Below are 132552 nucleotides of genomic sequence, written 5' to 3'. Positions count from 1 at the left end.
GATTAAAACTCTCTTTACAACTCAATATCAATCAAAAGGAATCTTCTATCAATTTTGCCATTTTAAATAGGTAATTTTATCTTTTTAAATTATATTCCTACTTGGACTCTTGACTAGACTAGGGCTTTATCACAACTCACAAAATAATAATCCAAATAGAAAAATAAAGATAGATCCATGATGCTTGGATTGAGGGGAATCCAACTAGACCCCTGTTGAGCCCTAAAATGGCCTGAGAAAATGACCAAAACACCCCTGGCCTATTCAGCCAGCTTTAAAGTGGGCCTCTTGTGTCTGGTTCTTGGGGTCCAATTACTTTGGGGGGGGGGGGGGTGGTTTCCAACCCTGGTAACATCAGCCAGTGTTCATACCTCACATGGGATTTTCATAGTAGTCTAGGTAAGGCATTGGTGGTGCGCAGGCATGGGATTTTTTCATCCCCTCGGATGCCATAATTGCCTAGATGCCTTGACAACTATTGGTATTTTAGTGTAGCAATGGTTGAAGTGCAGAAGGCACTCATGCAGCTTCTATACATGAAATTCATGCTAAGGACTGTTGTGCTTTCTTTCTAATTAATTGATTTATCCTTTATATTACTAATTTCGGTGCAACATTGTGTAGCTTTCTTCCATATTTAATGAGGATCTCACCTTGTAAACTCTTTTGGGTTCCTATAACCATATAAAATGATTTGATTTGCTGATTCAGATTAATACTGAAATGGGATTCTTTTCTTTGTAGAAAGCCTAGGTTGGGTTTATATATAATGAGATTTTTCCTATTTATTTTTGTGACTTGAAAGTTAAGAGTGTATTTAGGAACCTCATGCTTTCCCATGGCTTGAGTAGGAGATAATCTTATGTTTTAGCTAATTAATTAAGTGTTAGCTGAGTTCTGGTTCAGTAAGTTTCATTTTTTAACTAGTTATGCTGTTAGCTGAGTTCTAGCTTAGTAAGTTTCCTTTTTTGATTGTGAATTGTTAGACTGAGTCGATGCTAACAAATTTAGCTCTTCTTAGTATGCAATTTTTCTCTTAAGAAGACTGATGTAACAAACTTTCTGGATATCATACACTCATACTTTAATTCTAAGATATAATGTCAGGTGATATAATCAATAAACAGGACATTGTTTGGTGTTTTTCTTCATTGTTGTTTTCTGCGTGGAACAAAAATGTTTTCAAAAGATCTGATATCTTCTCTATTTTTCACGTTTACTTCTCCATTCCACAGATCGTGTTGCTGCTTCGGCTTGTTCCCATACTTCCATTTAACATGTTGAACTATCTCTTGTCTGTTACCCCTGTTGGCATAGGAGAGTACATGTTAGCCTCCTGGTTGGGAATGATGGTATTCTCTTGCACTTTGAAGTATTTTCTATCCTGATGTGTATCTGTAACTGGCGTGATTAAATTTTCTAATTTCTCATGTTCAATTTTCAGTTTTAATCTGTTCTTTGTTTATTTTGGCTTAGTTTTTTTTTCCAGCTAATTCGCAGGAGGAAATTGATTGATGACTTTTACTAGTTGTGATTTGTTGTTTTCTCTCTCTCTCTGTAAAATATATAAGAGGGCTGTTAAGAGGACTGAAAAACCAATAGAGAAAAGGGAGAAAAGAAAATGAAATATTGGCCATCACACACATAATGAAATATTAGCCATCCCATACATCAAAACTGTCTATTTAAAGGGTTAAAAGAACACTTCTTTAGTCAATACAAATATCAACACTCTCAGCACTCAGTAGTTTCTTTACAATCAGAAGCCTGGGTTGCAAATCTCTAGATCCCCCCCTCCCTTCTCCCTCACACCCTTCACTAAACTCCCCTCCCCGAACACCATCCCCCCGCCCCACCACCAAAAAGGAAAAGAGAAAGAATCTGCATGCTATTTCTACATGGATATTGTTTAATTTAATATCCTCTTGAGTCTTGAGCCACATGCTCCATACAAGTTGCAGGAAAGCAAACTCATAATTTTCTGCTTTAGTTACTGCTCTGAAATTCTTTTGCCCTGCAAAACCTTATACAACCCTTTCAATTCTTTTGCACTAAAGAAATTTCTTAAGATAACAGACAGGGTCAGAGGTGTGGAACTTATATCAGATTTAGTATGAAATCAGGAGAGGCAGTCCAGATTAAAAATATCTGTTTTTCAGGATGGGCTACTTACTTTAAATCCATTATATGAGGGTAGGAGATAAATTCGTTTTATTGCTCTAGTCCCAAAGATTGAAAAAGCATCAAAAGTTTAAAGCAACTTCTTGCTTGGAACTTCAGATACTGTATAATTGAAGCTAGGAGTTCGTAGCATTTGATCCTGGTCGGGCACCAAATTGGCCAATTTCCCTTTGAGATCAACTTACCGTTGATAGATATGGATTTTGGGCCCTTGTTGACTGAGTTTATGTGGTGTTGGGCCTACTCTATGGGCTAATAAATTCAGTGTTTAGGACAAGTACGATAATAAATTTATATTTTAGTTTGATTGGTCTGATTATGTAAGTTCTGCCTAACTTAAGTTATACGGTTAGAGTAGTCTTTTTCTTCATGTTTTATTTCAATTTTAAGAGTAAAGTCAGTGTAGATTATGTAATGAGGGACGTAATAAAAGAGTAGAAAGAAGCATAAAGAGGATAGGGGAAAGAAGGAGAAATCTGAGAAGAATTAGACTTGAAATGGGAGGAGGACAACACTCATAAGATGAAGAGAAGAGGAGAGAGGGACACCTACCCCAGGGGTGGGGGGGCTGCAAATGCCCCATGCTAAACCTTCAAGTCATATATCTTTTTCTCCAAAGTCTCCTAAGGGGGGGGGGGGGGGGGGGGGGAATAGAGATGGTAGAAGGATAAAGAAGAAAGTGGAGAAAGGGAACTCTCAGATAAATCGGTCTTGAAGACAGGGAAGAAGTAGAAGAACACTCATAAGAAGAAGAGAAGAGGATACAGAGAAAGGGGCTGCAAACCTACATTGCTAAAGCTTCAATTCATCTTATTTATATCCCATTAGTCTCTATTTTATTGCAATGCAAAGGGCTAAAGCTTTACAATAAATAGAAACTAATATCCTACTAACTAGTGATAATAGAATCTCATGGAAATAGAAATTATTTAAAATTAGAAACTACTGGGCTTTATATTTCAGCCACATTCATAAATAAGTAAAATAGAAGCTAAACTAATGTCTTAAATCTCCCAAGGGAAAAAATCTTCATGTAATCTCGTGGGCCCCACAAAATTCTCTATGGATATTCCCAAATGACAAATAATCCAAGTCTGTAACACTATTTACGTGAACAGTGTTTTGGCATCTTTTTGGCCTTCTAAAAGACCATCTCAACTGAAAAGGGGGGGGGGTTGAGCTGGCCTGGTCCATGATTGGTTCACTTAGTCCTCGTTCAGTGCTGTTGTCCTACATCAATATGTCAGCTCTAATAGGGATAGTGTAATTAACTAAATAAATCTGGTAAGGGGTCCTTTTAGGTTAATAAAGAGTCTTATTTGAGTTCAAGTTAGTGTCTACGTTTGGTACAACTAGGAAAGTCAGCACGAAGGCTATAAATAGAAGGCCTATGCATGTAATAAGACTCAAAATTCAGAACATAATTGATAAAGAGAGTGTTACAAGGTGATAGTAGAGCTTCTCATTAGTGGTAAAGGACCTCTATGTAATAGGGTTTATTTGAAGGATTCTCGTCGGCAAATGCTTGTAATAGTTGTCAAGGCGTGGCAAGGCAATAGAAGGCAACAAAAACCAAGGTGACAGTGCAACACCAAGCAAGGCGACAAGGCAACACTAGGTCGCCTTGACCCAATAAAGGGCTAAGACTCCTAGAAATCTAGGCGCCTTGGCAACAGGCTTGCATCTTACCTTGACTACGCCATCATCATCTCAGCCATTACTAGACTTGAGTTACAGATACGTAACAAGCTGCACTTTATTTTATTCCCTTTCCACTTTTAATTTTCTGTTTTGAAAACCCTACCCCATTCAACCACTTATTCTTTTTATTTTTCTTCTTCATCATAAACTCTGTAATCCATGTCTCTTAATCCGTCTATCAGAATTCTACGCTATTGCAGATTTCTTATGCCTTTACCTTCGTTGTCATTCAATCCCAATTGCAGCCCTAGTCACCCTTCCAAATAAGTATAACTAAAAATAAAAAAACATACAAGTAAAAACTTACGAGGACTCATAGTTGTACGATGTTTGATAGCCATGCTTGTGGAGAAAGGACCTCTAACTTGCTTGGTGCAATACCTTATCTTGTAGATATAAATCAAGCACTGGTCTTCCAATAACTTCATTGAAAGAAGTTTGCAGAGAACTAATCAACTCACAATCATCTACAACATTTAAATTGTAGAACTTCCCAGGATTCAAAAATAAGGCTGCACCATATAGAGGTCTCTCCATCTAACACTCCCATTGCACTCCCATCGCTTATCAATTATTTGTATGACTTTCTTCCAAAGTTTTTTTTTGCCTCCAAAATTGTCCTTTATTCTTCTCGTAGCCTCTTGCATGGCTACAAACACTTCAGGCAATGCGGGTCTTTCATCAGCATCTACAATCCTCAATACAATCACGAGAGGTTGTGATTCTCTAACGCAATCCTCCACACCATGCCAAAATGCTGTAGAAAATGATGTTTCAGCTACTCTCTTCCTTGCTTCTGTCTTGGACAAATTGGATTTTGTCCACTCTTCAAAAATGAATAAGTGCCTTAGTTCATCTATGTTTCAATAAGCCTTGCAGTGTTAAGAATGAAGTGGCAAATCTAGTAACGGCAGTCCTCCCAAGATCCCTGACATTTGTCTTCTGTCTTAAGGCCTCCAACAATCTTGTATGCCTATAAATGAAAGTGGTTATTCTCTTCCCTAGAATTATCACCTTCTTATATTGTTTCAAATTCCCAATGTCCTCTAGCATCAAATCAAAAGAGTGGGCTGCACAGGGAGTCCAATATAATGTGGTCCTTTTCTCCCTTACTAATGCCCTTGTTGCTTTGTAATTTGAGGCATTATCATTTACCACTTGAACTACATGTTTTTCCCCAATTACCACAGAACCAAGGAAGAATTTTCCTTCTGGACAATTGACAAGAAAATTGATGAGGTGCCTACCCTTTTTGTCAATCCACCCCATTAGACTTGAGTGTGCATCCATACATTTTCCAACACCTTTCATAACTTTTCCTTATCTCCATCATTCTTTCTTTTGCATTCTTCAACAAAGGCACCTTGACTTCTCAGCTTCAAGTGAGAGAAGTAGAAGTATAATGACCAAAATTTCAGTACCACTATACTTCTAGTCTATATGGGGAAGAGTGTGATCCCGAGCAGTAGTGAGAGAAGATTTTAGCCTTGAAGAACTTTTTGGGTATGGAATTTGAGATCAAGGACTTGGGGAATTTTAGATACTTCTTAGGTCTGGAATTTGGATATTCAACCAGTGGTGTTTCCCTCTCTCAAAGGAAGTATACTCTGGTCCTACTAGAAGAAACTGGAATGTTAGGGAGTAAGCGAATAATGACTCTTATTGAGCCCTACCTACACTTAAGGGCAAAAGAAGTAGAGCCATTTGACAAGACCAACTATCAAAAGTTGGTGGGAAAAAATATCTATCTGTCTCAAACTAGATGATATATCACATTTGTAGTTAGTCTTGTTGGCCAATATATGCATGATCCCTACTCCTCACACTTGGATGTAGTATACCAGATTTTAAGGTACATGAAGGCTACTCCAGTGAAAGGAATTCTACTTTCAGCTCATGGACACATAAAAGTTGAGACATACACTGATGCAAATTGGGCTGGGTGTCTTGATGATAGGAGGTCTACCTTTGGTTACTATATGTATGTAGGAGGCAACTTGGTGGCTTTAAAGGGCAAAAAGCAGACAGTGGTTGCATGTCCTAGGTAGAAGCTGAAGTTAGGGCAATTGCTCAAGGTATTTGTGAGGTGTTGTTGCTAAAGGGGCTACTTCAAGAGCTTGGATCAGATTTAGAGACACCTTTACAGCTGTACTTAAATAACAAATCAACAATCAACATAGGTTGCAATCCGTACAACATGATAGGACCAAGCATGTGGAGATTGCAGACACTTTATCAAAGAAAAGATGAAGGCTGGACTGATTCGTAATACTTTCTTTACCTCTGACAATCAACGGGCTAATGTCTTACGAAGAGCTTGAGTACCAAGGCATTCAGTAATATCATTGGCAAGTTGGGTATGATAAATATCTATACACCAACTTGAGGGGGAGTGTTGTAAGGGAATAACAATTGTATTAATTATTTTATTAAGGGTAGAATTGTCATGTTAGGATTTTTTATTATTCTCTTTGTAGTATTCCCACATTGGGAAGATATGTTCTATTTTTCGCTAGTTACTAGTATAAATAAAGAGCTTGCTGGGCTCTCTGACACAAGTCTGGATTTTCTCAAATCTTATAATAGAGACACGAGTAGGGATTGCTTCCAAGTACCAAGTTCAAATCATGGAGAGCAACTACGGAATAAAAAGGCTTTAAACAAAGTTGAATGAAGACGGAATATCTAGTGTGTAACTTTGGTTGTGATCGGACAGACGGTGAGGAGTTGAAACTTGATGATGAGTGAATTCCACAAAGTGACTATTCTAGCCACCATGCATCAATTATAAATAAAGATGGTGATATAAAGTATTATGTTTCCTAAAAAAACTAAAATAGGTTGGATGAAGTGTAAAGGTGCATCTAAGGTCATGCGTGATTAATGTATTCCTTTAAAGCTCAAAGGAAAATTCTATTGGAGTGTTGGACAGCCAAATATGATGTGTGGTGAGTGTTAGGCTTCTAAGAAGCATTATATAGATAAACTCAATGTAACAAAAGTGAGGATACTAAGATGGGTGAGTGGCAAAACTAAGAAGGATAAGATGAGAAATGATCATATTAGAGCTAGTGTGGGAGTAACTTTGATAAATGATAAGCTATAAGAAAGTCAATTGACATGGCATGACCATGTTCAAAAAAGAGGCCTTTAAATTTAGAAGAGATTTAATCCATATAGAAGGAAGTAGAAGTGCTAGTGATAGGCCTAAAATAACTTTAAGAGGAGTGGTGACAAAAGATATGCATAGCTTGGGCCTTGTATCTAGTATGGCCTCAAGTTGACCTGATTAGAGGACAAGGATCCATGTAATTGACCCCATTTAGTTGGGATATGGCTTCTTCTTGTTGTTCTTTGTGTAAAAAAGAAGGATATATTAAGTTCGATGGAGACCTCCTCTCTTTTAGATTTCGGTAGGAAGCCTTGCTTACTCTCCTAGGATATTCCATTCGGTGCCGTTATTTGTATTCTCATCTATCAAGAATTCTCCATGGAAAGCAATTGTTTATTAAAAATTTAAAATCATGGCCTGATAGAGTGGAAGGGTTTTCTAATGTTGATTGGGCTAGATCTCTGGTGGACATAAGGTGCCTTTTGGGTACTGTATCCTACAAGAGCAAAAAGCAAAGTGTTGTTGCTTGTTCCAGTGTTGAATCATAATATAGAGCAACGACACATGTATTTTGTTAGATGATGTCATTGCAAGAGCTTCCTTTCGAGTTAGGCTTCAAGGATCCAGGTCCTATACAACTTTGGTGTGATAATCAGGCTGCAACTCATATTGCTTCTAATCCTAAGTTTCATGAGAAAACTAAGCATATTAGGATAGATTGTCACTTTGTCAGATAGTAGATATAGAGTGGTTTGGTCGCTCCTAGTCTGTGTCAAAACTGGAGAACAACTTGCTGATGTTTTCAGCGTCTTTGGAAAACAGGAGAAATAGACAATATCTGTAACAAGCTATGCATACTCCATTTATATGCTCTAACTTGAGGGAGGAATGTTATTGAGACCCAAAGAGGATCTTAGAATTAGTTCTAATCCCAAAATTCCTCTTAGTGGGCTCTTTAGGTCTTTTTCTTATTTTATGTTTTCCTATATATTTGTAGCTACTGGTTCATTTTATAATTTGAAAAATTGCTACGGCTGCATTCTCTTCCTCTCTTGTTCCCTTCTCCATTACTTGATTTACTAGGATGAAAGGGTACTCACACATGGCTGGATAATTGGCTTCCTAAAGCTGTTCTTTTTAAAATGTATGGGAACATAATCGGGCTAGTGCAGGGTCTTAGCCCACGGGGATGGTGGACAATTTCTCATCGATGGAAGCAGGAGAAACTGTGCATGGCAATCAGAAAACCTAATGGCAGTTTGGAAATACCAACCATGAATGACAAGGCATACTAAGATAGAAATGGTAGTTTGGAATGGGACTTCCATAGGGGTGTTTATCTTCAGATTAGCTCGGGATGTTAGTGGTCACAAAACGCGGGAAGTAGATTCGTAGAATTTGGTCTGGTTTGCTGATAACATCGCTAGACACTCATTTATAGCATGGAGATGTCATGATGCCTTGCCAACTAGAGATAGTTTGATTAAAAGTAATATCTCATTGCAAGCACATTGTTGCTTTCGTTGGGTAGGGTTTGAAAACAAAGACTGACTTTTCTGTTGGTTTAATTTTAGTTCCTGGGTGTGGAGTTGTTTATCCAGAACCTTAACAAATGAAAGGAGTGCAATACAAGGATGAATGAAGCTGCTATATGGGTGACGCATCATTTTGAGGCAACAGAGAGATTGTTAAGAGTAAAATGTGTTGCAATGTGCATTACTAGTGAAAAGGCTGCCCAAATTGTCTTGTTGCAACAATTTTTTTAATTTTTTAATTTTTAATTTTTGTAATGTAGGCTAGTTAAAAGTTGTAAAATTGTTTAATTTGTGAAGATTTAAGGTAGAGCAGAGACACTCATGAGATACCATATCCTTGGGTGTCTGTAATGAATCATGGTACTATAGTATTGTAAATGTTAAGATGATGTACACATTGATAGATAACATCATAACATGAGATATATCTATTTCCTAACCTGGCTTTTGATTCTTCATTGTTTCGTTCTCTGAGGGACATACCATATACTTGCAATCGTATGTCTTGACTTCTTAACTAGTAGGTGATTGGGAGTTCAACCAGTAGCTAATTATAACTCAGGCATTTACACCAATTCATCTAAAGTCTCTAGGAAATCATTGTCATAGCCATTGCAAAAACCAAAGCTGATGAGACTCCTCCATTTTATTTCCATCCTATTACCCAAAAAAAAAAAAGGTGGAAATTTGTTGCTTCTCCATGTCTAAAGGTGGAAATTTGTTGTTTTATGGATTTGGGTCTCAAGGAAGCAAAGGATTTGGTTGAGAAGACACCAGCAGTGTTCAAAACAGGCGTGTCAAAGGAGGAAGGGGAGCAGATTATTGAGAAGATGAAGGTTCTTGGGGCTAAAGTAGTCATGGAGTGACTCAGGTTAATCATCCCTCGTTTTTTGATTGTTCTTCCCAATTTAAAGTTTGTTTGAAACAAAAACTAACACTGAGAGTTGCGAATTTTACACACTGGTTCTTTTGGATGGGATTAACTTTAATGTAATTGATGTTGATGAAAATAATATATTCAAGCTTAATTTCATATGTTTTGCAACTACTGGTTCCAGTGATGAGCTTGCTTCTGGTTCCTACTGTTATTTATTTGTTCGCCTGGAGAGATTTGTTATCTGATATAAGAATGCAACTAATCTTTCTATTTTGTCCTCTGATTTAAGATATCACAAATTTTGATAAGGTTTGGTTATCATGTCTAAATTGGGGGTTTTATTACTAGCTTAATCTTACACTTCCTTAGGTTATGCTAAAATGTTTGGGCAAAAAAAAAAAAAAAAAAAAGGTTATGCTAAAATGTAACTGATGTCTTATTTTTGTTGTGGTCTGCATCTGGGTATATGATGGTCGCCACTCACTATTTACCATGATAATTTCTAGACCTGTTTAATCTCATAAAGGTGATTTTTTTAATGGATCATTTTTTAGTCTAGATTTGTTATTGGTGGGAAGTGTTTTGGCACTATTATTTGGGATTTATTTGACTTCCTGAAAAAGATCTAGAATGAAATGGTCTTTCCTGGGTTCTTGCTGACCTTGATCCAAGGGTTGTATCATATGAACCTTATCTTCAGTAGGCAGGTTGTTAGGGGAGGACAGTGGATTTAATGCTTCTTTAAGAATGGGCATCCCCCTCCCAAAGTTAAAAAAGAGATGAAGAGATGGGATAGTTGTTGATGGGGTTGCCTTGTTATTGTTGGTCTTACATCTTGATTAAATTATAGGGTATGAACTGCCCACTTCTTTTGCTTATTTGGGTTGATTGATTTTGATGACTTTCTTTTTAGCTTCAAGCTAGATATATGCTTTTATATCTGGGTTCTAAAGGTGGCTTTACTCTTCTCTCCCTTAACCTTCCTTCAATTTGTGTTTGTTCTTGTCTCACAAATACTTAACTCTTTTTTTTTTATAGTAGGAAACTTCTTGCTGTTTATCCAGGATCAGGTAATAGAGAAAGGAAGTTATACCAAATAACAACTAAACCCTTATGGTTAGATCTGAAATCCCTTTAGAGTTACTACTGGTAAATAAACTACTATAAGAAGCCCTTGATGGCTGGAAATAATGGGTTAAGCCTAAGTACCATGTTGATGTAAAATTCATGTGCGACTCAATTGCTGTGACAACAAATGCATGATTGAAAAAGAAAACAATTGGTCTGCTAGAGGAAGTAGAGGATGGGTTAGTTCTGAATATGTTTTTGTAACTTCTATTTCATGTAGGATACTTCAAAACTGTACTTGTGAAGTTCAGATTTCAGTGAAAATTGAATAGAAGACAGTAGAGGGTGTGGAGGTTAGGACAGTATCTTTTCTGGACAGGTGAAGCAGGTTAAGGGGTTAAAAAAGAGAACCGAAAATTCAGTGTGTATATAAGCAATCAGCCGGAGATTTGGCTTCTACAGTTTCCATCAATTGGCTGAAATTGGTTAAAGTTTGAAGGACTGAGGAGCTAAAGGTTTGAGGGATTCTGTTGGTGGAGGCCTCTGAAAATTTATTGAGATTTGGCTTCTACAGTTTCCATCAATTGGCTGAAATTGGTTAAAGTTTGAAGGACCGAGGAGCTAAAGGTTCGAGGGATTCTGTTGGTGGAGGCCCCTGAAAATTTATTCTTTGTATTTGGATGTTGTAAGGCTCAGGCAGGTGAAATGAACCTTGCATAGATGCCATGCAGTTAGTGTCCTTACTTCACTCAAGTATCAGGCCCTGCAATTCAGTAAAGGAAAATCTTTCTCATGTCTCTTTCAACTTGATTCAAGCGAGTACCAGTTTGTCTAAGGGGTTGTTTTTTGTTGTTTCTTTGATTTTCCCTGCTGACCCCCTTCCTAATAGAGTGCAGTCTTATTGATTGAGCCCTATTAAAGAAGATAACATACTAAAATACTTCGTGTATGGATTTATTGTTGTAGGTTTCTAAACTGAAATAAATGTGCTTGTCTTCATTGTCCTCGTCTAAGACAAAGCTCTGTCGCTTAGGGTATATCTGGTCAGCAAGAATAGACAGGAAGACAAACTTTATGTCTTGAAAAAGAGGAGAGAGAAAGCCAAACTTGCTGGTGTCATGATAACTTTTGTTTTATTATGTTTTTTCTGTCTTTTTTGCCCATTTTTCACTTTCCTGACAACCAAACATATGGTCATACACTGGTGGCTGTTAGTTTTCTTTTGGAGTTCTGACTGGTACTTTCTTCTGGAGTACTCTATTTTCAACTTTGTCTTGTGCATGTTAGCCACATATTCATGCTCAGAAAGCATGTTGTTTTTAGCCTTAAGATTTAATAAGGCATTTTCTAGATCCATATTCATCTTGAGTTTTTGAGATTATGTTTTTGCTGTCTAGTTGATTAATTATATTTTCATTCCTGTACTACTATATTGACTTGTGCAATTCATGAATGTCATGGCCACTATGAAGGTATATTTGATTTTATATGTTTCATTTTTCTCATGACTGCAAAATCAAGATTTTATTTCTGATCACCTGTACCAGATCGACATTTTAGCAATAAGGTTGACGTCAGGATGTGCAAACCCTTTGGAAATTAGCAAGGTAATGAAAACTCAGGTCTGATTCTTGACGCTAGAGTATGTAGACCCTTGGACACTCCTCAAGTTAATAAAACTCAGGTCTCATACTTGACCATAGGAAATAGACACGACCAACACTGATGATGCAGAGACAAGGGTACACTACCAGTAGAAGGAGCCACAATTTGGACCAGGTTCTACATGGGTTTTGTTGTATTTTTATGTTTTGGGTCATGTGTGAACCAATGAAGTGCTTGGTTCAGATGGTTTTAGTCTATGTTATGGTCAATTTATGTGGACCAAGTTAATATTTGTGCTTCCTATTTCATTTTAGGTGGACTATAGTTGTAGCTTGAGGTCAAGGTATTGAAAAAGCCTCTCAGAATTTGTTGAGGTGAGACTAAGTTGGAAAAATGCCCTTTTCAACTCTGCTTGGGTGGAACCATGTGGAAGCCTTCGGCACTTGGTTCGACCTTTTTAGTTTTGATTTTGTAAGTAGTAGTCATCAGTAATTAGGTCACATCAGTTCAGAAACTGATTGTGCTTTGTGAACCAAGCAAGGACCAAATTCTTAAGTTACAAAATGTTTCCTTGCCATTCTCTCGAATATTAGAACAACCAGGAGGGCAAGCAGCCCATGGTTTCAGTTCTCAATGCTGTCCAGCTTGCATGCTTCTGATGAAGTTATTCTCTTGGTGTTTGATGCATGGAGGAAGTAGCTGGTGCATGATCTGGCTGCCACCTTGCAGCGGGACATCCAGGATGTCTCCGTTAAGCTGTTCTTCATCCCTTACTAGTGATCTAGCTACAAAAGAATCTTCTTCATCAACCAAAATACCTTTGCTGCTGCTCTGGTTTATGGCTATGTTGTGTTACTTGTTAATTCAATCACCCCCTTCTTCCCAATCTAGCCATCAACTTCCTTTAATCTTTTAAGCATATGTTTGACTAAGGCACCCACTTGATCCCACTTTCACCCATTCTATCCAGCTGATTATCTGCTACAAGAAATCTCCCTAAAAGCCTTTAGGAACCCTGGTTTCTGCCCACTTTTGAGATTAGCAGAGGGTAAATCTGCTGTAGACCTGATACCTGTCCACTTTTTTGAAATTGGCGGAAGGTAAATCTGCTGCGCCCTTGATATTATTTAATGCCTGGATCTTTTTACTATCTCATTCTTGTCCCTCACCTAACGCAAATTTAATCCCAATCCACCAGTCCTACAAAACCAAAACCAGCCTAAAGCCTGTTGACCAGTGCCATTCGTTGGTTCCAGAAGCTGTTTTGGGACTGAGTGAACCTTCAATGTTGTCTGACATCATCTGGATTATTGCAGGACTGAGAAACTAGGGTTCTAACCAAAATTCAATGTTAAGTAAAAAGTAATTGGATAGGCCCATTATTCCAATTAATGGAGGTCTATTAGTGTGGAACAATTCGTTAAAATATCAGCCCAAGTTGATGGCTTGATGCTGAGATGTCACTGCTAAAAATAGAAACTGAATTTCAACTAGCTTCTATAGGGATAATGAACTCATTCGTTGGTGTTAAAACAAACACCATGAAATAGTGAATTAAAATAGAAACAAAACGAAGACATGCAAAGATTTAACGTGGTTCACACACCAATGCGGTGCTACGTCCACGGGTGAAGAGGAAGAGTTTTTCACCATGTAGAAGAACAAAAGGAGATCTCACAGCCTATTGCCAAGAACGGCGGTACAATAACTCTCACCCAAAGCCCCAACAGAAAATCCCAAATCTCTTAATAATGTGATAGACGAACATAAAATACATATACATATAGACTCCAATTGGGTAAATAAGTCGACCCAAGCCCTCTGCTTCGGCGACAGATCTCCAAAAACAAATCATTCGGGTTGCCCACCAAAATATGTTGGTGTGGGTCCATCTTCAAAATTGGGTACAAGAATTTGGGTCATAACGTAACAAATCTCTATCTTGACCTGAATTTTCCCACTAAACTGAATAATCTTCATCATCTTTAGCAGCCCCTTCATGGGCTAAGGTCTAATGCAACCAACTCTAATCAAGTGCAAGCAATGCTTGAACTCAGCAGTATATAAAGACTTTGTCGACATATCAGCTGGATTGTCTTCAAAACCAATCTTCAACACTTGCATATTGCCTTCAATACTACATCTTTGACATATTGATACCAAACATCAGTGTTCTTCGTCCTCTCATGATACATTTGATCTTTAGTTAAGTGATGAATAGTACTCTGACTATTACAATGGACCATAGTCACCTCCTGAACCGTGTTGAGCTCTCCAGTCAAGCCTCTAAGCCAAATAGCTTTTTTAATTGCTTTAGTCATTGCCATATACTCTGCTTTTGTGGTAGATAATGCAACTGTAGCTTGTAAAGTAGCTTTCCAACTGATTGCACAACCTTCCAAGGTAAACACATATCCTGTGAATGACTTTCTTTTGTCAAGATCACCTGCATAGTTTGAATCAACATAACCTGTTAATCTGTCACCATTCCTCCCAAATTCCAAACACACACTAAAGGTCCCTTTTAGGTACCTAAGTATCCATTTCATTGCTTCCCAATGAGTTTTACGCAGACATAATAACCTACTTACCATACTAATTGCCTGTGAAATGTCAGGTCAAATACACACCATAGCATACATGATGGAACCGATTGCACTAGAGTATGGAACATGTGATATGTAATTCACCTCTTCATCTGTGTAAGTGATAGGACAGCTGAAAATCTAAAGTGAGATGCAATTAGAGTGCTAACAGGTTTTGATCTTTCATGCCAAAGTGCTCCAATACCTCCTCAATGTAATTTTGTTGATATAGCCAGAGCTTTCGTGCCTTCCTATCCCTTTTGATTACCCTGCCAAGAATTTTTTTGCTGCCCCCAAGTCTTTCATCTTAAATTTAGTGCTTAACTGTTGTTTCAACTTGATGTTCTCATCCATATCTCTAACAACAATCAACATTATCATTAACATATAATTCAAATATATGAGTGAACCATCAAAAAACTTTTTTAAAGTATACACAACAATCATTCTTGCACCTATTGTATCTTAAAGTAGCCATAATAGAATCAAACTTTTTATACCACTGTTCGGGAGACTGCTTTAAACCCTATAGAGACTTTTTCAACAAGTAAACTTGGTCCTCCTTCTACAACAAAACCCTCAGGCTAATGCATATAAGTCTTTTCTTCTAGTTCACCATGCAAGAATGTATTTTTCACATAAATGTGCTCTTAACTTCAAATTTGCATTGCAACTAAAGCAAGTAAAACACGAATGGAACTATGCTTAACAACAGGTGAAAATACCTCATTAAAATTCAACCCCTTGTATTTGATTGTAGCCTTTTTGTAACTAACCGTGCATTGCATCTAGCATCTCCATCATCTGTGGTGGATCTTTCTTTTGGTAAACCCCTTTGCAACTAACAATTTTCTTCCCTCTAGGTGGTTTAACAAGCTCTTATGTTTGATTTTGGTGAAGAGACTCAATCTCCTCATTCATGGACGACAACCACTTCAAATATTAGTCGAAGAATTAGCTTCTGAATATGTTGTAGGTTCACTGTTTTCAATTGTATCTGCAATGGACAACGCATAAGCAACAATTTCAGCATGCCCATATTTTTGTAGTGACCTAATGTTCCTCCTTGGCCTATTTCTGGCAATGTTGTGCTCCTTCTAGATTCTCTGGAGCACCTTCTTCTTCAGTAACAATGGGCGGCTGAACTAAAGTTGATTGTGCTTTGGTGGAAGGCTTCTAGAAGTTCTAGAAGATCGTGTGTGAGGCAGTAACACAGCCTTGGATCGACCCAAACCCAACTAGGTACCTAGAACAAGATGAACTGGGTCCAGCTTGTGTCATGGTTCTAGGTTTTTAGGAAATATATTTTTTGGGCGAAAGTTGTCTTTGTTTATTCTATGTTGTTAATTTTAGAAGTTAGATTCATAGGATATTTAGTTTCTAGTTATTCTATAAGTTTCGTTGTTTGAGTTAGGGTTCTAGTTAAATAGTGTTAGTTTAGGAGTCTTTTTTTCCTCTGATGAGAAGAAAAATTCATTGAAAAAGAAAGTTATCAGTGTACATAGTTCTGTGTTATAGTTGATCTCCAAGGCTAACAGGTTTAGTAGGTAATCTAACAAGTTGGGCTGTGTGCAAAAGGTTACTAGTTCCCTATCCACCGTACAGTGAGATGATATTTGAGATTGAGAGCAACAGAGGTACTAGATATAAGGGTCAGATCCTTGTAGGTTTCATTGTACTTATCCCAAAGTGGGAAACTAGTCACAACAAAGTGAACAGTAAAGTCCAAAACTTCAGCATTTTGGAGACCCTGGGAGAGTGCTACAATCAAAACTCCCAAAGAGCTGCTTATAGCCTCATGGCATCCTTTTCGAATTGAAATACAAGAGCCTTCATGTAGAATGCAGAACATCTATCTACTAGCATTCTTTCTTGTGAGACATGCAATTACTAGCATAATATCAGGATGAGAGTCTCAAACCAGGGGTGATGGGTTTTGAATCCCACCCAGATGTTCAACATCATTCATATACTGATGATTATTACGGGAAAAAGACACATCAAGCTGTGCAGTCCAAAAGTAAATAGCTTGGATTAGCCGAGTAGGATTCAAGTATGCATTGAAAAGCTGGTCTAGTTACGAGTATTCCATATCAAATAACAAGTCACGTAACCACACTGAACGCCCATGGGAGGGTAGGGACATCCCTGCATGAGCAAAGCAAATTTGAGGACACAAGTCAATCAACGTGTTAATGTGAAGGATGCCATTCTCAATCCCAAAGGACCTGCAATCCATAAATGGTTAACCCAGCCACACCTGAAAAAAGATGAGCGGTAGTTTCTTTGATGTAACCAGGGAGGACCCTGCCCTGCCCTATTTCCTCTGGCTCGACAGGAAGGCCAAAATAGAAAGGGGCAATGTGGTCATGTTACCACCCCCTTTAGAGACCTATTGGTTTCTATTAGATGCCACATAATTATATGATCCCATTTCTACTTCTGTTTTTGTATTCGAGTCAATCTATGATTTGTTACAAAAGGAGTCATAGTCCCATTAGGGGAGAGGTCTAATTGGAATCCAATCGTAAATTGGTTTTCTTCTGAAGTTAGGAGTCTCTCAATTCTGCAGTTTTTATTTAATTAGGAGTTCCTTAAAATGGAATTCCTTACTTGATTTGTTAAGAGTCATGGGTCAAGTAGGAGTCCTTGTTTGAGTTACTCTCTAAGTTGAGTCCTCGTAGGAAACCCTTCATGTAAAGGCTATAAATATAGCCTCCCAATTGTAAGCAAAACAGCTGATGATTATTGAATGATGATTTGATTGAAAGAATTAGTTAGAGTCGTGGGTTCCCACGAAGGGAAGCCACAGCTGCTGGAGTTTATTAATTTTCTGCAATTGTCAAGCTTTCTCCCTCTCTCTCACTTGTGGCAGCATGGGAACCCTAGTTTGCTGAAATTTCCCAAAGTCTTAACCCTAGGTCTCCTTAAGACCTTATTCGAACCCTACTTCTTTCAGGAACCTAATTCCCCTTCCCCTTCCCTTCCTTCGATCTCCCATCTCAACCCTTCCCTCCTTCCTAAAACCTAGAAGAATCTAATTTCATCTTCTTCATGCAAACCTTAGAAACCCTAAGCTATGTTCATTCATATCTCTCAAACTACTCAAGCAAATTCTAATTCCTTTTAGATCATTCACCTACACCCCTCCTAAGCCTTCAATCGTATCCAACCCTAGTCACCCTTTAGAAACTTGAAAATTTGGAAAACCCTAGTTTATCAGACCTTAGAAATCCTGAATTTGAATCTGACTTTTAGAAAACAGAATTCAAATTTGAATTCTTGAAACCCTAACCCTGAGTACCCTAACCTTACTGGCCGAACCCTGTCCTCGTTCCCCCAATTGTATAACACCTCTGGACCCTAGAAACCCTAAAAAACATAAACCCTAGCCCTTCCCTAGACGTAGACTAGCACAATTACTGCAGCGAAGGTTGGGGCTGCCCTAGATAAGAAAAAGGAAAAAAAAAAAAAAAGAGAAGAAAAAAACTGGGGAGCCAAGAGAGAGAAAACGGTCCCTAAGTTGATTAAACTTGCTCTGATGCCATGTTAGAAAACAAGCATTAAATAATCAAAACAGCCACTGAACTTGAACAAAGAAAAGAGAGAAGAAGAAGAAGAGAAGAGAGATGAAGAACTAGTAGAAGAGGCTCGTGATTCTTGCTTAAGAGTCTAGAATCACAGAGCCCTTTTATTTATAGCTTCTAATGAATCTAATACAACTTGAGAGACAAGTAATTGTCCTCTAGAAAAAGGGAACAAAAAATTACAACTTTAGTAACTTCCTAGCTCCTAAAATAGAAAATTTTGAAAATAGAAACTATGCTTTCTAAAAACTCCCAAAACTTATGTAGCAAGACTCCAACATTAGAAATAGAAAGTAGAGTAGCATCACTAGCATAAACTGTTCACGTGAACAGTAACACAAATTTTACTGTTCACGTGAATAGTGTCGTGAACAGTAAATAGCCCAAGTGTATATACTTCAACAAAAATGATTTATGAATCCAACCTCCAGCCTTACTAACCCTAAATGGTGAACATATACAATATTACTATCTGAATCTACAAAAGAACAGCATCCTTGCAAATAGATTTTCTAACGGTTTAAGAATCGATATAATCCCTCAAAATCTGAATTCACAATCATTAGACAGAAAAGCATCAAAATAGTTTGCAATACATATTCTAAGGTGTTTTCACTTATCAAACTATTTCCAGAATGCAACTTAATAAATTCAGCTCAAGTTACTTCTCTTGATCCATGCTTCAACACAAATTTCTAATTTCTTTTAACTGCAACAATGTATTCAATTAGTTTGGTCACTAACAAGTTGCAGCTGGAGTTTGCATACCTTATATGTGAGAAATTTCAGCTTCACCATTAAGTTTGCATCTTCATCAGCCAAACCATCTGTTCCTGATGTTGTTGTGCTGGGGCTACCATTAACATTCACTGGTACACTCCTGCCTTTGGAAATTTCGGCTGCTTTCTACTTGTTTGCTTTGAATAAGTTAACGTCAACAAAAAATCCTGGGAGGAACAAAACATCAGCAATAGGCTCCTAATAAACTGGTATTCGGGTGGCAATTAATTAAGATAATTTTCAATACAAACTTAATCTTAGGAAACATCCTGCTACAAGAAGCAACTTTTCACATGATGCAGTTCAGAAGGAAGAGGAGGCCAGTAAAAATCCAAGCCATTGGACTGGACCAAGTATGGCTCGATATCTTTAATCTCAAGTGCCCCAAACAATATCCGATACTGATACTTCAACCTTGAATATAAATAAATTTATACTTGCCAGTCCCATAAATGAACAGCAGTACACACACTGTCAACTTAATGAATTTACTTGGGCACCATTCTTTCCATGTAAAAGTCTTGTAAAAGAAAATCCTCAGGTGCAATTGGTGCAGAAAACTGGAACTTACATGATACTTTTATTGTAAGTGGCATTTACCTAGAACCAAACAAAACCTTATATGGATTTCTTTTTGCATAATTCAAATTGAGGGAGTAATCATGCACTGCTTAGAGCTTCCTGAAATAATGGAGCATCATAGTGTAATCATGTGTCATGCTAGAGCTTCTGAAAAAATTGGAGCTTAATCAATTAGGCAGTTCTCCAAAGTATCTAATTTTTTCTTTTTTTGGTACAACCCAAATTAGTTACTAGATTTTTATGCCCTTCCGATAATCTGGAATCTGCCAAGTACTAAAGTTACAAGAGTTCCATGGAATTAAAATTCACAAGAAGAGAAGTCATACAAGCTGTTTATATGGAGTGTAGTATTACCTCTATACAATGACCACAACCCAGGCTTGTGCCTAAAACAATCAATTTTTTAAATATTTAGTAAGATCAATGGAACTGAGAACAAAGATCACAACAGGAAATGGAACTCAGAATATAGTTAGCACAATCTGGATGAAGTCAGACCTCATTTCTTTCTGATATCGTCGAAAACCAGAATCACTGTGTACATGAATAATCATCTTATAATGCAGGTTATCACTTGACAAGGAATCTAACTTGTGGAAATTATAATAACACTTGAAAGCAGCTGGAAAACGCTTTTCTCTCATTAAACAAATCATCTCCTACATAAATGGGGGGGGGGGGGGGGGGAATTTTTGTTATTGAGTAAACAAAGAGGTTAAAACTGATTTAAGTCCATTTGTAATCTATTTAAAAAGATCTTATTTTGGCCTTTTCCCTTACCTGCAATTTGGTGGTAGAGAAATCTGCAGGATGAGCTTGTAAGAATTTTGAAAGAACCGATCGATCAGCATTTCTTGAATGAGCATCAAGATCTCCATTTCCAAACCAATCACAGAAGTCGGGGCAAAAAGAAGGTCCAACACTTTGAAGGAGTGCTTTTATTTGCTATAGAAGGGAAGAGGGAAAAGAAAAAGAAATTTATTAATATCATCACCATAAACATTAATAGAGAGAGCAAGTTTATACTTCAAAACTGAAATGAATAGCAGAATTGTTTTACTCAGCTAACCTGCTTCTCATTTGACCTATTGGCTGCACATATTTCACGAAGACTTGGCCCAAAATCAAGTCCAACTGTTGCTCAAGAAAATGTCATGTAAACTAGTAAGATGCAGAAGACAAATCCCAAATCAAAATAACATAACTAGCTGAAGTCATTGGGCTTACACATATACGGCAGGAAAAAGGCACAAACTCAATGAGAATATGGAGAAAAAAATAGAGCATATTGTTACCATGAAAATTCTAAAGAATAAAGGAAAAGAAAACATGGAGAAGAGGAAGTCGATAACTCAGCTCAACTAAGCATAGTTGTCAAAGCGTCCGCCTAGGCAGCTGCCTAAGCGGCAAAGCGGTTTTTCAACCGCTTAATTGATGCCCAACTTACAAAGGAACTCCAAGGCCCAAAGTGACATAGAACATAGTTTTTGCTCCGGGGGTGCTACACCCACACCCCAGCCTGGGCAGCCTCCTTGGACCCCCACCCGCTCACCGGGGAGCGGGACCCCCATGCCCGTCAGCAACAGAATGTGAAGCATGAGCCATACTGAACATCAAGAATCAATGAATCAGTAAATGCCTAGGCAGATGTTTTGACAACCATGGTTTGATGAGACAGACTTATGTTTATGTTCTTTTTCTGAATAAGTTTTCATAATTGTGATTCTTGAATGCTAGTTTTTTTGGATGAATGTGACTATTCAACATTTTTTAAGCTTATTATAGAAAGTAGTTGTATTAAAAAGTAGTTGATTGAAATTTTTTTACCCAACCGCTTTGATCGCCTTTTTGCCACCTAGGCACCGCTTTATTGCATAGTTGCCTAGGCGGAGCCCCAATCGCTTTGATCACCTTACCGCCTTGACAACCATGCAACTAAGCCCCTTCCTAGAAAAATGGGATCAGCTAGATAGATTATGCACTATTACTCAATTGTATTTAAGAAGCAAAGAAGATAAACAGAACCACACTTAGCTCTAAACAAGTGTTGGAAGAGTTAGCAGCTAGGAAGCCAGAATTGGCGGAATATTTTAGGAAGATCAGCTACACATCTTGATACTGTACATATGTATTTTGGTTGTGCACAACAGCTTACTTGTTAGTTTCAATGCAATCTAATTTTCTCCTGGATTTAAATAAAGATTCCTAATCCAAGTACCAACAAAGCTACTTCCTGTTTGAACTTGTTACAACATAACTCAGAAATGTACAAAAACAAATAGATCTTTAACTTTCACTTCACCACTACTACTACTACTTCCTGCAGACCTTAAACAATTTGAGGCATGCTGACTTAGGTATTACATTAACCTTTAGAGAATGCGATCCAGTAGTGTTGTTAGAAATGCCACATTAGTACTTCTTTGGTACTAATTGTGATTTGCGAACACACAGGCCCCAGTAGAGCCACATTGATCCACTTTTCAACTTTGAGGCAAATATACATTAAACAAATACATCTTTCAATTTCACTTGATTGAATATATATTTTGCTCTCAATAACAACGACAACAAGAAGAAGCCATCTCCCAACTAGACAAGGACAGCTACATGGATACTTGCCTTCCAATCAGCTCTATTTGAGGCCATACTAGATAGTAGATACAAGGCCTAATCCATGCATATCCTTTCTCACCACTTCCCCTAGGGTTGTTTTGAGTCTACACCTCACTCTTTAGTTCATTCAATTTGAATTAAATCACTTCTCCCTACAAGGGTTTTTAAAGGGCTTCAATGAATGTGGTTGTATACTTGTATCACCTCTAACGAATTTCTTATAAATTATCATAAATTGAAGTTACCCCTCATGACTTGGTCTAATATGATCATTGCTTACTTTATTCTCCATAGTTTTTCCACTCATCCATCTTAGCATCCTCTTTTCTATTACATTGAGTTTATCTACATTATGCTTCTTAAGTGCCAACACTTGGCACCATATGTCATAGCAGGCTGTATGAAGGTCCTATAGCATTTCCTTCTAAGCTTTAAAGCAACACTTCGATCACAAAAGATCACGAACACACTTCTCCTCTTCATCCACCCTATTTTAATTCTTTAGGAAACATTATCCCTACATCACCTTTTCTATTTATGATTGAGCCAAGGTATCTAAAATAATCAATTTGTGGAATCTCCTTCTCATCAAGGATCACCAACTCATTATCTGTCCAATCACAACCAAAGTTATATATTGAATACTCCATGTTCATCCTACTTGGTATAAAAGCTTTTGGTTCTAAAGTTGCTCTCCATGGCTCTAACTTGGTATTAATCTCTACTTGTGTCTCATCAACCAAAACAATATCATTAGTTACAAGCTTACGCCAAGGAAATAATACGAGCTTGAAGTTGATCCTTGGTGTAACCCAATTGTAATTGGGAATCATCACCTTAACCCCCAAACCGTTCTTACACTTGTCACTGAACTATCATATATATCCTTAACTATTCCAAATTTCCACATATTTACTTGAAACATTTATTTTCTCTAGTATTTGCTAGATTAACTCTCTAAGGACTCTATCATAGGCTTTTCCTATGTCAATAAAGACCATATGAAGATCTTCCTACCCACTCTATACCTTAGTAAGTTTCCTAATGAAGGAAATAGCTTCCATCACAGATCTTCCTGGCATAAAACTAATAGGCTCTCCATGACCGTAATAGTTGTTACCTGTCTCAAATAGTTTTCAATAACTCTTTCCCATATTTCATAGCATCACTCATCAGCTTTATGCCTTTATAATTATCATCACTTTGAATATCCCCTTTATTTTTGCAATTTGGGACCACAATGCTCCTCCTCCATTCATTTGGTATTTTACTTGGGCTCAATATTTTATTAAACAACTTGGTCAAGCCAGCCAACAAACCCTAAATTCTTCCATACTTCTATTAGGATTACATTTGGATCACGAACCTTGGTTATTTTCATCCTCCATAGAGCTTCTTTTACTTTGAACATCATAATTCTCCATAGATATGTTCAGAAATTGGTGCCATGATGGATACCATATCTTCCGAGACATGGATACCTAAAAAATGTTCATTTAGCAGGCTAGGAAATAAACTTCCTGTCCTTCCTTAATGACCCCATCACATAAAAATACCTTATCATCTTCGATTTTATACTCTAATAACCCACTGAACTAGTCTATTTTATTAGCATATAATGGAAGAGAAACGAATTATGTTCTGTTAGCAACTGTTCTACCATGTTAGCATTCACTTCTAGCCCTATTTCAATTCATATCACCTCCTAAATTGCATTCTATACCCATTGGTAGGGTCTCATCCTACACTAAACAATTTATGATTATCCTATTAATCAAAACTATCCCAATCCTTGGATTAAATATGATTTTGTCAGACTTTAATTTCTATAATAACTCGTCCAGAAGATAGAAATAAAATATCTGATATGAAAAGGTATTTAGGTGCACCAATATGCACCAGTACGTTTAGCTGCCACGTATCCAGAAGAGAACCATTGAACTTTGCATCTTCCTACTACTTCCATAAACAATCTTAAGTAACTAAAGGCATCTCATTGAAGTGGTTCAATGTGTATTGGCTATGCCTTAGGTCCTCAATCTTAGTCAGTTACCCTCAGTTACCTTCTATCACCTCTTCGATTCCCCTCTCCCTGAATAACAATCTCAAGCAATAGCAAGACCATACAGCAAAAATATATGGCATTCACTCATCTGGAAACAACACAGTTTAGTAGTAATATGCTAGCATTTCATTCAGTTCAGTAATAGGAGATTCAATACAGCATAAGATTACATGCCCTTCAAAATCAAATGCAGAAACTACAGAGAAACTCTCAAAAACACACCCAACAGTACACCACTCTCCATCTGCAAGACCTTATTGCCCCAACACTTACATAAAACCCTCCACTCTTTCTTCTTCTTCTCTATAGAATGGTGTGTTAATGAATTCTACTACTCCCCCACTCACTGCCTAACAATTATCCCCCAACGTTCTCTACCTATGTCAAGGCTACACTCAAATATACATGTACGGATCATCTTCTGCCACCTGTGCTTTTGTTCCTGTGTCTCCCCGTACACTTGCATGTATACACCCAAGAAACTGAGGGGCTATCAACACTTCCCTCCTTCAGTTTCACATTGTCCTCAAGGTGAAATTATAAGAACTGATTGAGCATGTCATCATAATCCTCCCAAGTGATTTCACAAATTGGCAGGCTCCTTCCACTTGACCAACTCCTCCAAGACTCCTTGCAGTGAGCTAGCAGCTCCTCCAGAACAAGCTGCAACTCCCAGTCCTCGGCTAAACAAGAAGGAAGCATTGGCGGAAACAGGTTCAGGCCGATCACCTTCAACTGAGAGACATGAAAAACTAGGTGCACCTTTGAGTCAACTGGTAAAAGGAGCTGGTAAGCGACTGATCCCACTTGCACAATGATTGGGTAAGGGCCATAGAACCGGTGGCTTAGTTTCTCCTTTTGAGTCAGCTAGTAAAAGAAGCCGGTAAATGACTGGTCCCACTTGCTCAATGATTGGGTAAGGGCCATAGAACGGTGGCCGAGTTTCTTCCTAGGTCGCCTCGCAGGCTGCCTGTGGCAATAAGGTTTAAAAAAAGACCTCTCCTACTGGGTAGCTGCTTTCTTGTTGGAGTTGATTGGTGGTGGCTCTCATCCAGTCTTCAGCAATGCAGATATTATATTTGAGTTCATCCAACGCTCTATCGTGTTCTCATAGGAAGACATCAACCTCATCTACTTTGGAATGACCACTCTCCCACCTTAGCAAAATCAGCGGTTCTTGCATATATATCACCTGAAATGGAGTCATCTTGGTGATAGAATGATAAGTTGTGTTGTCCCAATACTCGGCCCAAGCAAGCCATTTGATCCAGTCCCTTGGCTGTCATGGACAATAACACCCTAAATAAATTTTCGATCTCCAATTCACCACCTCTGTTTGTCCTTCGGTTTGTGGGTGATGGGTGCTGCTGAACTTCTAAGTGAGTGCCTGCCGGCTTAAATAGTTCCATCCAAAATTTTCTGATGAAGACCCAGTCTGTATTGAAGACGATGGACCTAGGGAAACCATGTACACAAATGATCTCCTCACCAAATACCATGGCTACATCTTTGGCTGAATAGGGATGCACAAAAGCGATGAAATGCCCAGTTTGAAGAGTCGATCAAGCACCACCAACAGTGTTCCCACCTCTAATCCTTGGTAGATTCCCAACTAAGTCCATACTAAAGTCCTCCCATATCCACTCCTGACCAGGGAATCGTTGGAAAAGTCCAGCCAATGGACTGATTTTTGCTTCAGTGGCAAGGGTTACAGCTGGCCACTAACTCCTGAACAGCAGCCTTCATTCCCACCCAATACACCACTCCGAAGTGAAGTTTGCAAGTGCAAAGAGACCCAGAATGTCCTCCAAAAGAGGTTGGATGAAACTCGGATAGTAGCTTGGGAATTAAAGGAGATCCTTCCGGTATTACTAATATATTTTTATTTAAAAAATAAAAAAATAAAAGAAGAGACAAGAAAAAGGTGCCATTGCAAAGCTGTTAGTCCATAAACTCCTGAGAGCCATGTAATAGGGCCTGAATCACCATCTTACACCTGTCTGATGTCTGCACTTTCTCATCCAACGTCTCACTACCCTGCAATATTGTTCCCAGAAGGAAAAGAGCTGCACCTCACTGTCCAGCTGTCTCAAGAGAGCATCCACTGCTTCATTCTCACTGCCTGACCAGTAAAAGATCTCAAAATTTGTACCCCAATAGTTTTGTGAGTTTTGTGATCCACTTCTGTGTGTCTTCAGCCACAACTTGCTGACCCAGCAAATACTTTTAAGACTTCTTTTGTCCATTCGAATTCTGAACTGGTATCCAATCAAATAGTATTCCCATTTTTGGATGGCTAAGACTATTGCCACTAGATGCTTCTCATACATCAACTTCGATTGGTCACCCATGGACAAGAACATAAGAGTTGGCTCCAATAAGCAATGGGAAGCCCTTGTTGCATAAGAAGTAAGAACAGCCCCAAGTCCGAAACCCGAGGCATCCGTTTCAACAGCAAACTCCTTCAAGAAATCCAACATGGGCAACACAGGCACAGTGTTTATGGACATTTTCAGGCTTCAAAGGCTTGAGTGGCAGCTGCATCCCAATGGAACACATCGTTCTTCAATAGATTTGTAAGCAGTGCTGCCACTTTCCCATAATCCTTAACAAACCTCTTGCAATACCCTATCTGCCCCCCAGAAAACCCCTGAAGCTCTAACTTCTATGGACGAGGCCACTCAACCATGCACTTGATTTTCTGGGAGTCCGCATCCAGTCCAGTATCTGAGATAATATGCCCCAAATACTCCAATTTAGTCACCCAAACAGACATTTTTTCTGGTTCACAACTAGGCTGTGTTAAGCCAAAAGGATAAATGTCGTTTGCAAATAACCTAGATGTTCTTCCATGGACCTGCTGTACACCAAAATATTGTCAAAAAAACCAACAGAAACTGCCTCAAATGGTCATAAAGTACCTCGTTCATGAGAGCTTAGGAAGTAGTCAGTGCATTCAAGAGTCTGAATAGTATCACCACATTTCACCAGCAACTCATAATAGTCATTATCACTTTATGAGTACAAAAAAATGTCTTCTCCATATCCTCCTGTCAAATCTGTTGACAACCAGACTTCAAGTTCAGCTTGCTGAACACCGTGGCACATCCCAATTCGTCCAACAACTCATCTAAGCGCGGGTATAGGTTACTTGTTGAGTCTTACTAGTATGTTGTGTGCTGGATAGTCAACACAGCATCACAACGCACCATCCTTCCAAACCAGCAGCACTGCACTAAGTATGGACTCACACTAGGCCGTGAAAGTCCTACCACAAGTCTGAAGTCTCTCAACCTCATTCTACTGAGAATGGGGATGGCAATAAGGCCTTGTGCATGTTTGTCAAAGCGTCCGCCTAGGCGCGCTTAGGCAGCAGCCTTGGCTCCTAGGCCGATTTTTGGGTCAAGGCGACCTGGTGTAGCCTTGTTGCCTTTCGTTGCCCTTTATTGCCTAGCCTCACCTTGTCGCCTTGACAACCATGGCCTTACGTTTGGTGAGTTGCTGCCTCCCACCTGAGTGGTTGTGAGTGGTAAACCCATTGGATCCACCAACAAACTCTCAAACTCAGACAACAACCCCTTCACCCTCTCATCTTTTGTGCACTCTACTCCCATCAGGGGGGTGTTCATCTCTTTTAGCCAGTACCCCTCACCTGCCATCTAGACTGTCTTCCACACATCCTTCAGGGTTGTTTCAAGCTGGAGTAAGGCCGGATCTTGAATCTCACTGATCTCCCACCCCATTCAACCCCCCAAAATGGGTTCCACGTTGCTGAGGTTGAACGGAAGGAGATCCTACACGAATAGGTCCCCATTGATCAGAATAGGGACATTGCAGCAAACCCCTTGTCCTCATACACTTTTGCCATCACCCAATGTTACAAGAAGTCTCTTCCCTTTCACAGTCCGCCCTAAGGGTTCCACCAAGCTTTGTGAGACGGTGTGTCGCTCAACAGCCGACCAAGATCACAATAGGGGTTCCACTAATCTGACCTCAAAACTTCAATGTGTGTGGAGAGTCAAAAAAAGAAAGAACCACGAGAGTTCTGTTTCAACCGACCCTTCATCTGGCACAACCATCCCTACAAGCTCAGTTTCCCTCATTTCCACGGGCATCTCGTCTTTGTGCAGCAGTAAAACCCTTAATTGTTTGAACGGGCATTGATGGCACTGATTATTAAGGAATATCACATCTGAAGCAAAGGCCTTTACCATCTTAGCCCTGATCTCTCCCATGTCAACCATTTGGAGTGCTGCTGTTAGCAGTGGAGGTTGTTAATGTGCGTTAGGTCAATAGGGAAGACGATGAACTGCATGTAGGTTTCAATTCAGGTTAGTTTCGTCGACTCAGCAGGGTTTATTCTAGTCCCATTCAGGCAATGCGTTGCTGGCTGGGCTCCAGCCCACTAGGTGACGGCATTCATGTTAACGACCCACTGGGCCATGACTTGGGTATCAGACTGGGCTGAAACACTGGGCTTTTGTGGGTTTCGCAGTTGCGGGGCACAAGTCATTGAGCCAAGTCCATAATTTGGGTCAGGGTGCCCGATTCGAAAACCCGTAACTCCACCCACACTTTTTTAACTAAACCTGACATAAAAGCCCTCTTAGACCGCATTTCATCCCTTACATTGACAACAGCTGCTAGGGCATCAAAGCTTGACCTACACTCTGCAACTGAGTCTCCTTGATGAAGGCCAATCAGCAACTCCAGCGGCAATTTCATCTGTGCCTGACGTTCCTAATGGCAGTCTCAAGTTCATCCCCTCTGCTTTCCATCTTGCTTCTGACCATTCCCTGGGATTAGATGCGCTCATGTACCAATTTGTTAAGACCCAAGTTTAACTTTTATCAACTATTATATTCCCCACTCCCTGAATAACATTCTCAGGCAATAACAAGACCATACAGCACAAACATATACCATTCATTCATTGGAAACAACACAGTTCAGCAGTAATATGCAACTATTTCATTCAGTTCAGTAACAGGAGATCCAATACAGCACAAGACTACGCTTTCTTCAAAATCAAATGCAACGACTACAGAGAAACTCACAAAACACACACGAGAGTACACTAATCTCCTTCTGCAAGACCTTCTTGCCCCCAAAACTTACACAAAACCCTCTACTCTATCTTCTTGCTGTCTATAAAACAGTGTCTCCAATGAATTTTACTCACTCCCCCACTTATTGCCTTACATCTGCCCCAACATTCTCTGCCTAAAGTCAGGACTCCCCCATATATATGTGTGCTTGTCACCCTTGTCATCTTCTGGCAACTGTCCTCCTCCTCTGTTAGTTAGGATGCTCATGTGCTTTTGATCCTGTGTGTCTCCCCCTACACTTGTGTGTATACACCTGTGACACTAGAAGCCCATCATGGTCTAAGGATGCTTTAAAACATATCATCTATGAATGTTTACACTTATAAGATGCATCCTTAACTGAGCTCCAGCTAGTACCTTAAAAAGGATACTCCATATCCAGCTTGGCGACAATTCATTGGAAACTTACTAACCTCATATGTGTGCCCCCAAGGTCAACCCTGGAAGATGACATTGTTACTTCATAAAGACCAGAAACTTATCTCTTGAGAACTCCTCAAGCACTTATCAGTTCTTCAATCTTCAAAAGATTCATGTATGTCCAGACTCAGGTCAACATCTCAAATCCATCACAAACTAAGCTATACTTATTCAAGGAATGCATCAAATGAAAATGGATGCTGAAACAAATTGCAGCATCATATACCAGGCATAGGGAAGTTAAGTGAATAAATCTAGGACATGTAAGCAGAGGGATTCAAAATATATAGACAGAAGAGCAACACACATCACTGCAAAGACAGATAAAAATTAAAACAAAAGATGAAGTGCATTAAAAAAATAATGTAAGCAAGGACTCAGATCACTCTAAATCAAGGATAAATAGTATACCTCCATCTAATGTTGCAGGAGGGAAGTCTGCCAAAGTTTTCTTCATATGTTTCAAGCTGTCAGGACTAACTATGCGAGCCACAAGGCCCTCCAAGATTTCACCTTGCATCTTTATGTGGTCTTTCGATCCTGGAGATTGATAGAAAACAAACAGATACTTGGTAAAATGGTCAACTAGCAAGTGAACCCACTTTAACCTCAATAAATTTTTTTTTTTTTTTGGGGGGGGGGGGGGGGGGGGGGGGGGAGAGAACACAGCATAGAATAAATTTAAGAAGGCAAAATGTCTATATAGGTTCAGAACAACATGGTCGTCGTAAACAAGGGCAGATGGAAGCCCCCCTGAACTGGCTGCCAGACTTGAAACCCATTTCCTCACATGCTGGAAGCTCATGCTTTTGCCATAGCAACAGGTGTCGACTCAGAAGCATTGCAAAAAACAAGTTACAATTGACGCTTTTTGGTAAATTGGCAGTAATTCTTTTAATAAAAGACTCTCACTCATAAAGGGGAAAAACTTCAATTACCTTTTAGTCTACGGCGAAGTTCATAGAATTTATAATGTATACGGTAAATATTTATAACAGCAATACAGCACCACCAAAAACTAAGAAGTACTGAGTAATACTATCTGACCCAGTTAAGGAGAAGCGCTAAGGACCTTTTTTATATTCAAATCTCCTTTTTTTTCTCATCTAAAGTTCACTGAAATGGAAAATGTATCCAACTGAATAAACTGAATCAGCATATGCCAATCTAGGAGAAGCGCTAAGGACCTTTTTTATATTCAAATCTCCTTTTTTTTCTCAACTAAAGTTCACTGAAATGGAAAATGTATCCAACTGAATAAACTGAATCAGCATATGCCAATCTACTTTCCTTAAAAGTTCTTGCTTGCTTTAATAACCCAACCTGGTACAGAGACATCAGCAACTTCATCAAGAGTCTTACATACAGATTTTGCAGTTCCTTCTTCACATAATGCATCAAAGGCTGCAAAGAAGGAAGTCACAGATTTCCTACAGCAATAAAGAAAACAATCAGTAGCCATAAATTCTACCCTGACATGAAAACATTTACTGTCTTTCCGATCCATCCAAAACAGGAAAACAATTTAACAGCATAAAATTGAAGAACAATTTAATCAGAATGGCTTAATTCTTCTAGCTGGAAACACAAACAATTACTAGGAACTAACAAAGAAAAAAAAAGACATTCAATAAGTACAACTATGGATTGACACCAACAGATAAAATACAAAATTAAGCATAAGATCTTGTCGCAGGAGTTCTAATTAGAATAGGAGTCTCCTTCCCTTATGTTTTAAGGGCTTTTAAGTTATTTCTTATCTCTTTTTTTTAGTCTGTTTTGCATTCCTATCCCTCTCTAAGTTGGTTCTAGTCTACCATATATAAATCTGTAAATACCCTATAAGGGTGAAGGAGTAACATCAACTTTGGGAAGCAATTTATTCTTACTTTGCTAAACGGCATCAGAGCTAAAAGCATTCCATTCATTCGTTGACAATTCTTGAAATAACCCTTGCAGGTGATCACTTCGTCATCTCTATCATGGTGGGAGATCTCGCGAGATCTCGGCGAGATCTCGCGAGATATCTCGGTTTTTTCATAAACCGAGACGAGATCAAGGGCGAGATCTGCGAGATGGGATATCTCGCTCGAGATCTCGCCATATCTCGCCATATCTCGCTATATCTCGCCATATCTCGCCATATCTCGCCCCAAATCTCGCCATATCTCGCTGGAACTCTCATTTTTTACCAAATTTTTTGTAGATTTCAGCCAAAGTTTCACTTGCAACTACTCTTAGCACATCTACAACATCAAAGAAAGCTCAATCATCCTCTACTTGTCTTATGAACTTATGCGTTAATGACTTATATAAAACTTCTAACGGTTGTGTACTTTTATCATTCTATTCTCGATAGTTAAGATTGTAATACTCATATGAATGTTATCTTGATGACATTGAAGTTATTTGATGTATTTGATACACATGATTTTCATTTATATGCCTTAAGGTTTTATATTACATGTTATATAACCTTGCATTCTCTAATTCTATAGCATTAATGGTTTTATATTATATGCTATATAACATTGCATTCTCTAATCATAGAGCATTTCGGTTTCACAATATGGGTAGACTTAGAAATCATACTTAGGGCTGTTTTCTCACAAATCCAAGGCCACTAGTGTGTTCAAAAGGCATCAAATAGGCTAAATACCAAGTTTTAGCCTAACTGGGACCCTAAAACCCACCGAGATGGGCTACCGAGTTGACGCCCAAAAAATGGCATATCTCGACCGAGATCTCGCCGAGATGGTCGAGATCTCGGTTTTTCATGGTAGCGAGATCTCGCTCGAGAGCGAGATCTCCCACCATGATCTCTATCTCTAGTGGGAGCACAACAATTGCCTGTACAGCAACCATGTTTTAATCAGTTGATTCCTTCACATTCCAGCAAAGATCAACAGAAGAGATTTTTTTTTCTCTCTTCAGCAGTTGCTGTGCCTCTGCTTATCATAACAGAAGTTTTCCCGATTTCTGCCTGAAGCATAATAGGAATTAGTTTCTGCGGGCGTCTTGTCATCTTTAACCACTGCTGAGGGTCGTGTTTTATCTGGTTCGATGTGTGCTGTGCATTCAGATCCAAAAATCATTAACCAGCAGAGAAATTTATCAGTTGTTGGAACTCTCTTGTTGACAGAAAACATTAGAGATGGAGATAAGTTCATGCTGGTTGTTAGAACTCTTTCTCCGAAGGAAGCTTGTTGGCAAGTAGGGTTACCTGACGGTGACTTGATCTGACATTGCCTAGCTTGTCAGTGTTGTGGGTCAACTTTTGTCCGTTCCTCAGACATCTCCCTGAGACGCTATTATAAGAACTTGGAGGTACCCTAAGAAAGCTTATGCATACCCCAAGAGGGGTTGAAGGCTTTTCAAATCAAGACCTGGATGAATCATCGGTTGATAGAAGGTCAACCAAAGGTTATAGCACTTTGGTTGGTGGAAATCTTTTGCTTTGGAGAAGTAAGAAGTAGACTATGGTTGCCCGATCAAGTGTAGACACATAGTATTGAGGTACAGCATACATCGCTTCTAAGTTAGTGTGGACACACAGTTACTTAAAGAACTTGGTTTATTTATGATTTTATGGTGTGATAATCAAGCAGTTTTCACATAGCTTCAACCCCTGAATTTCATGAGCATACAAAACATGCTGAAATTGATTGTCACTTTGCTTGTCAGAAAGCGCACCAAGGATTGATTCCCCCTAGTCAAGTTCGTACAGAAGAAAAATTAGCAGATCTGTTTACCAAACCTTTGGGGACTAAATGAGTTGACTATATTCGTAATAAGCTAGGTATGATTTAACATATATGATCCAGCTTGAAGAGAGTGGGGTGCTATAGAAGTGCAAGCGCTAATTCGCAAGAGTGATTTCGTTCCGTTTTCACTACTCAACTTCTATTAATATAAGAATTGGTCTGAGGCCTCCTTAGGTATTTCTTGTTCTCCAATCTTTGTCCTTATCTGGTTTTCTACTTCTATTTACAGAACCCATCAAACCTCGAAAGGACAAAAGGGAAGAGGGAGTGGAAATCAGGAAAAAAAGAAGAGAAGAACAAGAAGCAGAGAATCAGGAAAAGCGAGAGAGAGAGAGAGAGAGAGAGAGAGAGAGAGAGAGAGGGAGGGACGGATCCACATCCACTCCCATCACCTTCTCCTTGTGCAAAGAGCATTCCAAATCCACCAAAAATTCACTGCTGCCATTGGATTCCAAGTTGCTTGAGACAAGCATTGTTTCCTTTCCTCAGTTTCCCATTTAAGTCTGACTCTTATTTATTTTCCTCTTCTAACTTTTTCCAGGATTTTCCCTCCTTTTTCCTTTATCTCCTTTTATCCCGTTTTCCACTATTCCATGTATACCCCAGCACATTCATTGCCTTTTTTCTTCAGTGTTGCTTCTTTGTTTTAAATCTCAAGTTACACTACATAGAGACTGATATAGACAATTTATTCTGTTTGATCACTGAGGGGAATTATAAAATGCAAGGCGAATTTTCTAACTTGACAACAGGGTTTCAGGAGCTTGCTGATAGTAACAACAATTATTATGATACAATGTCATGCATGTGACAAACCTCAAAAAATGAATCCAATGTGGAAAAAATTGAGCCATGAAACCAATGATTAAATTGATAAGTATGGTTCGATTCAAGGTGAAATTGAAGAATTGTTTGACGATCCAATTTCAATTACGAAACCTCATGAGAAAATTACCATTAAAAAGACATTATTTGATAACAACCATCATACAATTGACCTTGAGACACGTTGGATCATCACCCCCATCAAACCCACTATTTGTGGATGTCGATCACACGGTGCCAATTCTCTCATTTTACAGATCTCATGGGCAACTTTTTCTTAACACCTGCAGAGTTAATGCAGGATCCATAGACTGGTTTAGTCGGGTTCCAGTCCAACCCCAAAAAGAGCCTGTCCAATGGGATTTGATCACACAAGAGTTGGACTTAATTAAATAAATTAGTTGAGTTCTAATATTTAATCTTTTTTTTTATTATTTTTTTAAAGTTTTCCCACATAGATATGAGTTCGAGTTGGAGTCTTTATATTGATAGAATTTTTAACTGGAGTTGCTCTTCTTCCTTTTCTTTTTTTTTTTTTTTTTGAATGAACAAATAAATTCATTAAACAAATGAGAGAACAAGGAGGGGAAATAACACAAAGCTGAACCAAAGCAAAGAAACCCGGCCACATAACCTTACCACAAAGCAAGAAGCACAACACTAGACCAATAAGGACCAAAAAACCCTGGCCAGTAGGCCAAGCTAGACCAAAGCAATTTCCTGTTAAATGAAAGGGGGCCTTCTTTGCAGCAATGCAGAGGCCATCACAGTAGGTACCATCGAAGCTACAGAATGCAATAGAACTGATAGCATCCAACATTGCCTGAAAGTTGCAGCAACAGCTGGAAAGACCATGGGAGCCAACGGCAGGGCGATAGAAACCAACCATACCAACGGGGATAGCAGGGGAGAAAGAGACGACAAAGAAGAAATTGGGAAAGAGGAGGAAGAAGGAAGAGAAAGAGAGCGAGAAAGAAGGTGAGGGGAAGAGGAGAGGAAGACTCGCTAGGCAGTCCAACGAACCTACAAACTGAGGAAACCATTACTCCCACGAGAGGAAGATAAGCAGACCACCAGCAATGGAGAGAGAAGATGAAAAGAGGGAGAGGTGGAACCCCCTGCACTTGACATTGGAAGTTTCACCCGTCAACTCGAACAAGAAGAAGATCGGATCTGGAAAGTTGTTCTTTGTGGGGCGTAAAGTTGACTTCTTAGTTTAATAAGATACCTATATTAGTGGGATTTTCTTCTTCTAAATATCATGTATTAGGATAAATTTCAGATTGGAAAACTATGAATATGTCTGTGAGAGCCTTGCGGCTGGTTTTTTAGTGTGAGCATCTCTTCCTCTTCTAATATGATTTCTAACTTCCTCCTCTTCCCATTCTTCTAATTTCCCCTCAGTGAAAGCCCACCATAGCAGAGACCATTTTCAGGCCTGCATTACTATTATAACTTAATCCCTCACAAATTTCAAAAATTATATAAGCCAACATCTAGCAGCATTAGAAGCTTCCTTTTTGTTTTTCCTGTTCACAAGTCTTCAAACACAAACAAGATATGTATTCGCTTACTCTGAGTGATGGAACTATTTGAATTGGGATTCTGACTTCATCACTTCAGAATCAGACCTGAATATGATAGTCCAGTTCTTTCTCGTCCATTATCTCTACACAAGCTAAACTGTTAAAAATGTCCCCTCTTTTAGGTTCATATCTAGATTGGAAAGACAAGCTACTTAAAATATCCAATCAAGTAGGATTGTGGAGCTTTTCTAACCTAAGGACTTCACCAGAAAACCCAAAAATTCTGGAGAGGTAGAGAATGATAATGCTTGAATATGTGGTAGTAAATTCTGCTAATGTTTCTTCTCTTCTTATATAGTTGGCATTCTATTCCCTACCTCATCGCCCAAGCCAATCTTCATCCAGTTTTACAATCTACCACACGAAATGATAAACAAAAACTAACAACTTGCGTCTTGAGATAAGATCATAACAATTATAGAATTATGTACTACAGAAGTACAAGAACATATACACAGCAGCATGGGTATTACTGAAAAAACAAAACATCTAAGAAATCAACACAATCAAAGAACCAAGACAACTATCCATTATATTTGGTAGCCATTATCTAGGGGAAGACTGACTCAAAATATAAATTCTCACCTTGTTAAGAACAACCAAACATGATTGGTTGGCAAGCGCCATTTCCTACAGAAAGCAATTATATCAGGAGTAGAGTAGAACTTGGGCTTTCCATTGCCCAATTCTGTGACTGCAGTTACCACAACTGCAACCAAACAAGAAAACAAGATATTATTAACTGTAACAGTAAGAAAAATCTTATAAAATACAGGATTTAGATCTCTCAGAAAGGCCAAAACCATAAAAAAGGGCATCAACAAAATGAAGGATAGTAATTTATCTAAGAAAGGTTGAAAATCTCTAATAAGCTGTACTAAGAAAGGTGACAACTGACTTTTTCCCCTTCTCCCCCACCAATGAATCATCATCCAATCATCTCACAAACATTTCAATCAAATGATGACCCATACCCAAAATTCTCCTTTAGGCACACACCAAAGGCAGCTACCATTCAAGCTTAAGTCCCTTATCTGAGCCACTCCCATTAAGTAATCTTGGCACTGTGACCAAAACTGACTTTCTAAACATATTCAAATATAACCAATTCATATAGAACAGAATGGCTGTGTATCATAAGCACATGTGGGAATGGGCAACTAAAGTAAGTATTAACCATTGAATTCACCGAAACCCCACCCGTTCATCAATATATATAATTTCAGGCAGCATTATGTAGAACTTCTAAGTTTCGTGCTTCCAATTTGCAAACAATATTTCTTTCTTAAGAAATTTTATTTAAAGGTATTAAAGGGCAAGCAGTTACCCTCCTGGTGATTGGCCATCAAAGAACGACCTTTAGAGTCTACTATTTCCGATAACAGTAAATGATATCAATCACATCCAAATGTACCCATACAAACCGACCCCATAGTCAGCCCCACAAGGTTGTGAGATGCGACTTGTCAGGGAAGCAGCCTGGTCTAATGATGTGGTGACTGATAAGTTTTTTTTGGTTCGATAGAGTATCTCATGAGGCAGCTCAAGCATGACAAAGAGATGGGACCATAGCAGAAATAAAATTAAAATAAATTTTATTCGCTAACTGTGGGTTCTTTGGGGCAAGAACAAAGTCACTGTAACATAAACTGTCTAAAGGGGTTCCCCAGGGCCTAGGGTAATTTCCCAAACCCTATGGCCCTATTTTGATCCAGGGGTATTTTGGTCATTTTCCAATTTTCATGGTGTCCTAGGTCAGGGTCTCATCAAGTTCAGTTAGTTGTCTCATTGAGTCTAGATGATTGTTAGGACCCTAGATCTATTTTTAATTTCCTCTTTGGATCATTATTTTGTATTCTATTGAAGAGTCTTTGTCTAGCTGAGATTCCTAGGTTATGTTGGAATCCCCAAGTTTCAGTCTACTTTTTAGTTTTTATTAGGACTCTATATCTACTCTTAGAATCCAAATTGGATCTCTCTAGAGTAAGTCGTGATAGAGTCCTTGTTTATGTGAGAACTGGTAAAGTCATAATAAGAATTAGAGAGTTAGTTTAGAGCATAGTTATTGTCACGGCAATGAGGCAATGTGAGGCGGTTTAGGCTAGTTGAGGCGATGAGTCAACGAGCACCCTCCGAAGCGCTTTTGAGGCGGTCAAGGCGTTTTGAGGCATTTTAAGTGAAATTTTGGTTGTGATTGTAAATGAACATGTATTATGGAAAAGAAAAAGATCATATTCTAGTAATCCTATATGGCATATATTGATGCATTCATCTATCTAGATGATAATACAGCTTGTATTATTATTTTTTTCTTTTTTTGGTTGCAAATGAAGCTTCAATTCTGAAAAAGACAAAACAGTAATGAAGAAAATTGGTTTCCAGCAAACAAGGTCCTAGGTAGAGATCATTAGGCTTCAACATGCTATTTTTTAAATTGGAATAGCTTACTAATTATGGATCATTAGATTCTAATTGCCAATTGATTCTCTGCCTTCAATTTGGCATCATTGATTTGGTTTTTAAAAAATAAAAAAGAAATAAAAAAGAAAAAAAATTCAAAAAGGCGATTGCCTTGGGGACTAAGGCTTCCGAGGCAACCGCCCTATGACCTAACAATTAGGCGACGGCCGCCAAGGGCGCCCCGACGCCTATGCGACGCCTTAACAACTATGGTTTGGAGTCAATTAGGTTTCTTGGTTTGAGTCTTTGGTTTCTTTTTGAGGTTATAAATAAAGCCTGCATTCTCTTAAACACAAGTTAAATTGATTAAATAAAATTGAGATTGAGAGTTTGGAGGAAGAGAAGTCATGGGTTTCCTTTGGGATTCTGGGAAAGCCTGCGGCAGCTGTAGAATGATCAACTACACCCATCGTCTTCAAGGTCCATTAAATTCCAGCAGTGATCAGCAGCCTTCTTCTACTCCCAAGTAAGTACAGCCCCCTCCCCCTTCTTCCCTAGCCCACATAACCTCCCCCACCCCCTCTATTTCCTGCGGCAGAACCATACCCCCTCCCAGATCCCTTAATCCCCTCACCCCTTCCTTTTCCCTTAAGGAATGCCTTCCCCAAAGTCCTACCTCCTTGCCCTGAATCCTACCAAGAACCTCACTGATAGCACTGTAAATATTCGTTCATTGTAACAGAACCAGTAAAAACAGCAACCAGATATTCTATATTCATTCAATGACACTGGTAAACTTCATCAAAGACAAGATTTAGGTATCTGTAGTTGAATGAGATTGATGTTTGGATTCAATTACATCAGCTCCCTTTGGCTTATTCTGCCCAGGGAAACATCTTCCTGATACTCAAGAAACTAGGGGAACCGCTAAAGGGTATGTTCATTGACGGGCTTCAATTTGGTCGGCCAATCAAGTATTACCGATGCCGAGTTCAAATCAACACTGTTCAACCCTTGAAAAGCAGGATTCTAGTGAATATTGCTGGCAGTCGATTGGAGGTCTTAGTGAAATACGAAAGGATTCCACTCTTTTGCTATATGTGTGGTATTTTAGGACATGATGAATCACGCTGCACAACCTTGTATGATCAGAGAGCCTCGAAAGGGTACGATTGGGAAACAGAGGAGTCAATGTTGCTTTGGAAATTTTCGGCTGATATTCGAGGTATGGCTCCAAACGGCAGATTGATTGAGAAGGCTGAAAAATTCTACTATCAAGACAATCATACAGAATCACAACCTACTCCGTCGAGCAAACTCACCGGGGATGGGGCGGATGCAATCGCAAATACAATCCATCAAGAGGGTATGCCTGCTCTTATAGTCGTTCCATTGGAAGGTCCACTGCGATGCTTACGCCAAAGCCTGTGTACCGAGGGTGAAGGATCCACTTCCAGAGCACAAGGATCGTCCACCTTACACCCTGAAATGCGTGATGCCACTCTCTCCGGTCAGATAAGTAACCTTCCTCCACACCTTCCTAATTCCTCTTCTCACCATCCCGACAGAGCTCAACCAGCAACCCAACCCCCTGACTTAACTCAGGCTCTAATAATCCAGGTTCATCCTCTCCTGTACCAAATTTTGGAGAGCCCACCACCAATTTGGCTGATTCCTCCAGTCTCACTATTCTCGGACAGCCACTACCTACGGGGGTATTTTCAGCTCCCTCTGGTAGCGAAGAGCCTCTCTTCCCACCTGAGCACCACGGTGTTCCAACCCTATCCAATTCCGACTTCTATGACTCCTCCACAGTTATATCTCCTCTAACCCCACCCAACACCAAATTACAGAGCCTCACCCACTCCGCACCTAATTCACTTACAGTCTTTACACCCGACGAACCCCTATCTCAATGTTTTCAACCCACTCTGGTCCCCTCTAGCCCTCAGTTGGATAAATTCCCCTCTTCCCACCAATACCAAACCTCTATTTACCCCTACAGACTGAAACCCCTCACTTCCCCTCACAACCTGAGAATAGGGGCCTGGATTCAACAACACCTAGAGTGCATTACAGTAACCCAGATGACGACAGGGTGCTAATCAGTGACCCACAAGCCCTTGCTATTACTAAAGAGCCTCCACAAACCAAATCCAAGACAGTGTAGAGCTTGAAGGCTAAAGTAAAGGCAAAGAAATTAAAAAGTGTGGAAAAATTGAGAAGCAATATGGTGCATGCTGGAGAGCATTTTTTATCCATTACCCCCGTGGAAGATGCAAGATGTCATCTCCACGGGAGACAATGAAGATATTGTCCTGAAACTGTAGAGGCATCGGGGGACCTCTCACACTCGCACTCTTGTTAATCTCTCGAGGAAGAATGGGGCAAACATAATTTTTCTTATGGAAACCAAAGCCAGAAGGGGGAAACTGGAACAACTTCAACAAAACTAAAGATGGATGGTATGATGACAGTGGATCCTGATGGATTGGGTGGGGGTTTATGTTTGTTATGGAAACAGGATATTGAGGTCGATATCCAATGTAGCTCTCAGAACTTCATAGATACTTTCATCCAACCAAAAAGCTCATAAGGTTTTTATTTCACAGGGGTGTATGTCTGCCCGGTGAAAGCTGAGAGGAAGGATTTATGGGATAAAATCAGTAGGTTTGGAGAAATCCGAGATCAAAGATGGCTTATGGCAGGAGACTTTAATTCATTCCTACGATGGCAGGAAAAATCTGGTGGATGATGGATCTAGTAAAGGATGTGCCGATATCTCACACTTTCGCAATATGGTGGATCAGTGTGAGCTTATGGATGTTCAGTCACTAGGTCCATCCTATACTTGGAGTAATAAGCGAAAAGGGAGGGCAGGAATACGCATCAGATTGGATAGAGCATTGGCTAATATAGCTTGGAGAAGCGCCTTCCCGGAAGCACTTGTTTTCACTAAGGCTGCCATTGGATCTGACCACAACCCCATACTGATTAACACTGATGGGAAACCACAAGGGGGACCAAGACCATTCAGATTTCAAGCAATGTGGTTGAGGCATGCAGAGTTATAATGACAAAATTGATATTTGAAAAAGAAATATCCATTCCCAAATACCAACCACCCAGATCAGCTTCTTGTTTTATTCTTGGGTTGTTCTAACCTGCCAGCCTCTCAGGAATGTATCTGAGCGCAGCCCAAGCATGAACGCTTCCACCTGAGTAGCCCATAACCCAGAACTTGCCAGTGACACCAGTGGCATCCGCAATGTATGACATATCCATGGCTGATGAGTTAAGATTCCTGATAGGGTGAGGATCACTCTCCCCAAAACCAGGAAGATCATATGTTACCAAGCGAACACCAAACTCCTCCAGCAGTGATGCTTTAACTCCAGGTATCCCTTTTTAAGAATAAAACACACATTCACAATTTAACAGAAGCTCACAAGGGACAACCATTGAACCATTGTGTACCAAATTCACTCAACTATGATGAGCTAGTTGATTTACCTGCCAGCCGGGATGAAAGAAAGGAATGCGGAGCAATCAAGGAGAACCTAGCTTGGTCAGCTAGAACACCTTGCTCTTGATATGCAGTATGTCTTCCATCAGGAAGTTGTATATAACTAGCACTAGGAGGATGAAAGAGCACTTCCTTTATCTTTGGCACAGAACTGTCCTGTGCAGTATTTGCATTCAATGTTGCAGATTGGCTTTACATTAGGTAAGCATAAGAGTAAGGAAATGTAAGCAATTGTGTAAAAAGGTAACCAAGTTCTACACCAGGAAATGCTTGCATTTTCAGGTTCGGTAACAATAAAAAGAAGAAGAAAAAAATCATAATCCAAACTAGAGATGGTTACAGAGCAAAATGTTGTTTGAAGTGCAGACAAATGCTAGAGAAGGTTCGTAAAGATGACAAATAAGGTACCAAAAAGAGAGATACCATGCCTGCAGGCTTGAGAAAAGGAAATTAATAAGGGCAGTCAACTGTAGGTACTTAACATTGAAGAGCAAAAAGCTAGCAAAACATCACCACTGAAAGTAGAATTATGTTTGTCTAATATGAGTTTGCTCTATCTTTAAACATAGCCATAATACAAAATTTTGCACTGGGAACCCAAGCACAAGGATGTAGCCATGTAGGTACAAGCTGAATAAGTATTCCTCTTCTTTCTTTTCTTTTCTTTTTTTTTTTTTTTTTTTTGTGGAGGGGGGGGGTAAAGATGAACATTCCCTCTTCATATTGTCTCAAAGGTAGAACTACCATTCCTAAATATTTTATCTGAATCCTATTGTAACTTGTCTATATGGCCTTCCTCACACCCTCTGTAAACAGGATAAGTTTCTCGTCTTCTCTTTCTTTTTTCTTTTTATTATATTTTGAACAATCCTAAGCAAAACTTATTAATCAGATGGAAATGCACGAGGACACAAGAATGTCAAAACTTATAAGAAAGGGCGGAGGGGTCCATACTCAGCCCACAAGGCTCCTACATATGGCAGGGACTGGAGTGGGTGAAATGTACACATCCAGACATCCTTAAACAACTATGTAAGTCTGGGTCCTTTAATATCTTATGAAAACTAGAGTCATCTTACATCCTTCATTGTCCATTCAAGCTTTCCATTGATTTTCCTGTCTCCATTAACAAGCTTAGGGCAAGGGCTTTACAGAGAAGCTCTAAACATATCTGCTAATAGAAAATTGTATACATGAAACAAGCTAAGTTCCATATGGCCTCTGAAAACCTGCAGCTTTGCTAAATAAGGCTATAACTCAAACTATGATGGTGGAGTTAATTTAGTAACTATATCCAAGTTTGCATGGGGACACAAGCTAATGCTAATCTTTCAGCACATACACATATCCACTGCACTTAGTCTTTATGCTTCTATGTTGCTAGCACTGATCATGTAAAGAGTCTTTTGGTTCACCACAAAAATGGAGTTACCTGTCACAGTCAGCTCATCATTAGCAGTGTAGTATATCTAACGGTCCCCAGGGCATACATCTTTATGGACGCCGACTAGGACCTGCACACGTAATGTATCAGGAATTCTGGATTCCTTACCTGAGGAGGAATAAGTTTGGTTTTCTAATTATCAGGGCAAGCACATAAAAAGAAACTAAATCACCGGGAATCAGGTATGCAAATTAAGTATCATAGCACATTCTTTGACGAGGGAGGTTCGACAAACCAACTGAAGACATTCAAGGTGGTAACAGTCTTAAATCTGATTTACCCATCTATCTACTGTCTAGTGGCAAACAAAAACATGAAGGGGTTGGCAGACACTCCTTCCCCCCCCCCAAATCCCGGGGCTTCCCTCTTAGAGAATAAAAAGAGGGAAAAGAATCATTTGTTAGTTTTCTAACTTTTTTGCCTGATAACACTGGGAAGATAACCCCAGAAGCAGTTTTACCTACTCAAATCATTTGAGACAAATTTATAAAGGAGGAAAGCATCTGCCTAAAATACTCCAAAGAGTAGAAAGAAGGAGAAATCTGAGAAGAATTAGACTTGAAATGGGAGGAGGACAACACTCATAAGATGAAGAGAAGAGGAGAGAGGGACACCTACCCTGGGGGGGCTGCAAATGCCCCATGCTAAACCTTCAAGTCATATATCTTTTTCTCCAAAGTCTCTTAAGGGGGGGAAAATAGAGATGGTAGAAGGATAAAGAAGAAAGTAGAGAAAGGGAAATCTCAGATAAATCGGTCTTGAAGACAGGGAAGAAGGAGAAGAACACTCATAAGAAGAAGAGAAGAGGATACAGAGAAAGGGGCTGCAAACCTACATTGCTAAAGCTTCAATTCATCTTATTTATATCCCATTAGTCTCTATTTTATTGCAATGCAAAGGGCTAAAGCTTTACAATAAATAGAAACTAATATCCTACTAACTAGTGATAATAGAATCTCATGGAAATAGAAATTATTTAAAATTAGAAACTACTGGGCTTTATATTTCAGCCACATGCATAAATAAGTAAAATAGAAATTAAACTAATGTCTTAAATCTCCCAAGGGAAAAAATCTTCATGTAATCTCGTGGGCCCCACAAAATCCTCTATGGATATTCCCAAATGACAAATAATCCAAGTCTGTAACACTATTCACGTGAACAGTGTTTTGGCATCTTTTTGGCCTTCTAAAAGACCATCTGAACTGAAAAGGGGGGGGGTTGAGCTGGCCTGGTCCATGATTGGTTCACTTAGTCCTCGTTTTGTGCTGTTGTCCTGCATCAATATGTCAGCTCTAATAGGGATAGTGTAATTAACTAAATAAATCTGGTAAGGGGTCCTTTTAGGTTAGTGATAAAGAGTCTTATTTGAGTTCAAGTTAGTGTCTACGTTTGGTACAACTAGGAAAGTCAGCACGAAGGCTATAAATAGAAGGCCTATGCATGTAATAAGACTCAAAATTCAGAACATAATTGATAAAGAGAGTGTTACAAGGTGATAGTAGAGCTTCTCATTAGTGGTAAAGGACCTCTATGTAATAGGGTTTATTTGAAGGATTCTCGTCAGCAAATGCTTGTAATAGTTGTCAAGGCGTGGCAAGGCAATAGACGGCAAAAAAAACCAAGGTGACAGTGCAACACCAAGCAAGGCAACACTAGGTCGCCTTGACCCACTAAAGGGCTAAGACTCCTAGAAATCTAGGCGCCTTGGCAACAGGCTTGCATCCTACCTTGACTACGCCATCATCATCTCAGCCATTACTAGACTTGAATTACACGTACGTAACAAGCTGCACTTTATTTTATTCCCTTTCCACTTTTAATTTTCTGTTTTGAAAACCCTACCCCATTCAACCACTTATTCTTTTTATTTTCTTCTTCATCATAAACTCTGTAATCCATGTCTCTTAATCCGTCTATCAGAATTCTACACTATTGCAGATTTCTTATGCCTTTACCTTCGTTGTCATTCAATCCCAATTGCAGCCCTAGTCACCCTTCCAAATAAGTATAACTAAAAATAAAAAAACATACAAGTAAAAACTTACGAGGACTCATAGTTGTACGATGTTTGATAGCCATGCTTGTGGAGAAAGGACCTCTAACTTGCTTGTACTCACTTGCTTGGTGCAATACCTTATCTTGTAGATATAAATCAAGCACTGGTCTTCCAATAACTTCATTGAAAGAAGTTTGCAGAGAACTAATCAACTCACAATCATCTACAACATTTAAATTGTAGAACTTCCTAGGATTCAAAAATAAGGCTGCACCATATAGAGGTCTCTCCATCTAACACTCCCATTGCACTCCCATCGCTTATCAATTATTTGTATGACTTTCTTCCAGAGTTTTTCTTTGCCTCCAAAATTGTCCTTTATTCTTCTCGTAGCCTCTTGCATGGCTACAAACACTTCAGGCAATGCGGGTCTTTCATCAACATCTACAATCCTCAATACAATCATAAGAGGTTGTGATGCTCTAATGCAATCCTCCACACCATGCCAAAATGCTGTAGAAAATGATGTTTTAGCTACTCTCTTCCTTGCTTCTGTCTTGGACAAATTGGATTCTGTCCACTCCTCAAAAATGAATAAGTGCCTTACTTCATCTATGTTTCAATAAGCCTTGCAGTGTTAAGAATGAAGTGGCAAATCTAATCACGGCAGTCCTCCCAAGATCCCTGACATTTGTCTTCTGTCTTAAGGCCACCAGCAATCTTGTATGCCTATAAATGAAAGTGGTTATTCTCTTCCCTAGAATTATCACCTTCATATATTGTTTCAAATTCTCAATGTCCTCTAGCATCAAATCAAGAGAGTGGGCTGCACAGGGAGTCCAATATAATGTGGTCCTTTTCTCCCTTAATAATGCCCTTGTTGCTTTGTAATTTGAGGCATTATCATTTACCACTTGAACTACATGCTTTTCCCCAATTACCACAGAACCAAGGAAGAATGTTCCTTCTGGACAATTGACAAGAAAATTGATGAGGTGCCTGCCCTTTTTGTCAATCCACCCCATCAGACATGAGTGTGCATCCATACATTTTCCAATACCTTTCATAACTTTTCCTTATCTCCATCATTCTTTCTTTTGCATTCTTCAATAAAGGCACCTTGACTTCTCAGCTTCAAGTGAGAGAAGTAGTGAGAGAAGTAGAAGTATAATAACCAAAATTTCAGTACCACTATACTTCTAGCCTATATGGGGGAGAGTGTGATCCCGAGCAGTAGTGAGAGAAGATTTCAGCCTTGAAGAACTTTTTTGGGTATGGAATTTGATATCAAGGACTTGGGGAATTTTAGATACTTCTTACATCTGGAATTTGGATATTCAACCAGTGGTGTTATCCTCTCTCAAAGGAAGTATACTTTGGTACTTCTGCTACCAATTTTTCTTATGTAGGTAAAACAGCTCTTCTCACTTCTACATCCACCCCTTGGATCATTTGTTCAATGGCTTCTTCTCACATTACTTGTAAGTCGTCTTAGCTCTTTCTCTAAATCTATGGAACTTTCACACCTATTTTGGGCTATGGAAGTGTTTCTTCTACAACTTCTCTTACTCTGTCCTTTGTTCTTCATATTGATAATTTTCCCTGATATTTATTATTTGTTATCAAGCTAACTAAAACATTGAATTGCTCCGTAACCTTTACTCCTAATTCTTGTGTTTTCTAGGACCTTCACACGAGGAAGACGATTGGTGGAGGGTACGAAAGGAACAGACTCCACTATCTAGACAATGGTGCCCTTACAACGGCTCTCTTAGATGATGGTGTAGATGGCTTTCAGTGGCGTTGTCGTTTAGGCCGCCTTTCCTTAGCTAGATATAAAGATTTTGTTTCCTTCTTTAAAGTCAATGGCTAGGTTAAATTGTGAAGCGTGTGAGTTGGGGAAGCACCATCATGTCACCTATCCTCAACGCTCAGCTCTTCGTAGTGAGTCTTTATTGTCTCTTGTTCATTCTGATATTTTAGGTCATTGTAGAGTTAGTAATAGGCATGCGTTACGGTATTTTGTTACTTTTGTTGATGATTTTTTCACGTCTTACATGGTTGTATCTTCTGAAAGATTGAACAAAGTTCCTGCCTATATTTAAAAAATTTATTAAAGAAGTAACATCTCAATTTTCTCTTCCTATTCAATTTTAGATCAGATAATGCTTTAGAATATGTACAAACTAGTATCTCCATTTGTGTGACACCCTCAGAATGATGCATTAAAACAGTTGTTCATTCAGTCCCCAACAGAATGGAGTGGTTAAACACAAGAATCGCCACCTCTTGGAGGTTACATGTGCTCTTTTAATTCAGATGAATGTCCTTAAGAATTACTGGCGTAATATGATTTTATCTGTTGATCATTTGATTAACCGAATGTTATGATCCAATACATCAGAAACAGTTTGTCACTACGGATGCTACATTTTTTGAGGATACCCCATATTATACTAATCCACCTTTGCTTGATGAAAACCATGTTGTGAATGATGCTCCTCCCATTCCCTCTTTAGTTCCTTCAAACTACAGTGTCCCTCTATAGGTTTGTCAACGAAAACGTAAGTTGGGGGAGCATATTGTGAATCATACAAACCATTCTATTGATACTAGCAACTCTCCTTTAGATGAGGTCAAAGCTAGTCCTACAGAAGTTCCCTCTTCATCGTCTCCTCCGGCTAGTGGAGATCCTACTTCTACTTTAGATGACTTACCTATTAACTTGAGAAAAGATACTCGTACTTGCACTTTATATTCTCACATTGTTTATCATGTTTCTAATTATGTATCTATTTTTCATCTACCTCCCAAATTTTGTTGTCTTGCTCTTTCTATGTCCGACATTCATATCCCTACCCATCATAATGAGATTCTTAAAAGCCCTGGCTGGAAAGCTGTCATGGATGTGGAAATGGATGCTTTAAAATCTCGTCATACATGGTATTTGGTAGACTTGCCTCCTAGAAAAGATGTGGTCCGTTGTCAATGGGTGTATACTATTAAGTATCATTCTGATGGTGTAGTTGAACAACTCAAGGCTCGCTTGGTAACTAAGGGCTGAACACAAATGAATGAATTATTTTGAGACTCTTTCCTATGGCTAGACTTAATTCTGTCCATGTGTTGATTTCTTTAGCTGTTAGTTATGATTAGCCGCTCTTTCAACTTGACATTAAAAATGCCTTATTGTATGGTGACCTCAATGAAGAGCTGTATATGGAACAACCTCCATGGTATGTTACTCAGGGGAAGGGTAATACTCATGTTTGTAGGTTGCATAAGGCTATCTATGGACTTAAGCAATCCCCACAGGCTTGGTTTGAGAAACTTAGTAAAACTGTGGAATCTTTTGGATTTACCCAGTGGTATTCTGATCACTTTATTTTTGTTAGACGAACGAGTGGTGGTGTTACTATTATGGCTGTCTATGTTGACATTATTCTTCAGGCAGTGATACTGGGGTTATCAGCAAATACAACTAAGGCATTCTTACAGAAAACTTTCCAAACCAAAGACTTGGGTGATCTATAGTATCTCTTGGGAATTGAGGTACTTTGGAGTAAACAAGAAGTTAGTTTGTCACAAAGAAAATTTGTGTTGGATCTTTTGGAAGAAACTGATATGCTTGCCTCTAAACTTGTTGATATTCTTATGGATCATTAGTTAAAGTTGGGAGTGAATGATGTAAATGATGTCCATCGTTATAGTAGTCTTATTGGGAAACTGATTTATCTCACCACCACCCGTCCAAATATTTCCCATTTAGTTAGTGTGTTGAGTCAGTTAATGCAATGCCCTAAAAGGCCCATTGGGATAGAGATATGAGACTGCTTCGATATCTCGAGAGTGCACCCGGTAAGGGGCTGGTCTATTGACCAAACAAGAGTATGGATCTGGTTTCTCTGATGTAGATTAGGCAGGGTCTACATCTGATCATCAATCTACTACGAGTTATTGTACCTTTTTTGGTGGAAATCTTGTAACTTGGAGGAGTAAGAAACAATCTATTGTTGCCCATTCTAGTGCTGAGGCAAAATATAGAGCCATGGCCCACACAGCTACCGAGTTGATGAGGCTTCATTCTTTATTGGAGGAAGTGGGAATCCCAGTTTCCAACCCTATGAAAATGTTTGGTAATAATCAGGCTGCTACTTACATTGACAATAATCCCGATTTTCATGAGAGAACAAAGCATATAGAGGTTGATTGTCACTTTGTTTGTGATGCAATCAATAAGAAAATCATAGAAACCCCCTTTGTAAGTTATGTTGATCAACTAGTGGATTTGTTCACTAAAGCTTTATTTAAGCCAATTTTTCATTCTATCTATTACAAGTTGGGCTAGCCTAAGGGGGGAGTGTTGAGAATACGCATGGTCCAAGGCCACTGCCTTGGTGCGCATGCCTTGGACAGTCTTTCTTGGTGCTCAAATTGTCTACTTTCCTTTTTCAGACAAGGTTCCTTGGTCATGAAGAGTAAGACAGTGTTGAAGTTTCTATTTTCATTTCCTTCCTTTTCTAGAACTTCCTATTTTTCAGTACCTTCTATTTTCTGTTTTTGTGAGACATACTATTAGTTTCCCTTTATGGAGGGCAAGTCACTTGCTTCACAAGTTGTAATTCAGCCTAGCAGCATTATAAATAAAGAGGGCTGCAATTCATGGTTTCCTAGTTGTTGAGTTGCAGATCATGGTTTCCTAGTTGGGGGGGCAATGGTTGAGTAAAAGTTTTTGTTCAAGTTCAGCTTCTTCTTCTTCATTCCAGCAGTCTACAAGCATTCAAGAAGCAGCCATCAATCATTCACAGCAGCCCTGGTAAGTACCCAACAAATCCCCTACCCTTCCCCTGCATCCTAGGCTATCGCACCCCCCCCGTCCTTTTCCCATACTGCCCAACCCCTAGAAACTACCCCCACCCCCATTGCACCCTCTCCGTCCCCCTTCCCCTTCTAGCAAAGCCCCCAACCCTCCCCTTGCATCTGTAGGTCCCCCCCCCCCCATACCTTTCTTTTTTTCCTCCCCTGTGATAGCAGCAAACCCCATTGCCCGCTGCCAATCCCACTTCCCCAGCCCCTTTAGCTTTCTTTTTCCTTCTCTTAGGATCATACCTACCCCTTGCCACCAGTCCTACTGTTGGTTACCTAATTAAACCCTATTTCCCTAAAGTCTGAAACTTCCTGTACTTCATCTTTTTCAACAAAACATTCTGCAATTCTTCTTTTACTTCTGAAAACTAAGCCCCCACCCAACTAAATCCCTCTCCTACACCTTGAAACCTTGGGAAGAGATTTGAAATTACGCAGCAGAAGCAGCAGCCCATCCTCCCACCTAGCCGAAACCCTAAAACCTTATTTTCAGTCCTCTTTTTATTAAAACTCAGGTCTGGAACTCATAATATATTAAAGTTCAGATCTGAGTTCACATTACACCAGGGTTTTAGCATGACAAAATAACCTATAAACCATAGGATAACCATTCTCTTTTGCTGGAAATTACTAGGAAGCTGATAAGCCCCTGATATCAAGAGTCTATATTCGACAAGGAAAGCACTCCCAAGGAAACGATTGACAGTTTGAAGAGTGAAGAGAGTCCTGTCGTTTTCAGCAGAGTCCTAGTGCATTCAGGCGACTGGCAAATTTGAAGCATGAAGAGTCCTTCTGCGTTAAGGTTATTAGAATTAGATTTAGAGAGTCAAGAGTCATAATACATCTAGGTTAGAGTTACATTACAGTTAGGTTTCTTTTGAAGAGTCCTACTCGAAGTAGGCTGATTTTGTTAATTAATTCGATAGGAATGTAATTGCTATAAATAGGGGGGAGGATGAGTAGAAAGGATATAGAGAGAAGTTTATGTGAGAGCCATTGCTCTTGGGTAGCCGTAGGAATCACCTACTGCTGGTAGATTATATTGTTTCTTATTCAACTTTTATTCAAAGTCTCGTTTTTCTTCTTGAGTTATTCCACCTTGTTAAGTAACCTCATTCAGGTACCTAACAAATTGGTATCAGAGCCATCGATTCTAGGGGAATGGTCAAGAGTCGAATGGAGCAGAGGGTAGAGGAATTGGAAAGTATCGTGAAAGAGATTCAAGGTCAAGTGGGACTCCTAGCACAAAACATAGAGAAAGGAGAAAAGGCCAATGACGAGTTTAGAGATGAATTAAGGTTCATGTTATCGCAAGGAAAATCAGCCTACTTCGAGTAGGACTCTTCAAAAGAAACCTAACTGTAATGTAACTCTAACCTAGATGTATTATGACTCTTGACTCTCTAAATCTAATTCTAATAACCTTAACGCAGAAGGACTCTTCATGCTTCAAATTTGCCAGTCGCCTGAATGCACTAGGACTCTGCTAAAAACGACAGGACTCTCTTCACTCTTCAAACTGTCAATCGTTTCCTTGGGAGTGCTTTCCTTGTCGAATATAGACTCTTGATATCAGGGGCTTATCAATACTCCCCTCCAAAAGTTTCACCTTGTCCTCAAGAGGGGGGATCGATTCACCACACACACTGAAACTAACGGGACAAATAAATGGCTATGAAGTCATCATTCTGATCGATTGTGGAGCAACGCACAATTTCGTCGCTCAAGAGTTGGTGGAGCCGTTGGGATTGGAAATCCAGAAAACAAAATTTCAGGTTGCTTTGGGCGATGGGACGATTAGCAAAGGTACGGGGATTTGTCGACAGATTCCGATTCAGCTAGGCGGCGAGGTCTTTGTGCAAAATTTTTACCCTTTCAATTTGGGTAGCATTGATATAATCTTGGGCGTAGAATGGCTGCAGACACTAGGGGAAGTACGCAGTAATTGGCGCTTGAGAACCATGAGCTTTGAGAGGCGGGGACGACCCGTGAAACTAAATGGGGATCCAACCTTCGCTGCGATTAGAAACAACATTGAAGAGTGTGCTACTACGATCGGTTCAAGCGGTGGTGATGGATATCGGCTACAACCTCAAGATCCCGTCGGAGAGATGATATAGAGGTACAAGAGAGTACAAAGAGTTGTCACATTTATTAACCGACTTTGCTCAATTATTTGCTGAACCAACTGAATCGCCGCCAAGAAGGAAGCAAGACCACCAGATACGGTTAGCCGAGAGGAGTAACCCACCTAATATTCGACCCTATCGTTACCCACATTCTCAAAAGAACGAGGTCGAAAGATTGGTACAGGAAATGTTAACAGCAGGATTGGTACGACCTAGTGTGAGTCCTTACTCCAGTCCAGGATCGTTGGTTCGAAAGAAGGATGGCGGATGGCGTTTCGCGTGGACTATCGTGCCCCTCGAATAAACTCACGCTTCCGACAAGTTTCCCATTCCCGCAATTGACGAACCGTTGGATGAGCTAGGCGGAGCCACGTTGTTTACCAAGCTTGATTTGAAAGCAGGATACCACCAAATTAGAATGACGGAAGGTGATGAAGAAAAGACGGCTTTTCGTACACATAATGGGCATTACGAGTTCCCCGGTGATGCCGTTTGGGCTCTCGAATGCTCCAGCCACATTTCAATCACTAATGCATGAGGTATTTCGAGAACACTTGCGAAAATTTATTTTGGTGTTCTTTGACGATATTTTGGTGTATAGCAAGACCATGGAGGAACATGTGGCCCATTTGCGAACCACCTTTATACTTCTCACACAAAGACCACCTTGTAGTCAACCGAAAAAAAATGCATGTTTGGGGTTGCTACACTGAGTATTTAGGACATATCATATCTAAAGACGGAGTCACAACGGACCCACGGAAGATTAAGTGCATGGTGGAGTGGCCCCAACCTCGCCAATCTTAAAGCCTTGCGAGGGTTTTTAGGATTAACCGGGTATTACCGCAGATTCGTCCGAAATTATGGTAAAATTGCCGCTCCACTCACAAACTTATTGAAGAAAGATGCATTTCAGTGGGGTAACGAGGCAACGGCGGCGTTTAATGCCCTCAAGACAGCCATGACAACCGTTCCAAAGATTGGTGACGCCGATTTCACGAAAGAGTTTTTGGTAGAGACCGATGCTTCGGGTTTTGGGCTGGGTGCGGTTTTGATGCAAAGAGGGCCATCCCATTGCCTACTCGGAGCCAAGTGTTGTCCCCTCGCGCACAAACCAAGTCTGCATGAGAAAGAACTAATGGCAATAGTACTTGCCATTCAAAAATGGCGTCATTACTTGATGGGGAGACATTTCAAAGTACGAACGGATCGAAAAGTCTGAAATATTTGCTTTGAACAGCGCATTGTGGCTACTGATCAACAAAAGTGGGTCTTGAAACTTTTGGGATTTGATTTTGAGATATTGTATCGTCCGGGTAGCGAAAACAAAGCCGCCGATGCTCTCTCGCGAAGGTCGCAGGATGATAAGCAGCTTTATTCGATGACAACAGCAACTTGGCAGGAAAGTGAGGGACTAGATACAGCGGTACACGCCTCGGACCGTTACCAGAAGATCGTTCAAGCCTTGCTGAAGGGATCCCAGGACTACCCCAAACTACCGGCTTCAAAAGGGCACCTTACTCTATAAGAATCGGTTAGTCATCCCCGATGGGTCACCATTAATTCCCAAATTACTTTCGTAGTATCATTCTACCCCATTCGGTGGGCATTCGGGGTTTTTGAGGACTTACAAAGCGATTAGCACTGTGGTATACTGGGTAGGAATGAAGGCTGCTGTCCTCGAATTTGTGGCTAGTTGTGATGCTTGTCAGCGCAGTAAATATCAAGCCATGAAACCCGCTGGACTCCTTCAACCACTACCAATTCCAGATCGCATTTGGGAAGACATTAGCATGGATTTTATTGGTGGGTTACCCAGGACTAAGAGTGGAGATACCGTGCTTGTTGTAGTTGACCGGCTATCCAAGTACGCGCATTTCATCGCTCTTTCACACCCTTATTCCGCCAAGGATGTGGCTATCTCGTTCAGCAAGGAGGTTATCCGCTTGCATGGGTTCCCTCGAACCATCGTCTCCGATCGAGATCGTGTCTTCCTTAGTAATTTTTGGATGGAGCTTTTTAAATTAGCGGGTACCAACCTCAAGTTCAGCAGTGCCTACCATCCTCAAACGGATGGTCAAACAGAGGTGGTAAATCGCAGCCTTGAAATTTACCTACGATGTTTTTCGCTCGCCAACCGAAGGACTGGGATTAATTGGTTACCGTGGGCCGAATATTGGTTCAATACGACGTTTCATTCAGCCACAAAAATGACTCCCTTTCAGGTTGTGTATGGACGAGACCCCCCCTCTCTTCTGTGTTGGGAGGATGGTCGATCTAAAGTGGATGAGGTTGATGTGTTCCTCCGAAAGCGCAATCGGGTGTTGGAGGATCTCAAAACAAATCTGCGGGTGGCCCAAGATAGGATGTGCAATTCCGCGGATTCAAAGCGTAGGGAAGTGCATTATCAAGTGGGGGATGAAGTTTTTCTTAAGCTACAACCTTATCGCTTCCCAGAAACTCGCCAAACGGTCCAATGAGAAACTCAGCCATCGCTACTATGGGCCGTACCCGATCATTGAGCCGGTGGGACCAGCCGCCTATCGTCTACGTTTACCTCGATGATTCTCGGATCCACCCGGTGTTTCACGTTTCACGCTTGAAGCGTGCATCGGGCAGCACATTAAGCCGCAGCCGCTTCCAACTTGTTTGCAGGGAAATGGCGAGTTGCAGCTCACACCCGAAGCCTTGCTCAACATTCGTTTCTCTACTCAAGGGTTGCTGGAGGTTTTGATTCAATGGAAAGGACTGCCGCCTTGTGAAAATACTTGGGAATCTTATGCTGAAATACAGTCCCACTTTCCAGATTTTCACCTTGAGGACAAGGTGAAACTTTTGGAGGGGAGTATTGATAAGCCCCTGATATCAAGAGTCTATATTCGACAAGGAAAGCACTCCCAAGGAAACGATTGACAGTTTGAAGAGTGAAGAGAGTCCTGTCGTTTTCAGCAGAGTCCTAGTGCATTCAAAGCATCGGCAAATTTGAAGCATGAAGAGTCCTTCTGCGTTAAGGTTATTAGAATTAGATTTAGAGAGTCAAGAGTCATAATACATCTAGGTTAGAGTTACATTACAGTTAGGTTTCTTTTGAAGAGTCCTACTCGAAGTAGGCTGATTTTGTTAATTAATTCGATAGGAATGTAATTGCTATAAATAGGGGGGAGGATGAGTAGAAAGGATATAGAGAGAAGTTTATGTGAGAGCCATTGCTCTTGGGTAGCCGTAGGAATCACCTACTGCTGGTAGATTATATTGTTTCTTATTCAACTTTTATTCAAAGTCTCGTTTTTCTTCTTGAGTTATTCCACCTTGTTAAGTAACCTCATTCAGGTACCTAACAGAAGCCCTTAGATTTAGGAAATTCCAATACTACCCCTAACCCTAAATCTGGGTTTACATCACATCTTTACCAAGTTACTCTTAGGGCCTGCATTCTAGAATGGATGTTGCAAACTATGCATGGGAGATTTATAAGCTCTAACTTTGAGGGGGAGTATTGATGAGTTTATCTTAGCGTGGCCAAGATATTGTGGATGATCTTGGCCAAGATATTGTGGATGATCTTGGCCAAGTACAATTTGGTAGTCTTAGTATAATATATATTTACGTATGCTTCAGAGACAAATAACCTTCATAAGATAGTTTTAGTTTCCTTTTTAGTAGATTTGGGAGTTCTATGCAATATATATTCTTCCTTTTTGCTGTTAGTTTAGGAAAGTTTTCCCAAGCTCAGATTGGTTTCTAGATAATAAATAAGGTACATAGAGGAGAGCTTCACACACGATCTCTACCCCTCTTTTCTCTCCTTCGTCTTCTGCTTCTTCTCCCCTCAACTCTTCTCAGTCTCATCGTCCCTGCTGATCTGAGCTTCTAACTGCAGAAGCCGTTACATGTGAGATATCTTGCAAGTTCACATACTGTATGAGTTAGAAACTTAATGCAAAAATCTACCTCGGCCGGATAAACTAGCGGGAGATCGATTGCTACCAAGATCAATACAATATGAAAACAAAATTTACTAACTAGAATTATTATTTTTTTCAATTAAGAGAGAAGAACATGAAGGATAGAATAAGGATAGATAGAAGAAGAAGGTGTTATTTTAGGAAGACAGATTGACGAAAGGGGGTCAGTGATGGGCTATCTCAACTGTTGAACATGGATTTACTCCATAACTGAGGCTACTATACCAAATTGATTTCTCCAGAAGTCTGATATTATATTTCAATTAAAGGGCTTATTTGTATTTTGGTTAAAGCTTTACAATGAACAGAAACTTAGCAGACTGATAATAGAAACTAATACCTCAGCAACTAATGACAATAGAATCTTATGGAAAATAGAAACTACTAAGCCCATATGCATAAATATCTAAACAGAATACCAAAATAGAAACTAAACTAAGTTCCTAAATCTCTCAAGAATAGAATATTCATGTAATCTGCCACAAATCCTCTATGGAACATCCCCAATGTGCCAAATTATGGGCTGCGTTCACATGAACAGTAATGTATGAACAGTGTTTTGACCTCTTTTCAAAAAGACCACCTGGACTGAATGGGCTGGCTCAAGCTGGCCTGGTCCATTGCTGGTCCTCTTGGTCCTAGTTCCATGGTTTTCTCCTTTCCAGCCTCTGATTCTACATCAGAATTGAGTTAGGCCTTTCCTTCTTGGTATAGGAGTCTATTTTTGAGTTTTTTTATACGAGGCTGTAACAGGAACAAGTATTTAACATTAATTTAATTAACAAATTTTCTTTACAAGCTGCTGCTGCCAGATTTATTCTATTGGAGATGGGTCTGGTGAGAAATCTAGCTTTGGTGGGATTGTTACCTATAGCCAATTGATCCCTTGATGTGGGAAATCCTAGGACATCCAAATTGTGGGACAATGTATCTATCCAATCAATTCTTTGATGGTGCAAAGCCCTAAGTCTGAATAAAGCTCTCCTTCACCTAGTTTGAAGGTTTTCTTCTCCTCAAGTTCTTTGAAGTTCAAGAATCAATTTCCATACACAATCCTTTGACCAAGCAAGCTGCTACCAACAAACCCTAAACTACAGTAATTTTGATTCATCTCGTCAATACTTATTCTTCTCCTAATATTGGAACAACCCAAGACTGTCCCGTTCATCTCTTAAAGACAACCCATTCTCCATCCAACTGTTATCACCAGTAAGTTGCCTTCTTGTTGTATTCAGTGGCTGCAATGGTGGAGTTAGATTTGCCAAGCTTGGGGCAGAATCTAACAACATGACCAATTTTATTGCAACAGTAACATGTACTAGCTGCAATGGCCAAGTCCTAGTAGCCAATGGAGCAGGGGGGAGACTGTTAGAACTTCACTCATCTGCTACAACTCTAATACCAATTCATGTACAATTGAAAATCAAAGGTGATGGTAAAAACTAAAAAGTATGATGTTCAAGCACCAATTAAATTAGTAGAAAACTCAGGCACTAAATAAACTAGAGGGTTATGATTCAAGACAAGCCAAACAGTAGAACTTGCTCAAATTTGAAGTGAATGATTACAGGCTGTAGATAAAGCATACTGAATTTTTTTTCCAATTTCTGTTGGTGCAGCAGTTCCCAGATTAGAAACTAGGACTCTTCAGGCCTAACCATCAACCTTGATGGGACTCAAATTTGGATAGGATGAAGGTCAAGTAGAGGAGATAACTGGCTGAAATTCATAGCAGCCCTAGATATTTGGTTGGAAAAGGAATTTGATCATCAAATAGTATTCTCAAAGAGGTGGTTTGCCGTCGTTGCAGTCAAAACAGCACAGCATGTATATCGGAACAATGAAGTTGGAGAAGAAAACACGACAAGGTAATGGGCTATCTCAGCTATGGTTCTCCTGCCCAGAGATATCTTAGCTGTTGGACATGGAATACTCCATAAGCAATGGCATGTTGTGCAAATTCGTTTTCTCTGAAGTTTGCAGTAATATGATGCACTGTTATCAAGGCGTCCGCCCAGGAGATGAATTGCTGTTTGACAAGCAAGATTTCAACCGCTTTATTGCCTAGGCGCCATCGCATTGTTGCTCTGTGTGCCATATTCCCACCTAGGGCTGAAGTGGTCACTTTTTTTGACATTTTGTACCAAAACTTGAGTTTTTTATTTTTTTATTTTTTTAACATCAAATTTTATTCAACAAAACCATATCGAATATAATAGTTATTCATTTCGAATTTGGAAATCATTAGATGAAATATTATTCAAAAGAATGTGATGTATTAATTTGTCAATTCAGTCAACAAAGTGGCAAAATAAGCTAACAATTAAACTCCAATTTGGATTCAAGAATTATTCATTTCCTTAAAAAATAGTTGGGTAAAATAGATTAGATGCCTAAGTTGAACAACAAGCTAACTATTGGATATATTGTAAACTACATCATGGATATTTCCCCATTCTTTCATTTTCATTTTTATAATTTTATATAATTCACAATCATATGCTATAATGTCATTACATCATGTTGCTAATTGCTATTGCATGCATGTATTATGATGGAATTTATGTTGATGAGAAACACGATTTTGGTAGAATGGCTTGAATTGATCGGTATGATCTCAAGCCCTCTATTTATAATAAAGTGGAAAGAACACTATTACATAAATACCCTTACTTGGGTAACAAGAAATAGAAAATTACATGAATGAAAACTCCAATAAAGTTGAACTCCTAGTAGAATTCAACCAACATATGTTTTTCTTTTTTTCTTTTATTAATGATGATTTTCCATAATTATGATTCTTTAATATTCGTTTAGCGTATGGTAAAATTATATCAATTTTTTGTATATTATTTGAGCAACATAAAATAGTTTATTATAAAAAGTGTCCCAACCACTTTGGTCACCTTGTTGCCTTAACAACCTTCATATGATGAAAGGGGTTTAACTAATGGCTGGCCTAAGCTTTACCCAAAACAGATTAAACTTTGTAAACTAGCCAATGGTTCAAATTAGAAATTAACAGGAATTAGAGACGAGTGATTATGGTAGATACTCAGGAATTGCAAAAGCAACTACTATATAGTCAAACTTTGGATGTGGGTCCCACAAATATTTTCTGGAATATTCCTCCCACAGCAAATATGAGCTATGGTACTGTTCACATGAATAGTAACGTGAACAGTATTTTGGCCTCTTCATGTTTTGTCCTATAGCAGCAGTTATAATTATAATTGAAATTTGGAAGGGAATCCTAGGTTTTGTTTGAGTTCTATGTCAACCATTACAACAACAAACAACAACAACCCATTACCTAATCCCAACTAAATGGGGTTGTTTACGAGGATCCAAATAAATTTAAAGCAATGAAGCTATATGAGAATAACAGAAAGAAGTGAGGCAAAAAAGAAAAAAGGAAAAGGGAGAAAACAAAGCAGTCTGGGTGACTTCTAAGAACATCCCCCTTACCGAAGGTCAATTAAACAAGTAATTTTCCTCCAAGCAGCTTTATCTACAATCATACTAGGCTCAACCAAAACCATATGATACAAGCATATTTTTTCTAAGCACTTCTCCAATGCCTGCCTGTACCTTGTTTAGCTCCTTCAAACTAAATCAAGTGACCCTTCCTTATCAATTCTCCTTTAGTTCTCCATTGACAATGATCATAACACCTCAAGTGGCTCTCATAGAACTTGTCTTGAATAAACCCAACACCCCCCCCGAAAAAAAAAATACAATCATTTCTTAGTCTTTTCCCCTCATTTTGCCACACATCCTCTTCACCATCTTCTACTCTGCTACATTTAAGTTATGTAACTCCTCCACAAACTGCCCAACACTCCATGATCATAATTGGACTAATCGCACTACTATAAAATTACCGTAAGCTTAATAGGCATGCTTCCGAGCACCTCTCCATTTCAACCATCCTACATCAATTTTGTGGGCAACATCATATTTCATCCATCCTCCTTTAATTATGTGGGCAACATCCTCTATATTATCCTCTTTGTTAATAGTTTAATAGTTCACCCTACGTATTTAAAGCATTCACTTTGCGATACATTTCGGTCCACAAGCTTCAGTACTTCATCCCCTCTATAAGATTGACTTTAGTTACATATCATATATTTCATCATTCTTATTAGTTCCTTCTACTGTCTCATCTATCAAAATAATATCATCAGCAAAGAGCATACATAAAGGGACCTCATCATGGATGTATCTGGTTAAATCCTCCACAATGAAAGCAAACAAATAGGGGCTTAGAGCTGATCCTGGTTAAACCCAACTGCAATCGGGAAACCACTATGATAAGACACTTATTTTAAGATACATACACCAAAGGGGGTAGGCGAGTTGTAGGGGGTCAAACCCATCCAAACATGCGGGGGACAAGATCAACCACAGGGATACGTGGCTGAATCCTATTTGGGAACAGCCACTCCCATGTTGGTCAGCATGAAAAGTGGGCTTAGTTAGGGCTTAGGATTCCATTAGGGATATATTAGGGAGGTGAGGGAAGAGAAAAAGGGCTTAGAATTTTGTAAGGGTAAGGAGACGAGCTGTGCTCCTAGAGGAGAGGTAATCTCTCACGTTAAAGGGTGACTGAGATAGGATACTAAAGGGGTGGGAGTTCTTGTATAGCAGATTGATTGAGCCATTTTATTAATGAATTAATCAAAGTATTTCCTGTTAAATTTCCTGTTTATACATTTCAATTGTAGTATGTGTGTGCATGCGAGTAGTGAGACTGAGTGGGTTACGGGTGCTGCTGTGACCTAGTTTCAGGGATTTTAGCCATTTAATCCAGGGATTGATTGAGGTTCTTATCACACTACTTTGGCCTTCTATGTCAGCCATTGTAGCCATAAATACAATTGTGAGCCAGTAAATTATTGAATGGTAGCATTGCTTAGTCTTGAGAAAGCTATTCCATCCTACATACCCATCTACCAAATTCTTCAAGCAACCCCAAAGCCGACCACATTTGATCCCTTGAAGCTTCTTCTATTTGCCAGTCAACCTCTACACTTCAAGAGTTTCTTCAATCACTCAAGCAGTTATATTCAAGATGGTATTCATCAAACAGTAAGTTTAATCATCCCCAACTCTATTCTGCTTATCCTAACTTTTAAATCATAAACATATCCCCCATCCCTAAACTTCATCTACAAACTCCAAAACTTCCACAGCGTGAACCAACCATTAGAATTATCAACTTTTCGGATTGAATTCTCCTCTCACCATAAGGAAAACTTGATCCAAGTTGCAGCCCATTCTGAACATTAAAACCCATATATTCATATTTTGTATATTGCTTAACCTCTTAAAAGCTATTAAGTTTTCCTATCCCCTCCATCAAGTTCTTCAATCTCCCCTAAGCTACCAAGTTCAATCACCATTAAAGACACTTTATTGTTGCCAGAATGTCCTGCAAATTCAAGGAACTTCAAGCATTCAAGTTGCTACTCTTCTAAGTTCTAACATCAGTAAGTAGAATCAATCCCCGGATCCAGTTCTACTTGTAACCTCCAAAATCCCAATCCTTAACCTCCTCCACCCCAACTTTTGATTTACACTTTCCCCCACCCCACCATTAAGTGACAGACCAAATTAGCAATGAAAATGTCCCAAATCAGGTTCACATAATGCTCTCCATCCCCTTACCCTCTGATCCCCTTTTTTTCCAATTCAGTCCAGCAAAACCAGACTTCCAATCCACCCCTAACCTTCAAATTCCATAAACTTAATTTACTTCTAATCTAGACATCCAAACCTCATCACATTTTGATCGCATACTTCCCCGTATCCTCCCAAGAAAGGAGAATTCAAGTTTGATCCCATTCTGAACAGACAAAATCCTTGAATCTCATCTTTTTCACTTTTCCAAACTCAGGAGAATCACAACTTTTGCTGGAACTCAAAATTCAGACCTTATCTTAAAAACCATACCTTCACTGATAGACTCCCCATCACTTGCTAGTCATAACCCTACAATCAAATCCTAAGTTTGATCTAACCCTGGCCTTCAATTGGAAACCATATAATGTTTTTGTCCTATATGTGCTTACAGTGCATCCCAAATCCGGGGATGGGTTTCCGCTTCCTAGTAATCTAGGACTACATTATTGATTGGCTGGGACTGCTCTTCTTTACAAGGTGGACTGATAAATTATGGTCCCAACTCCCAATCAATGGAACCAAGAATAACATAAACGTACAATGTTGGTGCTAACCCAAGTGCCTATGAAGATGACAACCACAAGCATGTGACCTTGTCCATAGGATCAAAATCAACCGCAAAATACACAGACAGAGATAAGAACATCAACCCCAAAGACAGGGTTATTAAGTGATGACTATGCAAACAGTCAGTAGGAAGTAAAATGTAAGAAAACAACTTACAAAACAAGTGGACCCCAACACCCTAGATTGTGTTGAATCCATAGAAGGAAATCTTTCAAGATCTGCATAAGAGAATCTACTTAGTATCCATGAGTTTCAAGAAGTATGAAAAAAAGCTTAAGCCAACGAAAAAGAAAGAAGAATTGAAACAGTTTTCACCTTAAGGTAGGGTGTTCAACACTTGAACATATAATAGCCAGTTGAAAATTAGACAGTCAGCCTAATTACTTATTAGCCTTTTGGCAACATTTAGACCCAAAAAAATTGTTCATTTCGGAGTTAAAAATAGAAATTAAAAAAGGGGAGAAATTAAGAAAAGGCAACATGATAACACCCCGTCAAAGAGCATCAGTGTTGTATCCAAAACTTCACCCAAAACCCGAGCTCCCGGTCTCATAAAAGAATTGAATAAACAACTACAACTTATCATGTAATGACAAGAAGTCTAAAGAGCACCCTATAAGAAAATTATCACTAGCTGTATCCCAAACTTCACCATCTAATATAGACTCCATAAAGGGTCATGGTCTTAAAAAGACATCCTCTTACTTAACCAGTGCTATAATATAAGCATCAGGCATGTCTAAACTCCATATCTTGAAGTCCTTTACTTTCTTTCCCAAGCAATTACCTGCTCTCTGAAGTGACTTCCATCTTGCTAAATTGCACTTCCCTAACCATCATATTCCAGACTTATGTCTACAGAGTATGTTTATATTTAGATGCATTTATGTCTTATTTTGACCTCAGCAGGACGAGAGACATCTTTTTAGCACTTATCATTCATAATCCATAAGTAAAGACGAGAATCGACCAATCAAAACAACCCAAATTTACAATAAGAAAAACTGAAATAAAACCCAAGTTTGAAAGAAAATAAATAAAAACAAAACTGAAAGGGATTAATCTGATGATTCCTCATTGGTTCATCCCATTTTGTGCTAAAAAAGCTAGAAGCCAGCAAGCATAAAAGGCAGGGGTTATTGAGACAGTAATCACCAAACAAAAGAGTTTACGAAGGCATCAAGAAGAAGTTAAAAAAATGAACTTGCAACAACGCATTAAATTATGTCCGAACATCCATACCAATACCCTTTCTTTTTCTTCATATGAGCCACAAAATCCAACCGTTAGGTTTCCACAAGAATGCCGTAATGAGGTTGCAATGAAATTTACTAAAGCAAACAATTGAGTAACCCAACCAAGTCGTAAATAGTCATTCAATCACTGAAGCCCAAAATCCATAAGCTTATGAAAGTAAAGGGACAAAACAACACCCACTTACAAAGGTTTTTCCTCAAAGCATTAAATTAGACTACGTACTAAATTAATGAAACAACTGAAAGAATAAATCAAAACCCAAAAGAAAGAAAGAGAAGGCAGTGCACTCCTTCACCCTTGATGATCTTTATCTTCGCCGCAGCCTCATAAGACTCCAATTTCAACTCAAACACAGTCTTCTCTGGTTTCTTCTCCTACTTTGCCGTAGCAGTTGCTTTCATCGCACCAATTCCAGCTAATCCAGCAGCTCCTGGTTTCATGACCCCGACAACAGGTGTCTCCTTCATGCCCAATTTCTTCATCAGAATTCCTGACAGCTCAGCCACTTCAACCAACGTCAGCCCAGAAAATTCATCTACCAACCTGAAAACCCGATCGGTCGGAGGACTTCGGTGCTCTGCGGAATCGAAATTTGAAGGGTCGTAATCTGCAGGAAGTCTTCTCTGATCAATCTCTACCTCCTCTTCCTCCTCATCTTTCACTGCAGCAGCACTAAATCACCGAGAAACCCAGTTCAATTCGATCAATTTCGAAGAAAAAGGGACAAGAGCATTTGGGTTTCTGCAGAACCCACCAGAGAAACGGTTTCCGAATCTTGAAATAAAGCTCATTTTGAGATATTTTATCACTTACTTCTTTCACCTTTTTGATTCCCCCCTCTCTCTCTCCCTCTCTCTCCCTCTCTCCCCTTCGTCTCAGTCTTCCTCTTCCCTCCCTGTAACGTTTGTTCGCACCTGATTCTCTTTTTGCAAAGACTTCGATCTCAAGTATGACGGATGCGATCTACAACTCAGTAAAAGTTTGTGCACCAGTGCACGTAACCGACTGTCACACTCCATCATGCACGCGAACTTGGTTGGTTGAATGGGTCGGGAAGCTGATAGGCCGGGCTTGACAAAACTCAATACTGACGCAGTTCTGTAACTCATCCGGAACTTGAGCGCAGCGTAACTGTGAAATGGGCTTAACAATAGACGACCAACAACGAGCCATTATGATCTCGCCACGTATACAACAGTAGATCCATTGGCAGTAAATCAACTGTATTCTTGAGAATAATATTACTGTTTTGAACTATTTGCTATCAAGCGTGGGTTAGATACCGCAATAAACATGAGCTTCGACCGAATTGAAATTCGGTCAGATTCAATGGTGGCAATCCAATACATACAAGGATATTTTTCTACATCTTGGAGGGTCATGACCAGGATTAGGGAGCTTAAGAGGAATTTTAATCTTTGTAATTTTGTCCATCATGTTCGAAAGATTAATACATGGGCTGATTCCCTAGCTAGATATATAAATTCCTCCCAAGAAACACTCTTTTTTGGAGATGTTATTCCGTCAATGTTGTCCTCATTTGCTAAGGACGATATCAACGATAGGAAGTTCTACAGACTTCAAATTTTTTTTTTCTTTTTCCCTTCTTCAATAAAAAGTTCCATTTTAGAATTATTGGACAAAGCTCTTCTAAGGATGTAATCAAGGTGTGTGTAAACTGGCCCAGATGAACCTCAAACACAAACACAAAAAACAAAAAACAAAAAAAAACAAAAAAACACCAAAAAAACACCCCAAAAAAAAAACTATTTTAGAATTATGTCAATGCAGGATTGGTAGAATGGTAAAATCCATATTTCTCAGTGGAGAGGTCATAGGTTCGACCCTTGCGGACGACAAAGCTCCTCCCTAAGGATGTAATTAAGGTGCTGCCAAGCAAAGTCCGGATGAACCTCAGATAAAAAAAAATTAAAAAAAGCAAAAGACAAAACAAACTATTGCCGGCAACAAACAAACAAATTTAGAATTACGTATTTCAAATTTACAATAATAGATCACTTGATTGGTTGTACCCTTTGACAAGCCTAATGAGCGATCCTTCAATGTCATCCCAAAGAGAGTGACCGAGATTTCGATCCAACAGTTGAAAATGTTCTACTGCATAGTTCTGCGCATTAAACGCGTAGGAGCAAGGTCCTACAATTACATTAAGTGATTGGGCAAAAAGGGCGTCATGGATCACTTTTATATAAATCCTAGCCAAGTCATTCCCAATTAATAGAGGCAAATCTTTTTTTTTTTTTTTTAGGTAAACAAACTTTATTAAGGATGGGCTAGAGCCAAAGCTGAAAATTTCAGCCAAGAAGAGGAAAGAGGCCAAATTGTCGAGCCCAAGAGGCAAATCAATTGTTTCTAGGTTTACATCTAGAAGATGATTCGGCAACCATCTGTCACAATCTTTGTTAATATTTCACTTGGAAGAAAAGTAATTTTGTGTGATCGATATTATTTTTCCAAAAGGTCTTCCACTAATAAAGGTTGGAAAAGACAAATTCTTCTTCATTGGTTTTGTGCCTACCTGCAACAAAAATTGGAGGTTAGGTTTTTTCTATTTTTCCTATTCAGTGTCTTCTCCAAATTATCATTCATGCTAAGGAGAGATTTCCCACAACAGCTGAGACACCATTCATACCCTGTCTGAGGAAGATGAAGAATCCTATAGGAACTTCCTTGAGGGCAAATCAATCAATACGTGGTTGATGGGTAATGACAACCCACTGGTTTATTTGGCCTCCTCGCAACTGATCTTCATCTCTTCACATTCTCCATCACCAGTTAAAGATCCCAAGAACCTCTCAGGTTGAAACTCCAAAGGATTCTTCCAAGAAATAGGATCTCTTTGAATTGCCCATGTGTTTTTAACATGACTTTGGAGCCCTTTGGAACCAGAAAGCCACCTCCCATACAGGATTCACTAGGACAACGGGGAACCAAGAAAGGAACAGGTGGGTGTAGGCAAAGGACCTCCTTCACAACTCCATGCAAGTAGGGGTAGCTTAGACAAATGAGACTCTTCCAACAAATTGTTAAACCCCACTACTTCTTCTATCTCTTCCTGAACCTTCTTCGTTACATTTGGGTGATTGAATAGCTCAGCCATTGCCCACTCAACTACACTCAATGTTGATTTAGTCCCAGCCCCCCTCACATCCTGTGAATAAATTTTTATTGAGATTTGATTTCGTATCGAATGTAAATAATTTGTCAGTAGTTGAACACTATATCTTTTAACAGCTAGCTTCTAATTAAGAGTGAGTTCTTTCCAAATCGAAATGGAAGGTCATTTACCTGTAGTAAGGCCTTGATGTGAGGGATGGTAATTAGGCCAGGGATTCCATCTTTTGTGTTGAGATTGAACTGTTGTAGTAAGATTTGCAAGAAATTTGTGTCTTGTTCACCAACATCGTTCTCGCCTCTCTCTCTCTCTCTCGAGCCGTTTATCGATGACAGAATCCAACAACTGATCAATCCCCATTACTGTCTTCTTCATTTTCCATCCAATACCTTGGATATCAAGCCATGCAATTGTCGGGAAAAGGTCCGAGACGTTGGGTTCACCAAAAAGCAACACAGCTTTATCCATTATTCACTGAACCTCGATAGTGGAGCACTGCCCTTCCTCACCTTCAAGTGTATCACCCCACAACATGCTAGTTATGATATTAAATGTGGTAATGTGGTAATGAACATCTGCTCTCCAATGTCCAGACCATCTTAATGCCACCATAACTAGAAACAGTCGCCCCCACCGGCACATTATGCTTGGCAAATATGGTTGGCAGAGTTGGCTGCCAAGTCGGAGTTTCATGATGGGACCAAAAGTTTCAGCAAGTTTGGCGAAACTACGGTGGAGGTCAGTGCCAATGAAGAGCAGATTCCCACTATAGGTAGACCTACTAGCCCTGGAGGAAGTGGTGGTGTCTCTGTTTTTGACCGTCGCCACCACCTTGCAACAGTTATTGCAATTGCTAACACTAAGAAGATTGACAACACACAAGAAGCTTGTGTTGGGTTTGACAAGAAATTGTCTTTGTATGGCACAACTCTCTGCCAACATGAGAAACGTTGGAGATCAGAGACATGGCAAAGACACAGGCCATAGAAGGTGGAAATAGCCCGAGGAAAGCTCACTTATTAGTGACTCAGATCCTAATGAGACCTAGGTTAATTAAGGAAACTACAAAATTAAAAGGGCCTATCAAGGATTTCTTTTTGGGCAAAAACCAATAATATACAAATAAGTGTAGGTAGCTCAGCCATCGGAGTCAATATGGACCAATCTGAATTAGAATGAAACTAAAATCCGGTAAGCATCGTTCCATTTATCAATATCATATTGGTTTTCAAAGCAGCTGATGCCATATCTTCAACCAAAATGTAGGGATAAAATCATCCAATTCAGAATGCTAGGTAGTACCAGAATCATCGTGGCCAATACCGATTTCTAAGGGTTTTCTTGGTATCGATTCTCATCCTCATTTTCTGGCATTTTTCATTTTTTTAGGTTTTTATATCTATTTCAAATCTTATTTTTGTTTAAAAGAATAGGAAAACCTCCAAAATCCAAAATAGGCTTTTTTGTCTATTATGGATTCTAGGTAAAAAATAATAATTCTATTAATCTTTGTGCAAGTCATGTAAAATCTCAATGTAAATTGAGGGTATAATAACAAACAATTTTTATTTTTTGTTTTTTGATAAACACATCCTTTTTATGAAAACTTTATTATTTGTCTTTCTCTCCCCGAAACCCTAACTATTTATTTTCAATTTAAGTGACGATAAAAACGTAAAATCACATTTCTGATTATTAGGTCACTAACAGGTGTTTGTAAGGGTTTGATTTTGGAGACAGTGCACCCTATTTCCAACAGAAACGGAGAGAAACCATCTTAAAAAAACATGAAAATATGAGTAAATGGCAATTAATGGAGTACAATAAACACAAGAAATAATGCAACGTAGATGGAGGTGTAAACTTGGAAAGAAGAAAAAGTAAGGAACAATAAAATAAAAGGGATGGGTAATTCTGAAATTTTTAAAAATGGTAGGGAAAAATAAAAAGCAGTTGTGGGATTAGCGATAAGGTATGGTAGGAAATAATTAGAGTAGATGAGGAAAGAAAATAATAGAAGTCATGGATAGGTGAGGTTACAAATGGGGCTCAGGATTCCTTTTTTTTTTTTTTTCCTCCTTTCTCTCTCTCTCTCTCTCTCTCTCTCTCTCTCTCTCTCCCCTCCCTGTAATTTCACATGTAGATGACTTGCCATGACGGAATTTCAGTTGATTTTTCTTCGACTGTTTATCTGAGCTGCTGTATTGCAGGGCAAAATCAGGGAAAGAGAATAAAGGAAGAGAGCGCTTGTTGATGTGGATCTTTGGCTCTGATAGTAAATAATGCAAACATGAGAAACGAGCTTCTATGGTGACCTACACAAACAAAGAATTAGAAGAATAGGAAGAGAGCAGGAAATCACACAATAGAAGAAGAAGGGGGGGGGGAAGAGGGGGGGGGGGCTGAAGAGGGAAAAGAGTGCCCACATGTACACACCAGCCACATATGCTCTCACAAACATACCTAAATCCATTCTATTCAATCTGTCTCTACGACATGGGAATACATCACTAAAGACTCCCAGTTTATGAGCCTCAATCAACTTGCGCTAAAGTTCTGAAGGGGAAGTATTTCCCTTTCCTCTTTTTCGAACCCCAAAATTCAACACAAGAGAGGCTCTTGCATTTGGAACAATATTATATATGTTTCACAAAGTGGTAAGGATAAAGTGGTAAGGAAAGTTGGAAACTTGTGTATCAACTTTCTTTTGGACTGACCCTTGGGTTAAGGGCATCCCTACTTGTTTCCTTTCTTTGGATTTGATGGCAACTATTCTACCACTTCAGTTTCAAATTTTATTGGCAACAATTACTGGGATTCTAATGCTCTTCTAGAAGTGTTACCAGTTTTCACCACATCCCAATACTATTGGCAGTTTTTACCGTCCAGAATTGGAGGGTTCTCAATTAAAAAGGCAGTGGACTCCTTCACCCTTATTGCGCCAATTTTGAAACGTATTCGGAGATGTGGAGCTTGTTTTCGATGAAAGCTTTAACAAAACGCAAAATATCTTTCTGATGACTTTTAAATGTGGGTTTGCAGGTCGCCTCACTTCTTACCAAGTGGCTTCATGTTAACCCATTACGCTCTTTCTGCAAACAACAAGAAGAATGATGCGACCCCCAAATTGAGGGTCAATCTTACCGATCAGTCCAAGTGAACCAGCAGTAAATTAAGGCTTTAAGCACGGGGGAACGAGGACAGGGTTCACCCAGTAAGGTTAGGGTACTCAGGGCTAGGGTTTCAAGAATTCAAATTTGAATTCTGATTTCTAAAAGTCAGATTCAAATTCAGGCTAAGGTTTGATAAACTAGGGTTTTCCCAATTTTCAGGTTTCTAAAGGGTGACTAGGGTTGGATACGATTGAAGGTTTAGGAGGGGTGTAGGTGAATGATCCTAAAAGGAATTAGAATTTGCTTGAGTAGTTTGAGAGAGATGAATGAACATAGCTTAGGGTTTCTAAGGTTTGCATGAAGAAGATGAAATTAGATTCTTCTAGGTTTTAGGAAGGAGGGAAAGGTTGAGATGGGAGATCGAAGGAAGGGAAGGGGAAGGGGAATAAGGTCTTAAGGAGACCTAGGGTTAAGACTTTGGGAAATTTCAGCAAACTAGGGTTCCCATGCTGCCACAAGTGAGAGAGATGGAGAAAGCTTGACAATTGCAGAAAATTAATAAACTCCAGCAGTTGTGGCTTCCCTTCGTGGGTTCCCACGACTCTAACTAATTCTTTCAATCAAATCACCATTCAATAATCATCAACTGTTTTGCTTACAATTGGGAGGCTATATTTATAGCCTTTACATGAAGGGTTTCCTACGAGGACTCAACTTAGAGAGTAACTCAAACAAGGACTCCTACTTGACTCATGACTCTTAACAAATCAAGTAAGGAGTCCCATTTTAAGGAACTCCTAATTAAATAAAAACTGCAGAATTGAGAGACTCCTAACTTCAGAAGAAAACCAATTTACGATTGGATTCCAATTAGACCTCTCTCCTAATGGGACTAGGACTCCTTTTGTAACAAATCATAGATTGACTCGAATACAAAAACAGAAGTAGAAATGGGATCATAAAATTATGTGGCATCTAATAGAAACCAGTAGGTCTCTAAAGGGGGTGGTAACATGACCAAATTGCCCCTTTCTATTTTGGCCTTCCTGTCGAGCCAGAGGAAATAGGGCAGGGTCCTCCCTGGTTACATCAAAGAAACTACCGCTCATCTTTTTTCAGGTGTGGCTGGGTTAACCATTTATGGATTGCAGGTCCTTTGGGATTGAGAATGGCATCCTTCACAGTTAACACGTTGATTGACTTGTGTCCTCAAATTTGCTTTGCTCATGCGGGGATGTCCCTACCCTCCCATGGGTGTTCAATGTGGTTACGTAACCTGTTATTTGATATGGAATACTCATAACTAGACCAGCTTTTCCAATGCATACTTGAATCCTACTCGGCTAATCCAAGCTATTTACTTTTGGACTGCACAGCTTGATGTGTCTTTTTCCCTTAATAATCATCAGTATATGAATGATGTTGAACCTCTGGGTGGGATTCAAAACCCATCACCCCTGGTTTGAGACTCTCATCCTGATATTATGCTAGTAATTGCATGTCTCACAGCAGAAAAGAAAGAATGCTAGTAGATAGATGTTCTGCATTCTACATGAAGGCTCTTGTATTTCAATTCGAAAAGGATGCACAGGCTATAAGCAGCTGCTGGGAGTTTTGACTGTAGCACTCTCCCAGGGTCTCCAAACTGCTGAAGTTTTGGACTTTACTGTTCACTTTGTTGTGACTAGTTTCCCACTTTGGGATAAGTACAATGAAACCTGCAAGGATCTGACCCCTATATCTAGTACCTATGTTGCTCTCAATCTCAAATATCATCTCATTGTACGGTGGATAGGGAACTAGTAACCTTTTGCACACAACCCAACTTGTTAGATTACCTACTAAACTTGTTAGCCTTGGAGATCAACTCTAACACAGAACTAAGGATGAGCATATTGCTGGTTATTATATACAATCAAACTTCTAGTCGATTATCAAAAAAAGAAAAAAGAAAAACTGCTACTCGGAAAGAATGTAGCAAAAAGGTCTGAAAATCCTACTCTGTCCAACCGCTCCTTCATCTACCTAAACCCTAGAAGTCATATCTCCTCATCCCTCCACCAGAAGTCTTCCCCAGTTCTCATCAATCATCACCATCCAAGATTTTTCTCAAAATATGATCTTGTAAAGATATCAGGTCCTTTCCTAAGACTAAGCCCAGAAAGTTAATCTGTTCTTTGGCTATCTCTAATTTTTTCTTAGAAATGACTAGACCATGTTTAGCAAATAGTCTAAAGGCAGTGAGCAAATACTCAACATGTTCCTTTTCATTTCTGCTAAATACTAAAATATCATCTATATAGACTGCAATAAATTCTCTGTAATCTAAGAATATCTGATCCATTCTGCGTTGGAACACAGAAGGGGCATTCTTTAGTCCAAAAGGCATTACGTTCCATTCGTAATGTCCTCTGCTTGTTGTAAAAGCAGTCCATGGAATTGAATCTTTGTGGACCTTTATCTGGTGGAAACCGGATTTAAGATCAAACTTGCTGAATATATTTGCTTTGTCTATTAGTGAGACAAGGAAATCTCTACTGGGGATGTTGTATGCATCATCTTCAGTATTGTCATTCAATCTTTTGTAGTTTATCACCATTCTACTTTTACCTCTTTTCTTTTCTGATTCTTTGATTACAATGAAAGCAGCTGACCTATGGGGGCTATTTGAATCTTGTACTAATCTAAGTTCTTTGAGCTCTTTAAGGTGCATATCGAATTCTTCATCATCTTTGGGATTATACTTAGGGTTTCCTATAATAATCCTCATATCCTGGTTTTTTATCTTTAGCTCAATCATGGGCTTATCTATATGCCAGAATTCTAAGGGATTTTTATCCTGTATAATCTTTGATGTTTCTAATTTTTCTAGAACCTTTTGAATTGTCAGTTCATGAAAATTAGATTCAAATCTTCTAAAATCTAAATAATCTGTTTCAACCTCATAACAAGAATTAAACTCATATTCTTCTTCTAATAATTCTTGTTCTACTCTGAACTCAAAATTTTCATCTTCTTCAATATCTAAGGCAATCTTACAAGAACCTGGTATTTTGCATTTGCAATTAGGAATTTTTTTTTTTTATCTTATCCACCACGTTTCGCTTGCTACTCTGAGGGCTGGAGTAGGGAAGAGTGGGAATCATAATACTCTGTCTATTAATCTGGACATAGTGCTTGTTAATTTGTAAGGCACCATTAAAGCTTAAAATAAAGTTTAGTCCTATTAGGAGGTTATCCCACGGAGTTGGTCTTGGACAAACTTTACCCATCTGGAACCACTGACTTTGGCCACAATTAGTTTTGAAACTAATTAATAGATTCTTCAGCATCTTATCTATTGTATGGGGTATACCATCTATTCCTCTACTGATAGTGGGTGGTATATCTACTAAAAACTTAGGATCATTGAACCATTTAGGATTCAATGTACTAATTGTACAACCCGTATCTATTATTCCGGTTAAAGAAACTATCTTAGTACCAACTTTGACTTGACATTCTACCTCAATAGATTTCAAATCATCTTTTGTTTGGCAAAGGGTTATCTGTACTTCTTCGAAAATCTGAGCTGAGGTGCTTGGTTGATTGGTAGAACCAAAACCTCCTTTCCTCTTAATTTCAGGGCCAATACCATAATTTGGTACAATTATGATCTGGGCAATCTTTTCTCCTTCGGAGATAACTATCTCTTTTTCATTGTGGTTCATCATACAAATCTTTATGGAATCTGTATAATCTGCATCTAACACACCTCCAAGGATTTGCAAACCTTGTGATGCGTAATAAGATCTATCTTTGACTATCATTCCGAACTTATTACTGATTGTATAAGTAACAAACATATCAATGATAGTTAGCTTTTGAGATTCAAGGATACAATCATATGGGATAAATATGTCGTACCCTAAACTGTATTTTGTAGATTTCCGAGGGTGCAAAGCTACCTCAGAAAACCATCTAATATCAGGGTCTGGATCCTCATCTATTTTAGCATTGATAATTGCTAACTCATCTTGTAAAAGTTCTAACTTAGTGGAATCTCTTTTTTCTTGTAATTCCGGGATAGTAATTTTACTTTCCCTTTCTTCAACAAGTATTACTGAATTATCTAGGCAAAAAACACATCTTTCGTCAAGGCAATTTCTGCATTGGTATCTTAGGTCTAATCCAGGGTATTTTCTACAGCCTGAACAAGCAATATGGTATCTTTCACCTTTGTGTTTCCACAGATGTTTATCTTTTTCACATTGGTTCTTAACCATCCTGATATACAAATCTGTAGGGTTAACCAACTGGTTAATCAAATCTGGGTATGGTTCAGTATCTTCTTCTTGGATATCTGGTATTTCTACTGATATAACACTATATACTGATTCTTGATCTGACATCTCTTGATCTACTGCAATCAAGCATTCATTGGTATTTTGTACCACCATTGCTCTTTTGCTATCTGTATTGACTAATTTGGGACATTCTTTTACCAGATGACTGGTATCTCCACAATTATAACATGCCAATCTAGTCTTATAATTCCTATTTGGGTTATATCTCCTAGCATGTTTTTGGGGATCTAAGAAGGGCTTCCTCCTAGTGGATCTTCTTAAATACCAATTTCTCCTTTCCTGGTAGGATCTTTTTCTAGGTCTTTCATAATAACCTATCTGAGGTTTCCTAGGTGTTTGGATGTATCTAGGTTTTCTCCTTGGTTTGTGATCTTGATTTCTTTCACCAAATGCTTGTGTGGTGAAAATATCTTTACAAAATCCAAAATCTGTACTTTGAAACTGCCTTTGTATCTGTATAAAAGTACATTCTTCAACTAATTTTGTAATAATATGTGTGATTCGTATACACACATTATCTTTTGCAGGGTCACCTTCTACTAGGATCCAGCTATCTTTAATCTTTGTTCCAAGGGGTCCTGGTAACTTCTTAAATAACTTGTCCATTATCTCCTTAGTAAAAATATTACCACTTATACTGGTATAATAGTAATACAACTTAAGGAATGGTTTTATGTATCTGTAACTCTGAAGGCTTAACTGTTCAAGATTAGTTAAAGCCATAGCTTGAACCTTTGTTTGTGCACTATTGGGATCTTGTCCAGTACATAACATATGAATAAAACTTGTAAAATTATAGGGATTTACTCCTAGACTTACAAGTCCAATATATGACTGTGGGTATTCTGTTTTATACCTTTCCCAATTAGCTTTCATGGATTCCCCTAAAAAGGTTTCCAAATATCTGTACATCTCTTCTGCCGTCCAATTACGAGTTTCTTTGAAGAATTCGTTAACGACATTCTGTTTCCAAACATCTATGACACTGTCCCACCTTTGAGGATCATGGTGTCCTAGGTTCAGTAATCTTCCTGTTCCTGTGATGGTATCTAATCCTAATCTAACTGGAGGCTCTACAGGCATTTCTCTTCCTCGAGGCCTGATTATATCTCCTGGTCCAATTTGTTCAACATCATAATCTAATTTTTCTATCTTTAATCTAGGTCTGTCTCCAAACCTCATATCTGAATTACCTGGTCCATATGGCTTACTAGGGTCATATGGAGCTCCTTGCATGTTCATTCCTACAAAATTTTCTTTGTCTAATTCTTCACCAACATCTTCCAAATCAGAAGGAATCTGATTCAAGTCTTCATCCTGCTTGTCCATTCTAATTCTTATGCTTTCATTGGTCGATTCAGGGATTGACCTTATCTCATCTTTTTCGGTAGGCTCATCATCTATTTTTGCCAAAAATTTGGATTCAATCTCAGCAGCTTCTGTATAGGTATTATCTTCAAATATGATTCCTCGTCTTCTGAGAACATCTTCTGCCATCAACCTCATTCTTTCATCTCCTCTTTTTTATAGCTCTTTCTTTAATTTCACAGAGTTTTCTGGTTTCTCTGTCCATCAAAGTCTACTCAAATTCTGATCTTATGCTACTACTATCTTCATCTCTCCTATCTGTAGATACTCTTTGTTGGGTTTCTAAATAATTATGGAATCTAAGCAAAGTATTACCTTGTGAATCTTGGTATAAGGTATTCTCTGTTGGAGTAATTACCTTATTATCCTTTTGGTGGATGAGTTGCGTGACATCCCATTCTAATCCTGCCAATCTTATCGGGTCAATCATGGCTGGTTTTTGTAAAGCTATATGTTTTGATGCTATTCCTTGGATAACATCGTCTATCTGCACATTAAACTTGATTGTAGAATTATTGGAGGTTTTCCCCATAAATCCTACGCATGCCAAAAGGTTATGTCCAACGTAACTCTCATAGCCTTTTGTCATAATCTTTAATCTTATCCGTGAGCATCCTTTATATCTTTCATAAAATCTGGAGCAATATAGAACAATCCTATATTGTTATTCATATCTACTTCTGTAACGGCTATAATTGATTCTGCGGGATTTTGCCATCCGTCATCTGTCAGGGCTACCAATACTTTGGTACCTAAATTCTTTCTTGTTAGTCCTTTGATGCCAATAACTATGACACCAAGATGTAACAAGTTCATCTTCTTGTTCAATCTTAACTTCCCCAATGTTTCATCGGATAGAACCTGGATTACTCCAGTTTGGCTTCCAGTGACATTCATGGGTTGTTCTTGGTAAGCTCTTACTAAGCCAGAATCTTTAAGAAAACCATTCCGAGCATACAACTCTTCTGGTTTTAATAAACTCAGTCTATTGTTTCTAAAACTTTCTATATTCTGGTCAATATCTATGACTTCTTCTAGTGCAAGACTTTGACTGCTAGAAGATCTAAATCTTCTGAATATTCTTCCTATGGTAGTCTCGGAAGGCTGTTTGAGCCACTTGACTCATATCCCGATCTTTTTACAGAATTGGATCTTCCCATAAATGGTCTAATACTCATTTTGAGAAATATGGACCAAATCTAAAGGTCTTATCTTGAGAATACTTAATAAAGTCTCCTTTAGGTTTTATAATACTCTCAGTAACCTTTAACCTATCTAAGGACGAATTCAAGTTGTCAATTTCAGCACTTGAAACATTACTTGGTTGGCTAATCTTGGATTCTATCCTATCAAGCTTTTCCATGATAGTCTTGAGCATCTCTAGTTCAATATTATTCTGAACTATGATAACTGTATCTGGAACTCCTGGAGCTTTGTATTTGGTTATTCCTACATTTTCTTCTGTAGGTCTCCCCAATATAATTCTTTCAATCTTTCTTTGGTTCTCATATAGTCTATACTGCAAGATAAACTCATATTCCAAATAATTTTTTGGTTAAACTTTCAAGGTTATCTATCTTTGTATCTATTAAGGACATTCTCTTTCTAAACTCTTCTGAATCTTGTTGCCTTTGGAGGCTCATCTTTTGGGCTTCAACTTCTAAATTTTCTAGATTTGCTAGAGTCTGTCTCTCTATATCTTTAGGTTCTCTTAACCTTAATTGGTGGATTAACTCTCGTATTTCATCTTTGGAGGGAATCTTAGATAAATCAATGTTGAGGATTATTTTTCTATAATCTTCAATCTTATGATTTATGTAATCTAGATTTTTAAGAATCTGGGTGTTATCTTTTCCTAAATCAAGAGTCTGATTTATCTGTTTTAATATCTTATTTTTATCTCCTATGATATCGGCTATCCTATCCATAGTGTTTTGGATTTTACTCCAATTATCTTCTAGACTTATACTCATGCTTATAACTAAATCCATGAGAGAATTAATTATTTCATGGGTATCATCTAAATCTTCCACATGCAGCCTATGCCTGAAGTGAATAGACTGAAAATAACATTTGATCTTATATCTATCTATGGTAGTGGTAATCTGTCCTATCTTATCCGAAACTTCGAGACCAAGATAATCTAATCTTTTTAAATCAGTCATCATTGTACCAATTTTCGGTATTTCTGTAATTTCATTATCTTCTCCATATTCCAAGGGATAATAATCTGAATCTTCTTCGGGAAAAAGCTGAAATCTTCATGATCTACTGTATCTTTGGAAACGTATCTCATTAACAATTTCTTCAACTATTCTTAAGAAAAGAAATTGCTTAATCATAACAATAATTATGAAAGAAATATAATCAATCATTTCTTCCAAATAAATGTCCTAGACATCTTTCAGGAGTTGGTAAGTTATACTTCCATCCTGCAGATACATATCTTTTTACATAAGGATCTAAATCAAAATGGATATTTTGATAATTATCTAGACATTTCTCAAAAATGATATCTTTTACTTCATCAGGAAGTTGATGTAAATCTGATTCTTTGTTGTAAACTATAAATCTAATAAAAGACTTATAATAATCTTTCATAAAAGTTGTCTGTAAGCCAAATTCACCATAAATGGCTAATCTATCTATCAGCATGAAAAACATCTGATAAATGTAATACATTAAAGAAACTAAGGGCTTGTTTCATGTCATAATTATGCAATGCAAAACTACTACTTACACAGTCACAGAGAAAGTAACTGCTCTGATACCATTAATATAGGGGTATTTCAGAAAGTTTTAAGTTCGCTGGGTCGAACTATGCAAAGCTATATGCAAATATGACCTATACTCTCAGAGTATTTTGATCAGTATATCTGAGACAAACAGACGCAAAACACAAGGCCTACAGGGCTCCTGCATACTTACATCGTACCCACCGAGACTTATAGCCAAGCTCGCTCTGGAAGTGGCACTGCAAAGCAGGGATGCTTTCTGCATTTCCTTTTGGGCCAAAGAATGCATTTCTGTTTACTCTCAACCGGATCTCAACTCTTATTGAGTTCTAAAAAAAAAAAAAAAAAAAAAAAAAAAAAAAAAAAAAAAAAAAAAAAATTTTTTTTTTTTTTTTTTTTTTTTTTTTTTTTTTTTTTTAGGAAAAACAAAAAAATTTATTCTTCTTTCCTTCGTAGCGCAAACACAAACGCCCCCCCCCCCCCCCCCCCCCCCCCCCCCCCCCCCCCCCCCCCCCCCCCCCCCCCCCCCCCCCCCCCCCCCCCCCCCCCCCCCCCCCCCCCCCCCCCCCCGGGGGGGGGGCGCCCCCCCCCCCCCAGGTTTTTTTTTTAATAAAAAAAAAAAAAAAAAAAAACCGTAATCAAGAGCAAGAATAGTGCAATAATTAATAAAAAGGTTACTGGAGGTCCAAATACTCCAATAAATATCCAAGAAATAATCAAAGGAAAGAATCAAGAATCAAATGTAATATCGAGTTCAGCGGAAGCAAAAAGAATAACTAAATAATCTTCATCTTCATGAGGCTTCATGCTCTGCAAGTCCATGTACCACTTTGTCTCTCTCACATCGACTTCAAACGAGAAGGCTCTTTCATACGAATCATCTCCAACTTCCGACATTGTGCAACCATCTGTACAGTTTATATAATACATACAATGAAAGGAATGAGTTCCAACGAACTCGATAAGGAACAAGCAATTCTCATATATATGTCAATACAATCCACGAATGCACATATGAAATGATATGGATGGTATGCGAAATATGAATGCTACTAAGATCTAACTATGCAAGTCTCTAATGGCTGACATGCTTTAAGATATACACCAGCCCTCCTTTGGGTAAGTCTCATCACTCTGGATCCGGCAAGGACTGGTTACCTCTGTAGGGATCCTGGGCAAAGGGGTAAGTCCACACCTAGCTCTCAAAACCGTGGTGGGGGTTAAGTCAACATTCTCTCACCACGACCATTGGCAATGAGTACTTGGCGCATGTCGGGGTTTCTAATCCAATGCAAGGTCATAATGGTAACATACTATATGAAGTCCGGATACTTCCCCTATGGCACCAACCAACTCGGTTCAGTATCCTTCGCAACCTAGGAGTGAGAATCCTCACGGACTGGCTACCTCTGTTGGACTCCACTCCTTAACCCTATGGTCATCCACATATTATTGGGGCGGATGCTCTCATGACTCCTCGCGACACCCGGTCCGCTCCTTGGACGTCCATGAGCCCAACCCTAACATATGCAACCCTACCATTACATGACCAATAGTGGACCACTGAGTCTCCGCACGGACTGGTTACCGCTGTTGGACGAAACATAGTCACGTCACCATTGTCACGGGTCACCCGGCTTCAATTCCCCTGCCGAAAGGGTAATAGCATGTGGGGTACCTAGCCATGCAATTCTAGACTCCCTGAGTATGTCATCAAGTAATCATGATAGTGCTGGAGACATCAGCAGGCATGTGTCCCATTCCACAGCCTTCTGATATCCCAAGCCAAGATATCCCAAAGGAATACCCCTTCCATCACAACTACACTACAATCACTCTTTATCATACCATGAACAGTTGTGCAATATCATAAAAGATGAAGTACATCAATGAATACCACAAACAGCAAGTGTACAATAAGATTCACATACTTTATACAATTACAGCAAGTTACATGATCAAAGAATAGTAAATAGAACAACGAGAATCATCATGTATATGTAATTGCATATAAATAAGAATGCATGTCCTTACACCGTAATTTAGTAGAAGTCCTCTAACTTGCAATCCAAAAACTATTATAAGACTTTTACTTGAAACAGAGAACACCTAGGCATAGGGTTACAAGAATGTATAAGAGTCAAGAGTCAAAACAATTCAAAAAATCAAACCTACACAGTTACTGGAAACCAGCCGGTTGCTTGTGGCGGTTGCTTAAGTTAAGCGACCTCCACAGCGACCGCCTGTTCGGACAGGTTTCCAACTCCGAAAATCGAGACTTTTTATCATCCGATTTCAATCCGTTTTGGGATGATCTTAGTCCGAATTTCAAGCTTAATAGGTCTAGAACAAGGGGGTAACAAGAAACCCTAAAATTAACAAAGATTTATTACCCAAATCATTCCCCTTGATGGGATCCATCCATTAAACAAATGCGAGGATTCGTTTCTGGACAGGATCTCATCAAGAACATTGAAAAGGGAGATACAACAAATCAATTGGGTAATCACTAACAAAATGGGGATGGGTTCATATCAATCAGAGGTTAAAAAGAAGAGAATAGAAGATGGAGGTTCATTACCTTAATCAGAATCACCAAGAATAGAAGGAAAAAGGTTCCAGATCATTAACAGCACTTCGCCCACCTTTTAGCACGATTCCACTGCTGCCTAATCGCGCAAAATAGCAATCCCGAACATAATAATGCGTTAATAGGGCGAGGGATGCTATTTATAACGAACAGGGGGCAAAATAGGGCATTTCCCACAAGCAGAATCGGGCGGTCGCTTAAGGCGGTCGCTTGGTTTAATCAACCGCCACTAGTAACCGCCCCCAAGTATCTATACAAGGGTGCTTTGCTCATGGGGTTGAAGACCAAGTACAACCAAACCCAAATGAAGACATGGGGGAGATCATAGTCCGAAAAATCAATCACAATAGGTTTGTAACAAAGAGGTTAGGGTTTCATCATAACATATGGCTCATGAAAAGGTTATGATCACGGAAAGAGAGGGAATGATTGTTATCAAGAAAATAACAAGAATTCATAGGAAATTTAGTTTATGTTAACAGAAACATTACCCATGAGGTTTCCCTCACATGGAAGGTTACAAAAGGTTTCCAGAAAGATCATTCAAGGGTTAGGGTTAAGGTTTCAAGAATCTATTAGCTAGGGTTAAGATCATGATGATGATCATAGATCTCAAAGAATAGAATGAGATCATGGAATAGATGGTTGCAAGGATGCATCATCTTCTTCCTGATCTCAAAAAGAACAAGAACGAAGAAAGAATAATTAGAAATCCTAATTAGGTTAAACATGGATCATGAAGAAAATATAGTGATCAAGTTTAGGTTAACACAAATATCACCCAACGGAAAGAGAAACAAAGAATGCACAATCTGAAAAAGTGTTGGGAAGTTTCCAACAAATAAAAGAACAATAGGGTTTCATATATGGTTACCTCTCATAAAAACAACCCAAGATAGATAAAGGAAAATCTCATTAGTATTTCAAAATAAAGAATGGAATTAGAAAGGGTCTACTAATGAGAGAAAATAAGGTTCTCAATTAAAGTGAAGGGAAACAAATTCAAATCATACAATTAGGGATTTACTAACAAGAATCCGTGTATCCCACGAAAAGACTAGGGAGAATAAAGATTCACCCTTAGGGCAAAGAATTTACAATCAAGAAAGGTTTTGGGGAGAGTCCAATGAATTGATAGAAAATAGAAGGGTTGCCAATTGTTCCAAAGAAAAACAAGGATCAACTCCTCAATCATGAGGACACAAGGGAAGGTCATGGTAATAATATGAGACCTTCCCCACAATAATAAAGATAGGTAGGAAATTAGGGAAAGTATCATTAAGAGCTTTGGTGGAATCAAATTCAAGGATCATCACCATATGGCTTCAAGATCATAGAGTGAATTGGGGGATTCACTCTAGGGCTAAAAGAATTAAAGAAGAGGTCATTACAGTAGTGTAATACCCTTCTCATGATCAGAAAATCAGAAGTAGAGAAGAAAGAATGAATTAAAGAAGAAACAAATTGAATACCAACATTTTAGAAGAGAAACCGATGAAGAAATCAGAACAGATGCTTGAGGATCTTTCTTGGCTTCGAAGGAGAGGTTCTAGGGATCTTCCCACGTTCTCCAAGGCTTAGAAACATAGTGGGAGTGAAAAACATAGAGTTCCCCCCTTTTTAAAATGCACAAAGAGTCCAAGAATTACTAGGGTTTCACCGAACTGACCAAACTGACCCTGTTGGTTGATTGGTTGCCAAAGAGGAAGTTCAAAGGTCGATCCCACACTATCTAGAGGTTTAGAAACATGGTGGGAATAGTTTACCACGAAATTAAAAGAAATAAAGCTTTTGAAAACCTTCAAAACAGATATTTATCAAAATGCCACTGCCTGGACAGCTTATTCAAAACAAAGGATTTAATGGGCCAAACTTCAATATTTTTGGATGGGCTTCTTTCAATACATCGTACTACTTACCTAGTATGGAGGGAAGTCTTCAAACCAGGTCCAACTAAGCTTTAGGTCCATCAACCAAGTTCTTCTTCACAAATAAATAGTTCAACACCAAATCAAGTAAGGTTTCCATAAGGAAACACCATCATCAATATCCATGGGTTTTGGGTCAAACACCATATCTTCAACTGAGATGGCCCACAAAGACATCTTCCTAAGATTTTCAAAGATAGAAAAACTGAAATCACGGTCAAACTTCAAAGTCAACATTAAATAAAACCCGACTTCACGCAACACAACAATTTTCTGTTTTTTTTTTTTTTTTTTTTTGGCTCCTTCTCTCCCCCCCCCCCCTCTTATATATATATATATATATATATATATATATATATATATATATATATATATATATATATATATATATATATATATATATATATATATATTGTGTAAGTATGATTATGTTGACTCATACTCATGATTATTCATTTTCGACAAGGCTTGTCATGCTAATTTAACAAAAAATTCACCTGTTGTAAAAAATGGAGATAGTCACGACTCACGAGAGACCAATATCGAGTCAATTTCGACAAGGAAATGTACCATCCATTTCCTTGCGGATGTGTGCCATGTGGCCCGACATCACATCGGATTGTGGTCGATAAACAAATTTCAACCATCTGATGTGATGTTGGGACATATGGCACACATCTGGTTTCAACCCTCTGATGTGATGTTGGAATATATGACACACATCAAGAAGGAAATGGATGGTCCATTGATAAATTTCTTAGTCACGAGTACTGTGATGAAGAAAACTGAAGTGATTGGAGAGAGCGAGTTAATGAGATGGGGATACCAAGGGACCGAAATTATATGCATTCTGTTGTAAATGGTTTTGATTATTTAACCCTTGCTTTATTTTCAGAGACTTGGCACGGTTTTACTGCACCTGAAACCATCAAAATTGTACATGGTATAATCAATGGTCCTCGTTCAATTGGGTGACATGGTTAATTTAATCATACTCGTTCGCAGAGTGCAGAGTGCTGCGCCCACTAGGATATACAGCAATGCAAAGAAAATTTCTTAGGGTTCATAACTTTGCGGGCTATGTTGGAGGTCCAACAATGGCGATCGTGCTCGCCTCCCAATCTTCGAACCAGGAAAGAACCACCGAGATCGAGCATGTTGCAGAACTGAGAGAGGTAACGGCAATTGAGGTGGCAAAGAGGTGCGAAGGCTATTCTCTTCGCCGCTCCTCCTTCCGCGATTCGAGATGCACAAATAGGTATTTAGGATTTTGGTGTTGTCGACTGTCTATTTCTCACCTATTTTTCAGTTAACTTCTATCTCTCTTTCTCACCTTTTTTTTTCTCTGTTTTCAGTATTTAGATTTCATTAACTCTGCTGGCTATGTTGGAGGTCCAATTCCAGTTACACATTGTTGCTAGGATGACTCCTCGAATGATGGCTCAATCCTTCGTTTGAGAATTTGGTCGCTGATACAGTTAACCGAGGTTTTGGAATTTATGCAAATGGAGCTTCTTGCAGACTTCACCACTCAAACGGCATTGCCAAAACCTCGGTCGCTGATACAGTTAACCGAGGTTTTGGGTGAGGCTATTGGCAATGCCGTTTGAGTGGTGAAGTCTGCAAGAAGAAGCTTCATTTGAATAAATTCCAAAACCTCGGTTAACTGTATCAACGACCAAATCCTCAGGAGGAGGCTCCATCGTTGGAGCCATCGTTGGAGCCATGTGTAACAGGAATTGGGAATTGGAACACATAGGTTGGCGATTCAAGCCCAGTTAGATGGAGCTAGTGAAGTGTGGCGTCTAATTTGTTACTTTTGAGCACTCACATAGCTTAGTTCTGTTGGATGTTAGTTTTGAGATCTCATGTAGCTTAGTTCTATTGAATGGTCTTTGTTGCTGGAAGCTTTCCACCTAGAACTCTTAATAAACCTTGAGCGGAGTAGCATTTATTTGGATGTTGTTTTCCTTCAAACTAGGGAATTATGCAATGGAATTCCAGCTTGGCAAATGTTGTTGTTTAACATGTAATTATTCATTGAATTATGAGTGCGTTGGTCATAATAATGCATAATAGGTGCTGGAACACTTGTGACTTTTTAAAGTAATTGGGTGCTGTTGAAGCACTTCATCCAATTGGAGCTGTTCTTCTAGATTTGGTATTAGGATCAGTGAAAAGATTTGCGTTTAGCATATGAATAGAAAGAATTATTGGATTTTAAACCAGTGCCTGAACAGGTGGGATCTAACATGGTTTGGGATTGGTGCTGGAATCTTTGTCCTAACAGGCCAAGAAGCTCATTATCAAGTAGGTCCTGCTATAGTGTTGTCCTATGTTGTTTCAGGCCTTTCGGCGATGCTGTCTGTCTTCTGCTACACAGAATTTGTAGTTGAATGGCCGGAGGATCTTTTGCTTACCTGCGAGTTGAATTAGGAGATTTTATTGCTTTCCTTACTGCAGGAAACATATTCTTGAAGGGCATTGTTGGTGGTGCAGCTGTAGCCAAAGCTTGGACTTCTTACTTTACTACGCTTCTGAACCACCACCACCCCTATAACTCATTGCGGATTTTAGCACCTCATCTAGCAACTAATTTCAACCTCTTGTACCCAATTGTTGTGGCAGTGCTGTTCATCACTGCAACACTTGCAATGTTAAGCACCAAGAAGACACCAGTCTTCAATTGGGTTTCAACAGCATTAAACACAGCAGTTATATTATTTGTGATAATTGCAGGATTTGTTCATTCAAACCCTGCCAACTTGACACCCTTCTTTCCTTATGGGGCAAAAGGAGTCTTCCAAGCTGCTGCAATCGTTTATTTTGCATATGGTGGATTCGACAACGTTGCCACCTTGGCTAAAGAAACCAAAAATCCGTCAAGAGATATTCCATTGGGTCTGCTTGGATCCATGTCAATAATCACAGTGATTTACTGCTTGATGGCCCTGTCATTGAGCGCAATGCAGAAATATACAGAGATAGACCCAAATGCAGCCTATGTTGGGTTTGGGTGTCTTGTATTCTGTGGGTCCATGTAATTATGGTTTTAGATTGTATTTGTAATTGAAACAGTGTTTGGGTCAATTACTAGTACTGGGGTAAAATTGTAATTACATTGGGATTAGGGTTTTAGGTTTCCCTATATATAGTCTCTGTGGGATAATATATAGGCATCAATCTCTGTAGGAGATTGGGGAATCAATCCCTGTAGGGGATTGGGAACCCATCATGAGGATAAGGATTGGGGGCAAGCAAAGGGTAACACTTTGTGGGTGTGAGAGTGGTGTGAGGTTTCCTAAAACTAGTGAAACTCCTTTTTCTCTCTGGTGGACGTAGGCATGGTTTTGCCGAACCACGTTAAATTTTCTTGTGTGCTTTGCTTGTGTTCTTCTCTGTTCGTGGTTGTGCATCCATTATCTCTAACAAGTGGTATCAGAGCGAGGTTCGGTGGATCGTCGCTGGAGGTGTGCGAAGATCTAGAAAGAAATGATAGGTGCCAGGAGAACGAAGAAGGCTTCGACGGTTTAATCGAAGATACGATTCTAGATCTAGAATAGTTAAGTTTTTTAATATTTTTTCTTGTAGTTTGATCGGATTAGATCGCTTTAAAAAATTTTGAGAAGAGGGCGGTCCGACTGAAGTTGGATTGTAGGTGTTTGCTCGATAGAGTGGATTTTTTGAAGTTTATTTTTTACTTTTTTTCATTAAAGTGGTTACATATCTTTTGAAAAAAAAAAGGTTGAGAAGTTGAGTTTGGAGAACGTGGAAAGTGGAACAGTAGAAGAAAAAAGAAAAGGACAGAAAAGGGATTTTTTTTTTGTTTTTTTATTATCGGATCGTATCGTGCAGATTGTTTCCACAAGATTTTGTGTGAAGGTTTTTTGTACAGAGTTAAGAGTTCCTAAGGTTTTTGGGCGTTCCGGACTCAATGGAAGTGACGGATCGAGGAGATTTTGCTCCGTTGGTATTAATTTTGTGTATTCGTATGGAAATCAATGGTGAGATTCTTTCAGTTGATTGATGGGTATGAAAGCCACAGATCATGTAAATTGTACAGGATTGCAGGTAGTGTTGAAACAGGTGGAGCTCCAGTTGACATTTTGGCAAGGGGTACAGATAGACAGAATTTGCAGGTTGTTTAGGCGCAAAACAAGGGCAAATCTGGAAAGAAGCGAGTGACTTTCGCTTTGGATTTTGTGAGTGGCAGTGATCTCTCGGAGCCGGCTGTGACAGGAGAGATGGAGTCACATCACGTCGTATAACGGTGATGAGCTGTATGGGACACCCCAGGTGGGGGGTGTGCGTCATGCTGGTTTAGTGATGGCGGTAACTAAAGCATCCTTGGAGGGGATGTGGGCCATGAGGTAAGGTGTGGTGGATACACAAAGACGGGTGATTGCAGAGAGACATCATCAACGGTTTTCTTCAATGTAGTTTGCAGAATTCAAGCCAAGGTGGAGATTGTTGGGTTTGGGTGTCTTGTATTCTGTGGGTCCATGTAATTATGGTTTAAGATTGTATTTGTAATTGAAACAGTGTTTGGGTCAATTACTAGTACTGGGGTAAAATTGTAATTACATTTGGGATTAGGGTTTTAGGTTTCTCGATAAATAGTCTCTGTGGGATAACATATAGGCATCAATCTCTGTAGGAGATTGGGGAATCAATCCCTGTAGGGGATTGGGAAACCCATACTAAGGATAAGGATTGGGGGCAAGCAAAGGGTAGCACTTCGTGGGTGTGAGAGTGGTGTGAGGTTTCCTGTAATTAGTGAAACTCCTTTTTCTCTCTGGTGGACGTAGGCATGGTTTTGCCGAACCGCGTTAAATTTTCTTGTGTGCTTTGCTTGTGTTCTTCTCTATTCGTGGTTGTGCATCCATTATCCCTAACAGCATACTCTGTTGCATTTCAGGGTGGGGGGATGCAAGGGCGGACATATGAAGGGGCTGGAGGGGGCCATGCCCCCCCCCCCCCGGATTTTTAAAATTTTATACATATTCCCTTAATTCCTTTAATTTTTCCGATTTTTTTTTCTGACATGTGAAATGTCACTATTTGGCCCCCCTCCAATATTGTGAACAATTTTTAAAATGATGGGTATAAATGTCATTCCTAATAAAAAATTAATTCATCAATCCCTATTTACTCTCCCCTCTCTTCTCTCTCATCTTTTCTTCCTATTTATTCTCTTCTGTTTCTATAAACGTGGGTTAAAGGAAATTTTTGAAAAAAAAATCTTACGAGGTATTCAAAAATCAAAATGTTATTTCTAATTAAAAACTAATTCTTCAATGCCTATTTATTCTCCTATATCCCCTCCCCTCTATCCTCTTTTTTTCTTATTTATTCTCTTCCTTTTCTATAAGCGTGGCTTAAGAAAATTTGGAAAAAAATCTACTCCACAATTAGTCTCTTTCTCAATTTATTTATTGTTTCTCTTTTTCTCTTTTCTTTTTTGGTTATTCTTTTTATTTAATTTTATATTCTATGTTTCTTTATTTCTTCTGTAATTTTTGTTATTTGATTTTGTATTGTGAATAAAATGTTTATAGTTAGTAGGTAACTAGTTACCATTGATTTGCATCTCTTACCTAAAAATTTTTTTTGGTTTACATCACTTACTAAAGAAATTTTTGGTTTGCATCTGACTTTTTAAGATTAAGTCATGTGTATATATATTTTTATATTGTTGCTTTAATTTTACCTATATTTTGTCAAAAAAAATATCATTATCAATAATTTTTTTTTCTTTCTAAATATGTGTGGGCCCTACAAAATATATGTGGGTCTATTATTTAATTTAATAAAATAATTTAGAGGTAGGACCCCAAATGGGAAGGTTATCTAGCCTTCATTCTTCGGCCCCCACTATTGCATCCTGGGTCCGCCACTGGGGGATGATTTGGGCACAGTATTTTGTATCTCTAGGTGCACTTAAGGGAATGACCATTGTTTTATTGATGAGAGCACTTGGCGAGGCTTGCTATCCCACTCACATCGCAAGGTCTCACATGATTCCGCCTTGGTTTGCTCTTGTCCACCCAAAAATAGGTACACCCATCAATGCCACCCTATTGATCAACATTTTAAGTGCCTGTACTGCTTTCTTCTCCAGCTTGGATATCCTATCAAGCATGGTATCCATCAGTACACTCTTTATTTTCGCATTGATGGCAATTGCACACTTAGTAAGGAGATACTATGTTAGAGGAATTACTCCTCAGAGAAACCTCTACAAGCTAGTAGCTTTTCTGCTGATCATCATTGCTTCCTCAATGGGTACTTCAGCTTACTGGGGCTTGAGGCCTGATGGTTGGTTTGGTCATGTTATTACTGTTCCATTCTGGTTTGGTGTGACGCTGGGGATCGCAATATTTGTGCCTCAGCAGCGGACTCTGAAAGTCTGGGGGGTTCCTCTTGTTCCTTGGCTGCCATCCTTGTCCATAGCAATGAACCTGTTCTTGATGGGTACTCTTGGGTCTCAGGCTTTTGTGAGGTTTAGTATCTGTATGATTGTAATGCTAGTTTACTATTTGTTGGTTGCTGTACATGCTACTTATGACCTGGCTCAGCAAATTGCAAACCCACATTCAGCAAAGGTTGTTCAAGTTAACAACAGAGGAAATGAAGAAGCTTAATGCCGGAAGAACTTCAAATTCCATCCACTTCCAACTTCATCTAATGTGGCTTATAGAAGTGGAAGATGATATAGTATTTGTAATACATGTCAAATAATTCATTGTGATTTTCAGTTTTCAGGCTAAAAGCTATATATAATATATGCCCCAAAAGTATCCAGATTAACTAAATTGATTGCAGTATCCATTTGAACTTAAATGTTCAAGTATTAAACATGTATAGCACACGTAAAAATGCATTATTCTGTATTAAATAATCCAGCTATTAAAAGGAACTAAATAGTTTAGTTACTTGAAGAAATTAAGAAAAAGGGATAATTACTATTGCCCCTACTTTGATTTTATTACTATTGTATCCTCTGTACTTTTCAAAACCTTTAACTTTGTCTACAATTACTATTGCCCCCTACCGTTAAGTTCCGTTAGTTTATTGATGATGTAGCATCTTTATATTTTCTCAAAAACCCCAAAATACCCTTATACTTATCTCTTTGCTACTTTACCCTTTTGTCAAGTTACAGTAGTACCATTAATTAACTATTATAATCCGTTTTATTTTTAAAAAAAACACCAAATAAAGAAAGAATGATTGAATAAAACTCAAATAGAAAGCAAAGAAGAAGGAAAATCGAATTCAGTTCAAATTGGAAATTGAATATCACCTAAAATATTTTCAAAATAAATGAAGTTTAGTGAAGGTGGGAAACCAAATTGGATTTGGATTTTGCCCATTTCTTTAATTCAAAATAAATGAAGTTTAGTGAATGTGGGAAACCAAATCATACTTGGATTTTGCCCATTTCTTTAATTCAAAATAAATGAAGTTTGGTGAAGGCGGGAAACCAAATCGGATTTGGATTTTGCCCATTTCTTTAATTCAAAATAAATGAAGTTTAGTGAAGGTGGGAAACCAAATCGGATTTGGATTTTGCATATTTCATTAATTCGAAATAAATGAAGTTTAGGGTAAAATTGACATATTTAATTTGGTTTTTATAAATGGGATAGCATCATCTTTTGATTTTTTTTTAATTTTAATGAAAGGCAAATTAGACATTACATATTCAAACTTAACGGCTACTTAACACCGTTATAAGGAAGGGGGCAATAGTAATTTCGTAAAGAATAGAGTTTCATTAGTAATAAAATCAAACTACAGGGGGCAAGATAATTATCCCTAAAAAAAACCATATCAAATTGAACTAATCTAAACAAAGTGACTTGAACTAATTAAAATATCAAGTTAGTTAGATCCATTAGGACTCCATTCACGTAGAAATATATATATTTTTGAGCATATAAAGATATATTAAGGTTGTGATTGGTATAAAATTAAAGCATCATTGGATCACTGGTAATTAAAAAAAAAATCAAATTGTGAAATAGATACATTATCAATTTTATAATTCAAACCCTAACTAGGGAGGGTATGAGATTATTTAAAGGGATGCAACCAATTTTTTTCTAAGATTTTTTTTTTTTTTTTTTGGTAAACATTTTTTTCTAAGAGTTTCATGTTAAGGTTGCGTGCCATACATCAAAGCAAAATTGACATGACTGCATATATAATCATATTAATTCCATAATGATAATATGTTCATTTAAAAACTGAAATCTTGCAGACCATGGCCTCACACAAGAGATAATTTTAAGGATAATTACTGTTGTTCCCCTGTACTATAACTTAATTACTATTTTATCCCGTATTTATTTCGAATTACTAATCTAACCTTAAACTTCACCTGTAATTAGTTTGCCCCCTACTGTTAAACTCCGTCAATTAAACGATGATGTGACAATTTTATTTATTTAAAAATTACAAAATAACCCTAAGGTTTTATTCTACTTTTTTATATTTTATACTAAATCATATTATTATCTTTAGTAATTAGGAAAAAATTAAACGTAATTGGATAATTCCTTTTTTTTAATTTTTTTATTATCTTCCTTATATTTACTTTTCAATTTGGTGTTGCTTTTTAGTTTTTGTTATTCATTTTCCAATTTGATGTTATCATTTAAGAAGTTCCCATTTTCATTATATTTTCATTATTTACTATCTAATTTGATTTTTTTTAAAAATCAAAATAATAAGAATATAATTTTAAAATTGGTACATATGGTTTTTTTTTTAAATGAGGACAGTATTGTAATTTGATTTTAATTTTAGAATGGTAAAATAGACATTAAACATTCAACTGTAGCAGTTTCTTAATGCCATTAAAATTGAGGGGAACAACAGTAATTTCTTAAAATGTAAAGGCCTTTTAGTAATTAATAGTATAAAAAGACAACAGTAATTGTCCCATGATTTTATAATTTAAACCCTAACTAAAGAGAGTGTAAGATTATTAAATTCTAAGAGTTTCACCGTTAAGGAAAAACCTCTTATACAACTTCTGTTTGCAATCAATTACTTTAGAATCCGATCCTGTGTGGAATCCATACCTACCCTATTAGGTCAATCGATCGGCTTTAAATAATCTCTTCTTTGAATTTGAAAGTAATATATTATGAATCAAATTCTAACTGGCAATTCTGATATCGTGAAGAGTCTGTGAGTGTATATATAGGATAGGAAAAAACCTAGAAATTCAAAGCGTATAACGAAGGGAAGGAAAAGAAACGATCTAGCAGAAAAGTGAGAAACGCTCTAGGTAATCTGATATACGCCTCTCTCTCCTCCTCTTTTTTTTTTTCTTTTTTTCTTTCATTCTTTCAAGTCTTCCGTAGAGATATATATGTTCTAGTTTCTATTTCTTCTTGATAGTTCCTGTTTCTTCATGCAGTTTTTTTCTAACATCCGCTATGCATAGCATCTGCAAATTGTGAATATTTTCTGAAGTTGTTCTGATTTGTGTATTGTTAATAGAAAAAAAGAAGTTTATTCAGGTTCGCAGCATGACTTCTTCCAATAAGCGGTTGAAGATGGATACCACTAATGATCATGAGGTTAAGAATATCATGGATCAATTTCCAGAGGATATCAGGGTGACAATTGCAAACAAATTAAACTTGGAGAACTTTCTTGGCTTTAGTGTGGTTTGCAAGTCCTGGCATCTAACAAAGAATGACTTCTAAGAAAATATTGCCATTGCAACAGCGATCTCAGTTGCCATGGTTAATGTTTTATCCATCTTTTGGTAATATTCCTAGGTTTTTCATGCTGAATTTCAAAATATTGAAGCTAAAATTTCCTAAAATCGTCTATTGCTCTCAATGTGTGGGTTCTAACGGAGGATGGCTGATAATGGCGCATAAGGTGGGATCAATTTTTCTTCTGAATCCATTAACCCAAGTTATAATTCCACTTCCGCAGATGAGTACCCTTCTCATTAGGCCTGGTTATTCTTTTATTCGCTGGAAAAAAAACTTCATTAATAAGGCTATATTGTTAGCTGCTCCTGCTGCAAATAATTCTGATTTGGATAATAAGAATTTCATGTCTTCAATAGCAGCTAAGAAGAATAATTATGTGGTAATTGCTATTTATTGTAACACTGCATTAGCCTTCTATACTCCATTGGACAAAAAGTGGACCGCTTTGGGATTAGATTATAGAGACGTTATTCTTTATAATGGGAAATTGTATGCCATTACTGATCGATGTGATCTTAGACTTGTGGAGTTGGCTCCTCGTCCTAAAACAACGAACTGTAACATTTCTCCTCCAACTGCTTTGGATATCAGCCGTGGTCCAAGATATGAGCGAAGACTTGATCAATTATACAAGCGAAAGACATATTATTTGGTAGAAAGTTTTGGTGACTTGTTGTTGGTCACCAGAAGTTGTCAAGTTAAGGATAGACGATATTATGGAAGTCTCACATTCAAGATATTCAAATTAGATTTAAAAAATCTAAGATGGATTCAGGTGGAGGACTTGGGTGATCGTATGTTATTTATTGGTAAGAGTACTTTGTCATCTGCCTCAACACGTGACTATCCTCAATTTAGAGAAAATTGTATATATTTCACATATAATGAAGATTTTGGTTGGTTAGGACCAGAGGTAGATCAAATAGTACAAGTTACTGGTGTCTTTCACTTAAAAGATAACCACATTAAACCTTTTTTACCAAGTGTTCTGAATGCTTCTCTATATCCAGCTGTCTGGTTCACACCAAGTTCTTGTTAGAGGGGTAGAGGAAGAGGAGGGGTTTAGTCCTGCTATTGAGACCAATACATGGAGTACCTAATTTATGTATTCAAGTGGTTTTTCTATTTTGTAAGTTCTTTATGCTTAGGTTGTTACTTTGTTAACTTTTTCTATTTATGGAGTATCAAGTGGCTTTGTAAGTTATGTCTTCAGTTCTATGGTTGAATTGGGTGTTTGCCTTGTATGGCAGTGAATTTGCTTATATATTTTTTCTTCTCAAAAGAAATTCATTCGTATACTTAACCAAAATAGATCATTATTAAGGTGCAAATCTACATTAATTGAAAAAAAATATATGAAATTAATATTATGTCCTTATCCATAGTCTACAATAATCCAACCAAATCATCTTTTCAGCTGGCATGAGAGGAGAGGGTAATTCTTAGCGAACAAAATCATGGCATATTAGAGCGGCAAAAGAACTAAACAAAGAAGGAATAAGGCAGTGTTTGCCCTTTCTCTTCTTCTTCTCTCAGTCGTGTGTGAGGATAAAATAGGAAAATAAAATAGAGAAAATAAATAAGAATGAAAAAATGAGAGATTAAATAAGAAATTTTTTGGGAATTATAAGTTACTTTATAATTGGGATTTAACTTTTCTTTCCTTAAAAATAGGACTTAAACGGTATTTCTTAGATAACCATTGAGAATGACATATATATCCGTTATCTTTACATTCAAAAATTATTTTCAGTATTGGGATGCCAAATAGTGATATTTCTGGCTGGGAGCACAGACCCAAGGCATTACAACTACAAATTATATAAGACCTACAAATAAAAAATAATAAATATTTACAAAAATAAACCACATCATCCTAACCTTAGGGGCCCCCTGTAATTCGTGGTCAACAGCCGTTAAGTGAACACAGAGTTGGAGGAGACAATCCGGGCTCGTATTTCACACGTGGAATGAGAAATACGGAAAATTACTTAAATTTTTAAATAATGAGGGTGGGTGGGGGGGGGGGGGCATGGCCCCTCTTCGCTCCCATGTAGCTCTGCCTCTGAGCCACTGCATGCAACCCATGTAAGACCTAAAATTAACGTAATTGCATATATGGTGTCTAGGGGTGGGCATATATATGATCATATTATATCCATAAGGATGTATGGTCATTTAAAAACTGAAATCTAACTGACCATGGCTTCATGGAATTGGTGATTTTAGTTTAAACCCTGACTAGAGTGGGTTTGGTTTACTTATTTATTTTAAAGAAAAAAATAAGAAGAAAAAATAAATGAAAAGAGGAAAACACTAGAGAGGATATGAGATTATTTGAAGGGTTGCGGCTGAGAGGTACGTGTGTTAAAGAAAAAACCTTCTATGCAAATTCTGTTTGAAGTCAAATACCTTTATAGGAATCCGATCCTAAACAATTAGATCAATCGATCGGCTGTGTACAACGAAGGGAAGGGAAGGGAAGGGAAGGGAAGTCAATGACAGGTTACTAAAGCGGTTAAAGGCTCAACTTCCCTAGGGGAGGTCTTGGGATCGCACCTGTTCGGCGGCATTAATTATATATATATAAAATCTCCCTTGAGGAAGTAATCATGGTGCGGGTAAGCTGGCCCGGATGAACCTCATCCAAAAAAAAAAAAAAAAAAAAAAAAGGAAGGATCGAACGAGAGAGTTAGAACTCTAGGTAATCTGATGTACGTCTGTCTCTCTCTTCTTTATATTCTTTCATGTCTTATTTGCTTTTACCACAGGGGGTGGTGGTCTAGTTGTCCCAAACTCACTCCCAAGTGGTTTGGTAAACCTCATGTCCAATATTTGAATCCCCCGTGCTCATCTATTTCTTGCATTAGACAGTTGTGTGCTTTTTGGCCTGGGCATGAGTGCTACCGGTTTCTGTGGACTATATTAGGCCTCCGGTGGGGCTCCGCTGACGGGGCCAGTGCTTGTGCTGGTAGTGCACAGGGCTAATGCTTGCATAATCGAACTCGATAAAAAGTTCGAAGATTGCGTAGCGGGGGGCGCTAGGTAGCCGCTACTGCATCCCCTCTTTTTTATTTACCAAAAAAAAGTGTCTTATTTGTTTTTCTCTTTATCTATTGACTTCCTTCATAAGCTGTTGAAGATGGACATCATTGTTGATCATGGCATCAAAAATATCATAGATGCATTTCCAACAGCAAACAAATTAAAGGCGGAGGATTTTCTTCACTTTAGTGTAGTTTGTAAGTCTGGCATTCAACAACAATGACTGCTAAGAAAATATTGCCATTACACCTGTGACTCCAGTTGCCGTGGTTGATTTTTTTTTTCATTCTTTATTCAAAGTGTTTCATAATCTATCATGATAATGCACATGTTAATGACAAAATATTGGGCCTAAAATTTCCTGAAATCGCCTATGGCTCTCAATTGTTGGATCTAATTGAGGATGGTTGATAATGGTGAATGCAAACATGTCAACTTTTCTTTTGAATTAATCCATTAACTCAAGTTACAATTCCACTTCCACCGTTGGCTATTATTCTGAAAGAGCAAGAATTTTTGTTTGATATTGTCCATTTAATTTTGGTAAATAAGGCTATGTTGTTAACTTACTCCCATTCCTGCTGCTAGTAGTTTTGATTTGACTGATAAGAATATTAGATCTTCTATGGTAGTCATGAAGGATAATTGTGTGGTACTTGCAATTTACTGTAACAAGGCATTAACCTTCTGTACTCCACGTGACAAATGGTGGACTACTTCAGGGTTACATTGTAGAGATGTTATTCTTTACAATGGAAAACTGTATGCCATTACTGATCGATGTGATCTTAGACTTGTGAACTTGGCTCCTCATCCGAAAACAACAAGTTGCATAGTTTCCCCTCCAACTGTTTTGCATCTCAGTCTTGATAAAAAAAAAATAAGTGGAGCCTTGATCAAAGAACAAGCAGAAAGCACTTTATTTAATAGAAAGTTTTGGGGACTTGTTGGTCATGAGAAGTTGTCAAGCTGGGCCTATACAATATTACAAAAGTCTACATTCAAGATATTCAAATTAGAATTAAAAAAATCTGAGATGGATTTGGGTGACCGTATGTTATTTATTGGTAAGAGTAATTTATTATCTGCGTCAACATGTGACTATTCTCAATTTCACATATAATGAAGAATTGGGTTGTAAAGGGCCGGAGGTAGATGAAACAAAACTAAGTATTGGTGTCTTTTAGTTAAAAGACAATTGAACCTTTTTTACCGAATGTTTTGAAAGAGTCTCCGTATCCAACTGTCTGGATCACACCAAGTTCTTGTTAGAGCGGGTAGAGGAGGAGGAGGAGGGGTTTAGTCCTGCTATTGAGATCAGTGCATGGAGTATTTAATCTATGTCTTCAAGTGGTTTTTCTATTTTGTAAGTTCTTTATACTTAGGTTGTTACTTCTCTAAAATTTTCTCTAGTTTTGTGGTTGAATTGGTGCTTGCCTTGGCAGTGAATTTGATAACGTACTTTTCTACTCAAAAGAAATTCATTCATATACTCGACAAAATAGAGTGTGTTTTGCTACAAAATAGATGATTATTAAGGTGCCAATCTACATTTGTAACTTGGGTTGCACTAACACCGGTACTTTTACTTAGGCATTTGGCCACAATTCTCATCCTTCATCACTTACAAACCTTAATTCAAGCAATGAACAATTAATGTGAACGATAGTAAGAGATGCTCCTCAATTTACAGAACACAACTATTTGTCATTACAGACATTAACAACTCGTTGGTACAAACCCTTGGAGTACATACAAGAGGTAAAGAATGCAAAAAACTTATGTGATTACAAAAACATTCCCTCTCGTGGGTCCTTTTCTGGTCAATGATCAACCTACCTTTAATTGCTTCATTGGTAGTGATTCGAATCTCAACCAACCCTAACAACCAAATCTAGATCTAGAATGATCTAAATCTGCAATTGCTAGACCTAGAGAAAAATGAATCTAAAAACTTGAAACTTGAACTTGAATTGCATTACATAAAAAAATTAAACCTAAACATTGAATCTAGAAATTTAATCTCACAAATGCAAGCAAAGAAAACTAGAGAAAACCTAAATAAACTAAAGAGATAAGAAAGAATGCTTCTACTAAGCTCTAGAACATCCTCTCCTTTGATGGAGTATGCTCTCCTTTTATAGAGTTTACATGAGATATGAAGCACGATTGAATTTGAATAAAACTCAGGGTTTCTATCTGACTCAGCCAATTAGGGTTTTGACGTACTAATCGCGCCAACTTAGAGAGATCAGATGCATAATTCCACCGTTAGATTTGAGGTTTAAGTAGTCGTAAAGCTCTCCTCCAAAAATCAGCACGATCGGACATCGGATGACCGTTCGATGAAGGGTTTGATCGAAGCTGGACAGAGGCATTCAAAAACGGGATTTTTCCTCTTTTTTTCTTTCTGAATATAATTCTTTTTCCTCTTTTTCTTTCTTTAATTAAATCCAAGATAGGAGATAAGATATTGAGGTATGCAAGGACTCTTTTCCATTTGGACTCTCTCAATAATATCTCTGTAGATTTGATTTAAAATCTCAGCCGTAGATCAAATTTGCCTTCTTTATCTCTTCAATATTTCGGAGTTGGCCCATAATCACACATCTTTAGCCCATCATGCTTCAAATCAGGCCCATTTTCGCATTTGAGAATTTGAATGGACTTCTTGACGTGTAAAATAGCATGATTCAAGCCCAAAACTCCAAATATTTGCTTAAATCTTGAAAAGTCCTAAAATCTGCAAAAACAACATAAAACCCAAGGTAACTCCACTCTAAGTGTATAAAATGCATGCTTTATGCCTAAAGATTTCACACATAAATGTGCTCATCAGATTCCCCCACACTTAGACTAAGCTTGTCCTCAAGCAAAAATTAAAGAAAAAAACAAATGCAAGTAAGAAACTAGTGCAACAAAATAAATCCTAACTCACTTTCGTAGGAATCACGGTTACACTTAGCATGTGCAACAGGCCTTTAAACCACTAGGTTACCCCTAGAGGACGAGTTTTGTCTCGTGGATGTTTGCAGAGAATATAAATCCAAAATTCCAATTTAGCTCAAAATATACATTGCAAATTCCAACTCTTAACAAATGGTAAGTACTTATACAGAATCAATAGCTATGACAATTTTTCTCACCATTGATTTAAGATCCCCCACACTTGAACTTTATTATCCCATATTGATTCTTGAGACTTAGCATATATCTCAATCAAAGACTCACCTTATATCTTTCAAGTACACCTCTCCTTTAAGCAAAACCACTCATAAAGTAAGGGGACCAAGGACTAAGGTTTTGAAGTATTTTTGACCAAACAATTTTACCAAGGCATTGATGACACTTGTATTTATCTCTCTTTTCTTTTGAGTAGTGAACTCTACATTACTCCACTACGGTTGGCTTGAATGACATGGTGGAGCAAACACCTGAAACCCAAGTTACTTTGTAGCTTTGCTTTGCATATGCCCACATAGACAGTGATGCGAGAGTTCTTTTCAATAATATCCTTCCTAAGAGTTTCGATCAAGTCACCTCGATTCCTGAGTCGGAGTACCCTGTCTAGTTCTAAGGAATTCAACTTTTACTTTCTACTCATCTTTCTTTTTTCTTTTTTCATTTTCATTTTCACTTCTTTTCGAACTTTTGTCATGCAAAAAAAAAAATTGATCTCAACTTCTAGCCAAAGGAACAAGGACCCACAAATCCATAGATGGTCCAACGCCTTAAGTTAAGGGCCTCTTATTTTTCGAAGGAAATTCTCATCTCAACATACATACAAGTTACCTTCCTCTCAACAGGGTTTTTATGTGTTCACGATGGGTACCAAAATCACTCTCATTTCACACATCATAGCAATTGAAATAGTATGTACACTAACCAAAAGCCAAAGTTAAAATTTATAAAGACGGTATTCCCCCCACACTTAAGTAATGCAATGTTCTCAATGCATGCATGAAAATATAAACAAGGAAGACAAATGAGGGGTATACCTTTCAGTCATGTGCTTATCATGGGAAGCTTTAATCTTATCTTCAATATCAATGTATGATGGGGAAGACACTCCAAATAAGAAAAACCATGAATAGAAAAGTCATCCCTAAAGACTTTAAGAAAAACATTCACAATGTTAAAGAAAATTCTCATCATACGTTGAGGTTCTCTAGCAGGTTTTGCATCTTTCATAAGATGAATATGATGTTGTTCAATGGAAGAGCTTAAACCTTTGATATGAGTGACAAACCAACCCAATGCTTCTCTATTATCATTCAACAGTGTGATCAACTCTTCTGCTTTGTCAAAAGTTAAATCAGAGACAACAATAACATGAAGATGATTATCTTGTCTCAGGAAAGCATACTTTAAATTAGAAGGCAACTCTTTCAATTCCAGCTTGGGGGGGGTTCAATTATTGAGGGCTTGGGAATGGAGATGGAGATAGATAGAGGTTCAATAGGCTCCAAAAGTGTGTGAAAATTTAAGACTTCAGAAAAAAAAAAGTTTCACTATCATCATCCAACATATCCATACATTCTTGAAATTCATAATCAAAATCAATCTCAAAGTTGGTAATCAAATTATTAGGAAAATAAAAAGATTCCTCAACTACAGTAATTGGCTCATTCTCAACTTCTATGGGTTTCTCAGACAAACCTTTATTAGGAGATACTTGAACATTTTCCTCATCATAGTGGTCACTAATCTCGCTCTTTTCATTAATATGTGACTCACATGTTAAATACCCTTTCCCACTTCGCAATGCAGACACAGAATTAATTGAAGCTAAAGAAGAAGGGGAGGATTCAACTTGGTTGACTTGATTTGGTAAATTTGATGGTCTTTGTTGAATCTGAATCGTAGGATTTAACTCAGGTTGACTAGGCATTTTCCCTCTTTCTCGCTCAGACAAAGCATTTGCAAGAGTGGAAATTTGTTTTTCCATATTATGCATAGAAGCCATAAAGGTGCTGGAAAACACTTCCATATTTTTCTTTAAGGTAGAAAAACGAGAAAACTCCGGATTGTTACCTCTGTTGAAACCAAGTGATGATTGATTTTGTGAAATGAGAGGCATATGAGGCACAATAGGTGGATTGACAGGCCTAGCTAAATAGGCATTCTGGAAATTTAGGGCTTGAGGGAATTGACCATACGGATTATGAGAAAATTGGGCACTTTGTTTTTTAGGGACACCAAATTGATTTTGTGTGGAATAATTGCTTAATCCATTTTGGTTTTGCCCTTGAGACCATGAAAAGTTAGGATGATTCTTCCACCCAGGATTGTACGTGTAACTGTACGGGTTTGGAAACATCGCACTGACATTTTCATGTTGGCCTCCAGAATAGCTAAGACATTCCTCAATTACATGTGTAGGAGACTGACACCATGCACACATAGCAATAGATTTGTCAATACAATGTGATTGACTTTGTGGTGGTGGTGCAGCTTTAACTACCAAAGTCTTTAACTTTTTCAAAAGATTATCTATTTGTGCTTCCTTATGAACTTGGTTATCAACAAAATATCCCCTACTAGTCCTTTCAGACTCTTGGGTTGATTTTCATTCTCTAGTTCTATCTGCTAGGTCTAAAAGAAATTTCCAAGCTTCGGAATCATAAGTGAATGATGTAAATCCTATGGGGCACATAGATTCCAAAAGTTGCTTTGTTTGATAATCGATACCCTCATAAATTATTTGGCATAAATGCCATAACTCTATACCATGGTGAGGGCATTCTTGGAGAAGGCTTTGGAATCTCTCCATTACCTTAGCAAAGGACTCATTGGGATTCTGACGAAGTTGAAGAATATCATTTCTTATTTTATTCGTCTTAGAGAAAGGAAAGAATTTCTTCAAGAATAGGACAATAAATTGTTCCCATGTAGTAATGCTATCCCTAGGTAAGCTATAAAGCCACTTTTTGGCTTGATCCTTTAATGCAAATGTAATGAACCGTAGTCTTACAGCATCATCAGTGGGTTGTTGTACCTTCATAAGGACACAAACCTCCTCAAACTCCCTAAGGAACAAATATACATCTTGATCAGGTAACCCATGAAATTGGGGTAACATAGACAGATAATGAGATTTGAGCTCAAAATTATTACCCCTCACTTCAGGTAAAAGTATACAGGAGGGTTGTGCAGATCGAGTTGGATAAAATCTATCCCTAAGACTCTTAGGTGGAGGTGGTGGAGGTAGACCTTCCATGGTCAAGGTAGACACTTGGACAATTCTATTTGTAGAATCACGAGTCTAGACACACATGCACTAACCACCTAATGCAATTAATGGCTCTTATGAAAGAATGAGATTTTTTTTTAAATAAAAATAAAATAAATTAACTAAAGAATAAAAGAAAAGAAAATAACAAAAAAGAGAGGAAAGTAGTGAATTTCCCACCACAAAGATTGAAACAATGATTCCAAAGCTGTAAGGTTGCCGTATAGCTGAGCGCTTATAGGTTTGACAACAAGGGAATCTGTATAGTCTTCGAAGCCACCTACAATCAAATCCTGGGGATTCTGCAGTAGAGTGGGGACTACTATACGTTTTTGTTTCTACTCAAGTTAAGAGTAATATCTTTGAATTTTTTTTTTAAATCACTTCGATTTACTTAAGAATGAGAAAAACAAAGTGGACTAATACCTCCCCGGCAACGGTGCCAAAAATCTTGTTTGTGAAATTTAAAAGTAACCGCAAGCGCATGGTATCGTGTAACTAACGGGTCGATCTCAAGGAGATATACCACTTAGAATTCAACTTCTTAATAGTAATGCGAGAGTGGAATGATTCAATTTTTGTTAACTAATTAACTAAACTAAACGATCCTAATCTATACGTCTAATGCAATCGAATTGAAACGAAAAATAAATTAAACACAATCAATGCATAAATAAAAGACAGGAAAAAAAATGCGAACAATAAAAAAAAAAAAAAAGGAAAAAGAAAAAAAAGTAAAACCAGTTAGTATGTTAAAGCAGTCAGTAAAATTTAGTTCATAGCTTAAATGCAGATGCAACACCACCTGTCACCAGAATCAGAGGCACGACTGTAGGCTTGCTCCGATTATATGGTCCGAGATGATGAATGAATAGGCAGAAAGTAAATAACAAAGCAATAAACAAAGTAATAAAAGGAAAAGGAAGTCTTAACCAAAGAGAGGCACGACTGTAGGCATCTCTGATCAAGGATCTAGGGGAAGGGAGAACAATTAATAATGCTGAAAGTAAATCCTAAATTAAGACTATGGAGGAAGGAGAGAAGATTAATAAAGAAGGTTACTTACTTGCGAATTGAACAAATTATTCGAATCTCAACCAACCCTAACAACCATATCTAGATCTAGAATGATCTAAATCTGCAATTGATAGACCTAGAGAAAAACAAATCTAAAAACTTGAAACTTGAACTTGAAACTTGCACTTGAATTGCATTACATAAAAAAATTAAACCTAAACATTGAATCTAGAAATTTAAATCTCACAAATGCAAGCAAAGAAAACTAGCGAGAGCCTAAATAAACTGAAGAGAGAAGAAAGAATGCTTCTACTAAGGTCTAGAACATCCTCTCCTTTGATGGAGTATGCTCTCCTTTTATAGAGTTAAATGAGATATGAAGCACGATTGAATTTGAATAAAACTCAAGGTTTCTATCTGACTCAGCCAATTAGGGTTTTGACGTACTAATCGCGCTGACTTAGAGAGATCAGAGGCATAATTCCACCGTTGGATTTGAGGTTTAAGTAGTTGTGAAGTTCTCCTCCAAAAATCAGCAAGATCGGACATCGGATGACCGTTAGATGAAGGGTTTGATCGAAACTGGACAGAGGCATTCAAAAACGGGATTTTTCCTCTTTTTTCTTTCTGAATATAATTCTTTGGGTATTTTTCATCTGGACCCCCTGAGGTTTGGTCCATGCCACTTTTAGTCCAAAGAAAGTTCTTTCTTTGCATCTGGCTCCCCTGTGATTTGAGAAATGATAAAATAAGGACGTATCATAATTTTGATGACCAAAATGCCCTTTTTGATCTAACGGACATTTTAAGATTACAATTACAATATTTTCATTTTATATTGATGGATTTTAAGATTTCAAATTTACAAAAATATGCCCTTAGTTTGGAACTCAATGAAATCGAAAATAAAACACTAAAATGCTCAGGCGTTGCAACTTGCAGGAAAGTGTAGGGACTGGAGTTGTAGGAGGAAGGAACTGTATCCCGTTGAGGAGGTAACTCCGGGTATTGATCTCCCATGACGATTCATGGTTCTAGTTACCTGGTGGACAACGAAGCGAGTTGCTTGCCGTGCACGCCTGAGGAAGAATACTGAAGGTTATCTGGAAGGTTCGACGTGAAACCGTTGATGTTGACGAAGAGAATTAAAAAATTGGAAAAGACGTAAGCAATCAAAATCCTTTTCTGTCAATTATCCCACTAAGCTATTTCTCAATTTAAGGTTTTTCCTTTTCTGTTTTTGGGAACTTTTTCCTACGTGATTCAAACTTTCTCTTTATTCTTTTAGTAGTGCAGAACTGGTTCATTCCAATGGTTCTTCATTTGAAAACAGAGGAAAACAACGAACGAACTTTGAATATATCAATTGGCCATTAACGATTGCTATTGAAGAGCATGATCAAAGATCAAAAAAGTTGTGTAATTAACATAATCAAAATACGGACCCAATTAATATGCTAATGCTAGCAAAATCCGACATCATCATTATCAATGACTTGAGAACTAGGCGATTGTGCAGCAGTCTCAATGACAAACATGGTGGGGTCATGTTGTTCAAGGGATTATTATTCGGTGTGCATTTGCCGGTGAATACTGAAGCCGGAACCGAACCGGTGAAGGAGTTGAACTGGATATCTAAGAAGGATAGACCAGCCATGGTTAGCACCGCAGTTGGAAACTCGCCGGAGAATTTGTTGTTGCTGAAATCAATCTCGTAAAGGTAGAGAAGCTGGTAGATCTTGGGGGAAATCGTGCCAGTGAAATTGTTTGAGTTGGCGTGGAAGACGGCGATGTCAGGGAGAAAGTCAAGGAAGCCTTCGAGGGTTGGAGAGGCAAGTCCGAAGCCGTTAAAGTCGACGGCGGCGAGTGCGGTGGCGCCTTGTTCTCCTGCAAGTTGCAACGCCTTATGCGTCGTTTTATTTTCTTCGATTTCATTGAGTTCCAACCAAGGGCATTTTTTTTGTAAATTTGAAATCTTAAAACCTTTGAATCTAAAATGAAAAGATTATAATTGTAATTATAATTTGTCCTTTTAATACGAACCGTTAGATCAAAATGACATATATGAGATCTAACTGACATATATGAATATAATCTTGATCGTTGCACCATAAGGGCATTTTGGTCATCAAAATCATGAAATGTCCTTATTTTATCATTTCTCAAAATCACAGGGGAGCCAGATGCAAGGAAGAACTTTTTTTGGACTAAAAGTGACATGGACCAAACTTCAAGGGGTCCAGATGAAAAATACCCTAATTTTTTTTTCTCTTTTTCTTTCTTTAATTAAATCCAGGATAGGAGATAAGATATTGAGGTATGCAAGGACTCTTTTCCATTTGGACTCTCTCAATAATATCTCTGAAGATTTGATTTAAAATCTCAGCCATAGATCAAATTTGCTTTCTTTATCTCTTCAATATTTCGGAGTTGGCCCATAATCACACATCTCTAGCCCATTATGCTCCAGATCAGGCCCATTTTCGCATTTGAGAATTTGAATGGACTTCTTGACGTATAAAATAGCATGATTCAAGCCCAAAACTCCAAATATTTGCTTAAATCTTGAAAAGTCCTAAAATCTGCAAAAACAACATAAAACCCAAGGTAACTCCACTCTAAGTGTATAAAATGCATGCTTTATGCCCTAAGATTTCACACATAAATGTGCTCATCAGATAGAATACTTAAATATTTACTATAATTTGGCAAACAGTTATGATCGATCTGATATTAATATTTGACTTTGGCAAAACCATCCGTGGAAAAACTGCCTATTGGCAAAACAACCTGTGGCATAATTGACTATATATTAGCAAAACCGTCAACTAAGATATATGCTAAATATTGCCATAAATCAAAACATTGGCTAAATACCACCATTGTCATATGACAACAGATGTAGCAAATGTAAAATCAACATCATTGACATTAATTATTGACACAAGATGAAAACAAATGAGCTATCTTATTAATGAATAAATCTCACAATGAAGTCAAAAATATTGAACAGAATGAAAACTTCGACTAAATGAAAGAAACAAAAGATTCTACGATACCCATACTGGAAACATTGACTCTTAAAAACTCTTATTGACAATGCCTTAGTGAGTGAATTTGCCAACTTCTTATAAGTAGAAATAGGTTGAATATCAATTTCATCAGCAGTGATGACCTTCTCCCTCACAATTAGACACTTAATATCAATATGCTTAGAGTTTGTAGATATCTTGTTATTCTTTGAAAGGAACGCAACAGAGTTGTTGTCACACCATATTTTCAAAGACCTTGAAATCAAATCAACTACCTTGAGCTCAATAACCAAATTTCTGAGCCACACAGTCTGCTTGGTTGCCTCATGAAGTTCCACAAATTCTGCTTGCATGGTGGAAGATGCTAGTTTAGTTTGTTTTGCACCCTCTATGAAATAGCTCCACCTCACATCAAAAAGATATATCTAATGGTGGACTTTAAATCATCAATGCAACTACCAAAGTCTGAGTCAAAATACCCTGTCACCTCTAGCCTCTCACAGTTACTATGAATAAGCTTGGAGTCTTTTGTTCTCTGCAAATACCACATGACCTTTTTTGTTGCAGTTGAGTGAACCACACAAGCATTACATTTGAAGCTTCCGAGTATGTTGACTACAAAAACAATATCCAGGCGAGTACACATGTATACATCAATCTCCCTACTGCAGAAGCATAGGGTTTGTCATTCATCTATGTCCTTTCCAAGTCATTCTTTGGACATTGTCTTGTATTTAGTTTGTCCCCTTCGCTAATGGGTGCATCACCTTCTAAGCACTTTGAAATATTAAATCTCTTAAAAGCACTATCAATATAGGGCCCATTGAGATAGTCCAATAAGCCCTTGACCCCTGTCTCAACTGATCTCAATACCAAGGACATACTTTGGTTCACCTATGTCTTTCATTTCAAAACAATTCTTTGCTCACACAGGTTTGTTCATGATTGGATTTGGATCTTGAGGAATTTTGCCGATCACTCCATTTGTGATCGCCTAGGCAAGCTAGTCTTTGGTGCCTCCATCCATCACATTTGGTGGGAGCGCAACTTTAAAAGATGGACTTCCAAATCTCGATCTTTAGACCTGATTTGGAAAGCCATCTACTTTGATGTATCTTCTAGATTGCTATCCCTTTATCATCCCCCTACTGCCATTTATGGAGTCTCAACTACACTCTCATCTCCCCCTCTTAAGCTTAGTGCTCCCTCCCCCCCCCCCCCGTTCGGCTCCTTTATATTCTTCTCTTGTAGTGTTGCATGTTGCTTATATATTATTTATTCATCCCAAAAAAAGTTTGTGTTGCTACTTGCCAAAAGGATATCATCCACATATAGCACCAAAATAATGAAATTGCCCCTGTTCATTTTTAGATAGACACATTGATCAATGGGGTTATCTATGAAGCCAAAGGATGAAATTACTTGATCAAACTTTACATAACACTGTCTAGAAGCTTGTTTTAATCCATATGGTGTCAATGTGGTAGAATTCAAATGCTACATCAATGGTTGCCTAGATAAAATAATTGTTTCACATGAACCATGTACTTAGAATATGAGGGGGGGAAATTGAGTTGATATTGTGGGAAGATTTTCAAGTGAGTTCACATTCTCTACAATTCTCACCCCCCGCAATTCCCTGTAATTCGTATATAGGATTGTGGCACATGACAATTAATAACCCAATTTCAAATTTAGAACCAATTAGGAACTGCATCTAATAAATTCCTAAAATTAAACCTCAAGAAAAGAAGACAAATGAAATTAGGAGAAATTTTAGGAATTTATTAGGTTCGATTCTTAGGTGGGTTTTAACTGTAATTGTTGGATTATTGACTGCCACATGTCACAATCTTAAATACGAATTACAGAGAATTGCAAGGGGGGATTGTAGAGGATGTGAACCTGTATTCAAGTTATGCATTATTTGTAATTTTCATTTTAGTTTTCAAATGGAATGAATTGGATTGAGAAAGGAAGATAGGCCACAAAATTAGAAACATGAAGGAATGGTTTAGTTGGTAAAAACCAATGTCTTATAAGTATGAGATTAAGAGTTCCAATTTCCTTGGGGTCAAGATTTCTTCCCTATAAGGATTCAAATCCTTTAAAATGCCCGTGGAAAAATATGTTATCATGGGCAAACATATAAGACAAACAAAATTGTACAATAAAGATCTAGTACAAGAACTTAACCATTTTGAATGACACAAGCAACTTTCTTGTTGAAAAATACATCATGAACGGTTGCGACACACGAACAATAATTTTAAATGTGTTGTGGGCACTTTCTTTAAAGTACTTAAATGCCTCAAATTTTGTGCAATCTGAGTGACCATGCGTTTTCACCTTCCCAAAATTGATCAATCCTTCCATCTCAATGGTGCACTACAAAATGCAATAGCACTTAGGAATCCAAAAGCTGCATTTACCAATCCATTTTTAGTGAGAGTTTAACATTTTTAAAATAATGCTTTACTAAAATGAACAACCCTTTCCATCTTTATAAGGAGTAATAGATACCATTTAGAGTTATCTCGAAAATATAAACATATCTCTTCCCTAAATGTTTGTTTGTAGCCATTCAAACTAGCCTTCTGGCTATATATATATATATATATATATATATATATATATATATATATATATATATATATATATATATATATATATATATATATATATATATATATATATATATATATATATATATATATATATATATATATATATATATATATATATATATATATATATATATATATATATATATATATATATATATATATATTCATACTAAAAATAAAATATACAAGCCTGAGGAATTAGATCATGACCAATCTCTTCAGCTCTTTAGTTTGCATGCTTTTAGAAAAAAGCTACCTCCAGACAATTATATGCAACTTTCAAATGACATTGCAAACTATTCAGGAGGATTACCTCTAACTCTAGAGGTGCTTGGGTCTTCACTATCAAACACAACAAGCATAGCAAAGTGGAAAAGTACATTACAACGTTTGAAAGAAATTCCTCTAAAGGAAGTCTAGCAAAGGTTGAGGATAAGCTATGATAAGCTAGAAGAGGATTATCAAGAAATTTTTCTTGATGCTGCGTGCTTTTTTATTGGATGGGAAAAAGAAGTAGTAATTTCTGTATGGGAAGCATGTGGTTATTATCCAAGGAGTGCAATACACATATTAACTAAACAATCCCTCATTAAATTTGAAGATCGATTTGGAGATGGTACATGTGCGATCTTGAAGATGCACGATCAAATTCGAGATATGGGAAGAGGAATTGTCCTAGGAGAAAATCGCACAGATCCAAGTAAGCGTAGTAGGTTGTGGTCTAATTGTCACATCCACCCAGCCGGTATCCTATCTGGCATACCCGGGATGTGATCCACAGCCCGAAGATCCAGATCGAGCGGCCATGCCTCCCACATACACGATAACATAATCATGAACAATATAATCAATGTTTAAAGTAAGCAATAAACAGATCTAATGAATAAGAAAAGATAATTAATCAGAGTGCGGAAATATCAAGTATCGACTTCTTATAAAATAATCTCAAAAAGAAAGAGTGATCAGGAGTCACTCCTTCAACAATAGTGGAAAAGTGGTTAAGTAAACTTAATTACAAATCTGTGTCAAGAGTAAATCCATAAGAGTTAGAGATAAAATATCCATGTGATTACAGTCATCCAAGGAAATGGGGCCTACGCAAAGGTTTCTTTTATCCTAATGATTTCTTCTTCATAAGTGTAGATGAAGTGAACCCAACGTGGCTGCTCCCTCACTAAAGTGGGGCTAACCCTGGTATGAACCATAATCCTTCTCGGCACAGCAATCCTAACTCTCAACGTAGCCATCACCCGAAGGATAGTATGCGGGATCATAGCTCGGGTCGTAGAGTGCGCCATCAGAGTTTTCTATACCTGCAGGATAATCTAACAAATTGCACGAAAGGAATGAGTTCAAAAGAACTCAGCAAGGCAAGTCGTTTCATAATACACAGTTCATTCGAAACAAGTCACAATATGATGCAATATGATATGAGACAATGATGATATATGATTCTAACCCTAAGTATGCTAGTCTCTAAGGTAGACATGCTTTAAGCCATAGCACCATACTTCTTTGGGTCGTCTGTCACTCCCCCTCAATCATAAGATATCTTGGGTCTGCCGTGGTAATTGGGTAAAGTCCTCATCAAACCATAGTTGGGGATTTAGTCACCACTCTCTCACATCACCATTGGTATAAGTATTGGCGCATGTCACGGCGAAGCCTAGCCCAATGCAAGTCATCTACTCAGTCGTATCATGTCAAATCCGGATACTTTCCCTATGGCACTGACCAACTTGGTTCCGTATCCTTCACACTAGAGTCAGCGTATCCTATGGCACTGACCAACTCGGACTACGGACTCATCAACCCTATTGGTCATCCACAAATGGTAAACGGGAACCCCTCACGTCCTCTCACGGGTTGGTTACCGGTCTTGAGCGCCCGTGAGCCCAGGTTTATCCATTTGCAACCCTACTAATAAATGGCCCCTTTCGGGTATCCGCAGTATGGTTTAAGTCCTCTCACGGAGTGGATACCGGTCTTGAGCGCCCATCAACCATACTCTACCACGGGTCGTTTAGTCTCAATACCCTTCCGATTCGGGTCTGATACAACAAGGATAATCCTACCCATACACCTAGACAATCCTATGCATGTCATCCAACAACTCGGGAAAGCGTCGATGGACACCTTTGGAGAATATCCCATACTACTCCCTCCGATGTCCAAGGACAGAAGTGTCGGAAGGACACTTCTCAATCCCAAGTCATACGTAGTCAATCACAAGCTCAATCTCATCATATCATACTTAATCAATAATTCATCATATAAACAAAGGCATATCATAACATGATTGATCATATATAAAATCATAAAGTATAATTAAACATGATGTTTCGAATGATATGTAACAACATACTACTGCTGATAAGAATGCATATAATAGTCATGTATGGTAAGGAATACACATAGGAATATAACCATTTAGTTCTCAAAGTGTAAGCATGTTTACATAATTAACATACTTGAGTTGACGACCGTCCTTACCTTAATCGAGTCGTAAATAAAACCAATGATCACCAAGAATGGTCCCAAAAATTAGTGTTGGTACCCTAGACAACATACAAGTAATATCGAGAAGAAAACAACTGAATCGGAGGTCAAACGAATCAATTTGGCCAAGTACGGGGGTGTTATCATCTCTTGGTTGATCTGGCTTGGTCAACTGTCAGTCGACCAAGGCAGTCGGCCAAGACTTGTTAACCATGGGCAGAATTGAAGACTTGATCCGAAACTGACCTTCCGGTGCTCCAATCGACACGAAATTTGGAGGGCATGTTTATAACAGTAAGAGAATACTACACAATAAATTTCATGACGATCCAACGGTCCAATCAAAAATGCCCAAATCGAAGTCTTATGTTCTATATGATAAATATCAAGAATCGCATCGGAATTGATTGAAATTATAAAGAATGATGGGAATCAATCAAGTGAATGTTAAGGATCAAATTAGAATCATGAATTCATAATAATCGAAGCTTAGCATGCATCTATACCTTAGTTTTTTAATCAAAAATAGGTTCAATTGAAAGGAATCAAAGTAATGAAATGCAAGTAATCTTAATGAAATCATAACATAGCAAGAATGGGGGAATGATTATGGAATTGAAAGGGGGAAAACTCATGGTTAAGTGTTTGCAAGGTTGCAGCACTTCAACCATGGTCTTAAGATCATAATTTGATAAAATAAAGAATAGATTAGAAGAAGAATAGAAGAATCATACCTTGAGTTGATGATTAATGTGCAATACTAATGATTGGAGTCAAAGATCTTCCCAATCATCAAGAAAAGCCCAAGAGAGTGTCCAACCTCGAGCTCTGGAGTGCCAATGATTAGTTTAGGTCCTCATTCACGAGTTCCAAAAAGGTAGGGGCAAAACGGGAAGTGATTTTGTAAATATTCGAATTCCATTACTGCTGGTCGACTGGCTGGTCAACTATCAGTCGACCAAGGCAATCGACCAAGACATGACAGCAACTTCAGGAGTGGATTTGGAAGGCTAGACAGATCCGAATTGAATTGAGTTTTCTCCTAAAATTCAATCAACAAGTCTAGTTTCAAGAAATACCTTCGGATTGATCACAGGGGTCCAATAGGTGCTTCAACTAATTCAATCTTCATCGATGCACAGATTTTCACTCAACATTGACAATGTGCTCAAGTAAGGGGCATCATTGTTAATGTCCATAGGCTCTGTATCAAGCATCGAATCATCAACTAAGAGGGCCCACAAGTCTCATCTACCACCACTTCGGGTATTCGGACTTGCAACAGTATAAAATCCGGGCCGGGTCAGGGTTAGGATAAGGCCGGATCTTACACTAATGATGATATCTTGCAAGTATTAGAAAGTAACAAGGTAATACTAAAACATTTGCTTTTTTATTCTGCTCATGCCATGAGTAAATTATATTTTAAATTTCACATATGGATGTTGTTTTGGTTTGACTCCACTAGTATCCACCAATTTATATTTTCTTGGATTATTTATCTCTTGTAGGGAATTAATATGTTAAAATGCTTGATCCTTCCTTCTACGCATCCTTCTAACTGCCAATTATTTATTTATTTGCTTGTATCTACCAATTTTTGTTAAGTTGGGAAATTTTCCTATTGTAGGGAACTAACATGGTCAAAAGCATGGTCATTCCTAATGACTTCTCATATGTTTATTTAAATCAACATCACTTTGAGATGATGCCAAACTTGAAATTTCTATCCATTGCTTCGAAAAGTGTCAATGGAAAATTTTCAAGTCTTCCTTGGATGCTACGATGGTTATGCTGGATGGATTGTCCCTGCGAAGTTATACCTACCAATTTTTATCACAATCTCAAGCTATCTGGAAGCACTATTAGACAAGCTTGGAATACTGAACCTCGAGATGAAAAGAAGGTGAAACATTTGACTTTTTCCTTTTCTTTTTTGAGTATTATGTTTTTTTTTATTGATGAGGTATATGTTTTCTTTTTGCATGACAGGCGTTCCAAAAGTTGAAAGTTCTCGATTTTAGTTGTTGTTTTAATCTATCTGAGTTTCCAAACTTTTCATGGTTTCCTTATTTGGAGCAATTGGATCTTTTTGGATGTTGGAAGTTGAAAATTTTGGATGAATCCATCGGGCAATTGAGCCAACTTAGAAGTCTTAATCTTGAAAGATGTAGGCAAATCATGGAATTGCCTAATTCTATTGGTAATCTGAAATCTCTAGCCAAGCTTAACTTGTCAGTAACAGGAATAAAAGAGTAACAGGAATAAAAGAGCTTCCAGATGGTTTTTCCAAGCTGAGCTCTCTGAAAAACCTTAAGCTCATTGAGTGTTTTTCACTCAAGAAGCTGCCTGACTTCATTGGTGATCTTATAAATTTGGTTGAGCTCAATTTGAATAATTATAAGTATGCACATGCAGATGTTGAAGGAATCGAAGAAATTCTGACGGTGTTGGACTTTTGGAGAATCTTAAGGTATTAAATACTTTAGGTTGGGGTAGAATAGTAAAGCTACCAAGATCAATGGGGAGAATGAGGTGTTTGCGGACCCTTAATCTGCATGGGCACCAATATTTCAAAAGTGCCTACTGATTTTTCAATGCTCTCAAATTTAGAGGGGTTGAAAATGTCTGGCAATTTGAAATCTTCCCCAAGAGATTTGATCCACGTGAAGAAGTTGAGGACATTGCAGCTTATGGATTGCAAGCTATTGGAAGAGCTCCTAGAGGTTTTTTCAAGTTTAGTTAAACTTTAAGTGTGTCCATTTCAATTCATTGGAACGAACATTCAACTTGTCAAGGCTGAAATATTTGAAGGTGTTAAGGTTTGAGGATTGTGAAAAGCTGAAGGAGATTCAAGGCCTTGAGGATACAGAATCCTTGGAATGTTTTCAAGTCATTCGCTGTCCCAACGTGATAGATGCAGTGATAGATATTGAGAGGACCATACATGGGCAGGTGTGTAAGTACTTGCTGCGGTCTTGTCATCATCAGTTATTCTAATTAATGGGGAACTAAGTCACTAACTATTTTTATACTGGGGGATACTCCCATTATTTGATTTGTGTTTCTTTTCCTTTCCTCTCTCTCTCTCTCTCTCTCTCTGCTTTGTTTTGTAGGGAACGCTACGTTTAAAAGAGGATCTTTGGCAGGAGAAGCATTATAGCTTGTGTGCTACTACTCTTAGTAAGGGTATGATTTTGTATATTGTTTTAAGAGGCAAGGAGGATTGTATGTGGCTTAAAGAGGGTGACTCATTAGAAGGCTATTTTGATATTGGTGCTACGATCCACCAGAAAGATAAAGCAATTGAGTGTCGGCATACGCTGGGATTTAAGGGCATTGTGTATACTAGAGGAAGAGATACGATCTGCCTTCACCATTTCAAAGGTTTTGACTGGTTTGGGATACCTTTGCAAGGTAAAGATTCCATTGTGATTAAATCAGTGGAAGACTTGGATTTCGGCGTGATATTTTGGGAGCTATTGTTTGAGGAGGACAGGGAACCAGGCCTTCAAAAGCCTATCGATCCAACCCAAACAGTAGCAGATTTCTTCATTTGGGGTCAGTCGACCAACCCAGGAAGAAGAAGAAGAAGATGGCTATGAACAGAGGAGTGATACAGAAAGGGATTTCCTGACATGTTTAGAATTCTTGTTCTGTTTCCGAGCAAGAGGCCTCATCTCCATGCCAAGTATGATGATGATGATGATGAAGCACCAGTTCTTTCTCTTGACCTTACTTTAACACCCTATGATTTGAAAGAGATCAAATAACAGCTGCTAATGGGAGTAATGGTCATTCACAGAACAAGGATGAGGCAGAGGCGCTGTTAAGTGCCATTGGAAGAATTGGTCTTGGAAACCAGGAATTACCATTTTTTATATTATCTTTGTATTTAAATCTTAGATTTTGCTTTTAATGTTTTCATACATCATGATACAGGACTCTTTGAACGCTTAATAATCAATTTTGATTTTCAAAGAAGAAGATACTCTGAAATTGCAAGAGCAGTTGAATCTTATCTGCAAGCCAAGTGGCATTCGGTCTACCAGAGAATGTTCGACCCAGATGAGCAGAGCATCCTGGTTCTTCTGATCTTAAGTCGTGCATGGGCCATTTGAGAAGCCTAGAATCTTCTCTCCAGTCTGAAATTTGAATCGGAACGACTGTTGAAACCCATGAACAATGATGTTATACAAAGGCGAAAGCCAGACAGGCTGTGGCTTTGGCCTTTCAGAACCATTTAAAGAGGTACGAATTTGGCAGGATAAAACCTCAATCCAAAATGAAAAAAGAAATTGAAAATGGATTAGTTAGATAATGAGATATAATGCCTGAAGATCTTCTTTGGAGGATAAAAGAGGATATCAACTTAAGTCCGAACAGATACATTTAGACCTGTAAATGGATAGTCGAAATCCGCCTCCGAATTCGCATTTGTTTAAAGGTAACCATATCTAAATTTTTCTTACTAGAAAATATCCGTATCCGTCCGCTAAGCAACCGGATTCGGATTCGGATGATTGCTTATCGGATCGGATAATATCCGGATAAATTTTTATCCGAATAGAGTAAAGTATTTAACATTTTTTCTTTAAAAATAGATGATAATCGGATTCGGATACTTGTAATCGGATTCGGATAGTGGTATTCGGTAATCATAAATTAGAAATTATAATAAAAAATGTAAAAAAGTGACAATTATCAATCAATAATCGAATATTTTATCGGATCGGATTATTATCGAATATCCGATAAAGTTTCGGATTCGAATTCGACGCCTTCTCTAGATTTTTGCCGGATTCGGATTCGAATAGCGGATTTGCTAATCGGATTCGGATTCGGATACTGGTGTATCCGAGCCGAATCCGTTCCGTTTACAGGTCTAGATACATTGCAGGTCTATTGCCAACACCAATAACTGAAACGTCAATATGTAGCTGAGGATAAGGTAATATCTAAATTTGAATTCACTTGTTAAACACGTTGTCTAAATTCAAATCTAATATTCGTAGGATGCGTATACTTATAAACAAATTCGAATCTATTTAGTTCATGGGATTTTCGGATAATATCCACTCCGAATTCTAAGTAGTCCAATGGATAAAAATATCCAAATCTAAATGGGATTTTAAGCTCATTCTTGAGTGTTGGGCCTAATTAATGTAATGATGTATTGATAATTTAATATAATTAATTAATATTAATGAATATTAATGAAAAGATGATGATGCATTCCCAAATGAAACTTTTATCAAATAAGGATCGATCAAATATTTAATCGAATTGGATAATATCTGGCTTAAAATTGGGCATCCGAATTTAAGTTCAATTATTCAACTATCATACAAATTTGAATCCGAACAAATCAAACTCAAATGCTCTTAAACGGATACAAATACAAACCGTATCGGTTCCTGCGATGTCTCATCTCACTGGGGGTTCTATTTTCTTTTTTTCGCTAGCGGCTTGAGCGCCGGGCCCTACTGAGCCGGGTCCAGAAGATAGCTTGCTGAAGAAGGAAACTGAATCAGCCACAAGCACGCCCTAATCCGATACTTATGGATTAGGTTAATCACTCTAATGATGGCAGGCGGAACTTGACGGCTGTCAATTATCTTCATTGGAGGGATAATCATCAAATTACCTTGAGATTATCCTAGGAGTCCTCTACTAGTCCAAACTAGTAGAAGTCTATCGCTCAACGGATCTAACTGTTATGATCCAACGACTACCCGAAGAAGGCTCAAATACATCCAACGAACCAGGTTCGAAGGTACATTATATATAAACCCTACTTACCAACATGGTGAGGAGGACCACCAGATTCATTCTCATACCTCTGGACGTAAACACTCATATGCTTATGATCTAGATCGCATTCCAATTATTCATTCCTTAGCTATGTGCTTCTGGCAGAGCCGTTTGTGATTAAGTTCATCGACTGACTTAGCCTTCGGAGGTGGACTCCCGACCCAGCGGTCGGGCCACATCTGACGCTTTCGTTTTGCAAGTCATCATCAAGGAGATCTAAGGGCTGAGCAGATAGTGGACACATCATTTGGCGCCGTCTGTGGGAACCGATTTAGAAAGCTATGGTAACTAGATCGTCAGCAGCCGCTGCACAACGCGATACTGGTGTCCAGATCCCTGGGGAAAACAATCCAGATATTCCTCAAGGAAGTCTACCACTTCTCGAGGTAGATGGTGGTCAAGGGGAAATAATCCTCCAGAGACACTCCAGAATCAATTGGATGAAGTAAAAATCCAACTTTTGGAGGTAACTCAAGCACTCCGCGAGTTAACCAGACGTGTGGTATTACCACAAGAGCCTGATCATCGCGATCCGGAGGCATGCCTTACCGCGGGATCTGAATATCAGTCAGAACTATCGTGAAGGTGACCGAGTGCCTAGGGGAATCGATGATTTACCTAGGCAGGATGAACGGTTTGACAGACCACAAGAAAGTTCAACCGATTCGACTAAGAAGTTGGGTACAGGAGTGAGAACTCACTCGCGGACTGTTAGACAAGCAGTTCGTGATGATCGAATTGTTCGTGATAATCGGGTTGTGCGTGATAATCGAGCAATTCATGATGATCGAGTTGTTCGTGATGAATGAGCGGTTCGTGACAATCGTGTTGTTCAAGGTTGTGATCGTGCTAGCAGAGGATCATACAACACATATCGGTCAGGAATTGGCCAATATCAATGAGAAGCTGGGGCAATTGGCCAAAGGAAGGATAACTGATGATATCTATTCAGTTATTCGAAGAACTCCTTTTTCCGAGCCAATTGCTGGATACCAGTTTCCCCACAATTTCCGTCTGGCGACTTTTTCTACATTCGATGGCTCAGGAGATCCAACGGCCCACATTGGTTATTATCAGCAGACTATGGCAGTTGCAGGTAATTCTGATGAAATTCTTTGCAAGGTTTTTGCCTCATCTTTAACCGGAGCGGCGCAAAAGTGGTTTTCAAACCTTCCATCTGGAAGGATTGTAAACTTTGATGAATTGGCGCGCAAATTCATAGGGAGATTCCAGAGTGGAATCCAAGTCAAGAAGACGGAGGAAACCTTGTTTACCATCAGACAAGGAAAGAGCTAATCAATCAGAGATTATCTGAAAAGATTCAATCGAGTTACAATGGAGATAGAGAATCTAGATGAGCAAGTAGCTAAAACTGTTTTGTTCACTAGACTCACCAACCGAAGACTCCTGGAGTTATTACTTTAGGATATGCCTACAACTTATGCAGAGTTGGTGCAGAGATGCCAAAAGCAGGTTGAAGTCATGGAGATCCTAGATGCACGCCAGGGGGACAATAAAGCCTCCACCAAGGAACAAAAGGCTCCTGGAGACCAAGCGAAGCCGAAGTAGAATGTTCGTGATCGAGTTGGAAAGACTCAGGCATGGCGGCAGAGATCTCCCGATAAAAGTGAGTATACTCCATTAAATACTCCTCGGGCTGATATTCTGAATATTATCAAAAGGCGAAATATTTTGAAGTGGCCCCCAAAGATTCCTTTAAAACCTGGAGAGGAGAAGGATCGAGAAAGATATTGTCGTTTCCACAAGGATTTCGATCATTATACAAATGACTGTCGTCATTTGAAAGCAGATATTGAGAGATTAATATCTCAGGGACATTTGTCCAATTTTGTTAACAAGAGAAGAGAGGAGCCACGTGAAGCTGGCCCTAAAAGGGATCGTTTGGTTAGTCCAGAACAACCGAAGGAGGCTCCGAAGTCTAAAAAGGGTAAGGAGGTGATTGATGCTACTCGATCACCAATTCTTACAATATTTGGAGGCCCCGAACCCGAATCACTCCGGAAGTTAAAGACGAAATCCAAATTTGTTGGAACCGGAGAGACGCAGAAGCATAAGAGGCTAAATGGTGAAGAACCTATCACCTTTGGTGAAGAAGATGAAGGCGGTGTGTGTCTACCTCATGATGATGCCATAGTCATCAAGGTAGAGATAGCCCGCTGAGAAGTACACAGAGTCTTGGTTGATACAGGGTCGACAGCTGACTTAATATCTTATGATGTGTATCAAAAGCTCAAAGTGGATGAAGACTTGATGGAGCCGTCGTCCACACATTTATATGGCTTTGTAGGATCGTCTGCAATAGCGGAAGTATCTGTCCAATTGGACTTGTCTATTGGGAGTTTTCCCAAGGAGGCTACAATCCGAATCAATTTTTTGGTGGTTCGGAAACTTCCAGCCTACAACGTTATTCTCGGGCGACCATCTTTGTCCAAGTTAGGTGCTATTGTATCTACGAAGCACTTGAAGATAAAATTCCCAACAGAGATGGGAATTGGTCAAGTTTCATCTGACCAGAGGATTTCTCGGCAATGCTATGTTGCTTATTTAAAGGACAAGGAGGGACCTAGGAAGGTGACTGCTCTACCAATTGAGGTACGAGACGATCGGGAAGAGGCAGAAATGCAAAGGCCTGAGCCAGTGGAAAGGCTGGAACAAATCCAGCTGTGTACTGATGATAAGAAAAAGATTACTTATATCGGGTCTGAGCAGCTGGAGGAATTCAAGGAAGAGTTGAAGTCTTTTCTTCAACAAAATAAAGATGTATTCGCATGGTCTGCCCAAGACATGCTAGGGATCGATCGGACTGTCGCAGAGCACAAACTTTGGATAGATCCAAAGGTGAAACCAGTTATCCAGAAGAGGAGAAATTTCTCCATTGAGAAGCACGAAGCCGTTCGGGGCGAAGTGGAAAAACTGAAAAGTTCTGGTTTCATTGAACTAATCGAGTGCCCAACCTGGTTGGCTAACGTAGTAACGGTCAAGAAGGCAAATGGGAAGTGGAAGATGTGTACAGATTACATAGACCTCAACAAGGCTTGCCCTAAGGATTGCTATCCATTGCCACAGATTGAACTCTTGAGAGATGCGACTGCAGGATATGAAACTCTAAGTTTCATGGATGCCTACTCAGGGTATAATCAGATCCTTATGAATAAGGAGGATGAGAAGTTCACAGCTTTCATGACTGATCGTGAAAGCTTCTATTACAAAGTCATGCCATTCGGCCTGAAAAATGCAGGAGCAACATATCAGAGGGCCGTCAACAAGATATTCAAAGACTTAATTAGGAAAAATGTCGAAGCCTATGTTGACGATATGCTTGTGAAAAGCATTACAAAAGCAAACCATATCGCAGATTTAGCAAAAGTATTCTCAGTGCTGCGAAAGTATCAAATGAAGCTGAATCCAGAAAAGTGCGCCTTTGGAGTTTCTTCAGGCAAATTTTTGGGCTTCATGGTGTCATAAAGGGGTATTGAGGCTAATCCAGCCAAAATACAAGCTCTAATTGACATGGAAGCTCCCAAAACTGTTCGTGATGTGCAGTGCTTAATAGGGAGAATTGCTGCTTTAAATCGTTTCATCTCAAAGTCTGGGGAGAAATGTCTACCATTTTTCAAAGCACTCAAAGATTTGAGGGGCAGCAAGGAAGCAAATTGGACTGAAGAGTGCCATAAAGCTTTTGAGGAATTAAAGGAAGCACTGGGACAGCCACCGCTTTTGTCCCAACCTGAGAAGGGAGAAATCTTGCAACTATATTTAGCAGCATCTCTTTCGGCGGTCAGTGCAGTACTCGTTCGGGAGAAGGATAAGAAGCAGTGGCCGATTTATTATGTTAGCCACGTGCTGCTTGATGCGAAAACACGGTATTCGCAGATTGAGAAGCAGGCTTTAGCTCTCATGACAGCCGCCAGGAAGCTACGGCCATACTTTCAGGCTCATCCAATAGAGGTATTTACGACTTTCCCTCTTAGTAAAGTTCTTAATAAACCTGATTTGTCTGGAAGAATGGTTGCCTGGTCGGTCGAACTCAATGAGTTCCAAGTAAGCTTTAAGCCCAGAACGGCAATCAAAGCTCAAGCGTTAGCCGATTTTGTAGTGGAAACTACTGCACCAATGGAAAACATTGTTGAAGATCCTATTATACCAACCATTTGGGAAGTATATGTGGATGGCTCGAGTAATAAAGGTGGAGCAGGAGTTGGAATTCTCTTGAAGAGTCCAGCAGGATTTATCATTCAATATGCACTGAGATTTGCATTCGAAGCTAGCAATAACGAGGTAGAATACGAGGCCCTGATAGCTAGACTTAGGTTGTCAAAAGCATTGGCAATAGCAGATGTTACTATTTATAGTGACTCTCAGCTTATAGTCAACCAAGTCCAGGGGGAGTATGGTATTAAAGACCCTCGCTTGCAGAAATATCGAAAGATTGTGCAAGCATTTCAAAAGCAATTCAGGAATTTGAAGCTATCTCAGATTCCGAGGACTGAAAACACAGTGGCAGATGAGCTATCCCGATTAGCCAATGCCAAAGAAAAAAATCTAGACCCTTCGGTCTACATTGAAGAGATAACATTTCCAAGTTATCATGAGAAAGAAATTTTTTATATTGAAGCAGAGCGTTGCTGGATGGATCCATTAGTTGAATATATGAGAGATGACAAACTACCTGAGGATCCGAAAGAGGCAAGATTGATCAAGATACGATCAACGAGATTTGTCATGCAGAATGGGAGGTTATACAAAAGATCTTATTCTGGACCCCTTCTGAGATGTTTAGGTGCCGAAGGAGCGGACTCGGCTTTGGCCGAAGTTCATGAAGGAATTTGTGGAGCTCACATGGGTGGACGAGCCCTGGCACACAAGATTCTGAGACTTGGGTTGTATTGGCCTAAGATCCAACAGGCTGCTATGGAGTATGTTCATCGGTGTAGCAATTGTCAAATCCATGCTATAGTATCAAAGCGCCCAGCGGAGACCATGACTTCAATTCTAGATCCCATCCCCTTTGCGATGTGGTGATTTGATATTATGGGCAAATTCACTAAGGGCGTCAGCGGACGAGAATACTTAATAGTAGCGATCGACTACTTCACCAAATGGGTTGAGGCTAGTGCCCTGGCCACAATCACCGAAAGAAAAGTGGAGAAGTTCGTGCTAGAGTCAATCATATATCGCTTTGGAATTCCAAAGATAATCATCACTGACCATGGCACCCAGTTCGATTGTCCACAATTTGAGCAATTCTGTGGAACTTATATGATCGAGCATCGTATGTCATCAGTGGCATACCCCCAGAGCAATGGACAAGTAGAGGTTACTAACCGAACATTGCTTGAGGGGATCAAGCGAAGACTTGAGGCTGATAAAGCCTTATGGGTCGAAGAGCTGCATAATGTACTGTGGGCTTACAAAACTACGGTTCGAACACCCACAGGAGAAACTCCTTTCAAGTTGGCATACAAATCTGAAGCATTAGCACCTGTGGAAGTAATGGCGGGAACACTACAGGACAGAGAGTTCGAAGAAAAAGCGAACGAACAAGGACTGCTTGATAGCCTTGATTTGTTGGATGAAGTTTGTGCAAAAGCAATAGCACAAACTCAACATTATCAACGGAGAATAGCGTCATATTATAATACCCGAGTAAAGAATCGCCGGTTCTTAGCAGGAGATTTGGTGTTGAGAAATACCTTAGCTTCATATCCACGCCATCAGAGAAAATTGGATCCTTCTTGGGAAGGACCTTATATGGTTGTAAAACCAGTCGGTTCGGGAGCTTACAAGCTGAAGAACATGACAACCCAAAAAGAGTTGGATCGTTCGTGGAATGCCAGGCATCTGAAGAAATATTATCCTTGATGATTTCAATTTTGTTCATGATGTAAACATTTTCAACTCAATCAATGCAATTATTGGTTTTCAACAATTATCTTTTGATTGAGGGGGCATCATACACCACACACAAGATCAGATCCAGCTACAAGGCGTTGGATGAAAATCCATGTGGGTCCCTTCTACAAGGCTTTGGATGAAAATCCATGTGGATCCTTCTACAAGGCGTTGGATGAAAATCCATGTGGGTCCTTCAACACTTATTGAATTTTTTTGGAATTTTCTTAAGTCAAGGCATCGGATGAAAATCCGAGTGAGTTCCTTTCACAAGGCATCGGCTTAACAACCGAGTAAGTTCCTTCTTAGACTTATTGAATCTCCGAAATGTCTCTAAGTAAAGGCATCAGTTTAAAACCCGAGAGAGTTCCTTCTTAAGCTTATTGTATTTCTCCGGAAATCCTTAAGTAAAGGCATCGGTTTAAAACCCGAGTGAGTTCCTTTTCAACCTTATTGTATTTCTCCGGAAATCCTTAAGTAAAGGCATCGGTTTAAAACCCGAGTGAGTTCCTTCTCAGACTTATTGTATTTCTCAGGAAATCTTTAAGTAAAGGCATTGTTTTGAACAACTAAGACCTACTGCACAAGCGACTCAAGTGACTGGAAAAGTTTACGATGAAGTTGATTTCTTATTTCTTTTGACGACCAGAAGGCCAACCTTTACATCAAACATACATATGAGATTACAAGAGTTGAGTTACATTTTCATTCGGTCAAAAAAGAAAGTCATTACAAGTGATCATTAAGAAATCAAACAAGATCGGAGCAACTCTACCAGAACAAACACAGGAGTCAAGAAGAAATTTGGGTTCAAGAAGAAGAAGAGGAGGAAGGAGGATTACAGAAGCATTTTAGTAATGTACAAAAGCCTCCGCAATTCCATACTCTTTATCCAGCTTGATCAGAAGAAGTATGATCCTTGATCAAACTTGCATTCAGGCCAAGTTCTTCATAACTGAATCCTTCTAGAGGAGGGTAAACAAGAGAATCATCAAGATAGAGCATAACATCCGGATCCGCAGGTGGAGGGTCGATCTTATCCTTGGTCCATTCGGGAAAAGGGAGACCCAGGTTGGCAAACACTTAAGGATGACAATCAGCGCTGTAGGGAGTCGTACAAAAGAGGATCTTTCCTCAGTATCGATTCCCATACTTCGTTCTCGCCATCCCAGTATGCCTGCAAGTTATAAGCATTCAGCATGTCAACAAAGGGCTTACTGTACAAATACTTGAAGATGCACGCTCTGCGAACATCAGTTGGAAGGGATTCGGGCAAAGGAATGACAGCTTGCCTTTGAGGTAATGCCTCAAATCCTTTGGCCCCTGACTTTCCTGCTTCTCGTTCCACCCGCCGGATTTTCTCCCTAGCATCATCCAGGTCAGAACGGAGACGCTCAATCACAGAGTTCTTTTCTCCTGCAACCTCCCAAGCTAGCTTCCTAAGGCGAGCAATTTCAGCATCCTTGGCTTTGGAGTCTTCCCGAAGCCTAGAAACTTCATTCCTCAGTCTACTGAGCCTAGAGGCTGCTTCCACTTGGTTGTGGAAGTTACCAGTAAGACTCCTACAAACAACTTCCGAGTTAGTCAAGAGTAGAAAAATTACCTTCAAAATCAAAAGATAATAAAGAAAGACTTACATCACCATTGACTTCATAAAGTCATCGTCTGGAAGTTTGGAAAGAGTCGTGCTCTCAGAAGTCATTCAAGCAGCAGTACACCATTCCAGCGCTTTGTCAAACTTGTTTGACACTAATTCAAGCGAAGGATGAGAAGGATGAGCTACATCAAGAGAAAGATGAGCTTCATCACCTAACAACCGACGACGCTTCCTGGTGGCAAAATCCTCCAACTCCAAAGGAGAGGAAGAGGATGCCAAACAAGCTCTAGAGTTGGAAATAGAAGTAGCACCTGCTAGGACCGCACCTTCATCAGATGCCAACATAGTTGCCTCAGATGTCCGAAGGGTCTCCTTCGGGGATGCACGAACGGTCTCAACAGCAGGGGCATCATCAGCACCATCAAGGACGGAGTGATCAAGATCTTCCCGGGAAGACCTAACGATCTCTTCAGCCAGAGGGAGCGAAGGAGATACTATGGGAATCTGACTTGAAGATTCACCAACAGCAGTCTCCTTACGCTCAGAAGATTCACCAAATGCAATCACCTCACTAGCCACAACCTCCGTCGGTGCTGGAACATTCTTCTTGCAGGACTTTGCCCTAATAAAACTCAGATCGATTCTGGGAGGCACTGCAAGTATAGAAAAAGCCGTATTAGTACGAGAATCCAACAACACACAGAAAAAGGGAAAACCCTAGTTCTATGTCAGATATGAACTACTCAAAATGCCCATTAAGTGAACCCCAAGTATTACTACTGTGGAGTTCACTCAGGGGGAAGGAGAGGATATTTGTGACATAAACAAAACAAAAAGCTTACTGTTTTCAGAAGCTAGTTGAAAATATTGTTGGAGTATGAGGAATACGGACGCAGCGCAAGAAAATGAAATGTCGTTTTGTAGATCTAACTTGCAGAGAGCAGGATAGATGGAGAGTACCCTCGAGGGACTTAAATAGCCTCAGGAAATGAGGCAACGGTTGAAAGCTAAAGGCAACCAAGGGCCCAGATCGAAGAAACGCTTCGAATTCTTCATAAAGCAAGATCAACTGTCATAAGGAGGCCACGTGGATATATGCACTGGGTATGAGAATACTTTCAACCGCCGCACAACCATTTAAATAATGGTTATATTACCAATTCATCGAAAGAAATGAGTGGTATACAAGAGCAAAGAAACGTTTGGACTTCGCAATAAATGAAGGGAAACGTTTGAACTTTGCAATAAATGAAGAAGTGGAGAAATGCATCTTTCCCGAACATCTATTCATGATAGCTCAAAGTTAAGTGATAAGTTTTATCATTTATACTTGATTTCCAAAACAAGCTTTTGGATATAAGATGAGGAATTATGGAAGCAATCATTGGAAAAGTTTCTCTTTTCATTAATGGTGGAGTGTCAATCTTTACAAAAAAAAAATGAGAAGAACAACTCCCTATGCTTCTCCCTCATTGTCGCCCGAAGAATCCTTCGCAGAAGAATTATCAGGATTGGCTTCCTCAGGATCTTTTTCTGCGGCAGCCTGTGAAGTTCCTTTTGGAAGAGGCGGTTCATCAGCAAGATATTCTTCATAATTTGGGTCAACAGGAAATGGATCCTCCTCCCCCAAAGCCCAGTCAGGGAAGGCCAACTTGAGCTTCCCGAAGATCTCTTTGTGACACACCTCACGAAAGGTAGTTGTGTCGAAGGAAGGGATAGATTCGAGGATCTTTTCCCATACATCGTTCTGCCCCACGCGGTAGGCTTGAAGGTTGAAGGCGCCTAGCAGTTGAGAGAAAGGAAGGTTGTTCAGATACTTCCGAACGCAACCCCTTCGAAGCTCTGGCTTGATATGTCCAGGCTTGCTAGGAACTTTCATCTTCAGTAGTTGTTCGTGCTCAAAGGATCTAAGCTCTAGCATGTCACCAAACAACGTGGTAGCTGACTTCTGCTTCCTAGCCTCGCGTTCAGCAGCAGAGAGACGAACTTGTAAAGAATTGAGATTATCCCTCAAGGATTTTATCTCTTCATCTTGCTTCACTTTCAGCTCTTCGGCTGCTGCCTTCAACCGGTCGATTTCAGAATTGGCCTTCGCCAAATTCTCTTCACAGATCTGCAGCAAGGAGCCATTGCGACCAACTCGGCTCAATGCCTCTATGTGTTGATAAAAGTTCAACACAGCATTCCTAGGGACGAGGAGATTATCAAAAGAACTCATAAGAGATTATGAGAAACAAGCAACGAAAGATTAGAAAGACCGGTACCTTGTGGACTGACTAACAAGGGTATCATCGTCCAAGGCTTCAAAAGCTTGACGATCTGCAGGCAGAAGACCGAGAGAACTCCATTCTGCAGCTTTCTCAAGGTCTTGTGTTGCCTATCAGTCTGCGTCAGGATCCATTGAGGAGTAAAGATCTCCTCGCCACCTTCGGTCTTTTTGGATTTTTTCTGGGAGGAAGCATCTGCTGAATCATGCTTCCTTTTGGTTCGTGCGGTGGAAGGGACATCTGGCTCTTCCACCATTGGTTTTTTCCCCTTTCCCAAAGCCTCAACCACTGGCTTCAGATTCCTAATACCCTTATAGGAAGGGTCGGGAGAGGGAACAGAAACCACTTGATCAGCAATCAAGGCTCGAGGCGATCGCTGCTCAACTGTCACAACCGCCCTGGCAGCCTTGGCTCGAAGATTTCCGGGGTTCATCCTTGGTGGCACTACAAGGAAGGACAAGAATCAGAATTTCAGAAAGGCATATCATTTCCATGAATTTAAAAGAAGGTGTCAAGAAGCTCACAATGAGCCAGCCCCCATAACTGAAGGATGGAGTTGTATTCCACCTCCAATCCATGTATCTCCTGATACCATGGAATTGATTTGATCTTCCTGACGGCCGTCTCGTCTTCTTTGGATAAAGGAAGATCCCGGTTACCCTCAGCATATGAAGAGTAATATCTCCAGACGGTCGGGAAGTTGAAATCCGATTGAGGCGCTCGACAGAAAAAGTATCTCTCGCACCATCTTTTGTGATTGGAAGGGCAAGTTCCTTTGGAAAGAATGATGCCCCTCCAGCCACGCTCTTTACGCTTGGAGAGTACAACCCAACCAGGAGGATGGGAAACAGAAAGAAGGTGAAAATGCACAAAAAGAGCGAGAGATGGTGTAATGCCCAGTTCAAAACATAAACCCAAGAAGCCGACGATGAGACGCCAGCTATTGGGAAGCAGCATTCCAAGACAAATGTCCCAATGAGTCAGAATGGCTGCAAACAAAGGATTGAAGAAAGGAAAGCGAACCCCGCTTTCCAGTGCATCAATGTACAGGGAAAATTCGCCCGAAAGGATCGAATCAACCCTCTCGTCAGGGTTAGGAACCCTGAGATGGTAAGAAGGAGGAAAATCGAAACCCTGGATAGCCGAAAGAAGAGTATCCTCTTTATAGGAGGAAGGAATAGAATCAGGTCCACCACTGGACCTGGAAGTTTGTTTTGACTGCCCAGAAGACTCGGCGGTCGCCCTAGGGGTCGTGGATGGTCCAGACTCAGGTAGGGCAGAAGAAGTCTCAGCTTTTCTTTTTGATCTTTTCTGGTTAACTTCAGCGAAGTCACGCCAGAGAGCAGTTAGGGTTTTATTATCACTATCCGACTGCTCAGGAGGAAGGGAAACAAAGGCCTCGTTACCACTATCACTCTTATTGGCGCTAGGTACAAGGGAAGCTTCAAAAAAAAACCCTAATATCTTCCATTACTAAAGTCTCACTACGGTACAAGAAAACCTAGAGACAAAAAGTTAAACTTTGCAAAAGTATCAGTAAACTTACTGATTTGGTAAGACAAAGAGCTCGAGGGCAAGAAGGCGCAAAGAAGACGACGAATGTTCAAATTCCAGACAAGAAGAATGAAACCTACGAATACAACAAACTGTTTTTAGGCGCCCGCACGAGTGTTCAAGACGTGAACGATCGAGATTTATTCGGCATCGATGATCGAGATTTGAAGACGTTTTGAAAGTTTGAACTCACGAATCCAAAATAGGCGTTCGGAAACCGACGCTTGGGTTATGTGAGCCACGATAGTTCAACTACAAAGATACACATGGCATTGCCCTCACAATGCTCGAGGAAAAGTGATCACCGCATTAAATGCGACATGACGTTTAATGGGATATGCAGAGACTATTGCTTGACGAAGAACCCAGTTAAAAACCAAGCCCTCAGGATCGACCGAACGCTTGGTCTGGGGGGCTCGTGATATGGAGAAAATATGATCGAACCGGGTTCATACTTGGTTCGACCCTCGACCCCGGTCGAGACGAAGGGAATTGACTCACTTCCGAGCGAGCCAAGTCCAGAAGATAGCTTGCTGAAGAAGGAAACTGAATCAGCCACAAGCACGCCCTAATCCGATACTTATGGATTAGGTTAATTACTCTAATGATGGCAGGCGGAACTTGACGGCTGTCAATTATCTTCATTGGAGGGATAATAATCAAATTACCTTGAGATTATCCTAGGAGTCCTACCAATCCAAACTAGTAGAAGTCTATCGCTCAACGGATCTAACTGTTATGATCCAACGACTACCCGAAGAAGGTTCAAATACATCCAACGAACCAGGTTCAAAGGTACATTATATATAAACCCTACTTACCAACTTGGTGAGGAGGACCACCAGATTCATTCTCATACCTCTGGACGTAAACACTCTTATGCTTACGATCTAGATCGCATTCCAATTACTCATTCCTTAGCTTTGTGCTTCTGGCAGAGCCGTTTGTGATTAAGTTCATCGACTGACTTAGCCTTCGGAGGTGGACTCCCAACCCCAGCGGTCGGGCCACATCTGACGCTTTCGTTTTGCAGGTCATCATCAAGGAGATCTAAGGGCTGAGCAGATAGTGGACACATCAATTAGAAACGGTTGGGTCTTAATTCAGGAATAAAAATTTGTGTTTGTGCTTTGTTAATAAAAAAAAATTGTATTTGGTTGGTTCTCCTTTTTATTTAATTTTTATTTTTTATTATATATAATACTTGTAGACTGAAGCCCTCGCCTGTTATTTTACTATTAGAGGGAATTTTGATTTTTACAACTATTTGATTCTTATTCCCCTTTGAAAAAAAAATATTAAAGAAAGACGTTTTTTCTTTCTTTGATAGGTAAGAGAAGAGTTATACCAAAAAAAAAAAAAAGAGAAGAGGTTTTTTTTTTAATGGAAATTTTAACATGAGGCTCCTCGGTTTCCATTGTGGTATTATCTTAAACAAATCATGCATTATCAAAGGCTTGTGTTTATCTTTGCATGTCCACACATTTGGTGTAATGAAAGCTCTCCTTGTCATTACCAATTGAGAAACTAGTCTAGCAGAGTCTTTTACCCTTTTGATCAATTTGGTTGTGCTAAATTATATCTTCTGGTTTGATTGTATTGCTGTGAGCCACTTGTTCTGCCAGTTCTGGTTATGCACTTGTTGTTTTGAGTCCATCTTTAACTTTTGTTGTGCACTCGTTGTATTGAACCTATCTTTGACTTTGTGTTTTTGGCTTCCTCTTTTCTTCTCTTTGGTCAATGAATTTATTTATTCAAAAAAAAAAAAAAAAATAAAACATGCATCATTTGTTTCTATCCCTTCCTTTTACCTTTCCCATTTTAACATACTAACTTGCATAGCATTCAAATTTTGCTTGAAGATTTTATTCTATTCTATTTCAAGGTAGATGCTCTAATGAAACACAAGCAAAAAAAAATTGGGTATTTATTTTTATATCAGTGGTCATTCTATCCAATTTGGGTCCAGATGAGCAAAGAACTCAGGTATGCAGGTGTGAATCGTGTGATTAGTAATGACTTGACTTATAACATCTTCTCAAGTTGTGATGGAGTCCAAATTTCCTTTTTGAGAGGTGACTAAGTTTTTTAGGTACTATTGACTCTATTCTTTATGGCGAAATCTCCTTTCATATTAAGGAGTGATGTAAGGCAAATTGATATCAACATTTATACTTTCATAACAAATCTTATATGGTCAATTGTATAAAGTGTTAGCCATTTCTCCCATTTCAGAGGCTATTTCTACTTGAATTCTTGATCAAGTATCTAGCAAGTGAACACTCAGAGTTATTTATATGTCAAGCACATTCCTCGTAAGGATATGAAATTGCATTCTTTTTTTTCTTTTTTCTGATCAGTTTTCTTGCATTGTAGTGCTGAAGTTCAAAGATGCAGTTAATGGGGGTGGATCAACGCATATTATGCATAATTCTTTAGTTCCTACTGGCCATCCGGGTCATAATTGTATAGATTGGGTTGTTGAAGATTTTCATAATTGTATAGATTGGGTTGTTGAAGATTTTGATCATCTTGAGCTGATCTTCTACAAGGATTTTTATTTATTGGGAAGCAAGCAAAAGCCTCCTATTTACCTTCTATGCTCTTTCACCTATATAAATTGGTGAGGGTGAAAAGTTGATACGGTTGAAGAAAGCACAAGGCGAGCTATGAGCTTGTAGAATAGTATTTGATTTTGAACATCTGTAGTGGGGTTGCGACCGTCAATTGAAAGGTGTGGTAGACTAGTGAAGCTACCAAGATCAATGGGGGAGAATGAGGTGTTTGCATACCTTTAGAGGTGATGATTTTTCAATGTTTTCAAATTTAGAGGTGTTGGAAATGTCTTGGAACCTGAAATCATTCCCAATAGATCTGAGACACTTGAAGAAGTTGAGGAAATTAAAGCTTGAAGATTGCTAGCTGTTTGGAAGATCTCCCAGAAGCTTCCTCAAGTTTATTTGAACTTCAATGTGTCTGTCGTAATTCACTGGAAGGAATATTGGACATCTCAGGGCTGAAATATTTGAAGGTGTCAATGCTTCAGGATTGTAAAAATCCGTGGATATGCCATTGCTCCATGTTGAGGTGAAATTGTGTGAGTTATTCTTTGAGGACGGGGGAACCAGCTGGCCTTCAAAAGCCTATCGATCCAGCCCTAATGGTAGCAGATTTCTTCACTTGGTGATGTGTCTGCTTCAAGAACCCATTGTGATCCTGTTTGAAATTCAAATAAAATTTGTTTTCATTCTTCAAAGAGCATGGTGAACATTAAAAATCATGATAAACAGAATCTCCTGGTAAGGATCTTCAATTGAAAATTCTTTGACTCTTGCTTAAACAGAGAAAGATTACATAGCATTATCACCCCCTGCCTAACTGCTTCTAAAGCCTGCTTCTGAACAAAATTAGAGTTAACCTGAACTGGGCTAACCTCAAGCTGAAGCAGGGTGCAATAGGTATAATAAGGCCAACATAATGAACAAGCCAGGGGTTTTAGGGGAGGGGTTAAAATTTCACAAAGCCTGATCCTTCATCCATAGACTAGAAAGCTGTTAATTAAGTTATTTTCCAAATTAAAACATGTTTAAAAAGAACACGAAGTCTGATGATCTTATGTACATCATCTTCTGGCAGATGCTCCTTCCTTTATGGTCAGCAAAACACCTATCCTTGATGCCTTGCATTCCTACATGATGTCCCTGCAACGATGAGAGTGGGATTAGTAGTGTAGGGCCAAATATTCAAATTTCGATTCAGTTTTTCCAACTGTGATAATTCTCCTGGAACAGTATCGAATCCATTTTACTTTTGCAAGTGGGGGAGATTATGTAAGAATTGTTTCAAGTGGGGACATTGAAGAAGAAGAAGTGGAGAAAAGAGAAGTAGAGATGTGGAAGGGAAAGGGAAAGAACATTATCGAAAGATTTTTTTTTATTTTAATTTAATCTTAACATTTGGATGTGATTGATAGACATGTGTTTTCCATTTAGACAAATAGACCTGATAAAATTCCGTATGTTCAATGAAATGCATTAGAAGTTAATTTCTTTGCTAAATGATGTTAATGTAAGGGTAATCTGGGTATTTCCTAGGGTTTTGGTTTCTATTGAACTGGTTTCGGTTCACTTCGGTTCACTTCATTGTATATGAGTTTCT

General features: G+C 38.7%; 2 protein-coding genes and 3 pseudogenes across 3 annotated transcripts; 2 read left to right on the top strand and 3 right to left on the bottom strand.

Annotated features, from left to right (window-relative positions):
• Positions 1 to 12181: 12181 nt before the first annotated feature.
• Positions 12182 to 42601, bottom strand: LOC149012056 (tRNA ligase 1-like). The gene is made up of 10 exons (XM_089164129.1): positions 41562 to 42601; positions 36583 to 36706; positions 31146 to 31252; positions 30234 to 30362; positions 20683 to 20747; positions 20394 to 20558; positions 20112 to 20272; positions 19968 to 19999; positions 19020 to 19198; positions 12182 to 14525 (listed from the first exon to the last, which is right to left on the bottom strand). The coding sequence occupies exons 1-9, from the start codon at positions 41680 to 41682 to the stop codon at positions 19158 to 19160; spliced, it is 945 nt and encodes a 314-aa protein (XP_089020255.1). The 5' UTR covers positions 41683 to 42601; the 3' UTR covers positions 12182 to 14525; positions 19020 to 19157.
• A 17-nt stretch (positions 42602 to 42618) lies between these two features.
• Positions 42619 to 64844, bottom strand: LOC149012055 (uncharacterized; annotated as a pseudogene). The gene is made up of 3 exons (XR_016174744.1): positions 64134 to 64844; positions 62738 to 62799; positions 42619 to 43437 (listed from the first exon to the last, which is right to left on the bottom strand). The product of XR_016174744.1 is annotated as an uncharacterized LOC149012055 (transcript).
• A 1737-nt stretch (positions 64845 to 66581) lies between these two features.
• LOC149012054 (flavonoid 3'-monooxygenase-like) lies at positions 66582 to 67586 on the bottom strand (annotated as a pseudogene).
• Positions 67587 to 85250: 17664 nt separating this feature from the next.
• Positions 85251 to 89698, top strand: LOC149012053 (cationic amino acid transporter 5 pseudogene; annotated as a pseudogene).
• A 3250-nt stretch (positions 89699 to 92948) lies between these two features.
• Positions 92949 to 93897, top strand: LOC149012052 (putative F-box protein At2g16290). Its single transcript, XM_089162816.1, has 2 exons — positions 92949 to 93710; positions 93808 to 93897. Exons 1-2 carry the CDS (start codon positions 92949 to 92951, stop codon positions 93895 to 93897), a joined length of 852 nt encoding a protein of 283 aa, XP_089018942.1.
• The last annotated feature ends 38655 nt before the right edge of the window (positions 93898 to 132552 follow it).

The sequence above is a fragment of the Hakea prostrata genome, chromosome 7 (assembly GCF_041222555.1).
Source record: "Hakea prostrata isolate BN-2017 chromosome 7, UWA_Hpros_2, whole genome shotgun sequence".
Lineage (NCBI taxonomy): Eukaryota > Viridiplantae > Streptophyta > Magnoliopsida > Proteales > Proteaceae > Hakea > Hakea prostrata.
This window is presented reverse-complemented; position numbering and strand designations above follow the sequence as displayed.

Excerpts from the sequence above, each read along its gene's own strand:
- LOC149012056 (XM_089164129.1), bottom strand. The coding sequence starts at position 41,682 with ATGGATATGTCATACATTGCGGATGCCACTGGTGTCACTGGCAAGTTC. Across the intron at positions 31,253-36,582 it reads GTTTGGTTGTTCTTAACAAG|GAAATCTGTGACTTCCTTCT; the intron begins GTGAGAATTTAT and ends TTATTGCTGTAG. Across the intron at positions 20,559-20,682 it reads ATAGGTCAAATGAGAAGCAG|CAAATAAAAGCACTCCTTCA; the intron begins GTTAGCTGAGTA and ends TCCCTTCTATAG.
- LOC149012052 (XM_089162816.1), top strand. The coding sequence starts at position 92,949 with ATGGCGCATAAGGTGGGATCAATTTTTCTTCTGAATCCATTAACCCAA. Across the intron at positions 93,711-93,807 it reads TTGGTTGGTTAGGACCAGAG|CTGTCTGGTTCACACCAAGT; the intron begins GTAGATCAAATA and ends CTCTATATCCAG.